General features: G+C 43.7%; 6 protein-coding genes, 1 long non-coding RNA gene and 2 pseudogenes across 11 annotated transcripts in view; 5 read left to right on the plus strand and 4 right to left on the minus strand.

Moving 5' to 3' along the window:
* The first annotated feature begins 43,103 nt into the window (after positions 1-43,103).
* On the plus strand, positions 43,104-50,781 carry LOC115138005 (cornifelin homolog B-like). The gene is made up of 3 exons (XM_029674388.2): positions 43,104-43,210; positions 47,715-47,869; positions 49,992-50,781. The coding sequence occupies exons 1-3, from the start codon at positions 43,105-43,107 to the stop codon at positions 50,112-50,114; spliced, it is 384 nt and encodes a 127-aa protein (XP_029530248.1). The 5' UTR covers position 43,104; the 3' UTR covers positions 50,115-50,781.
* Positions 50,782-50,793: 12 nt separating this feature from the next.
* LOC115138004 (uncharacterized) lies at positions 50,794-55,027 on the plus strand. The gene is made up of 4 exons (XM_029674387.2): positions 50,794-51,121; positions 51,557-51,726; positions 53,012-53,196; positions 53,916-55,027. Exons 1-4 carry the CDS (start codon positions 51,054-51,056, stop codon positions 54,141-54,143), a joined length of 651 nt encoding a protein of 216 aa, XP_029530247.1. The 5' UTR covers positions 50,794-51,053; the 3' UTR covers positions 54,144-55,027.
* On the minus strand, positions 54,989-66,374 carry LOC115139065 (UDP-glucuronosyltransferase 1A5-like; annotated as a pseudogene).
* Positions 59,175-73,491, plus strand: LOC115138006 (UDP-glucuronosyltransferase 2C1-like). Of its 2 annotated transcripts, none has more exons than XM_029674389.2 (2): positions 59,175-59,249; positions 71,294-73,491. In XM_029674389.2, exons 1-2 carry the CDS (start codon positions 59,185-59,187, stop codon positions 72,921-72,923), a joined length of 1,695 nt encoding a protein of 564 aa, XP_029530249.2. In that variant the 5' UTR covers positions 59,175-59,184; the 3' UTR covers positions 72,924-73,491. The 2 variants fall into 2 exon arrangements, with proteins under 2 accessions (XP_029530249.2, XP_029530250.1); XM_029674390.2 differs by lacking the exon at positions 59,175-59,249 and adding an exon at positions 60,333-60,409.
* Positions 73,492-73,590: 99 nt separating this feature from the next.
* LOC115138007 (probable G-protein coupled receptor 132) lies at positions 73,591-76,509 on the plus strand. The gene is made up of 2 exons (XM_029674392.2): positions 73,591-75,370; positions 75,653-76,509. Exons 1-2 carry the CDS (start codon positions 74,784-74,786, stop codon positions 76,047-76,049), a joined length of 984 nt encoding a protein of 327 aa, XP_029530252.1. The 5' UTR covers positions 73,591-74,783; the 3' UTR covers positions 76,050-76,509.
* A 1,046-nt stretch (positions 76,510-77,555) lies between these two features.
* On the minus strand, positions 77,556-84,071 carry LOC115138009 (prostaglandin D2 receptor 2-like). The gene is made up of 2 exons (XM_029674397.2): positions 82,390-84,071; positions 77,556-80,295 (listed from the first exon to the last, which is right to left on the minus strand). The coding sequence occupies exon 2, from the start codon at positions 80,228-80,230 to the stop codon at positions 79,055-79,057; it is 1,176 nt and encodes a 391-aa protein (XP_029530257.1). The 5' UTR covers positions 80,231-80,295; positions 82,390-84,071; the 3' UTR covers positions 77,556-79,054.
* Positions 84,072-84,991: 920 nt separating this feature from the next.
* On the minus strand, positions 84,992-117,251 carry LOC115138008 (RNA-binding protein FXR1-like). 4 transcript variants are annotated; one of them, XM_029674396.2, is made up of 17 exons: positions 116,550-117,251; positions 100,412-100,464; positions 99,653-99,746; positions 98,794-98,865; positions 97,332-97,480; positions 96,873-96,966; positions 96,525-96,641; positions 96,262-96,432; positions 96,076-96,154; positions 94,770-94,879; positions 94,068-94,154; positions 89,573-89,801; positions 88,723-88,902; positions 88,208-88,408; positions 87,983-88,087; positions 87,730-87,815; positions 84,992-87,644 (listed from the first exon to the last, which is right to left on the minus strand). In XM_029674396.2, exons 1-17 carry the CDS (start codon positions 116,598-116,600, stop codon positions 87,537-87,539), a joined length of 1,986 nt encoding a protein of 661 aa, XP_029530256.1. In that variant the 5' UTR covers positions 116,601-117,251; the 3' UTR covers positions 84,992-87,536. The 4 variants fall into 4 exon arrangements, with proteins under 4 accessions (XP_029530256.1, XP_029530254.1, XP_029530255.1 ...); XM_029674394.2 differs by having other exon boundaries at positions 94,722-94,879; XM_029674395.2 differs by having other exon boundaries at positions 98,779-98,865.
* Positions 117,252-135,902: 18,651 nt separating this feature from the next.
* LOC115138012 (RNA-binding protein 4.1-like) lies at positions 135,903-137,212 on the plus strand (annotated as a pseudogene).
* A 4,379-nt stretch (positions 137,213-141,591) lies between these two features.
* Positions 141,592-144,179, minus strand: part of LOC115138014 (uncharacterized) — a 3,794-nt gene continuing 1,206 nt past the window's right edge. Inside the window, exons 2-3 of the long non-coding RNA XR_003864878.2 lie at positions 144,089-144,179; positions 141,592-142,144 (exon numbers count right to left, since the gene is read on the minus strand). The exon at positions 144,089-144,179 is cut by the window's right edge and continues 74 nt beyond it. This is a non-coding gene — a long non-coding RNA (uncharacterized LOC115138014). The remainder of the gene's footprint in view (positions 142,145-144,088) is intronic.

Raw genomic sequence — 144,179 nt, forward strand, 5'->3', positions numbered from 1 at the left:
TGTTTAAGCTTTTATTTTTTAACTCTGTCATTTAGGTTAGTATTGTGTAGTAACTATAATGTAGTTGATCCATCCTCAGTTTCCTCCTATCACAGCCATGAAACTCTGTAACTGATTTAAAGTCACCCTTGGCCTCATGGTGAAATTCCTGTGCGGTTTGGTTCCATTATGGCAACTGAGTTAGGAAGGACGACTGTATCTTTGTAGTGACTGGGTGTATTGATACACCATCCAAAGTGTAATTACTAACTTCATCATGCTCAATGGGATATTCAATGATACTTTTTTACCCATCTACCAATAGGGGCCTTTCTTTGTGAGGCATTGGAAAACCTCCCTGGTCTTTGTGGTTGAATCTGTTGTTTGAATGTCACTGCCCGACTGAGGGGCCCTACAGATAATTGTATGAACTGGGTACAGAGATGAGGTAGTCATTCAAAAATAATTTTAAGCACTTTTGTGAGTCCATGCAACTTTTTACTCCTGAACTTATTTAGCCTTGCCATGACAAAGGGGTTGAATACTTATTGGCTCAAGACATTTCAGATTTTCATTTTTTATTCTTTTATTCTTTTTAATCTAAAAACATACATCTACTTTTACATTTTGGGGTATTGTGTGTCGGCAATTGACACACAATCTCAATTCAATCCATTTTAATTTCAGGCTGTAACACAACATGTGGAAAAAGTCAGGGTGTGTGAATACTTTCTGAAGGTGCACTGTATGTTCATTGAATACCTGGGTGAAAGTGAGTTGTTGCTATCGTTGTTTGTATTGTTGTTATTGGGTTATCTATTTTATATGTTCAGGTAATATGTTTACATGAACATTTATATAGTCTGTTCTTCATTCACTCATAATTTATTAATTACTTTCTATACATTAAACTTGCTTTTTTGGGGCGGCAGGTAGCCTAGTTGATAACGCATTGGGCCAGTAACCGAAATGTTGCTAGATCAAATCCCCGAGCTGACAAGGTAAAAATCTGTCATTCTGCCCCTGAACAAGGCAGTTAACCCACTGTTCCTAAGCCATCATTGACAATTTCAGTGAACAACATAAGAGGGCAACAGTACTTGTGCAAAGTTTCAGAATGATAACTTCCAAAATGAGTGTGCTAAATGATATTTATCATGAAATCACCCAGGTGTCCCACACAAGTAGCCCAATGTACCCAAGTGGCCAAGTTGGTGACGGTATACAAATAACTATATACAAAATACCAAAATGGTATTCTAACACACACCTCCAAACAATGGAGAAAAAAAATATGGGGAAAAAAATAAGAAAAAAATATATACAGTACATTTACAAAATAACATGGGTAACTATTTACACACTTTCAATATTTGGAAGACCCACAGTCCTCAAATGTACTTGTACAGCCTAAAACCCCAAACAGCAAGCAATGCAGGTGTAGAAGCACGGTGGCTAGGAAAAAATCCCTAGAAAGGCCAAAACCTAGGAAGAAACCTAGAGAGGAACCAGTCTATGAGGGGTGGCCAGTCCTCTTCTGGCTGTGCCGGGTGGAGATTATAACAGAACATGGCCGAGATTTTCAAACGTTCATAGATGACCAGCAGGGTCAAATAATAATAATCACAGTAGTTGTAGAGGATGCAACAGGACAGCACCTCAAGAGTAAATATGAACAGTTTAGGGTTCCATAGCCGCAGGCAGAAGAGTTGAAACTGGAACAGCAGCAAGGCCAGGTGGACTGGGGACAGCAAGGAGTCATCATGCCAGGTAGTCCTGACGCATGGTCCTAGGGCTCAGGTCCTCCTCCGAGAGAGAGAGAATTAGAGAGAGACATTTACATTTACATTTAAGTCATTTAGCAGACGCTAAATGAGAGCATAGTTAAATTCACACAGGACACCGGATAAGACAGAAGAAGTACTCCAGATATAATAAACTGGCCCTAGCCCCTGACACATAAACTACTGCAGCATAAATACTGGAGGCTGAGACAGGAGGGGTCAGGAGACAGGAGGGGTCAGGAGACACTGTGGCCCCATCCGATGAGAGCCCCGGACAGGGCCAAACAGAAAGGATATAACCCCACCCACTTTGCCAAAGCCCTACACAATATTTTGCTGCTGATGCCAGGTGCCATAGCAGTCTCTTTCTGCTGTAAAGCAGAGGGTGATGGGGGAATACATTTTGCAAAGAACACAGCGAAGCCTCCATGCTGTGCCCTTTTGGCCCATAGGCAGATCCATTTCTGCAGAAATAGATGAACACCACTTGTGGCGGGAGCTGGATGAACCAGCTTCAGTGGGGGATGGAAACCTTGGCCCTGGGGGCTGCCATTCGGAGTTAGTGTCACTGTGAAAGAAAATGTTCAGTTAGAATAGTTTCACATATGAGCCCTGTATCAACAGGTATAATAAACACATATATATATATATATATATATAGAGTACAGGGAACATAAGGTTGAATATATTATTATGACCTGCTAGATCTACTGTCTCTTTTATATTATGACATTTCAGCTAGATCTACTGTCTCTATTATATTATGACAGACCAGCTAGATCTACTGTCTTTATTATATTACAACAGACCAGCTGTATCTACTGTCTCCATTTCACTTTGGCCATTGTTGTGGGCCTGCCCTCCCCTCAACAGCCTCAAACAGGCTATTTCATTTGGGGGTGGGGTGGGGCGGCAGACACACGCATCTCACATTTCATGACATTAAATGTTTATATATTGCTTCTAAAATGTAAAGAAATCACAAATAATATTTTATATTATTAATTTCAAACAAGGGCATTAGCATGATAAGAACTTACCAGTCCAAAACGATGTCCTCTCCCGTTCAAAAAATATTCCTCCACAATCGCTAAATGAATCGTCCTACAACAATCTCTGTCTCACTTTCCCAATCAATTTATTCTAAAATTGTGTGTACATCTGTATATCTAGACTTAGATTTAGCTTTCCCTGACTTAGTCGCCATAAAGATTGATATACAAACAGCTGAATCTGTGCTTTTACCAAACAATTCAGTGCGTAATATGTTTTTCTCCTTCCAGTATGAAACTTCAATAGCGAATGACTCTCTTTACGCTGGAGCTTACGACATGGGTTGGTCTTGCAACACATAAACATGACCTATTGCCATTTACCTCAGCTTATTGGCTATCTACCCAGCTAGATTTCAAGACGATCAGTGGTCATTGGGTTAAAAGACAGTCAATCAACGAAACAGCGGGCAAATCATTGGTGCACAATGATGTCATGACTTGTTGTGTTCAAATCAGTTTCTTTCAGTCAATACGTCCCGCGAAATGGCCCATCACATTTGATTGTGTTACAAACAAACCAGTTGATTGCAGTGAAACCAAATATGACTGGAAAAGTCACGTTCTGTGTGGGTTATTTACCTGGAATGAGACGGAATTCAATACACAAGCAGTTCACAAAATGTTTTGTGTTAGGCTATAAAAACGGATTTTATCAAACAAAATATCGTTCATTGTGTAACAATGAGCATTGGAATTGCAAACAGATGAAGATCATCAAAGGTAAACAATTTATTTTAATGCCGTTTGTGATTATGTTAAGCCTGTGCTAGTTGAAATAGTTGATTTTTATGGGGTTCTATGCTCAGATAATCGCATCGTATTCTTTCGCAGTAAATCCTTTTTTAAATCTGACAATGCAGTTGGATTAGCAAGGTTTTAGGCTTTCAATACATGTGAGTCACTTGTATTTTCATTCATGTTTAATATGACTATTTATGTAGCGATCCCCGTATGTTGTGGAATTTCAGCCCGTGCTCAGAGAGGTTAACAAACTATAGTCTATTTTGTGCAGGACACTACATTTTTCCAACAATTGTTTACAGACAGATTATTTCACTTATAATTCACTGTATCACAATTCCAGTGGGTCAGAAGTTTACATACACTAAGTTGACTGTGCCTTTAAACAGCTTGGAAAATTACAGAAAATTATGTCATGGCTTTAGAAGCTTCACTTGAGTCAATTGGAACATAATGATGGTCATTATTGCCAAACAGTTCTCTTTTTGTTTCATCAGACCAGAGGACGTTTCTCCAAAAAGTACGATCTTTGTCCCCATGTGCAGTTGCAAACCGTAGTCTTGCATTTTTATGGTGGTTTTGGAGCAGTGGCTTCTTCCTTGCTGAGCGGCCTTTCAGGTAATGTCGATATAGGACTCGTTTTAGTGTGGATATAGATACTTTTGTACCTGTTTCTTCCAGCATCTTCACAAGGTCCTTTGCTGTTGCTCTGGGATTTATTTGCACTTTTCGCACCAAAGTACATTCATCTCTAGGAGACAGAACGTCTCCTTCCTGAGCGGTATGACAGCTGCGTGTTTATACTTGCATACTATTGTTTGTGCAGATGAACGTGGTACTTTCAGGCATTTGCAAATTGCTCCCAAGGATGAACCAGACTTATGGTAAAAAAAAATTCTGAGGTCTTGGCTTATTTCTTTTAATTTTTCCATGATGTCAAGCAAAGAGGCACTGAGTTTGAAGGAAGGTGTCACGCCCTGACCTTAGAGATCCTTTTTATGTCTCTATTTTGGTTTGGTCAGGGCGTGAGTTGGGGTGGGAATTCTATATTTTGTGTTCTATGTTTTCTTTTTCTGTTTGTTTGGCCGGGTGTGGTTCTCAATCAGAGGCAGCTGTCTATCGTTGTCTCTGATTGAGAACCATACTTACGTAGCCTTTTCCCACCTGTGTTTTGTGGGTAGTTGTTTTCTGTATTGTTAGTTACCAGACAGAACTGTTCGTTTGCCGCTTTGTTATTTTGTGTTCTGATTTTAATAAATATCATGAACACGTCTCACGCTGCACCTTGGTCCAGTCATTCACAGGAAGAGGATCGTTACAGTAGGCCTGGAAATACATCCACAGGTACACCTCCAATTGACTCAAATTATGTAAATTAGCCTATCAGAAGCTTCTAAAGCCATGACATCATTTTATGGAATTTTCTAAGTTGTTTAAAGGCACAGTCAACTTAGTGTATGTAAACTCCTGACTAACTGGAATTGTGATACAGTGAATTATAAGTGAAATAGTCTGTCTGTAAACATTTGTTGGAAAAATTACTTGTGTCATGCACAAAGTAGATTGTTAACAAGAAAAAAAAAACGAGTTTTAAGGACTCTAACCTAAGTGTACGTAAACCTCCGACTTCAACTGTATATACTGTTTTTATACTATTCTACTGTATCTCAGTCCGTTCCGCTTTGACATTGCTTGTCCATATGTATATAGTCTTTTTTTATGGCTGCAGGGGCAGTATTGAGTAGCTTGGATGAAAGGTGGACAGAGGTGCCCAGAGTAAACGGCCTTCTCCTCAGTCATAGTTGGTAATATATGCATGTTATTATTCGTATTGGATAGAAAACACTCTGAAGTTTCTAAAACTGTTTGAATTATGTATGTGAGTGTAACATAACTCATATGACAGGCAAAACCCTGAGAAGAAATCCAAGCAGGAAGTGAGAAATCTGAGGTTGGTCGATATTCAACTCATCGCCTATTGAAAACACAGTAGGATATGGATCTGTTTGCACTTCCTACAACTTCCACTGGATGTCAACAGTCTATAGAACCTTGAATGAAGCTTTTACTGTGATGTGGAGCCGGATGGGAGCTGTTTAAGTCAGTGGTCTGGCAGAGAGCCAGGTCCTGGTCACGCACATTCCACATGATATCGACTTGCGTTCCATTACTTCTATAGACACAAAGGAATTCTCCGGTTGGAACGTTATTGAATATTTATGATAACAACATCCTAAAGATTAATATAATATAATATGTAAGATAACTTTTCGTCTGACATTCGCCTGGACCTGCATGAGCGTTTGGATATGTGTACTAAACGTGCTAACATAAGTAGCTACTTGGACATAAATAATGGACATTATCGAACAAAACAACAATTTATTGTGGAACTAGGATTCCTGGGAGTGCATTCTGATCAAGATCATCAAAGGTAAGGGAATATTTATAATGTAATTTCGTATTTCTGTTGACTCCAACATGGTGGAGAAATTTTGTTTCTATCTGAGCGCCGTCTCAGATTATTGCATGGTTAGCTTTTTCCGTAAAGTTTAAAAAAAATCTGACACAGCGGTTGCATTAACCTCTTCAACCTATGGGGGCACTATGTCATTATTGGATAAAAAAAATGTGCCCGTTTTAAGCGCAATATTTTGTCACAAAAAGATGCTCGACTATGCATATAATTGGCAGCTTTGGAAAGAAAATACTCTGACGTTTTCAAAACTGCAAAGATATTATCTGTGAGTGCCCCAGTACTGATGCTACAGGCGAAACCAAGATGAAACATCAAAAAGGAAATGAGCTGAATTTTTGAAGCTCTGTTTTACTATTGTCTCCTTATATGGCTGTGAATGTGCTGTGAACGAGCTTATGCTCTCTGCCGTTCGTCCAAGATGTCTGCAGCATTGTGACGTATTTGTAGGCATATCATTGGAAGATTGGCCATAAGAGACTACATTTGCCAGGTGTCCGCCTGGTGTCCTTTGTCTAAATTGGTGCGCAATTCTCAGTAGTACTCATTTTCCCATGGGATACAGAGGGAGAAGCACACTTCCAGGAACGATACATCATTCTAAACATTCTAAACAACGTTTGCCATGTTTCAGTCGATATTATGGAGTTATTTTGGAAAAAGTTCAGCGTTTGTAACTGAATTTTCGTTTTTTTTTGGTAGCCAAACATGACGCAGAAAACGGACCAATTTCTCCTGCACAAATAATCTTTCAGGAAAACTGAACATTTGCTATCTAACTGAGAGTCTCCTCATTGAAAACATCCGAAGTTCTTCAAAGGTAAATGATTTATTGAATGTTTTTGCTGGTTTTTGTGAAAATGTTGCCTGGTGATGCTAACGCTAAATGCTAACGCTAAATGCTAAATGCTAGTTTTGCTATGGTAGAGAAGCATATTTTTGAAAATCTGAGATGACAGTGTTGTTAACAAAAGGCTAAGCATGAGAGCTAGCATATTGATTTCATTTCATTTGCGATTTTCATGAATAGTTGGTAATGGGCTTGAGGCTGTAGTCATGATCCCGGATCCGGGTTGGCTCGACGCAAGAAGTTAAGAACAAGTGTATCTTTAATTCTCTGTAAAACATGTATCTCATCAAAGTTTATGATGAGTATTTCTGTTATTTGATGTGGCTCTAAAAGAAAAAGAAACGCACACCTATTAAGACGAGGTGCTGGCTAGCGGAATAGAAACTAGAAAATAAAAGAGAGCCGCACACTCTAGGAGTTCAGATGCAAAAATGTAATACCAACGTTTCGACAGCCAAGCTGTCTTCATCAGGGTATAATCACAAACACTGCAGGATGACTTGTTTATATAGTGTCAAAAGACACAGGTGTCTGTAATCATGGCCAAGAGTGGCCTAAAATCATTGGTTAATAATCAAATATTAAAATGTCATACAAAGAACAGCATACAAACAACAAATGGATAGCATACGATCATAGATTAATTTGACTACACAAGTTTACAAACAATTACAATGGCAAAGTCACAATAATCACAAGAATGGCTTAAGATCAAAGTCTACGTTGAGACCGAAGGGCGCAAGGGTCTTTAAATTAAAGTTCCAGGCAGCCTCTCGTTTTAACAATAAATTATCAAGCTCACCCCCTCTCCTAGGGAGGGTGACATGTTCGATGCCAATATAACCCAGAGACGAAATAAAGGCTGATGGTAAAGTCTACTTCTGGAGAAACCCTGACAAAAGAGGCCCTGCTCCCCCTCTCTATGACAGACGCAGGAGGGATGCCGCTTACTTCTATCCACCCTTGTCTGATCAACGCTCCACAACCAGCGCCTGGGCGGAGGAGGCCGCAGGCACGCGCATCTACGAGATGTCGCACCCGACGGGGTAAGAAGAAACGACTATCAGAGGCAGAGGAGACCGTTCACAAGGTCCCAGAACCCACGGGACTGAGTGTCTTTAATTTATCAAGCAAGATATTGAGCCCTGCCCATGTCTCTTTGCTTAATAAAGGGTTATCTTTTGTGCCTACAACCCAGTGCAACGATTTTGATGTTAAGGTAGACATGTTTAAGTTTTTTAGAAACATCCGTTTAAGGGAATACTTTAGCTCCCCTAATTCTGACACTTCTATTGAACCAGTAGGTTGCTCTCCTGCACATACTCCGACTCCTTTTAGAAGCAAGAGTTATTTTATACCTCCAGACAATCGCAATCACTCTATCGAGACATATTGCAGACTTGTGGAAAATGATGTTGGACTTCTCCTTAAGAATAAACAGGGATCCAAATCTTTCCATAATTTACCCAAGAATGAAAAACAAGCTTTGCTTGATTTACAATCTGATACGTCAGTCCTTATTCGTCCCGCTGATAAGGGTGGGTTGGTTGTACTCATGGATAGGACAGCTTATGTACATGAGTGTCATAGACAGCTGCTTGACAACACCTTTTACAAGAAACTCAGAAGTGACCCCACTTCCCAATTTCAGAATACTATCTTGACTGTCCTAGATGGGTATTTAAGTTCTGGTCAGATAACCAAAAAAGAACATGCTTTTTTGGCTATTCAACACCCTAAAATTGCCACTTTCTATACTTTGCCGAAATTACACAAGAATGTTACACAACCTCCAGGGCGCCCTATTGTAGCGGGCATTGATGCAGTAACGGCCCCTCTATCTACTTTTGTTGACTTTTTTATTAGACCACTCGCAGAACAGCTCCCCTCCTTTGTAAAGGACACCAGCAGTATGATCTCAGAACAGCTCCCCTCCTTTGTAAAGGACACCAGCAGTATGATCTCAGAACAGCTCCCCTCCTAAAGGACACCAGCAGTATGATCTCAGAACAGCTCCCCTCCTAAAGGACACCAGCAGTATGATCTCAGAACCGCTCCCCTCCTTTGTAAAGGACACCAGCAGTATGATCTCAGAACAGCTCCCCTCCTTTGTAGGGGACACCAGCAGTATGATCTCAGAACAGCTCCCCTCCTTTGTAAAGGACAGCAGCAGTATGATCTCTATCATTGAATCTCTTGATCCTCTCCCTGAGAATACCTTGTTAGTTACTTTTGATGTTGAGTCATTATACACTAATATTCCACATGAGGGCGGTATTGAAGCTATGGAACATTTTCTTCTGCAACGTGACCCTAATGAACTACCTTCCAGTCCATGCAGTATAACATTGGCTGAAATAGTACTCACACACAACTACTTCATGTTTCTAAATGATTTCTTTATTCAGACGAAGGGTACTGCTATGGGATCCCCCATGGCTCCTAACTATGCTAATTTGTATGTGGGTTACATGGAGAAACAGTCTATTTTCAATCCTCTCAAAAATGTTTTCTTGCCTCACATCATTATTTGGAAATGGTATATTGATGATATTTTTCTATGGAGGGGTGATGCAAAACAGCTCCAGGCGTTCCATGCTTTTCTTAACTCCTGTTCTGAGCATCTGAGATTTACTATGCAATCTGATACACGTCAAATCAGTTTTCTTGATCTTCTGATCTTGTGTGAAGATAATGTTCTATACACTGATCTTTACAGGAAGCCTACTGATCGTAACAGTTTGTTGAGGGCTGATAGTTGTCTCCCACTTCCCTTGAAAAATAGTTTGCCCTACAGCCAATTCTGTCGAATCAAAAGAATTTGCAAAAAACTATCCGATTTCGACAGTAATGGCATTCATGCGTTCTAACTACCCGCTATTCAAAGTGCTCTGAACAAATTAAGGGAATTGTTCACAAACATTGGCACATCCTAAAATCCGATGATAGTCTCGGTAATGTGTTTTCGGACCTTCCCCTGGTCGTATTCTCGCGGGGCAGAAATCTCAGAGACCAATTGGTAAACTCTGATTTACCACCCCAAGATATTCCTGAACAACGTCTATTTGCGCCCCTACTGGATGGAAATTACAAATGTAATGGCTGTGCTCAATGCAATGGCACTTTTAAATGTAGATCCTTCAAACACCCACAAACAGGGAAATCGATCCCAATAAAAGGTGTTATTATGTTATTAAGGCAGTTAATTATCTTATAACTTGTCCTTGTGGTAAAAATTATGTAGGTAAAACAAAGCGCGAATTAAAAGTACGTATCTCAGAGCATCATAGCACCATTAGGTGTAAAAACTTTACTTATCCAGTTGCGGCCCACTTCTTGGAGGCAGGCCACTCGATTTCGTCTCTGCGTTATATTGGCATCGAACATGTCACCCTCCCTAGGAGAGGGGGTGACCTTGATCATTTATTGTTAAAACGAGAGGCTGCCTGGATCTTTAATTTAAAGACCCTTGCGCCCTTCGGTCTCAACGTAGACTTTGGTCTTAAGCCATTCTTGTGATTATTGTGACTTGCCATTGTAATTGTTTGTAAACTTGTGTAGTCAAATTAATATATGATCGTATGCTATCCATTTGTTGTTTGTATGCTGTTCTTTGTATGACATTTTAATATTTGATTATTAACCAATTATATTAGGCCACTCTTGGCCATGACTACACACACCTGTGTCTTTTGACACTATATAAACAAGTAATCCCGCAGTGTTTGTGATTATACCCTGATGAAGACAGCTTGGCTGTCGAAATGTTGGTATTACATTTTTGCATCTGAGCTCCTAGAGTGTGCGGCTCTCTTTTATTTTCTAATTTGATGTGGCTCTGCAATTTCTCCGGATATTTTGGAGGCATTTCTGAACATGGCGCCAATGTAAACTGAGGTTTTTGGATATAAATATGAACTTAATCAAACAAAACATATGTATTGTGTAACATGAAGTCCTATGAGTGTCATCTGATGAAGATCATCAAAGGTTAGTGATTCATTTTTTTTGTGTTAAATTTTACCCCTTTTTCTCCCCAATTTTGTGGTATCCAATTGTTTTAGTAGCTACTATCTTGTCTCATCGCTACAACTCCCGTACGGGCTCGGGAGAGATGAAGGTTGAAAGTCATGCGTCCTCCGATACACAACCCAACCAAGCCGTACTGCTTCTTAACACTGGCTTCCTACCTGGAAGCCAGCCGCACCAATGTGTCGGAGGGAACACCGTGCACCTGGCAACCTTGGTTAGCGCGCACTGCGCCCGGCCCGCCACAGGAGTCGCTGGTGCGCGATGAGACAAGGACAACGCTGGGCCAATTGTGCGTCGCCGCATGGACCTCCCGGTCGCGGCCGGTTACGACAGAGCCTGGGCGCGAACCCAGGGTCTCTGGTGGCACAGCTGGCGCTGCAGTACAGCGCCCTTAACCACTATTAACAACAATATTACATTTAAAATGGTATAAGATACATGTATGTTTGAGGAACTTTAACTATGAGATTTCCGTTGTTTGAATTTGGCGCCCTGCACATTCACTGGCTGTTGTCATATCATCCCGTTAACAGGATTGCAGCCATAAGAATTTATTCATTCCTACTTAGATGTATGTGTATTGCGTATATGTTGTGTAATGTGTTAGGTATTACTTGTTAGATATTACTGCACTGTCGGAGCTAGAAGCAGAAGCATTTCTCTACACCTGCAAAAACATCTGCTAATCACGTGTATGTGATCAATAAAATTTGATTTGACTACAAATTGTAATACTAATTCTTTATTGATACTTTCTCTCTACAGGCCTGACTGAAGGATGTTGGTGCTCTAGACTGAAGGCCAGTATTTAAAGAGTTTTACCTATGACTTCAGGATCAACATTTTGGATTATTCTGTTAATGTAGCAAATTAGTCATGACCAATTAGTAAACATAATTTATTCTGCTTCCAGGTTGCTGATGAAAATGGAATGGCTTGGAAATGTAAGTTGTGTGCAAACCACATTTCAGTCTAGAACACATTTACAAAAACACTATTGTCCAAAGTACAGTCATTATTCAAGAGTGAGTCCACTGTCATGTCTCTATGAAGATTCTGTTTGCACATTTCAGTGGCTCAATGTACTTTAAAATCATCTATCGCGATACCACACTGCAGAAGTCAGGAATAGTGCAGGTCAGGAGCATCTTTTAACTGCCCTCTGTGTACATTCAAGCAATCTTTCTTTCAATCCGTACTCTTCAGTCGCCTTAAGGGCCATTTACAGAAGCATGAGATGGTGGCATGCTCATTTAAGAGTTTTGATTACCGCACAAATGTACAGTGCCTTGCGAAAGTATTCGGCCCCCTTGAACTTTGCGACCTTTTGCCACATTTCAGGCTTCAAACATAAAGATATAAAACTGTATTTTTTGTGAAGAATCAACAACAAGTGGGACACAATCATGAAGTGGAACGACATTTACTGGATATTTCAAACTTTTTTAACAAATCAAAAACTGAAAAATTGGACGTGCAAAATTATTCAGCCCCTTTACTTTCAGTGCAGCAAACTCTCTCCAGATGTTCAGTGAGGATCTCTGAATGATCCAATGTTGACCTAAATGACTAATGATGATAAATACAATCCACCTGTGTGTAATCAAGTCCTCATATAAATGCACCTGCACTGTGATAGTCTCAGAGGTCCATTAAAAGTGCAGAGAGCATCATGAAGAACAAGGAACACACCAGGCAGGTCCGAGATACTGTTGTGAAGAAGTTTAAAGCCGGATTTGGATACAAAAAGATTTCCCAAGCTTTAAACATCCCAAGGAGCACTGTGCAAGCGATAATATTGAAATGGAAGGAGTATCAGACCACTGCAAATCTACCAAGACCTGGCCGTCCCTCTAAACTTTCAGCTCATACAAGGAGAAGACTGATCAGAGATGCAGCCAAGAGGCCCATGATCACTCTGGATGAACTGCAGAGATCTACAGCTGAGGTGGGAGACTCTGTCCATAGGACAACAATCAGTCGTATATTGCACAAATCTGGCCTTTATGGAAGAGTGGCAAGAAGAAAGCCATTTCTTAAAGATATCCATAAAAAGTGTTGTTTAAAGTTTGCCACAAGCCACCTGGGAGACACACCAAACATGTGGAAGAAGGTGCTCTGGTCAGATGAAACCAAAATTGAACTTTTTGGCAACAATGCAAAACGTTATGTTTGGCGTAAAAAGCAACACAGCTCATCACCCTGAATACACCATCCCCACTGTCAAACATGGTGGTGGCAGCATCATGGTTTGGGCCTGCTTTTCTTCAGCAGGGACAGGGAAGATGGTTAAAATTGATGGGAAGATGGATGGAGCCAAATACAGGACCATTCTGGAAGAAAACCTGATGGAGTCTGCAAAAGACCTGAGACTGGGACGGAGATTTGTCTTCCAACAAGACAATGATCCAAAACATAAAGCAAAATCTACAATGGAATGGTTCAAAAATAAACATATCCAGGTGTTAGAATGGCCAAGTCAAAGTCCAGACCTGAATCCAATCGAAAATCTGTGGAAAGAACTGAAAACTGCTGTTCACAAATGCTCTCCATCCAACCTCACTGAGCTCGAGCTGTTTTGCAAGGAGGAATGGGAAAAAATGTCAGTCTCTCGATGTGCAAAACTGATAGAGACATACCCCAAGCAACTTACAGCTGTAATCGCAGCAAAAGGTGGCGCTACAAAGTATTAACTTAAGGGGGCTGAATAATTTTGCACGCCCAATTTTTCAGTTTTTGATTTGTTAGAAAAGTTTGAAATATCCAATAAATGTCGTTCCACTTCATGATTGTGTCCCACTTGTTGTTGATTCTTCACAAAAAAATACAGTTTTATATCTTTATGTTTGAAGCCTGAAATGTGGCAAAAGGTCGCAAAGGTCAAGGGGGCCGAATACTTTCGCAAGGCACTGTACACCCATCATTTAATTCACACAAGAGTAGGACACACCAAGTGAGTGTTAGGTCAGATTTTCGTGATGACATTGTGTGTCAGCAAACTGATAACCTCCCTGCCACTAACTCGAATGACTTATGTGAAGAATATCCCAGTCAGAGCACAGAAACAGATGATGGTTCATGATGGCACTGGTGAATTGAGGATTCAGCTGAAACAAAAATGTAGCTTCTTTACTTTAAAAAATGCAGTCTATCCTTCATGTGTCAGATACAGCTACACAATAAATTGTTGACCACTTAAATCAGATATTCTCCTTGTCGCAACCATTAATCAAGGAGGCAATTAATGGACAGTAATATTCTTGCCAGTGCTACTACTGAAGGTGTGCAGATTTCTTACTCCAAAAGGGCAGTTGTTCTTAAGCAAAGTATTATGATTATTTTGAGTTTCCAAATGTATCAACGATAAGTGTTTCTTTATCTTTGTCTCTCTTTCTCTATCTCTCTCTCTCTCTCTACCCCTCACTCTTTGGGTAACCAAGCTGTCATGTTGCTGTTAGTCTGCTAGGGACTTTTTCTCATGTATTAAATGTGTGTATGTAGGTAGCTAGCCAATAAATAATGAGGTAATAATTAATACATTGACTGTTTTGTACATATTGATAGGTAAAGAACTTTAGAGTACATTTTTTAGATTTTTAGATTTAACCTTTAATTATCTAGGCAAGCCAGTTAAGGAACAAATTCTTATTTACAATGGCGGCCTACATCGGCCAAACTCAGACGATACTGGGCCAATTGTGCGCCGCCCTATGGGACTCCGAATCATAGCCGGTTGTGATACAGCCTGGAAACAAACCAGGTTGTCTGTGGTGACGCCTCTAGCACTGAGATACAGTGCCTTAGACCGCTGAATCAATTCGGGAGATGGTCACTCTTTAAACAACTTCTTCCTGGGTGCCCCAGATCCTAATGAGTTAATTGTTACATGATTAATTTAATTGAGTAACAATTCAACATAGTTAGTTGATGCAATAAATAACAGTCATCAGATGAATGAAAGTCACATCACGACAACAGCTTGCCGTGCTGTGTAAAGTGATAGATCTCCAAAAGTATGGTAACTCGGCTCAACTTGTACCATTATTACATGACATGTTCCATTCCCCATGGATTGGGGGGGGGGGGGATCTAGAGTCTTTCAGAGCAGTGTGTTTGTAGATTCTGTATGGCCACCAACAAACAGTTCCAGTATTGTGCCTGTTGAGCTGTCTCTTTACATTAAAGAAATTATTCACCTTAAGTACTTCACTTTTGATTATTTAAACAGGGACATAGCACCATTCCAATATCAGCACACAGACAAGTTGATAGACCATAGTCCATCCCCAAGACATTCACCTCTAAAGAGGCCATAGGGGGGAATGGACAGATGGACTTGAAGGAAGTGGTAGAATTGGCATTGTGTCCAGCGTTTACAGATGAGACCATTGAGAATTTGCAGTGTAAAATTAGTGACCACAGACAGATTCTTAAAGAGATCTTCCCTGAGTATAGACTTCGCCCTAAACATCCCTATGTTGAGCACTATCCCAACCTTATTAAGTGTTTTGGGCCCTTTGGTTTGAGGGCAAACATTGTTTCTTCAAAAGGGTTGTACACAACACACAGAACTTTAAGAATATTTTTAAGACACTGTCAACCAAACACCAATACATGATGGCGTATCATCTCAGTGCTCCATCCTTTTTCACAACATAGACACAAGCATCTAATGTTAACTCTATCCTAGTTTCAACATTACCAGAAGTAGCTAAAGTATACATTGGGGGACAGACGACTAGCATCACAATCTACACTACATTGAAGGTCACAGTTGATGGCAAAGACTATGCTCCTGGCATGTTTGTGTCAGTGGGAGTTAGTTGTAAACATATATTGTTAATAACAATGTTTATTTTCTCTGCAGTCACATGGAGTTATGGTATGTAGAACATCTTCGTTCCTACGAGCTATCATCTACACAAGTTAGCCTGTCTGTCCAATTACGATCTGAGCTCAACGACAGTAACCTTTTATGCATACAATATTGATGGCCAGCTGCTGTTGACCCCCAAGTGTAACGTTCTTTGTCGGGCGAAAGAGAGCTGCCAGAGTCTCCCGTCTGTCCTGAGCTGCCAGAGTCTCCCGTCTGTCCTGAGCTGCCAGAGTCTCCCGTCTGTCCTGAGCTGCCAGAGTCTCCCGTCTGTCCTGAGCTGCCAGAGTCTCCCGTCTGTCCTGAGCTGCCAGAGTCTCCCGTCTGTCCTGAGCTGCCAGAGTCTCCCGTCTGTCCTGAGCTGCCAGAGTCTCCCGTCTGTCCTGAGCTGCCAGAGTCTCCCGTCTGTCCTGAGCTGCCCTTCGGTCCAGAGCTGCCCCTCAGTCCAGAGGCACTCCTCAGTCCAGTGGGGCCTTTGATTAGGGTCCTCGGTCCAAGATCGGAGGCGAGGGTCGCCGCTCTAAAGAGGACAATGAAGAGGGCAATGACTATGGTGGAGTGGGGTCCACGTCCCACGCCAGAGCCGCCACCGCGGACAGATGCCCACCCAGACCCTCCCCTATAGGTTTAGGTTTTGCAGCCGGAGTCCGCACCTTAGGGGGGGGGGGACTGTCACACTCTGACCATAGTTTGCGTTGTTTGTTTCTATGTTTTGTTTGGTCAGGACATTCTATGATGTATGTCTAGTTTGTCTGTTTCGATGTGTTTGGCCTGATATGGTTCTCAATCAGAGGCAGGTTTTAGTCGTTGTCTCTGATTGGGAACCATATTTAGGTAGCCTGTTTTGTATTGTGGGTTGTGGGTGATTGCTCCTGTTTCCAGTGTTCCTGTGTTTGTGTTCACGTTACGGGACTGTTTTCGTCTTCGTTCATTTTGTCGGTTTATTGTTAAAGTATTCTATTAAAATGGATAATCATCACGCTGCATTTTGGTCCTCCTCTCTTTCGCCCGACGAAGAACGTTACACCAAGAGGTTATTTCGAGTGAGACAGAGTTGAATATTTTATGTAGAGTCATTATTTGTGTAATGAAGCCATTATGTACCTAGTGTCACAATTTGTATTGTTTTGACATTCCAAGTGTAACCCCCCATTTCGTATTCTTCCTCTGCAATGGCAGCTCCTCAAGCCATTATACTTTGCCTTGTTGATGCTGACCATACAAGGAAGATAAACCTCAGCTCCCTTCATCTGTTGATGATTTGATAAACATTTTGAAGGCTAAGTTTGAGTTTGATGACGACTTCTGCTTGCAGTATGAAGACCCTGACTTTGAGGAGTTGCCACAAGAGGCAACACTGCACCTCTTAGTGGAAGGAGGAGACACAAGTTCTACAGCTGACAGAAATAGTTTCAGATGTGTCTTCCCCAGAACGCCTCAGTAGTTGTCCACCAGATGTTTTTCCCATACCTACTTTTGCTTCAGTTGAAGCTTAGAGGAGGAAATGCTGCCTTTGAAAGGAATGGAAAATATCTTTAGTTGTCTAGAGACCAAGAAAGTTGCTACTACTGTGTAGTGTCAAGGCTTACCCAAATGACAGAGAGATGAGGAAGGCAGCTGAAGCTCTTCTTACGAAACACCCCTGTCTGAAAGAGACTGCTAGGTTTAGAAGATAGGAATCTGAAGACAAGGCTACAGGCTCTGAAGAATGATTTGATGATACATGTGTAGGCATTGACGAAATGTGGCTTAAGGTTGGAGTCTTGTTTTTTATATGACATTGTGTTGGATTCTGTAAGAAGTGTTATGCTGAGCTGCTAGAATAAAGTACAAAAGCTTGTCAGAGTATTTGGTTTGAAGATGGAACAGAAAATCTTACAGGCCACCTACCACAAGTGTTTTACATGGGCTTTTCCCTGAACCATGCAGGTGGAATTTGCATAGAATTATATTGTTGGGACTTAACCTTTTGTATGAAAACATACACTCCTGAGTCTTCACCTGTACACTTATTTATTTTATGTTTTTGTTTCCATAGCATTGGGATTTATGGTTAATATACATTTCATTTTTTTATATGCTGTTTTATCAGCTAAAGCTGACATATTTTGAGAAACTATCCCAAGGTAATGCCAGTACAGTATGTTTTAGACTTTGAGCAACCTGGACACACAATGGTGTATGTTCCAATACTTTAGATTCAAGAACGGTTAACCTCTCTGCGCGGTGATCGCTACATGAATAGTCATATTCATGAAAATACAAGTTTCTCACATGTATCAAAAGCCTAGAATCTTGCTAATCCAACTGCGTTGTCAGATTTAAAAAAGGATTTACTCAGAAAGAATATGATGCGATTATCTGAGGATAGAGCCACATAAAAAAATATATTTTAACCAGCACAGGCGTAACATAATCACAAACTGCATTAAAATAAATACCTTTGACAATCTTCATCTGTTTGCAATTCCAATGCTCATTGTTACACAATGAATGATCTTTTCTTTGATAAAATCTGTTTTTATAGCCTAACACGAAACATTTTGTGAACCGCTTGTGTCCTGAATTCCGTCTAATTCCATTTTGGACGACACATTCCAGGTAAATAACCCACACAGGACATGACTTTTCCAGTCATGTTTGGTTTCACTGCAATCAACTGGTTTGTTTGTAACACAATCAAACCTGATGCGCCATTTCGCGGGACGTATTGACTGGAAGAAACCGATTTGAAGACAACAAGTCATGACATCATTGTGCACCAATGATTTGCCCGCTGTTTCGTTGATTGACTGTCTTTTAACCCAATGACCACTGATCGTCTTGAAATCTAGCTGGGTAGATAGCCAATGAGCTGAGGTAAACGGCAATAGGTCATGTTTATGTGTTGCAAGACCAACCCATGTCGTAAGCTCCAGCGTAAAGAGAGTCATTCACTATTGAAGTTTCATACTGGAAGGAGAAAAACATATTACGCACTGAATTGTTTGGTAAAAGCACAGATTCAGCTGTTTATATATCAATCATTATGGCGACTAAGTCAGGGAAAGCTAAATCTAAGTCTAGATATACAGATGTACACACAATTTTAGAATAAATTGATTGGGAAAGTGAGACAGGGATTGTTGTAGGACGATTCATGTAGCGATTGTGGAGGAATATTTTTTGAACGGGAGAGGACATAGTTTTGGACTGGTAAGAGGCTCCTCTGTCCTCCACTCGTTACCTGTATTAATGCCACCTGTTTGAACTTGTTATCAGTATAAAAGACACCTGTCCACAACCTCAAACAGTCACACTCAAAACTCCACTATGGCCAAGACCAAAGAGCTGTCAAAGGACACCAGAAACAAAATTGTAGACCTGCACCAGGCTGGGAAGACTGAATCTGCAATAGGTAAGCGGCTTGGTTTGAAGAAATCAACTGTGGGAGCAATTATTAGGAAATGGAAGACATACGAGACAACTGATAATCTCCCTCGATCTGGGACTCCACGCAAGATCTCACCCTGTGGGGTCAAAATGATCACAAGAACGGTGAGCAAAAATCCTAGAACCACACGGGGGGACCTAGTGAATGACCTGCAGAGAGCTGGGACCAAAGTAACAAAGCCTACCATCAGTAACACACTACGCCGCCAGGGACTTAAATCCTGCAGTGCCAGATGTGTCCCCCTGCTTAAGCCAGTACTTGTCCAGGCCCGTCTGAAGTTTGCTAGAGAGCATTTGGATGATCCAGAAGAAGATTGGGAGAATGTCATATGGTCAGATGAAACCAAAATATAACTTTTTGGTAAAAACTCAACTCGGACAAAGAATGCTGAGTTGCATCTAAATAACACCATACCTACTGTGAAGCACGGGGGTGGAAACATCATGCTTTGTGGCTGTTTTTCTGCAAAGGGACCAGGACGACTGATCCGTGTAAAGGAAAGAATGAATGGGGCCATGTATCGTGAGATTTTGAGTGAAAACCTCCTTCCATCAGCAAGGGCATTGAAGATTAAACGTGGCAGGGTCTTTCAGCATGACAATGATCCCAAACACACCGCCCGGGCAACGAAGGAGTGGCTTCGTAAGAAGCATTTCAAGGTCCTGGAGTGGCCTAGCCAGTCTCCAGATCTCAACCCCATAGAAAATCTTTGGAGGGAGTTGAAAGTCCGTGTTGCCCAGCAACAGCCCCAAAACATCACTGCTCTAGAGGAGATCTGCATGGAGGAATGGGCCAAAATACCAGCAACCAGTGTGTGAAAACCTTGTGAAGACTTACAGAAAACGTTTGACCTCTGTCATTGCCAACAAAGGGTATATAACAAAGTATTGAGAAACTTTTGTTATTGACCAAATACTTATTTTCCACCATAATTTGCAAATAAATTCATTAAAAATCCTACAATGTGATTTTCTGGATTTTTTTTCCTCATTTTGTCTGTCATAGTTGAAGTGTACCTATGGTGAAAATTACAGGCCTCTCATCTTTTTAAGTGGGACAACTTGCACAATTGGTGGCTGACTAAATACTTTTTTGCTCCACTGTATATACGACTTTCATCCTTGGCAAAACGTTATATATTCTACTCAATCCATAGGCTTCATTAAAGTCATTCAAACTGTTTTGAAGTTGATACAAATGGCTATGATAGCTATGGTTCATAGCTAGGTTCTGCACTAATATGTATACTAAACGTTTGGGTCCATACACAGATCGGCTAGATAGATAGCTATACATCCAAGCATACAGGTGTTTTTATCCTCCACTGCGCAATAAGCAAGAACATAGTTAGCTACATTATTTAATCTATCTACAAAATTGTACATTCATTTTGCAGTAAATGCTTTAGCTAGCTAGATTCTTTACATCCACTGTTTCACAAGACGACAGCCTGGTTTGCTGGTTGTTTCAGGAGTCCCTAAAACATTAAACAACCAGAATTACAATGTTATACTCATGTCACAACACCAATAAAGCTAGCTGGCTAATGTTAGCTAGTCAGCTAGCTTGCTAAATCACAATTTTTGTTAAATTAACTTTATGATTAAAAAAATATGCATAATCGTTTGTCTATACATTAACTACCATATTCCTGTCAACTGTACATTTTTTGCATGATTCGTTATGATGTTATAATCACTTACATTTGCTTCCATCCTAGTATTTTTGTCAGCCATCTTTGCTTATGAAAGTCTCCAGCCTTGGGTCGCATAGCGTCAAATTCATCATAGGAACCACTCGATATGATTGGTCATTGCCGGTGATTTGCATAAAGTTGGGAAAAGTTTTATATTTGTCACCACCTCTCACGCCACCTTTGCACCGCCCAAGTGCGTCCCGCACTCTCATCTTCTCACTGCTTTCCTTCCATTGAAATGAATGGGAAGCGGTGTTTCACCCACCGGCATCCTGTGCTAGTGTCATGACTCCCACCGCAGGTGGCTCCCTTCCCTTTTCCTTTTCTGTTTGTTTGGTCTTATTGGTTGCACCTGTCTCTTATTTTGTTTCTTGATTAATGTCTATTTAAGCCTGTTAGGCCCGCCTATTTTTGTGCGGGATTGTTTTTCTGTTAGTCAGGTTGTGCGTGTTGTGTTCCTGCCCGTTTGTGCCCTGTGTTGGGTTGGACTATTGTCTGTCGATCTTTCGCCCGTTGTTTTGGGCATTCGTTTTGGGAATCCTTATGAAGTCGGTTTCCCCAGTATCCTCTGCACTCTGCATTTGACTCTGCACCCACCACTCCAGGTGTTTGTGACAGAGTCAGCAGGAGCAGCTGCACCTCCTCTCCCATCCATGGAGGAGCGAGTCCTCCATCATACGGCCATTTTCCACCATATCGGGTCAGCAATGGACCAGATGATGGAGAGGATGGACCGATGGGAGAGGAGTGGCCTCCCTAACTCACCGCCAGCACCACCTACCCCTCCTACGGCGTCCAGATCCGGTGCTCTACGTCTGGCGCTCCCCAGGGAGTACGATGGAACGGCGGCTGGGTACCAGGGGTTCTTACTACAGCTGGACCTGGCTACCGGTCGTCCGACTCCCTCCGGGGAGGAGAGCGTGAGCGTCCTCGTCTCCTGTCTAACGGGTCGAGCCCTGGAGTGGGCCAACGCAGTGTGGAATGGCCCAGACTCGGCGAGGGATCACTCCCCCGAGTTCACCCTCCAGTTCCGGGCCGTGTTCAACCACCCACCGGAAGCCGAGCGGCGGGTGAACGGCTGTTTCACCTGCGACAGGAGATGAGGAGCGCACGGGACTTTGTGCTGGAGTTCCGGACCTTGGCCGCTGGGGCGGGGTGGAACGACAGGGCCCTGATGGACCACTATCGCTGTAGCCTCCGGAAGGATGTCCGCCGGGAGCTAGCTTGTTGGGATTACACCCTCTCCCTCGACGAACTCATTGACATGTCCATCCGACTAGACAACCTGCTGGCTGCCCGGCGGCGTCCAGAACGGGCCCTGTTGGTTCCACCTCCAGGCCCTCCCGCGCCAATCCCCATGGAGTTAGGGGGGGCCGCAAAGAGGGGGACCGGAGGAGGAGGCTCCTCCTGCACCAGGTGTGGTCGTAGAGGACACACTGCCGATCGGTGCTGGAGGAGCTCATCTGGGAGTCGGGATGGCAGGCAGAGCACACCTTGTTCACCCCAGGTGAGTCAGCACTAGACTCATCCAGAGCTCCCTGTTTGTCATATGTACCTACTAATTTCTTTCTCTGAGTGTTCTCCCTCTCTATAGCATAAGGCGCTAGCCGATTCAGGCGCAGCTGGGAACTTTATGGATCGTGGACACGCGTTAAGGCTAGGGATTCCCCTGGTGGCGCTAGACCAACCTTTCCCCGTGCACTCCTTAGATAGCCAACCATTGGGGTCAGGGCTGTTCAGGGAGGCCACAGTTCCACTGGACATGGTAACGCAGGGGAATCATAAGGAGCGGATTAGTCTCTTCTTTATTGATTCACCTGCGTTTCCAGTGGTGCTGGGAATTCCCTGGCTGGCTAATCACAATCCTGAGATTTCATGGAGACGGGGATCTCCGAGAGTGGTCAGAGGAGTGTTCAGGTAGGTGCGTAGGAGTTTCCATCGGTGCGACGACGGTGGAGAGTCCAGACCAGGTTTCCACTGTGCGCATTCCCTCTGAATATGTCGATTTGGCTATCGCCTTCAGTAAGAAGAGGGCGACCCAATTACCACCTCATCGACGAAGTGATTGCGCGACAAACCTAATGGCAAACGCTGTACTTCCCAGGAGTCACGTGTACCCGTTGTCCCAGGAAGAGACCGTGGCTATGGAGACATATGTCACTGAATCTCTGGGACAGGGGTACAATCAGCCCTCCACGTCACCCGTCTCGTCAAGCTTCTTTTCTGTGAAGAAAAAGGAGGGAGGTCTGCGTCTGTGCATTGATTATAGAGGTCTAAATGCCATCACAGTGGGGTTTAGTTACCCGCTACCTCTCATCGCCGTGGCGGTGGAATAATTTCACGGGGTGCGTTTTTCCACAAAACTGGACCTTAGGAGTGCGTATAATTTGCTACGTATCCGGGAGGGAGATGAGTGGAAGACAGCGTTTAGAACCACATCTAGCCATTATGAGTACCTCGTCATGCCGTATGGGTTGAAGAATGCTCCAGCCGTTTTCCAATCTTTCGTAGATGAGACTCTCAGAGACCTGTACGGGCAGGGTGTGGTGGTGTATATCGATGATATACTGATCTATTCTGCCACACGTGCCGCGCACGTGTCTCTGGTGCGTAGGGTACTTGGGCGACTGCTGGAGCATGACCTGTACATCAAGGCTGAGTGTGTGTTCTCCAAACAAGCCGTTTCCTTCCTGGGTTATCGCATTTCCACCTCTGGGGTGGTGATGGAGTGTGACAGCGTTAGAGCCGTGCGTAATTGGTCGAGGAGGTACAGCGGTTTTTAGAGTTTGCCAATTACTACCGGAGGTTTATCCAAGGTTTTGGTCAGGTGGCTGCGCCCATTACCTCACTGCTGAAGGCGGGGCCGGCGCGCTTGCGCTGGTCAGCGGAGGCGGGCAGAGCCTTCAGTCGGAGCTGTTCACCGACGCTCCCGTGCTGGCTCATCCGGACCTGTACATCAAGGCTGAGTGTGTGTTCTCCAAACAAGCCGTTTCCTTCCTGGGTTATCGCATTTCCACCTCTGGGGTGGTGATGGAGTGTGACAGCGTTAGAGCCGTGCGTAATTGGTCGAGGAGGTACAGCGGTTTTTAGAGTTTGCCAATTACTACCGGAGGTTTATCCGAGGTTTTGGTCAGGTGGCTGCGCCCATTACCTCACTGCTGAAGGCGAGGCCGGCGCGCTTGCGCTGGTCAGCGGAGGCGGGCAGAGCCTTCAGTCGGAGCTGTTCACCGACTCTCCCGTGCTGGCTCATCCGGACCCCTCTTTGGCGTTCATAATGGAGGTGGACGCGTCCGAGGCTGGGGTGGGAGCAGTGCTATCACAGCGCTCGGGCACGCCACCGAAGCTCTGCCCCAGCGCTTTCTTCTCAAGGAAGCTCGGTCCCGCGGAGCGGAACTATGACGTGGGGGACCGGGAGTTGTTAGCTGTGGTCAAGGCTCTGAAGGTGTGGAGACATTGGCTCAAGGGCGCCAAGCACCCTTTCCTCATCTGGACTGACCATCGTAATCTCGAGTATATCCGGGCAGCGAGGAGATTGAATCAGCGTCAGGCCAGGTGGGCCATGTTTTTTTAACCGATTTCGTTTCACGATCTCCTATAGGTCAGGCTCCCTTAATACGAAGGCTGACGCGCTGTCCTGTCTCGATGACACCGAGGAGCAGTCCATCGATCCTACTCCCATCCTTCCCCCTCACTGTCCAGCGGGTGTTCAGTACGTGCCACTTGGTGTCCGTGATCATTTGATTCGATGGGCCCATACACTACCCTCTTCGGGTCATCCTGGTATCGAGAGGACAGTGGGGAGTCTTAGGGGGAGGTACTGGTGGCCCACTTTGGTCAAGGACGTGAGGTTTTATGTCTCCTCCTGCTCGGTGTGCGCTCAGAGCAAGGCTCCTCGACACCTGCCTCGAGGGAAGTTACAGCCCCTCCCCGTTCCACAACAGCCGTGGTCGCATTTGTCGGTGAATTTTCTCACCGACCTTCCTCCGCCTCAGGGAAACACCACAATCCTGGTCGTTGTGGATTGGTTTTCTAAGTCCTGCCGTCTCATCCCATTGCCCGGTCTCCCTACGGCCCTACAGACTGAGGAGGCTCTGTTTACCCATGTCTTCCGGCACTACGGGGTGCCTGAGGACATCGTTTCTGATCGGGGTCCCCGGTTCAGAGTTTGGAGGGCGTTCATGGAACGGCTGGGGGTCTCGTCCAGCCTGACCTCGGGTTTTCACCCCGAGAGTAATGGGCAGGTGGAGAGAGTGAACCAGGATGTGGGTAGGTTTCTGCGGTCCTATTGCCGGGACCGGCCTGGTGAATGGACGAGGTACGTCCCATGGGCAGAGGTGGCTCAGAATTCCCTCCGCCACTCCTCCACTAACATGTCACCGTTCCAGTGCGTGTTGGGCTACCAGCCGGTCCTGGCTCCATGCATCAGAGCCAGACCGAAGCTCCTGCGGTGGAGGAATGGGTGCAGCGCTCGAAGGACACCTGGAGAGCCGTCCAGGAATCATTGAAACAAGCTAATGGACGGCAGAAGAAGAGTGCTGACCAGCACCGCAGTGAGGCCCCCGGGGCCGCAGTGTGTGGGGCCATTTAAAGTCCTAAGGAGGATAAACAAGGTGTATTATAGGTTACAGCTTCCTCCTTACTATCGTATTAACCCCTCGTTTCATGTGTCTATCCTCAGGCCGGTGGTGGCTGGTCCCCTGCAGGAAGGTGAGGTGCCAGAGGTCTCTCCACCCCCTCTGGATATCGAGGGGTCCCCGGCGTACACTGTACGTCCTATTCTGGACTCTAGACACCGGGTGAGGGGCCTGCAGTGCCTCGTGGACTGGGAGGGGTATGGTCCGGAGGAGAGGTGCTGGGTACCGGTGGGGGACATTTTGGACCCATCACTACTGAGGGACTTCCACCGCCTCCACCCGGATCGCCCTGCACCTCGCCCCCCGGGTCACCCTCGAGGCCTGTGGCGGCACGCTGCGGGAGCCGCACGTCATGGGGGTGTACTGTCACGACTCCCACCGAAGGTGGCTCCCCTGCCTGTTCGGGCGGCGCTCTGCGCTCGTCGTCGCCGGTCTACTAGCCGCCACCGATCCCCTTTTCCTTTTCTGTTTGTTTGGTCTTATTGGTTGCACCGGTCTCTAATTTTTTTCTTGATTCATGTCTATTTAAGCCTGTTAGGCCCGCCTATTTTTGTTTTTCTGTTAGTCAGGTTGTGCTTGTTGTGTTCCTGCCTGTTTGTGCCCTGTGTTGGGTTGGACTATTTTCTGTCGATTTTTCGCCCCTTTCCCCGGTATCATCTGCTCTCTGCACCCACCACTCCAGGCGTTTGTGACATCTAGTGCATCATGCCTGAAAGGAGAGGGAAGTAGACCTACGCTAGACAGAGACAATATCAGGCCAGGGTGACAGATCAAGTAAATTTATTGAAGTGATATTTTCCAAAAATGTATAACTACGGCATATAATTACTTTTTGCGCAATCCACTGTCTCATCAACCCTGCCAGGCACTTTATAAACTTGATCTCCACTATAAAAAGCATCTAGACATTATCTCATACTTCTTTAAGACTAACATTTAGTTTTCAACAGCGGAGATTTGTATAAACCTTGATGTCAGTCTTTCGCTACATTGATTCACTATTCAAATTCGATTTCCAGCTGTCGCATAGTAATGAAGGTGTCTGGAGTCGGGATGAGATGGACAGGGAGGCAGCCAGTCAAAATCATGAATCAGCATTTTTATGGATATATGCAAAGAACTATCAATAGAAAACAGGTAAAACGGAACAACGTGCAGCTAGTTTGCAGTCTTTCCAACTTCAGTTTGAAGTGATTGTGTTAGCTGTGTTGTTGGCTAGCTCCTCTGAACAACAGTGTCCTAACAAAAGAACACATTTTCCATTAGCTCATTGTTATGGATGTATCCAAATAAAATGTCACTAAAAAGCTTAAACAAATGCAAATGCACCTACTTTGCTGTTATTCTTGCTGCACTTTTTGACGTGACTGTAAGTTAGCTATAGTTGGCTGGCAAGCAAGGGATAAAAAACGTTGCCAGCCAGTATGGCAATGGAACATTTCAAACGAACGACTGGGTCGCATCCATTGATACAGAACAGAAAGACTGAGCAACTGGGCCACTAACCGAACCAATAGAACAAACGACCGGTGTCAGGACTATATCTTGTGAAAGGATGAAATAGTATGAATACATTAATCAATATAACGTTTTTAATGAAAATATATCAATCATTATTTGAATATGTTGGTAACCCGTTTTATAAAAGTGATAATGCCTTGAACCAGTGTTTGGAGGATATATTGGTATGGTTTGCAACACCTGTGCAAATATATCCTCTGAACACCGGCTTCTCGGGCATTATCACTTAACTAGAACCAACCCGCTCCATCCACTCAATGCGTAATGAATGATGCATGAACCACACAAAATAGGTGACTCATGTGGAGTCAGTTGCTCGTGTTTGCCAGATGCATTGAGGTCAAATGACAACATTTCATGGTAGCCCTTTAGCATCTATAAAAGGTTTGTGAAGGATCTTTAGGCCTATGTAGAAAATTAAATGTTAATATTTCATTAAGAAATACTTTAAAACACAATAATAATAGGCCTAATGTCATCTGATTTCACCGTTTTCATACGATTCAGAAGAGTTAGGCCCCAATGACCAAAAAAAGTTTTGTCAGCCAACCATGACTGAATATTCCGGGTAAGTAAACAGATATGATCAGAGTTAAGAAATTGTAATTTTTTACATGTACAGGTCCAGCGTTGTGGAGTAACTGATTACAGTTACATGTAATCTGAATTTTAAAAAACTGTAACTCTAATCTGTTACGTAACCAGCCAAAATATTGTAATCAGATTACAGATACCTAATAGAAACAGATTGTGTTTAGAAAGTAACCTACAGGCCCATACCTTGCTTTTTAATAGTTACATACTGAAAAACACATGGGTAAAAAAGCAAAGACTTAGCATTGGACAATGATCATCCACCTTGCAGATTGTAACTGTAATTGCAGAGTCCTAGTGGATTTAATCTTTGCCAGATGAATAGAAACACTGCTCCAACCAGGCTCCATAACCACCACAACAACTCTTGAGTCCTCGAGGCTGACCGAAGAAGAGCCTTCATAGGAGTTTGTGTTTCACTTCCTCTTATGCTACCCTATCTATCTCCATCATCATCGCATATCAGATGTTAGGGCATGCATGGTGGCAGAGAAAAACAAAAAGCCCATAAAACCTGTCCAGACATCTATCTAGCTCTCTGGCTGTAACACAAATAAGACGCATAGAGAGGTGATTATTGCCTGAGATTATAATGTAAATTGAACGGCTACGGATAGAAAAGAGCAGATGCTCTGAGCTTTCCTCCCAAGACCAAGACACTACTACTACTATTCCTGTAACAGATTTACTGTAACAGTTTACTGCTATTCCACTTGAACACATTACCAAGAAAAGAGACAGCACTGCTCTACTCTGTCCAGTGTCCACGGCTGCCATCATCATGTCCAAGCTCATCTGTGTGGCTCTCCTACTGGTCTTTCTGGTCTCCATTTGGTGCCACAACACAGGTGAATATGCAGAATACTTTATGTGGGTTTACAATATAGGTGATATCAGATTCATGTCACACTTGAACAGTGGTGTAAAGTACTTAAGTAAAAATACTTTAAAGTACAACTTAAGTAGTTTTAATGGGTAGCTGTACTTTACTATTTATAATTTTGGCAACTTTTACTTTTACTTCACTACATTCTTAAAGAAAATAAGGTCATTTTTACTCCATACATTTTCCCTGACACCCAAAAGTATTAGTTATATTTTGAATGCTTAGCAGGACAGGAAAATGGTCAAATTCACGCACTTATCACGAGAACATCCCTGGTCATCTCTACTGCCTGATCTGGCGGACTCACTAAACACACATGCTTCATTTGTCAATTATATCTGAGTGTGTGCCCCTGGCTATCTGTTAATTTTTTTAAAGTGGTGCTGTCTGGTTTGCTTAATATAAGAAATTTGAAATTATTTATACTTTTACTTTTGATACTTAATTAAGTATATTTTAGCAATTCCATTAACTTTTGATACTTAAGTATATTTAAAACCAAATACTTTTAGACTTCTACTCAAGTAGTATTTTACTGGGTGACTTTCACTTTTACTTGAGTCATTCTCTATTAAAGTATCTTTCGTTTTACTCAAGTATGACAATTGGGTATTTTTTCCAGCAGTGCACTTGAATTAAACAAAAAAGTATTTGTTGTCTGCATATAGTCAATTCTGTACAGATAGATGTATCATGCCTGAACACTACTAGGTCAATGACTAACAGATCTTTTACAGTTAAATGCACCTTTTGAATGGACTGTTGTTTTCTCAAGGGTTACTCAGTAATGAATTGTTGCAGTAGTTCAACATTTAGGACAAAATGGGACCAATGATTAAGTTAACTCTTCCTCCACTCTGTGTATAGTCTCTTCTACCAAATGGTCTGTGAGGGACGTGCTCCGTAAGTGTCGGTGCAAAGGTGAGCATGCCTATTTAGTAAGTGCTAAATGATAAATGCCAATGGTAACAGATTCATTGTATTTGTTGACTATAAAGCAATTACTGTAAGTTAACACCACTGCCTAATTAACTTTAACTCAAACTTAAACTTAATTCTGTACAGTCTCCTACAAAGGTTATCATCATCATCATCATCCTCACTTGCATACTTATGATGACTTATTGAATATGATATGAATATAAAGAGACGTGTGTCATTTAGAACTGTGGATTTCATTCTCTCTCCAGTTCTTCCCAATGGGAGAGAGATCTGCCGCAAGCCACTCTTTCCCAAAACCCCTGAGGAGACAAAGCAACTGATTAAATGCTTCTGCAGGAAATATAACTTGTATAGTGAGTATACTGTGTGTGTGTGTGTGTGTGTGTGTGTGTGTGTGTGTGTGTGTGTGTGCAGTTGTTTTTTGCTTTCATTAACTTTGTCTGCCTGTCTTTCTGTCTTTGTAGAATACAGTGCAAAGCTCAACTTAGAGACAAAGCGGGAATTGGAGAAATGTTCATTTATCTGGTCCAACCCCTTCTGAGGATGAGAGGGCAAGGGGGTGAACAAATGATTTTAAATCAGCATAATCCGTCTTTTAAACATGTCAATCAAATAAATAAATGATTTTTCTATATTATCAATTCACATGTTGTGTTTATATTCATTTTTGTGTATGTGTGTTGCGTTTTAGTCATAGTGTGAAAACATAATCACAACGTATTCAATCATGTTTTGCATGCAGAGCCCCTATACCATACAGATGAGTGCTTACAGTAGGTTTCACGGTGTCGGGCTGTCACACTCTAGAGTCCTTCTATACCTGCATTATATAACATGCGTCCCTTCATCCTGATCTTGACCTGAACTTGTCTGTTTAAACTTATGCGTATTTTAATCGTCTACACCTGTCTGAAAAAATTGGGCACAATAAGAATGTGGACAAGATCAACTAACTAAAAACAAACTAGGTTTACCTTTTTGTCAGTGGATTTACTCGTCAGAGTAGAGAAATACACTATTTTGTATGACTCCAGGTCAAAATTCAGGTAAAATAATGACCCAATCTCCAAGGATATGTACATTCATGTTTATTGTGTGTTTTGACCTGCCCCCAAATTAATATAGTTGGTTCACAGTTGGTTCTGATATTTTAACCTGCATGTCAGATTACAGACTCACACCATTGGGCTTTGGCACTAGAGTTTACATCTCTCTCTCTCACTCAATCACTCAATCACTCTCAAATCATTGTTGCATGAACAGGCCTTCATGGTCAAATTGCTGCGAAGAAAGCACCACTAAAGGACACTAATACTAAGAAGAGATGTGATTGGGCCAACACGAGCAATGGACATTAGAAAGGTGGAACTCTGTCCTTTGGTCAGATTAAATTTGAGATATTTGGTTCCAACCGCTGTGTCTTTGTGAGATGCAGATTAGGTGAACAGATGATCTCTGCATTGGTCGTTCCCACCGTGAAGCATGGAGGAGTGATGGTGTGAGGGTGCTTTGCTGGTGACACTGTCAGTGATTTATTTAGAATTCAAGGCACACTTAATCAGCATGGTTACCACAGCATTCTGCAGCGAAACTCCATCCCATCTGGTTTGTACTTAGTGGGACTATCATTTGTTTTTCAACAGGACAATAACCCAACACAACTCCAGGCTGTGTAAGGGCTATTTTACCAGGAAGGAGAGTGATGGAGTGCTGCATCAACTGTTGGAAAAGCATTTCTCATGAAGCTGGTTGAGAGAATGCCAAGGGTGTGCAAAGCTGTCATCAAGGCAAAGGGTGGCTACTTTGAAGAATCTCAAATATAATATATATTTTTTATTTGTTTAACACTTTTTTGGTAACTACATGATTCCATATGTTTTTATTTTGCAATGTAGAAAATAGTACAAATAAAGAAAAACTCTTGAATGAGTAGGTGTCTGAACTTTTGACTGGTACTGTGCATAAATTCCTTATATCATATGATGCTGTACTTACTATAAAGTTTGACACCTTTGGTCATTCATAACACATACATAAAGGCTTAATGATATAAATACACATTTATTAATACTTAGGGAATTATTACTAACAGCTAAAACAAAAAAATATTGAAGATGTTTTAAACATACATTTCCTTTTATTTGTATTTTTTCTTTCAGCGATCACTGCCTCATTGCCTGCGTCCGTAATGGGTCTGCGGTGAAATGACCACCCCTCATCACTATCAAACTCTCCCTAAAACACTTCAGTGAGCAGGCCTTTCTAATCAACCTGGCCCAGGTACCTTGGAAGGATATGGACCTCATTCCGTCAGTAGAGGATGCCTGGTTATTCTTTAAAAGTGCTTTCCTCGCCATCTTAAATAAACACACCCCATTCCAAAAATGTAGAACCAGGAACAGATATAGCCCTTGGTTCACTCCAGGCCTGACTGCCCTTGACCAGCACAAACACATCCTGTGGTGTACTGCATTAGCATCGAACAGCCCCCGCGATATGCAACTTTTCTGGGAAGTTAGGAACCAATATACACAGGCAGTTAGGAAAGCAAAGGCTAGCTTTTTCAAACAGAAATTTGCATCCTGTAGCACAAACTCCAAAAGGTTCTGGGACATTGTAAAGTCCATGAAGAATAAGAGCACCTCCTCCCAGCTGCCCACTGCACTGAGGCAAGGAAACACTGTCATCACCGATAAATCTGCGATAATTGAAAATTTCAATAAGCATTTTTCTACTGCTGGCCGTGCTTTACACCTGGCTACCCCTATCAACAGCCCTGCGCCCCCTGCGCCCCCCACAGCAACTTGCCCAATCCTCACCCATTTTTCCTTCACCCAAATGATGTTCTGAAAGAACTGCAAAATCTGGACCCCTACAAATCAACTGGACTAGACAATCTGGACCCTCTCTTTCTAAAATTATCCGCCGAAATGGTTGCAACCCCTATTATTAGCCTGTTCAACTTCTCTTTCGTATCGTCTGAGATCCCCAAAGATTGGAAAGCTGCCGCTGCTTTGGGTTTTAAAACATGTTCCAAGTTCAAATAAATTCCACCAATGCAAACCACTGTATATGGAATACATATTATCTTAGATTAAGAACTATTCTGGGTGCTGTCACACCCTGATCGGTTTCACTTGTCTTGGTGCTTGTCTCCGCCCCCTCCAGGTGTCACCTATCTTCCCCATTATCCCCTGTGTATTTATACCTGTGTTCTCTGTTTGTCTGTTGCCAGTTCATCTTGTCTTGTCAGGTCTTACCAGCATGTGTTCCTGTCTTCCTGCCTTTTCAAGTTTCTGTTTCCTAGTTTCCCCGGTTCTGACCATTCTGCCTGTCTTGACCCAGAGTCCGTCTGTCGTTCAGTACCTGCATGACTCTGAACCGATTACAAACCTCTGCCTGCCCTGACCCCGAGCCTGCCTGCTGTTCTGTACTTCATTGACAATGCCCTGGATTACGGACCTCTGCCTGCCCTGACTTGTCTTTTGCCTGCTCCCTGTTTAGGTCAATTAACATCTGTGATTCTAGCTGTCTGCATCTGGGTCTTATCCTGAGTTCTGATAGTATGAACTGGCCATTACTGACCCAGCAGATTCAGACCAGCTCCACAATGCTGTCTCAGAGCAAGGAGCCACCATTGGAAGACATGAGGAGTTACTGCAATGGCTTATGGAGGGACTCCATACCCTGGTGGAACGACATGACCAGGCGTTCGATACATTGCTGGAGCAATTCAAGAGATTCTCTACAAGGTAGTAAGCCACATCAGTAATGCCCCAGACTCTCAGCAACCCTGCCACCAGTGGCGCTTCTTCCCAGCCTACCCCAGTGTCTCGAGAACCCCGCTTACCACCTCCGGAGCGTTACGCTGGAGATTCTGGAACCTGCCGGGCCTTTCTCTCCCAGTCCCCTCGTTTTCGAGCTGTAGCCTTCTTTGTTCCCCTCGGACCGCTCGAGGATAGGGTACATTATAACGCTTATGTCAGGGAGAGCACATGCCTGGGCTACGGCGGTGTGGGAGCAACAGTCCGCCGTCTACCTCAGTATGCAGAAGTTTGTGGCGGAAGTACGGAAGGTGTTAGAGTCTCCATTTTCCAGGAGAGAGGCTGCTCGTAAACTACTCTAGCTACGTCAAGATGCCCGTAGTGTGGCATACTATGCAGTGGATTTTCGCACATTGGTGGCTGGGAGTACCTGGAACCCGGAAGCATTGTTTGACATGTTCTTTCACGGATTATCGGAGGTGATCAAAGATGAGCTCGCAGCCCGGGAGTTGCCCATGGACCTCGACTCCCTCATAGCCTTGACCATCCGGATCGATGGGCGGCTACGAGAATGTAGGAGGGAGAGGGAATCTGTTCCCTGTCGCCTTCACTCGCCCTCGATTCCAACCTCAACTCCGAGGAATCTCGAAAACCCCTGAAGGCATTTCCGAGAGACTCTGACATCACCCGAGTGCTCACGGGAATCACAGAGGGCGGTCGACTCGCCTCCTCCAGAGCTCAAGCTACTGGGAAGGGCTCGATTGTCTCCAGATGAACGTTTACGCAGACTGAACACCAGAAGCTGTATGTATTGTGGGACTACAGGACACTATATTTCCACCCGTCCATTGAAAGACCAGGCTCATCAGTAGGCGCGAGTACTCTGGTGAGCTGTACAGGGATTTTCCAATCTCCCATTACTCGCACCCCTCTCCATGCCACCTTGTTATGGGATGACCAGGCCAAATCACTCCTGGTGCTCATTGATTCTGGGGACAATGAATGCTTTATCGATGCTACCTTAGTGTTGGAGCTTGGTATCACCACTCAGCCCTTCTCCATCCCCATGGATGTCAGAGCACTGGATGGGTGAACTACTGGCAGAGTGACCAGCAATACAATTCCTATTGACCTACGAGTATCAGGGAATCACAGTGAATGTATGCAGTTCCTGCTCATCGAGTCTCCCCATGTACCTGTGGTTTTGGTGTCACGCCCTGACCGTAGAGAGATTTTTATGTCTCTATTTTGGTTTGGTCAAGGTGTGATTTGGGTGGGCATTCTATGTCATTTTTCTATGTTTTGTATTTCTTTCTTTTGGCCGGGTATGGTTCTCAATCAGAGACAGCTGTCTATCGTTGTCTCTGATTGGGAACCATACTTAGGTAGCTTTTTCCCACATGGGTTTTGTGGGTAGTTATTTTCTGTATAGTGTTTGCACCTTACGGGACTGTTTCGGTTTCATTTATTCTCTTGTTATTTTGTATTAGTGTTCAGTTCAATAAACAATAATGAACACTTACCACGCTGCGCTTTGGTCCGACTACTCTTCCTACCCTTCCTCACCTCAAATCTTTTTGTATCCAAATCCGGCTTTAAACTTCTTCACAACAGTATCTCGGACCTGCCTGGTGTGTTCCTTGTTCTTCATGATGCTCTCTGCGCTTTTAACGGACCTCTGAGACTATCAGAGTGCAGGTGCATTTATACGGAGACTTGATTACACACAGGTGGATTGTATTTATCATCATTAGTCATTTAGGTCAACATTGGATCATTCAGAGATCCTCACTGAACTTCTGGAGAGAGTTTGCTGCACTGAAAGTGAAGGGGCTGAATAATTTTGCACGCCTAATTTTTCAGTTTTTGATTTGTTAATTAAAAAAGTTTGAAATATCCAATAAATGTCGTTCCACTTCATGGTTGTGTCCCACTTGTTGTTGATTCTTCATAAAAAAATACAGTTTTATATCTTTATGTTTGAAGCCTGAAATGTGGCATAAGGTCGCAAAGTTCAAGGGGGCCGAATACTTTTGCAAGGCACTGTATACAGATGGATCCAGACAAGGTGAGAGCGATGGTAGATTGGCCTCAACCCACATCCAGAGTGCTGCTGCAACATTTCCTGGGGTTTCTAACTTCTACCGCTACTTCATCTGAGGTTACAGCATCCTGGCTTCCCTCATCTCAGCACTCACCTCTCCCAAGGTTCCCTTGACATGGTCGCCAGCAGCTGACCAGGTGTTCTCGGACCTCAAACGTCGATTCACTACAGCCCCCATCTTAGTCCATCCGGACCCATCCCGTCAGTTTGTGGTGGAGGTCGACGCCTCGGATGTCGGAGTGGGGGTTGTCCTGTCCTGGCCGGGACCAAAAGCAGCACCCCTGCACTTTCCTCTCCCATCGTCTTACCCCTGCTAGAGAAATTATGATGTGGAAAATTGAGAACTCCTTGCCATCAAGATAGTGTGACTTACAGTCATGCGTGAATACATTTTTACATATGGGTTGTCCTGGGAATTTAACCCAATATCCTGGCATTGCAATGCTCTACCAAGATGCATTACAGGGTTAGATATGCTTTTTGGGGCCTCAATTTAATATGATTTATAAGGCCTATATTAAGCAGTGTTTATGTCACCCTTTATAAAGCACAAGTTTATGTCATATTTGACATAGTGGGTTATGTCACATTTGACATGGGTGGTCATCCCACACCCTTTATAAAGCATGACCTGTGGTTATAGATGATTTGTAACACATTTATGAAGTGTTTATGAAGGATTTATGAAGCCTTTATAAGCTGCATGCCATTTAAAGCGTGACCACATTCTATTCTTATTTACAATAAAAATGACTCCAAAATGACACAATGCATAATTTACCATTAATTTCTATTGTGCAGAAAATAATATGAAACGCAACCAAAACAAACAGCAAATGTGTAGAGCCACAAGCTTGATGTGGTCATTGCATGCTATGAATATGGGACCAAATACTACAGTTTTGACTACTTTAATACACATATAAATTAATTTGTCACAATATTTTTGGTCCTCTAAAATGGAGGGACTATGTACAAAAAGTGCTTTTCACACGATATGGATTCAAATACATTCAAATTAAAGCTGTCAGTCTGCACTTTAACATCATAGTCATTGTATCAATTTAAATCCAAAGTTCTGGAGTACAGAGACAAAACAACCAAAAATGTGTCACTGTCCCAATATTGGAAGAATTGAATAAACTACCTTTGGGCTATGAGCAAAAGTATGCCTCTGGGGTCAAATGACCCCAGTCGGTAGCTTGAGGGTTAAACATGTAAATCAAATAAATAAAGGATTTTGCTGTATTTTTACGTCACATATGTGTTCTTGTGTTGATCCACATTATTTGCAAGTGGAAAAGCATAATGGTATTGAGTGTGTATATACATTGTAAAGTAGCAATCACTACCATACTTAAGTCATTTGTTAAATGCATTGTGTCTCAGTCAGCAGTAGCCCCTATACACAACAGGAGAGTACATAGGTTTCAGTGGTGGGAATTCACACTCTAGGGCTCTCCTGATCTCTATCAACTCTCACTGACATCAGGGTCATCATTATATCTCAATGACAGGTCACACACACACACACACACACACCACTGGGCTTTGGCGTCAGTTACATCATCAATCAACAACAGGAAGTCACAATCTTCAGGTGACAGTTTAATAATCTGAGAAGTGTTTAATAGTTCTATTCAATATGGGTGATATACACCTGATTTGTTCTAGGATTCACACCCTTGGATGAATAACAGCAGCAAACAAATCAACGTCTGCATAGAAACAGGTTAGACAGCCGTATGGCGCCTCAAAAATCTGATTAGCAAGTTTTTTGTACGTTTTCATGGGAACGTGAGTCCACTGCTGTTTACTCCATGTGGTTCAATCATTTTACACTATAAACCCCTGGTAAGGAGGAGGAGCAAAGAGGTAAAACGTGACAGTCCAGTAATCTGAGAGGACTGAGCGATGGGTAAACACTGATCTAGAGAGTCCTGTACAGGAACCCAGTCTTCTGTCCTCTCTTCTTCCTTCACACACTCTTAGAAAAAAAGGTGCTAGCTAGAACCTGAAAGGGTACATTGGCTGTCCCTCCAGGTAGAACTATCTCGGGTTCCAGGTAGAACATTTTCCACAGAAGGTTCTACGTGGAACCCAAAAGGGTTCTACCTGAAACCAAAAAGGGTTCTCCTATGGGGACAGCCAAAGAACTCTTTTTTGTTTTGCCTGTCTGTTTTACCTGTAAGACCACCAGTGTGGTGGGGGTGTGTCCCTGTCTTCCTCTGCTGGACTGTATCAGCTATGTGCCCCCTCTGTCAGGGAGTGATAGAGGCATAGAGGTAAGGTCAAACTAAAGGGCCTTCTTCATTGATTCATGGTATTACACTAATTAATCAATTGTTTAATTAGTGTAATCAATTGTTTAATATAGTACTATCAGGAAGGCATATTATTAGAATATATGAATAATATTATATTAATATACAGTATATCCTCCCACATCACCATGGTAATGTAAAAGTCCAACAAAATGGTTTGCCAATGAAAAACTTCCATATTTTTCTTGGTAAGCACTAATGTTGAATTTTTGTCGTTGTTGTTCAGTACCCCTAGTACCTTTATTTTTTTGCCGTACAGCGGAGGCCTATCTGAACTTTAATGTAATAACAGTGTAATACACATGCATCTGGCTATGCAGACAACGTGCGCAGACGCTAGTAGCTGGTAGGTGTTGTTTGTCAACACAATACCCTGACATGGCGCCTGTTTGTCTCTAGGGCCTTTGAAATTGATGATCATCAGTTCACACAGTCTCAGTCACTGACTGCACTTGGCAGTAAGCAAATCTGGGCAACACAGTAGGCCAAAAGTATTACATTTCTATGGCCTGACTCCAAGAGATGGTCTCAGCCCACTGCCAGTGCTCATCAGTTCCTCTCTTATCGCTCTTCTTCCTCTCTATCAGAGACATTCAGTTTTGTCCTTTTGGTCCAAACATGCCCCTTGGCCCAGGCACCCTCTTATTGTTGATAAAGTGGGCTGTTGCTACTACTGCAGTCTATAAGCTATAGATACTTTCTGCTAAGCAGTATGTGTCTGAAGGTTTTCTTATGGAGGAGCATCTGATTTTCTTGTCATGACAAATAGAAAGAGATTTTATTCACCTGTTGGACACCAAACGTGTTCCTAATGCATGGGATTATGTCCTAACCATGTGATCTAAACAGAAAACCACTCAAATCAGGACCGCAATTCCGATTACTCTGGGGTGGCCCTGCAGTACACTGCTTCTGTCTGTAGAGAGAGCTCTTTTACTTGTTTCTGCTTGTCACCCATTGACGTTATAGAAAAAACAGGCCATTTAAATACTTGAAGACTAAGTAAAGATTTGAGCCACGCATGTACTGTATGTTATGTCTGTTGTCAAGATGTGTTGAGTTCGAGCAGTTCTAGAAGTCATTGGCATGTGAATGCTAGATAATTCTATGTGATATGTCATGCAGGCTACGTTAACACCCGTAGACAAATTCAGTTAACACCCTACAAGGGCTTGTTATTGTTTGTTTGTAACCACCTACACGGTTTGAGCTATTTATATATATATTTTCTCTCTCTCTCTCTCTCTCTCTCTCTCTCTCTCTCTCTCTCTCCATGGGAAACATATATTTTTACATTGCCAAAGCAAGTGAAGTAGATAATAAACAAAAGTGAAATAAACAATAAACAAAATGTACAGTAAACATTACTCACAAAAGTAAGAATAGAGACATTAGAGAAAGAATACAGACATTCCTAATGTCACGTCTAAATACAGTGTTGTAATGATGTGCAAATAGTAAAAGTACAAAAGAGAAAATAAATAAACATAAATATAGGTTGTATTTACAATGGTGTGTTTTTCACTGGTTTCCCTATTCTTGTGGCAACAGGTCACAAATCGTGCTGCTGTGATTGCACACTGTGGTATTTCACCCAATAGATATGGGAGTTTATCAAAATTGGATTTGTTTTCAAATTCTTTGTGGGTCTGTCTAATCTGAGGAAAATATGTGTCTCTGATATGGTCATACATTTGGCAGGAGGTCAGGAAGTGCAGCTCAGTTTCCACCTCCTTGTGTGGGCAGTGTGCACATAGCCTGTGGCGGTCTTTCTAAATAGCAAGGCTATGCTCATTGAGTCTGTATATAGTCAAAGATTTCCTTAATTTGGGTCAGTCACAGTGTTCAGGTATTCTGCCACTGTGAACTCTCTGTTTAGGGCCAGATAGAATCCTAGCTTGCTCCGTTTTTTTGTAAATTATTTCCAATGTATCAAGTAATTATCTACCTCTCTCTCGCTACCTCTCCTCTCTTTCGCTCCCTTACTCCGCCCTTTAAACAATGGAGAATGAAGGGATTATGAAAAACAGGGATGATGAGTGATATGCAGTATAAGTGGGTGACTCAGCTTTAAAACCCGTTCCTGCAGTCAAGTGAACACATCGCCCTCTATAGTTGCCTCATGGGTGGAATGTTATTAGTATTTTTCATTTATTTGTATTTTTTTGCATTATTTCCAAAAACACGCCGAAAATACGAGTTTGAAAATGTTTCTATGTCAAACGGTTTTGTTACATTTCAGTCTTCTGTGATGTATATAAAGTGTCATATTGGGATGCAAACTCAAATTGAAATACATTTCAACTCTCTATCTGACATGATACAGGTGTCTGCTTCTTTGTAAAGCCCCTAACCATGTGTGTGAGGTGTAGACCTTTGCTTCAAAGTAGATTTGTTTAAGATGACCAAGGAACACTCTGTCACCCTGAGTATAGCACACTGCTGTATTAAAGTAGCTAGAAACAATCATGTTGATGCTGACAACTGGTCTTTCCAGTCTGGGTAAATAAACAAAGAGGGTAATTTCTACTGCAGCTTCTCTTTGTATTCATTCTGCACAACATGCACACAATGAAGTTACCTAAATTATTGCCACAACCACAATTGTCTCTCAGTGACTCTTTTAACGTCACTTTGGGTGTGATGAGGTGGAGGTGGAATGCAGTCAGTCGATGTTCTACTATCTCTCAGGTTTATGTTTTAGAGGTTGAGATGACCTCCTTCAACCAACAAACCCAGATTCAGGGAAACATGAAAGGAATTGAGTCATTGTCTATCCTTTTGTGAAAAATTACACTGGTCATTCAAAAAATGTATTAAGTTAAAATAGACCTCACTTTAGATTATCCCACACAAAAATACTTAACTAATGATTACTAAATGGTTTATAATGACCTATATTAAACATGTTATGAATTATCTTATTAATCATTAGTGCAAACTTTAAAAATGGTTTATACATGTGTTAATAACTAGCTTACTAACATTTACAAATGTAGGAGTAAAGATTCATGAAGATTATGAATCAACTATTTACTAACCCATTATAAATACTTAATAATTATGATTCATAGTTCTTATTGGTGTTATTATAAAGCGCTACTGGACACATTTCTTCAATATTTTAATTGTTAAACATTTTTGGGCCCCAGACTTTTGCAAGAAGTGGGACAGCCAAGCTTAGTACTGGTCTGTTTGCGTACAGTATAGCATGTTATTTTAGGTGATTCTAGAGCAGGGTTGTTCCTGGAGAACGACCCTCTGTAGGTTTTCGCTCCCAACCCGCAGTTGTTACTAACCTCATGCAGCTGATCAACCAGCTAATTATTAGAATCAGGTGTGGTAGACTAGGGTTGGAGTGAAAACCTACAGGACTGTACCTCTCCAGGAACAGGGTTGGAGAGCCCTGTTCTAGAGAAACAGTAGCACTGCAAGCTTTTTGGAAGAATCTTGATAAACTACAATGCTAACATACCTTCATATCTTCAATGCTACCAGATATCATAATTTAAAATAACTTGCATGGTTTGTCAAGCTTAACTTGTTTGGACACAAAAAAAGGCTTGATGATAATGATTAGGGCCCTGACGTTTTCCTGACCATATGACCTGACCAGGAGAAACTATGCATATAACAGTAAATTACAGTGCCCCAGAATTTCGAGTTTGTCGTGGTCGGGTCAGTCTTTTGAGGTGTGGGGCTTATGAGTAAAGCTTGTGTCTGACAGTCTCAACTATTTAGTCAAACTGGATGGACTAGTTAATGGGTGAAACAGTAAGCCATTACCAAGTGTGTGTGTGCGTGTGTGCGTGTTGAGCCTTTCCTACATATGCCACACTTCTTGCTTGGTTTCAGTCACTCAGCATTCCTCTTCACCATCCTCTTCTCTGAAGCTAACTCAGGTAAGACTATGTCTATGACTATGTCTATGAGCAAAGACCAGGGAGCTTAGTCCCTCTATACGGAAAATCAATATTTGTGAAAATATGAAATATCTTTTGGCTATATTTTATATTTCAAATTTATTTTGAAATATAAAAAATTGGCCAAACGTATATTGAATATTTACACATGTTAAAATATGTATTTATTTTCTGTATGTCATAAGGAATGAAAGGGAAAGGGGAATCACATACTGCTGAATGTAATGATCATTTACAAGCCTGGTCCTCACTAGATGTAACACAGTAAACATAAATCATGGACTTTCAAATGAGAATATGTTGCGTATAGTATGGTTACATAAGACAGAGGGTTACTTGTAGGGTGGTTGGTCATGGTGAGTGGGCGTATAATCCAAACATCTAGGAACCCCAAAGGGTGTGGGTTCGAATCTCATCACAACTTCAGCGCTTTAGCGGATAAGTAATTACTTTTTAGCTACTTTGCAACTACTTAGCATGTTAGCTAACCCTAATCCTAACCTATCTCATAACTCTTTAATTTAACCCTAATCTTAACCCTAACCCTTAACCCAAAGCCTAGCTAACATTAGCCACCTAGCTAACATTAGTGTTAGCCCCCTAGCCACCGAGCTAATGTTAGTGTTAGCCCCCTAGCCACCGAGCTAATGTTAGTGTTAGCCCCCTAGCCACCGAGCTAATGTTAGCCACAACAAATTGGAATTCGTAACGTATAATATGTTTTGCAAATTCGTAACATACTGTACAAATTGTAATTCGTAACATACTGTACAAATTGTAATTCGGAACATACACTCTTAAAACAAATCTAGAACCTAAAAGGGTTCTCCGCCTGTCCCCATAGGAGAACCCTTTGAAGAACCCTTTTAGGTTACAGGTAGAACCCTCGTATGTTCTATGTAGAACCCTTTTAGGTTCAATGTAGAACTCTTTCCACTGAGGGTTCGACATGGAACTCAAAAAGGGTTTTACCTGGAACCAAAAATAGTTCTACCAGGAACCAAAAAGGGGTCTCCTATGGGGACAGCTGAAGAACCCTTTTGGAACCTTTTTTTCTATGAGTATATAATAAGAAATGGGTGACGGACATCCACAAATGAATACATACCATACCATACGAAATGTAACATGTCATACTAATTGGAGTGTTATGGATTTACAGTTTTACTCTATTACGTCTACCCCTGAGTCCAGGTTGAATTTACAGTTTGAGTTGGACTATGACTCCTTCTAGCTCATGTTCAAAGGAGCAGTTGTAAAGCCTGGGGACAACTAAGCCCTAACACTAGGCTTCTCTGTAGAGCATACAGCATTTTGAATAACTTCAACTCGTTTTGAAGAATTTCACAAACTATCTTGAGAACTAGTTCTGGTGCCATTATTATGAAGCATGAAACATCGCCCTATATTCATTTGCTGGTGGTGTGACTTCTGTAAAAAAAAATATATACATATATATTCTTCTTTTTTTTATCCTCACAGAAGACGCCACCATGGCAAACACGATGGTCATCCAGCAGCCCAAGCCCTTTGTTCAGGCCATTACCTCAAACCAATGGAGCTCCGAAATCTGTGACTGCACCAAGGATATGTCTTCGTGTAAGTGTGTGTGTTTGTGTGTGCGTACGAGCATGTTTGTGTGTGTACATATATTGATTGTCTTTAAACAAGGCCTCTGTTACCGCTCAACTCCATTCAATGGGGGGCAAACTTGTTTCAATCAACAACATAACACATTCGTTTAGAGTTTGAGCTCCCGAGTGGCGCAGCGGTCTAAGACACTGCGGTCTAAGATACTGCATCTCAGTGCAAGAGGTGGCACTGCAGTACCTGGTTTGAATCCAGGCTGCATCACATCCGGCTGTGATTGGGAGTCCCATAAGGTGGTGCACAATTGGCCCAGAAAGTACAATGATGGTTGGATTGTTTGTCAGCACCATGTGAGACCCAGCCTCCATGTGCATCTGCACTCGGTCCGCAGGTAGTATTACATTTCATTACATTTCATTATAGTACAACGGTTTGATTTGTCTAATCTTAGCATTTTCTTCTTAGCTAGCTACACAGCCGTCTTTGTATCATAGATAATTGCGTAATTATCGTATTTCGTCGTCCTAACGCAGTCTACACTGCCCTGCAGCTAGCCAGCTAGCTAACGTCCACCGTTAGCTAGTCCACCGTCTACCGATTAGCAGCACAACTATTACACTCAACTGAACGACTTGATTAGTGTAGTGTTAGCTAGCTACATAGTTGTCTTTGCTGTCTTCGTACCCAAGATAATTGTGTAGTTTAGAGTGTGTAGTTTTATGTCGTCCTTAACATAGGAGACTCTGCTAGCTAGCCAACAGCTAGCCAACGTCTACCGAACAGAACTTCTGCACTCAACAATCCGGTCGCATTTCGCTTCGCTCCACAGGTAGTATCACATTTTTCATTTCATTTCATTACAGTACAACGGCTTGATTTGTTTGATCGTAGCTAGCTACATAGCTAGCTACATAGCCGTCTTTGTATCAAAGATAATTGTGTAGTCTAGAGCGATTTCCTAGGTTAGCTAGCCAGCTATTGTCGTTCTTTTAACGCAACGTAACGTAATCAACACTGCTAGCTAGCCAGCTAGCCCCGAATAGCAGCACAGTAGAAACTATTACACTCAACGGAACGACTTGATTAGTGTAGTGTCAACAACGCAGCCAATGCCAACTAGCCTACTTAGTCAACAACGCAGCCTCTGCCAGCTAGCCTACTTCAGCAGTACTGTATCATTTTAATCATTTTAGTCAATAAGATTCTTGCTACGTAAGCTTAACTCTCTGAACACTCGTGACGTGTAGTCCACTTGTCATTCCAATCTCCTTTGCATTAGCGTAGCCTCTTGTGTAGCCTGTCAACTATGTGTCTGTCTATCCCTGTTCTCTCCTCTCTGCACAGACCATACAAACGCTCCACACCGCGTGGCCGCGGCCACCTAATCTGGTGGTCCCAGCGCGCACGACCCACGTGGAGTTCCAGGTCTCCGGTAGCCTCTGGAACTGCCGATCTGCGGCCAACAAGGCAGAGTTCATCTCAGCCTATGTCTCCCTCCAGTCCCTCGACTTCTTGGCACTGACGGAAACATGGATCACCACAGACAACACTGCTACTCCTACTGCTCTCTCTTCGTCTGCCCACGTGTTCTCGCACACCCCGAGAGCTTCTGGTCAGCGGGGTGGTGGCACCGGGATCCTCATCTCTCCCAAGTGGTCATTCTCTCTTTCTCCCCTTACCCATCTGTCTATCGCCTCCTTTGAATTCCATGCTGTCACAGTTACCAGCCCTTTCAAGCTTAACATCCTTATCATTTATCGCCCTCCAGGTTCCCTCGGAGAGTTCATCAATGAGCTTGATGCCTTGATAAGCTCCTTTCCTGAGGACGGCTCACCTCTCACAGTTCTGGGCGACTTTAACCTCCCCACGCCTACCTTTGACTCATTCCTCTCTGCCTCCTTCTTTCCACTCCTCTCCTCTTTTGACCTCACCCTCTCACCTTCCCCCTACTCACAAGGCAGGAAATACGCTCGACCTCATCTTTACTAGATGCTGTTCTTCCACTAACCTCGTTGCAACTCCCTCCAAGTCTCCGACCACTACCTTGTATCCTTTTCCCTCTCGCTCTCATCCAACACTTCCCACACTGCCCCTACTCGGATGGTATCGCGCCGTCCCAACCTTCGCTCTCTCTCCCCGCTACTCTCTCCTCTTCCATCCTATCATCTCTTCCCTCTGCTCAAACCTTCTCCAACCTATCTCCTGATTCTGCCTCCTCAACCCTCCTCTCCTCCCTTTCTGCATCCTTTGACTCTCTATGTCCCCTATCCTCCAGGCCGGCTCGGTCCTCCCTCCCGCTCCGTGGCTCGACGACTCATTGCGAGCTCACAGAACAGGGCTCCGGGCAGCCGAGCGGAAATGGAGGAAAACTCGCCTCCCTGCGGACCTGACATCCTTTCACTCCCTCCTCTCTACATTTTCCTCTTTCTCTCTGCTGCTAAAGCCACTTTCTACCACTCTAAATTCCAAGCATCTGCCACTAACCCTAGGAAGCTCTTTGCAACCTTCTCCTCCCTCCTGAATCCTCCTCCCCCTCCCCCCCTCCTCCCTCTCTGCAGATGACTTCGTCAACCATTTTGAAAAGAAGGTCGACGACATCCGATCCTCGTTTGCTAAGTCAAACGACACCGCTGGTTCTGCTCACACTGCCCTACCCTGTGCTCTGACCTCTTTCTCCCTCTCTCTCCAGATGAAATCTCGCGTCTTGTGACGGCCGGCCGCCCTACAACCTGCCCGCTTGACCCTATCCCCTCCTCTCTTCTCCAGACCATTTCCGGAGACCTCCTCCCTTACCTCACCTCGCTCATCAACTCATCCCTGACCGCTGGCTACGTCCCTTCCGTCTTCAAGAGAGCGAGAGTTGCACCCCTTCTGAAAAAACCTACACTCGATCCCTCCGATGTCAACAACTACAGACCAGTATCCCTTCTTTCTTTTCTCTCCAAAACTCTTGAACGTGCCGTCCTTGGCCAGCTCTCCCGCTATCTCTCTCAGAATGACCTTCTTGATCCAAATCAGTCAGGTTTCAAGACTAGTCATTCAACTGAGACTGCTCTTCTCTGTATCACGGAGGCGCTCCGCACTGCTAAAGCTAACTCTCTCTCCTCTGCTCTCATCCTTCTAGACCTATCGGCTGCCTTCGATACTGTGAACCATCAGATCCTCCTCTCCACCCTCTCCGAGTTGGGCATCTCCGGCGCGGCCCACGCTTGGATTGCGTCCTACCTGACAGGTCGCTCCTACCAGGTGGCGTGGCGAGAATCCGTCTCCACACCACGTGCTCTCACCACTGGTGTCCCCCAGGGCTCTGTTCTAGGCCCTCTCCTATTCTCGCTATACACCAAGTCACTTGGCTCTGTCATAACCTCACATGGTCTCTCCTATCATTGCTATGCAGACGACACACAATTAATCTTCTCCTTTCCCCTTCTGATGACCAGGTGGCGAATCGCATCTCTGCATGTCTGGCAGACATATCCGTGTGGATGACGGATCACCACCTCAAGCTGAACCTCGGCAAGACGGAGCTGCTCTTCCTCCCGGGGAAGGACTGCCCGTTCCATGATCTCGCCATCACGGTTGACAACTCCATTGTGTCCTCCTCCCAGAGCGCTAAGAACCTTGGCGTGATCCTGGACAACACCCTGTCGTTCTCAACTAACATCAAGGCGGTGGCCCGTTCCTGTAGGTTCATGCTCTACAACATCCGCAGAGTACGACCCTGCCTCACACAGGAAGCGGCGCAGGTCCTAATCCAGGCACTTGTCATCTCCCGTCTGGATTACTGCAACTCGCTGTTGGCTGGGCTCCCTGCCTGTGCCATTAAACCCCTACAACTCATCCAGAACGCCGCAGCCCGTCTGGTGTTCAACCTTCCCAAGTTCTCTCACGTCACCCCGCTCCTCCGCTCCCTCCACTGGCTTCCAGTTGAAGCTCGCATCCGCTACAAGACCATGGTGCTTGCCTACGGAGCTGTGAGGGGAACGGCACCTCAGTACCTCCAGGCTCTGATCAGGCCCTACACCCAAACAAGGGCACTGCGTTCATCCACCTCTGGCCTGCTCGCCTCCCTACCACTGAGGAAGTACAGTTCCCGCTCAGCCCAGTCAAAACTGTTCGCTGCTCTGGCCCCCAATGGTGGAACAAACTCCCTCACGACGCCAGGACAGCGGAGTCAATCACCACCTTCCGGAGACACCTGAAACCCCACCTCTTTAAGGAATACCTAGGATAGGATAAAGTAATCCCTCTCACCCCCCCTCCCCCTGAAAAGATTTAGATGCACTACTGTTCCACTGGAGGTCATAAGGTGAATGCACCAATTTGTAAGTCGCTCTGGATAAGAGCGTCTGCTAAATGACTTAAATGTAATGTTAAATGTGTTGGCCGGGGTAGTCATTGTAAATAAGAATTTGTTCTTAATTAACTGACTTGCCTGAATGAATAAATGTCAATAAAAAATTATCCCATGGGTAAATCAGTGTCATTTCTTGTCCTCTATCTCCCTTTATAGGTTGCTTAGCATTCTGGTGCTTCCCCTGCTTTGCCTGTATAACGGCAAGGGAGGCTGGGGAGTGCCTGTGTCTGCCCCTGCTAGACGGCTTCGGCCTTATCCCCCCCGCCACCATGTCCCTGAGGGTGGGGATCCGCCAGCGCTACGGCATCGAGGTAAGGACACAGAGAACGCCATGACCTTGTCTAGAGTCATAACATTTGGTTTTCTCATTGTTTACTGTTAGCACAAATCAAATCAACATTTGTCATGTGCGCCGAATACAACAGGTGGAGTGAAATGCTTACTTACAGGCTCTAACCAACAGTGCAAAAAATGTATTTTGTGAACAATAGGTAAGTAAAGTAATAAAAACAACAGTAAAAAGAGAGTGAAAAATAACAGTAGCGAGCAGAGGTGGGGCCAAGTCATTGTTTTACAAGTCACAAGTAAGTCTTAAGTCTTAGCACCCAAGTTCCAAGTCAAGTCTCAAGTCGCGACAGGGAAGTCCGAGTAAAGTCTCAAGTCAAGTCTCAAGTCCTAAACCTGAAGTTTTGAGTCCTAAACAAGTCATAATGTGCTCTTCACCAAATGTAATACCAAGAGTAATAGTTAGTATATTACATTTACGCAAATCATAAATGCTTTTAAAAATATGTATATATTTATTACCTTTCCCAATAAACGTTATATTTCCATGGAAATACATGGGTAGACATGAGAACAACAATAGTTATCGACTATCAAGGATCGCTATGGGGCGCAGTAGACTTGTACACAATCGCCCAACCATAACACACACACACACACAGACAGACACACACACACTCTCTCTCTCTCTCTCTCTCTCTGTGTGGTTACAGTAGGCTAATGCATGTCAGTGGTTTTAGGAACAGCAGTAACATCAGGCAGGATTTAGGCTACCAACTGCCTAGCCAGTTGTAGCTCAATCTTGGGTGCAATGATCACATTCCCGCACTGACTGACCGTGTGGAAGCTCATTGATTTAATGTTAGGTTAGCCTACATGATACACTAGTAAAGTAATAAAATATATATCTGTCGGCTATATTAGCCATGACTTACCGTTCTTTGTGCAGCTTCAAATGTCGAACAAAGTTGGAAATTGTTGCGCCTCCGTCTGTAATTTTCTTCCTGCATGTTTGGCAAGTTGCAATCTGTTTTTTGTTGATACAGCTTCGTCTTTCTATCTGAAAATAATAATTTGGGGTATCATCTTTCCAAGGGCTCCATCTGAATTCACCTGCCGACGTTCCTCTGCGCTGCCACGCACAACTTTTTCTCAGCTGGCACAACTTGATTGGCTGCTGTCCGATTCAAACTGTAATCCGTTAAATGAAGAGTTGATGCGCTGCACACTTTTTTTAATAGCATCATTTTTAATATTTGGGCTTGAGGAGGTAATCAAGTCAGGTCGAGTCATAAGGCTCAAGTCCAAGTCAAGTCACGAGTCATTGGTGTCAAAGTCGAGTTGCAAGTCATCATATTTGTGACTCGAGTCTGACTCGAGTTCAAGTCATGTGACTCGAGTCCACACCTCAGGTAACGAGGCTATAACAGTAGCGAGGCTACATACAGGCACCGGTTAGTCGGGTAATAATGCATATGAATACAATGTCCATACAAATTATGTGTATCGCCCAGTTCCTTTGACTGTACATGTGAATGTGTTATATCTCAAAATAGTGTACAACTATCAGTCCCTCCATCTCTCCAGTAATTCATGATCAAATCAAATCAAATTGTATTTGTCACATGCGCCGAATACAAAAGGTGTAGACCTTACATTGAAATGCTTACTTACAAGCCCTTAACCAACAATGCAGTTTTAAGAAAAATACCTTAAAATAAAGATGAAATATAAGTAACAATGTTCACCTCACCTTCTAATCTGATCTCAGAACTCTCCTAACCAGTTCTAATGACCTAAGTTTCAGGAGTACCTGTGGCCCAGATCATGCCCACATTTTTTTTTGAGTACTCAAACTCTGTTTCAATACCTGCATACTGAGGGAGTTGCCTGTGTACCAGTCTGTCTGTGTTAACATTCCTCTCCTTGCCAATCCTAGTCATGCCGATCAATGAGTTGTAATGATAGAACAAACTGATCGGGGACCAGGCTACTCAGGGATTCATGCATCATGTTCTGAAGATGGCACAGTGCTGAACTCCGATCAGACAGTCTATCTCCGCTAATTGATTAATTGATTCATGTAGTCAATGTTAACTGATCCTAGATCAGGTGTAATGTGATGTATCTCTGTCTCCTCCCTAAAAGGGCACCATGTGTAATGACTGTGTCTATTCATTCTTCTGCGGGCCCTGCACCTGGTGTCAAATGTCAAGAGAGATGAAGTCCCGCCTCCAACCAGTCACTCTCATCAACCCACATGTAAGATAAGGACAGACCTCGTTCTTCCTCATCCTCTTCTTCGTCATCATGCACCATCATCATCATATATCCCTCCTCTTCATCCTCTTCCTCCTCCACCTTCATCATAGTCATTAGACTAATAATAACCAACATCCTCATCATTAGACTCGTGTTAATGGAATAGTAACAATACCAAGCCTGCACTTTCTACTACAGGAAGCTGCTGATGGGAGGACGGCTCATAATAATGTCCGGAATGGAGCAAATGGTGTATTTAATACCATCCCATTAATTCCTCTCCAGCCATTACTACGGGCCCGTCCTCCACAATTAAAGGGCCACCAATCTCCTGTGCTTTCTATCCTCTGTTGACTCTTCTATCACCGATCACTGTCACCAAACTCATCACCATTGAACGTCACACACGTGTACACCTGTACTGTGAGCCACCCAAAACTGTTCTCCATTCAGTTTCAAGCAGGTCTGCAATAGTATCCTGTTCTTAGGTTGTTCACGTTCACTTCCACCCTGCTGACAGCTGAAATAGTTGACTGTATCTGTAAAGGCCCTTTAGATTTGTTGGGGTGTGTGAAAGATGAATGAATATGTGTGTATAAATCAATTTCCAAAACCCTTTTGAAAACTGGACCTTTTTATCTACCACTATGCGAAATGTACAAAACATGTCCAAATGTATTGTAGAAACATATGAGAGAAATAGGTGTGACACATTTCCAAACAACAAAACATACATTCAGATATATCTTTCATGTTTGCAGTATAAATGTATCGTAATTAATGGTGAATAAATGATTAAAAGATGAGTGCCTGTCCTGTCTCTGTGACGTTAATACAGAGGATACTGTATGTCACTGATCTTTAGTGAAGGTGTTGAATCTTATGCAAACCACACACATGCAAATAGTGACTGTTCTATAATTTAGTTCCTGAATGATATGATTTTTAATGCCACCTCTGGTCCGGAGATACCTCTCACAAACCTGGATACAGCCAGGCAGAGCTGTCCATTTCAGGTGAGTATATTTTATTAAGAGTCATAATTCAATAAAACAGAACTTAGATTGAACATACCCCACCACTAGAATTATAGGCTGCAATGATTTGTATTTGATGGGGAGACTTATACGTAGACTACATAGACTTATACGTTTTAACATCAGATGAATGGTGAACACTCTATAGACTACAGTTTGAAAATAAACAGTACCAGAGTGCACACAGTAGCCTATTGGTTGTTAAGTGATGATTGAAGGGGCTCCACTTGTAAGACGTGAATTAGCCACTTAGAATAGAAGAGCTATTAAAGCGCATTTCGAAGCCAGGTGAAAGATGTGTGTGTGTGTGTGGGGGGGGGATATTTCATATTTGATTTCAGCAAGTTGGCATTGGGGGGGGGGGGGCAGGAAAAAGTAACAATCCATTGATGTTTGTTGTTGCTTTTTGTTCAGGTTCTTTGTCCTTAGTCGAGTGGCCAGCCGGCCAGTCACCATGGCATCGAGTGTGATAATCAACAACCAACATTCTCAGCCTCCTCAGCCCCAGACACCAGCTTTCATAGCTGTCCACTCTAACCAGTGGAACACTGGCATTTGTGACTGCTTCGACGACTTGCAAGTCTGTGAGTCTGTCTGTCTATTTGTTTGTCCATTTATCCAGTGTTCAGCGAATCATTCACATTTCTCTGCAAAAATGTTGAATTCAGAGTTCACTATTAATTTACATTGTTCACTATTCATTCACATTTACATTGTATTTCGGAATACCTTATTAAAACATTGTTCTATAAAAAGCACATATGTGATACATTATATTGTTCCGTTTGGACTTACGCCGTGCTTGGAATAGTATTATAGCCCATACAGTCAGGTCCATAAATATTTGGACTATGTTATTCCAAGTTATTATTACTTTAGCTGTCTACCACAGCATATTGGAGTTCAAATTAAATAATGAATATGTGCATACTTTCAGCTTTAATTTGAGGTAGGCATTTACATCCAAATCAGGTGAATGGTTTTGTAATTACAGCACTTTTTATTTGTGCCTCCCCCCTTTTTTAATGGACCAAAAGTAATTGGACAATTGGCTGCTCAGCTGTTCCATGGCCAGGTGTGTGTTATTCCCTCATTAGTTCATTTACACGTAAGCAGATAAAAAGTATAGAGTTGTGTGGCATTTTCATTTGGAATCTGTTGCTGTTAACCCTCAATATGAAGTCCAAAGAGCTGTCACTGCCAGTGAAGCAAGCCATCATTAGGCTGAAAAGCAAAACAAACCCATCATAGAGATAGCAAAAACATTAGGTGTGGCCAAATCAACCATTTGGTACATTCTTAAAAAAGAAAGAACACACTGGTGAACTCAGGAACACCAAAAAGACCCGGAAGAGCATGGGAAACATCTGTGGTGGATGACAGAATCATTGTTTCCCTGGTGAAGAGAAACCCCTTCAGTTGGCCAGATCCAGAACACCTTCAGTGGGTAGGTATATCTGTGTCAAAGTCAACCATTAAGAGAAGACTAGTAAATACAGGGTTTACCACAAGATGTAAACAATTGGTGAGCATCAAAAACAGGAAGACCAGATTCGAGTTTGTCAACAAGCATCTAAAAAAAGCCTGTATAGTTCTGGAACAACATCCTATGGACAGATGAGACAAAGATCAACTTGTACCAGAATGATGGGAAGAGAGAAGAGTTATGGAGAAGTGAAGGAACTGTTTCCTTTCAAATCCATTGTGGTGGCGTGCAGAGACAGAATTATGCAAATTGTGTCACTGTCCAAATACATATGGACCTGACTGACAGCGTTACTAGCCACTAATCAAAGTGAGTGGGATAAGTGTCGTAATCAGTGTTAACAGATCTCTTCCCTGACCTGCGCTTTGCGACCCTATGATCAGGCTGTTTTGCCTTCTGGTGCTTCCCCTGTTTCGCCTGCACCACCACCTCAGAGTTCGGAGAGTGTTTCTGTCTCCCCATGCTGGACGGCTTATGGTCCTCCACCCAGCTGGTAGGGGTGCCAACCTGCATTCCTCCTGTGTCCATGTCCATGAGGGTGGCTGTACGTACCCGGTATGGCATTCAGGTGGGTTAATGAATGTCAATCTGAACGCCTGAATAAAGAAACTAGACCAGGAAGATTGTTAGGGTAGGCCTACAGACTGTGTAAACGTGAGGCAGTACACACAACACAGCAAATCAAAAAACATGTTATTGGTCACATACACGTGTTTAGCAGATGTTATTGCGGGTGTAGCGAAATGCTTGCGTTTCTGGCTCCAAAGGTGCAGTAATATCTAACAAGTCAAATCGAACAATACACACAGATCTAAAGTAAAGGAATGGAATGAACAATATATAAATATTTGGGCTAGCAATGTTGGAGTGGCATAGGATAAGATACAGAAGAATAGGATAGAATACAGTATATACATATGAGATGAGTAACGCTAGATATATAAACATTATTAAAGTGGACAGTGATTTCAGGTCTATTTATATAGGGCAGTCACCTATAATGTGCTAGTCATGGCTTTTTAACAATCTGACCTTGAGATAGAAGCTGTTTTTCAGCCTCCTGAAAGCTTCTGTCCAGTTAATGAAACAGCCCGGTAGTCAGTGTAATCATACAGTATCCCAGGTTTGAAACCTCTGCTGATACCTCATTGCAAGTAAAAACAAAATCCTGGGTGGAACATTGCCAGAATCAGGCAGGAATAAGCAAGAAATCCAAGAATCATCCAAACTGGGATTTCTAGAAAAACAGGGAATTTTGGGATCATAACCCTGTCTATATGTGTTCAGGGTGACATGACGGCAGACTGTGTGTACTCCACCTTCTGCAACATCTGCTCCTGGTGCCAGATGGCCAGGGAGATCAAGAGACGCAGACAGACCTTCACCGTCATCAACGCCCAGCCCACCATGCTGCCCGGTCAGCCCATGTTGATGGCCTCCCAGCCTGGGGTCATCACATCTCAGCCTATGATCACCTCTGCCCCTCAGGCCATCTTGAGCACTAGATTCATGTAACCTTTGACCCAAGACACAGAAACCACACCACGCCCTCTGGTGGTGATTTCATAGAGGTGATGTAATGGAGGTGATGCACAATGTATAAGACTTGAGGCATTGGAATTCATGTAAAATCTTGCACAATTCCAGCATTTACTGTACATAAGGATAGCTGTGAAATGTAAGTATCTATTATTTTAACTATGTCAATCACCCAATGCAGATTGTTATATAATAATGAACATTTGGTGGGTGCCTATATTTGTCCTATTTCATATGTGCAAGTGTGTATTGTATGCATGTGTGAATTGGAAATGTATTTTTTTGTATATCCCAACTCCCCCTGAGACACCCTCTGAGAGCGGGGTCACGGCCAGGGTCTGCCATTATCAACGGCGACCCTGGAGCATTTAGGATTAAGTGCCTTGCTCAAGGGCACATCGATTCACACAATGTGACGTAAGTAAGCCATCTGTTACCTTGAGAGCCAGACAGTTATTAATGTCTGTGGATAAGGCCAGTATCAGAGGGAGAGAGAGGGAGGGAGTGAGAGAGAGAGGGAGGGAGAGGGAGAGTAAGAGAGAGAGAGAGGAAGGCTGTAGCCCTCTCTGATAGGACTGTGCTAACAGTCACAGTGACTCATGTTCATCATTAAATGTTTATTTTTATACTGCTGTGACCTCCCTCCCTCTGACTTTCCAAAACAGTAAAGGACGTTACTGTACTTTAGGGAAGAGTGGAGTCCATCTCTAATGTCATGGATGTAATGTTGAATATGTTACAGTAGGGTCCTACTGCATTTAAAAATTAAAACATAATCTATACAAAGATAATGTTAATGTGTAATGTTGCTTTGCCTGAAACGTGTATATTCTCAGTTAAACTCAATAAACATTTATCAAAAACAAGGATTTTCCAGTCTGCTTATGAAAATGTTACAATATAAACAATTTGGCAATATATAACGCATCAAGAAACTGTCAGTTAATAAGCTCACTCCAGCTTGGTCTTTCTCCTGGAGCTCTTGCAGCACAGTCTGCTGCAGACAGAAACTGAGGCCCAGAGAGAGGCCCCGCTGAGGGCCAGGAGCAGCGTCGCCACATCCAAGCTGTGGTTGGAGTACCAGGACATGCTGTAGGCTTCGGTGTGCAGGTGGGATGACGTTCCTCATCACGTAATCAAACCAGAAAGTGGTGCTGGCGAGAGGGGACAAGGGTGTGTTGCGGTACAGGCCAAAGATCTTCTGCATTCTGTGGCAGTAGGAGGGATTCTCCAGGACGTCCCTTAGGACCTCCAGGAAGTCCACTGTGGTGAGAGTGGCAGCCTCCAGACATTGCAAACTTGTTTTGGGTTGGCCCAGGAGGTTGCTCTGGGGGAGCCAGTGTAGCAGCAGGGTGTTGTTCGCCAGGGAAGAGGGTCTTTCTCCCAGGAACCTCCACAACACCGTGTGGGGCAGCTGGGCAAAGGCTTGGGCCACCGCCTTGGTCACCTCCTTAGGCAGGGAGAACACCAGCATTCCCAGAGACATGACCACCACCCCGTGCTCTGCATGAAGGCCTCCAGGTCAGGGAGCGGACGACACTAGAAGCCCCCCATATAGACCACGTTGGGCATGGTGGGCCACAGGAACTCAAAGACAAAGTCCACCCGCATCAGCCACACGTCTGCTGAATGCTGTATGGAGAGCAAGTCAGCAGCAGAGGGGAAGTGACATTTGAGCAGATTGGCGTACCGATGGTTAATAAAGAAATATTGCGCCACCACACTATAGACATAATGCAACATATTTCTGGTTCTCTAGAGGAAGTCCATGTGGTCAGAGAGCTCTTTGCCCGACACGGGGACGTAGGACAGTGGCGAGGGGGCAAAGGCGAAGTGACCCTCTCCCATGTTGATCCAGGGCAGGTTGAAGACCAGAAGCAGACGGAGGTAGTTGGCCAGGAGGATCCCTGTGGGCAGAGCAGGGTGTCAGCACCAGGTCAAACTGAGCATCCCAGAGCCGAGCCATGAACACTGGATCATCTGCTCCAGAACGTCCGCTCTGACGCAGATCTTGTGGCCTGTCGGCTGCATGGATGTGATCTCGTACTGATGGAGGAAGGACCGCAGGAAGGGCGGCAGGGTCCGGATTCCCAGAATCGTTTGCAGCATCTTGTCGTGGAAGTTCTTGTCCACCTCGTCCTCCAGCATGAGGACGGTGATGGAGCTGTAGAGAGGGAACTTCTGGGAGATGTACCAGCTCTTGGCAGAGCGCAGCACGGTGAGGTCGTGATCTCGGGAGTGGAGCGTTGACCCAGTGGCTGCCATCCACCGGGACCACCAGGATCTTCCTACTGCAGGCGCTACAATGGCAACCATTGCCGGGCGATAGAAGCAGGAAGTAGAGGGCAGCCAAGAAAGGAGATGTCACTCTTATCATCATAGCTGTCTGTGGAGAAGCCATACAACAGATATGGAATTGATTAAAGAGGTGAAATCCAACACAACAAATAAAGAATGTGTGTAAAACAGAGCCAGCTCTGGTGTGACTCATGTTTTGTGTTTTTTTTATTTATTTAACCCTTATTTAACTAGGCAAGTCAGTTATTTACAATGAAGGCCTAAAGGTGAACAGTGGGTTAACTGCCTTGTTCAGGGGCAGAACGACAGATTTTTATCTTGTCAGCTGGGGGATTCGATCCAGCAACCTTTTGCTCTAACCACTAGGCTACCTGCTCCATGTGAGCTAATGCGAGCTAGTACTTTAGACGAGACTCTACAATACTTATTAAAGTGTGGTAATGCATCAACAAACAAAGTGTTGTATTATTTAATACAACTCAGAAAGCAGGCTACTGAAATACCATTATAGCCCAACTTCACTAAAGTCCATAAGTGAACTTCAGTTTAATGAACCTTAATAACACTGCCCTGGTAACAACACAGTTAAGGCAATATGCTCTACAGAGGGGGCATTGTATCACATCGGTCTGCTTGGTCTGCTGGAGCCAGAGGCAGGGGACTGGAATATTAAGTAGTGAAAGGCTTCATGGATCCTGATCCATGACATGGAATATAAAATATAGACTTGCAAATGTTACATGTAGAACAATGAATATATATATATATCAATCTGAGTTCCCAATCTCCACACATACACGCGCTCTGTTCTTTGCAGAGTGCAAGGGTAGTGTTGCAGTACTCTATTTGCATTGACAGAGGTACAGATGGTTTGATACACTGAGTGTACAAAACATTAGGAACACCTTCCTAATATTAGGTTGCACCCCATTTTGCCCTCAGAACAGCCTCAATTCGTCGGGGCATGGACTCTACAAGGTGTCTACAGCGTTCCACAGGGATGCTGGCCCATGTTGACTCCAATGCTTCCCACAGTTGTGTCAAGTTGGTTGGATGTCCTTTGGGTGGTGGACCATTCTTGATACACACGGGAAACTGTTGAGGGTGAAAAACCCAGCAGTGTTGCAGTTCTTGACACCGGTGCGCCTGGCAGCTACTACTCACCTTCCAACAGGACAACGACCTTAAGCACAAAGCCAAGACAACGCAGGAGTGGCTTCGGGAGTGGCTGAATGTCCTTGGGTGGCCCAGCCAGAGCCCGGATTTGAACGGGCTCTGGCTGTAATCGCTGTAATCGCTGCCAAAGGTGCTTCAATAAAGTACTGAGTAAAGGGTCTAAATACTTAGGTAAATGTAATATTTAATTTTTTGTAAATATACATTTGTTTTTGCTTTGTCTTTATGGAGTATTGTGTGTAGATTGATGAGGATATATATATATTGTTTTATCCATAATGCTGTAATGAAACAAAATGTGGAAAAAGTCAAGGGGTCTGAATACTTTCCGAATGCTCTGTAGGGCCAGAGAACAACACAGACAGTGAAACATGGACAGACAGTGACACATTCAATACCGCCTTTCACACTCTTGCCTGTATCTAGCTGATCTAGGGTGAAATCATTCGTCCAACAGTTGCAAACAAGTGTATCTATTGGACAAATTCTGGTATGTTTAACCCCGTTTCATTTAGTTTGCTTCCGTTTAAGAAACGTTTTTCAACAGGATCGGCGGAATGAATACACCCCTGATCACAAGTAAACTTTCATAGCTCACTTTCATAGCAGCCACGTTGTATTCCTTCTCGCATCAATGCGCTCTCCTCCTCTCACCTTTCCCTTCGCTTGTGGATTTCAATGCACAACACACCAGCTGTATGTGACCAAGTGGAAAAACCTTTCCAAGCCAAACCATATCATAACTGCTACACACATCCTACATCAATGTCACCATATTAGCTGAAGTAACATCATAGTCAACATATCTAATAGAACTTACACGTTAGTAAACCCACTACAATCACCTAGTAACATTAGTGTACAGTCAGTAATCTACTCAGTAAGCAGTTTAGCAGTTACACCGGCAGGCCCTGGTGGCAATACATTTGTCAAACCAAAAGCTTACTTACTTGTGTTGGATAGTCATAGTCAGCTAGCTAACATAGCATCCCTCTGTTTGAGCCGGGTGTTTGAGTAGCCTAAACTAGCTAGCTAGCTGCATTTGCTAGCTAAGTACGTGTTAAGTGAAAGTGAATAAAACATTTAATAAATGAATTTGTTCAAAACTGTTTAACCATTGTCTTTCTCTCTCTTTGAGTCAATTACTCAGTTCATGTCAGTTCATGCTGCAAGAGCTCTGTTAGGTTGGAGGATGTCTCCAGAAGTTGTCATATGGAGGGGGGTGTGAACCATGAGCCTCCTAGGTTTTGTATTGAAGTCAATGTACCCAGAGGAGGACGGAAGCTAGCTGTCCTCTGGCTGTTTTAATCAATTATTTGGTGACATGAATATATTTAGTATTTTTTTATTTTATTTTTATAAAATTCACTGAGGATGGTCGTCCCCTTCCTCCTCTGAGGAGCCCCCACTGGTTCAAAGGCAATTAAATATTTTTTACCTTGGCAATTCACTCTTTAATGGCACACAGATTACACACTCCATGTATAAATAGTCTCAGGGCTTAAAGCTCCTCCTTTACCCTGTCTCCTCCCCTTCATCAACAATGATTGAAGTGGATTTAACAGATGACATCAATACGGGATCAATGCTTTCACCTGGATTCACCTGGTGAGTCTATGTCACGTTTTGTACATTTTGACATTTCTTTCGTATAGATAATTGACCTGAATGTATCACTTATGTGATGTTGGGTTGAACAAAGTAATATAGAGATTCCACATTGGCATCACGTAGGTACTGTTTCACTCTTCTATCCATGGCTGGAGTGTCCTTGTTGCTGTGCGCATAGTTGGTCAAGGTCCATTTAGAATAACACCCTGTGTTAACTTTCGCTATAATGCTAAACTGAACCCTACTGTGCTGGCTCGGATGTTTTCTTTTCACATTGTCCTTTCCAGTAACTATAGTGTGGTGGACGCGTAACCTGGCAAGTAGGCCTACAGTGCAGCCTGGCTTGGCTCAGTAGAGTGAAAAGGGTATGTGTATGCAATATCTTAGACATCTTGCCAGTCAGACATTTAACTTTGAAAAGGCATTGTTCCTTAGATATTTAAAGTCATTGCCGTGTATAGATGATGAAATAGAGCTGTGAGTCATAAGACACATTTGACTTGACAACATTTTTACAACTTTGCACTTTATTGAACATGAAATGGATAACCGTGATGGCTTACTCAGACATTAGCAGTGATGGTTCAACGGCTTCAGTAAATACCCCTCCATACAATTTCATCTTCAATTATGACTTGCTAAATTGTGATATAGTATGCTAAAATGAATGGATCTAGTAAAAATGTAACAAAATATTAATTGGGAATTGAATTTCTTTCATACTGCATTTCCTCAATCAGTGTACACATATGAGGTACCAGTAGGCCTACAGATATAGTAACTGCATAAATTAAACATCTTTATGGTCTACAACTTCTACAAACAGTTAAAACCATAAAAAGCTTTCTAATGGCTTCCATGTGAAATAAACAACACTCAAAGTTGATTCTTATTAAATGGGCAACCCTACAAATCCCTTCCACCATGGGGGGTGAGGAGCTCAATGTTCTTTACCCGGCTGCTTAGAATACAAACTGTCCCCCAGGATGTCTGAACATGGCATTCCTCCCTCATCTTCCTTATCTAACTCAGAGGAGGAGTTAGTTGGTTGTTTGTTGGTGTGATGCTCGACTATAAAAACCAGTCCATCTGGGATCTCGTGTATTAACTAGCGACGAGGAAGAGGACAAGGGACAGTCTTTGTGTTACAGGTCACAGTGAGTTTATCATGTCTTTCACTAAACACTAACTGTGCTTCTCAGTGAAACTGAGACTGGCTATCCGTGCACACTGCTGCTACCGTGATATGATGAGAGTGCACTTGAAGAAGTAGGCGATAGATATATTGTATCGCTCTATGTATTGTATCTCACTATATGTTTTGTAAATTTGGATTACCATAGTTTCTATTGCCTTGTTAGGCAAAAACATCACATAGTTAGCATATATTGTTGTAGTAAAAAATATTTGAATAAGAATCTTTCAAAAAGAAACCAATATGCATGCATTTTGCTTTACTGAAAGATCTACATTTTTCAACTGGATATTAGCATAAAATATGATAAAAGGCTGGACGCTCCATGACTTTTAGAGATAATGAAATAACCATAATAATCATCCAAAGTAATATAGTGAATTGAATAATTTCTAAATGATGCACAGCATACTGTGAGAGAGTGGAGCCAGTTGATGCTGATGGATTCTAGTTCAGAACCCTGTGTAAACCTCCAGTACAGACTATCAACAGCTTATTGTGAAATAGACAAATTACTTATTTGAAATTCGTGACAGGCACATGAAAAAGTACACTGTGTGTATTAGACTATTTTCATGCCAACATTACACTATTTTCTTTCTTCGTAATACATTTGAGTACATTACACAAATTTCAATTTGTTGTGGCTAACGTTAGCTAGGCTAGCTAGGTGTCTAATGTTAGCTAACGGGCTAACGTTAGCTAGGCTAGGGGTTAATGTTAGGGTTAGGTTTAGGGGCTAAGGTTAGGTAATCCGCTGGCTAAGTAGTTAAAGGGTTAAGGTTAGTGTTAGGGTTAGGAGTTAGGTTAAAGGGTTAAGGTTAGGGTTGTGAGAAGGGTTAGCTAACATGCTAAGTAAATGCAAAGTTGATAATTAGCTAAAATGCCAAAGTTTTCTGTGATGAGATTCAAACACACAACCGTTGGGTTGCTAAATGTTCACATTATACAGCAATCTTTCCTGTCTTAAGTAACCTAATGTCTTTATCTGTGCAATGTACACAAAATGGTGTACTACACATGAAAACATATACTTTTTCATGTGCCTGTCACAAATTTCCAATAAGCAATTTGTGTCTGGGTTGAGTACATGGTGTTCTATAGTCTAACTGTGATGACTTGCAGCAGGGAAGGGCAGCAGATAAACATGATAAACCAATGACCTGTGGTGAGGTCAGTAGCTGAGTAAGCACTGGCTATTATCAAAGCCAGATTTACTCACAAATAAACAAATTTCACCATACAACATAACTTCAACAACCAGAGTGACATAGGCTATTATTAACTGATATTGACAAACATTTTTTTACCAAAATCTAAATACAAATGTAGCCAAGATACACAAGCAATAGCCTCTGATACACTGCTCAACTCAGCTCAGTCATAGACCAATGTATCATCCACAGTTACAACTGATAGGTGGCACTAAAAGACCAATATATAGACACATTTCATCTGAAGAATTCGCAATGCAAACTCCATAGCATTTCACAACTGATTTACAATTATTCCAATGTGCGGCGCAAGCAAACACACACAATGATTGTACTATGTGAAATATGCTTAAACTCTTTCAGTGCATTCGGAAATTATTCAGACCCCTTCACTTTTTCCACATTTTTTATTTTACAGCCTTATCCTAAAATAGATTTTTTTAGAATCATTTTTCAAATTGATTTTTTGGCACCTCAACCTACACACAATATCACATAATGACAAATCAAAAACTAGTTTAGACATTTTTTCAAGTGTATTTAAAATTAAAAAACTTAAATATTACATTTACAGAAATATTCAGACCCTTTACTCAGTACTTTATTGAAGCACATTTGGCAGCGATTACAGCCTCGAGTCTTCTTAGGTATGACACTACACGCTTGGCACACCTGCATTTGGGGAGTTTCTCCCATTCTTCTCTGCAGAACCTCTCAAGCTCTGTCAGGTTGGATTTTGAACGTCACTGCACAGCTATTTTCAGGTCTCTCCAGAGATGTTTGATCGGGTTCAAGTCCTGGCTCTGACTGGACCACTCAAGGACATTCAGAGACTTGTCCCAAAGCCACTCCTGCATTGTCTTGGCTGTCTGCTTAGGGTCATTGTCCAGTTGGAAAGTGAACCTTTGCCCCAGCCTGAGGTCCTGAGTGCTCTGGAGCAAGTTTTCATCAATGATCTCTCTGTACTTTGCTCCATTCATCTTTCCCTCGATCCTGACTAGTCTCCCACTGCCACTGAAAAACATCCCCACAGCACGATGCTGCCACCACATGCTTAACCGTAGGGATGGTGCCAGGTTTCCTCCAGATGTGATGGTTAGAATTCAGGCCAAAGAGTTCAATCTTGTTTTCATCAGACCAAAGAATCTTGTTTCTCATGGACTGAGATTCCTTTAGGTGCCTTTTTGCAATCTCTAAGCGGGCTGCCATGTTCATTTCACTGAGGAGTGGCTTCCGTCTGGCCACTCTACCTTAAAGACCTGATTGGTGGAGTGCTGCAGAGATGGTTGTCTTTCTGGAAGGTTCTCCCATCTCCACAAAGGAACTCTAGAGCGCCGTCAGAGAGTGACAATCAGGTTTTTTGTCACCTACCTGACCAAGGCCCTTCTCCTCGATTGCTCAGTTTGGCCGGCCGGCAAACTCTAGGAAGAGTCTTGGTGGTTCCAAACTTCTTCCATTTATGAATGATGGAGGCCACTGTGTTCTTGGGGACATTCAATGCTGCAGACATTTTTTGATACCCAGACAATTCCTTTGACCTCATGGCTTGGTTTTTGCTCTGACATGCACTGTCAACTGTGGAACCTTATATAGACAGGTGTGTGCCTTTCAAATCATGTCCAATCAATGGAATTTACCACAGGTGGAATCCAATCAAGTTGTAAAAATATCTCAAGGATGATAAATGGAAACAGGATGCACCTCAGCTCAATTTCGAGTCTCATAGCAAAGGCTCATTCTACAACAATGAAAACAAAATAAAGTAAAAATGTATTAAAAAAATACATTATTTACATATGTATTCAACTTATGTATAAAAAAAAACATTTTTTAAAACATTTCTAAAAATTTATTTTTGCTTTGTCATGTGGTATTGTGTGTAGATTGAGGATTCTTTTTATCTATTTAATCAATTTTAGAACAAGGCTGTAATGTAATAAAATGTGGAAAAAGTAAAGGGTAGACCTAAATGAATACTTTCCATGTGGACTTTATATTATAAATAAGGTTTGAACAAATATTCCATATCAAAACGTGTAAATAATTTTAAAAATGCAGGTCAAAGCGTCAAACTGTCCCATTAAAATGAAATTCTAGCTTGATAAATCAAATGCATTCACAGGGATGTTGTCTATTCTCATGATTCAACAGAAGCATAACCCACAAATTGCAAAATAACATGCATTTAGGTCTACCTTTACCTTTAAATTAAGTCCATTAGTCAGTCCTTCCCTCTCAGTGACAACAGAAGCCCATGTCCATTATTTTATTCTGCATGCACACAGCAGGGAAGCCACACATGTAGAATGGGTGTAATGCAGTTAATCACATCCATTTTGTAGAAGCCAAAGCTCAGGCACCAATAAAGTGGCCGGGGAAGTCCCATTCCCACTGTATATACAAAGCAAAAGTACATGTCCAAGAGGTCTAAAAGTCAGGGCAAAAACTATGAATTTGTTATGATATTTCAAACAAGTCTACAGTGCAGTACTTACTGTTCGTCTGCCCGACAGCTAGCAATGAGGGAGATGGTGGTTGCCTTGACTGTCATGAATAAAGCCACGTGTTGTATGCTGCCTCTGTCTGGTCTTCATTATATTTGACGTTCCACTCTTCGAACCCTGCAAAAGGCACATTACATGATGATTCCAACAAAGCATCCATTTGTCAGGTTGTTTTTTCTAGCTACAGTTGAGGTCCACATACACGCTAGCCAAATACATTTAACCTCAGTTTTCACAAATCCTGACATTTAATCCAAGTAAGAATTCCCTGTCTTAAGTCAGTTAGGATCACCACTTTGTTTTAAGAATGTGAAATGTCAGAAAAATAGTAGAGAGAACTATTTATTACAGCTTTTATTTATTTCATCACATTCCCAGTGTGTCAGAAGTTTACATACACTCAATTAGCATTTGGTAGCATTGCCTTTAAATTGTTTAACTTGAGTCAAACGTTTCGGGAAGCCTTCCACAAGCTTCCCACAATACGTTGGGTGAATTTTGGCCCATTCCTCCTGACAAAGCTGGTGTAACTGAGTCGGGTTTGTAGGCCTCCTTGCTCGCACACGCTTTTTCAGTTCTGGCCACAACTTTTCTACAGGACTGAGGTCAGGGCTTTGTGATGGCCACTCCAATACCTTTACTTTGTTGTCCCTATGCCATGTCGCCACAACTTTGGAAATCAAATGTATTTATATAGCCCTTCTTACATCAGCTGATATATCAGTGCTGTACAGAAACCCAGCCTAAAACCCCAAACATCAAGCAATGCAGGTGTAGAAGCACAGTGGCTAGGACCCGGCTGTGCCGGGTGGAGATTATAACAGAGCATGGCCAAGATGTTAAAATGTTCTTAAATGACCAGCATGGTCAAACAATAATAATCACAGTGGTTGTCGAGGGTGCAACAGGTCAGCACCTCAGGAGTAAATGTCAGTTGTCTTTTCATAGCCGATCATTAAGAGTATCTCTACCGCTCCTGCTGTCTCAAGAGAGTTGAAAACAGCAGATCTGGGACAGGTAGCACATCCGGTGAACAGGTCAGGGTTCCATAGCCACAGGCAGAACAGTTGAAACGAGCAGCAGCACAGCCAGGTGGACTGGGGACAGCAAGGAGTCATCATGCCAGGTAGTCCTGAGGCATGGTCCTAGGGCTCAGGTCCTCTGAAAGAGAGAATGAAAGAAAGAGAGAAAGAGAGAATTAGAGAGAGCATACTTACATTCACACAGGACACCGGATAAGACAGGAGAAATACTCCAGATATAACAGACTGACCCTAGCCCCCCGACACAAACTACTGCAGCATAAATACTGGAGGCTGAGACAGGAGGGGTCAGGAGACATTGTGGCCCCATCCGATGATACCCCCGGACAGGGCCAAACAGGCAGGATAACCCCACCCACTTTGCCAAAGCACAGCCCCCACACCACTAGAGGGATATCTTCAACCACCAAATGACCATCCTGAGACAAGGCCGAGTATAGATCACAAAGATCTCCGCCACGGCACAAACCAAGGGGGGGGGGGAGAGACCACGTCAGCGACTCAACCCACTCAAGTGACGCACCCCTCCTAGGGACGACATGAAAGAGCACCAGTAAGTCAGTGCCTCAGCCCCTGAGGCAGAGAATCCCAGTGGAGAGAGGGGAACCGGCCAGGCAGAGACAGCAAAAAACTGTCCTTGAAACAGTCTTGATATGTTCGTCAAAAGAGAGATCAGGGTGCAGAGTAACACCGAGGTCCTTCAGTTTTATTTGAGACTGTACAACCATCAAGATTACTTGTCAGATTCAGATTCAACAGAAGATCTCTTTGTTTCTTGGGACCTAGAACAAGCATCTCTGTTTTGTCCGAGTTTAAAAGTAGAAAGTTTACAGCCATCCACTTCCTTATGTCGAAACACAGGCTTCTTGCGAGGGAAATTTTGGGGCTTCACCATGTTTCATTGAAATGTATAGCTGTGTGTGCATTAGCAGTGAAAGTTAACATTATGTTTTCGAATGACATCCCCAAGAGGTCAAATATATTGTGAAAACAATAGTGGTCCTAAAACGGAACATTGAGGAACACCGAAATTTACAGTTGATTTGTCAGAGGACAAACCATTCACAGAGACAAATTGATATCTTTCTGACAGATAAGATCTAAACCAGGCCAGAACTTGTCCGTGTAGACCAATTTGGGTTTCCAATCTCTCCAAAAGAATGTGGTGATCGATGGTATCAAAAGCAGCACTAAGGTCTAGGAGCACGAGGACAGATGCAGAGCCTCGGTCTGACGCCATTAAAAGGTAATGTACCACCTTTACAAGTACAGGCTCAGTGCTATGATGGGGTTTAAAACCAGGCTGAAGCATTTCGTATACATAGGATGGAGTCCGTCACTCCTCAACAGGCCAGGCTTGGTCCTGTTTGTGGGTGAGTCCCAGAAAGAGGGCCAATTATCTACAAATTCTATCTTTTGGGAGGGGCAGGAAACAGTTTTCAACCAGCGATTGAGTTGTGAGACTCTGCTGAAGAGCTCATCACTCCCCCTAACTGGGGGGGGGGGGCCAGAGACAATTACTCGATGCCGACACATCTTTCTAGCTGATTTAAACGTTGAAGCTATGTTGCGCTTGGTGACCTCTGACTGTTTCATCCTAACATCGTTGGTGCCGACGTGGATAACAATCTCTCTATACTCGCCAGTTTTAGCTTTAGCCAGCACCATCTTCAGATTAGCCTTAACGTCGGTAGCCCTGCCCCCTGGTAAACAGTGTATGATCTCTGGATGATTCATTTTAAGTCTAATATTGCGGATAATGGAGTCGCCAATGACTAGAGTTTTCAATTTGTCACAGCTAATGGTGGGAGCATTCGGTGCCATAATGGGAAGAGTAGAGACCAGGGGAGGCTCGGCCTCTGACTCTCTGCTTAAATGGGGAGAACCAGTTGAAAGTTTGTTGGCTGAATGAGCGACACCGGTTGAGCATTCCTACAGCATTTCCCTCCAGAAGCCATGAGAAAGTTGTCCGGCTGCGGGGACCATGCAAGGGGATTTATACTACTATCTGTACATACTGGTGGCACAGACGCTGTTTTATCCTTTCCTACACTGAAATTACCCTTGCCTAACGATTGCATCTGAAGCTGGGCTGTCAGCGCAGCTATCCTCGCCATAAGGCGATCGTTCTCCTGTATATTATGAGTACAGCGACTGCAATTAGAAGGCATCATGTTAATGTTACTACTTATCTTTGGCTGTTGGAAGTCCTGACAAACCATGTCCAGATAAAACGTCCGGAGGGAAAAGTTGAATGAAAATAAGTTGAGGGAAAAAATAAAAATAAAAAGTAAAAACTGTAAAGTTGTCAGGTAGCAAAGTAAAGTTGGCAACAAAACGCACAGCAGCACGTAAACAAGTCTGCAAGTTGTGACCATATGCTTGGGGTCATTGTCCATTTGGAAGATCCATTTGCAACCAAGCTTTAACTTCCTGACTGATGTCTTGAGATGTTGCTTCAATATATCCACAGAATTTTCCTTCCTCATGAAGCCATCTATTTTGTGAAGTGCACCAGTCCCTTCTGCAGCAAAGCACCCCCACAAAATGATGCTGCCACCCCCGTTCTTCACGGTTGGGATGGTGTTCTTCAGCTTGCAATCCTCTCCCTTTTTCCTCCAAACATAACAATGGGCATTCTGGCTAAAAACAGTTCTATTTTCGTTTCATCAGACCAGAGGTAATTTCTCCAAAAAGTACGATCTTTGTCCCCATGTGCAATTGCAAACCGTAGTCTGGCTGTTTTTGGGCGGTTTTTTGAGCAGTGGCTTCTTCCTTGCTGAGCGGCCATTCAGGTTATGTCAATTTTTACTGTGGATATAGATACTTTTGTACCTATTCATCCAGCATCTTCACAAGGACCTTCTTGCCACAGCTCGCATTGATGTGCCATCCTGGATGAGCTGCACTACCTGAGCCACTTGTGTGGGTTGTAGACTCCGTCTCATGCTACCACTAGAGTGAAAGCACCGCCAGCATTCAAAAGTGACCAAAACATCAGCCAGGAAGCATAGGAACTGAGAAGTGGTCTGTGGTCACCACCTGCAGAACCACTCCTTTATTGGGGGTGTCTTGCTAATTGCCTATAATTTCCACCTGTTGTCCATTCCATTTGCACAACAGCATGTGCAATCTATTGTCAATCAGTGTTGCTTCCTAAGTGGACAGTTTGATTTCACAGAAGTGTGATTGACTTGGAGTTACATTGTGTTGTTTAAGTGTTCCCTTTATTTTTTTGAGCAGTGTACACCTCCAATTGACTCAAATGATGTCAATTAGCCTATCAGAAGCTTCTAAAGCCATGACATCATTTTCTGGAATTGTCCAAGCTGTTTAAAGGCCCAGTCAAATTAGTCTATGTAAACTTCTGACCCACTGGAATTGTAATACAGTGAATTATAAGTGAAATAATCTGTCTGTAAACAATTTTTGTGAAAATGACTTGTGTCATGCAAAAAGTAGATGTCCTATCTGTCTTGCCAAAACTATAGTTTGTTAACAAGACATTTGTGGAGTGGTTTAAAAATGTGTTTTAACCTCTAGTGACACTCCATCCCGGGTGAGGGAGCGTCATCATCGACTGACACTAATTAGCATAACGCAACGGACATAAATATTACTAGAAAATATTCCTATTCATGAAAATCACAAGTGAAATATATTGAGACACAGCTTAGCCTTTTGTTAATCACCCTGTCATCTCAGATTTTCAAAATATGCTTTACAGCCAAAGCAAGACAAGCATTTGTGTAAGTTTATTGATAGCCTAGCATAGCATTATGTTCAGCTAGCAGCAGGTAACTTGGTCACGAAAATCAGAAAAGCAATCAAATTAAATTGTTTACCTTTGATGAGCTTCGGATGTTTTCACTCATGAGACTCCCAGTTAGATAGCCAATGTTCCTTTTTTCCAAAATCTATTTTTGTAGGCGAAATAGCTCCGTTTGTTCTTCACGTTTGGCTGAGAAATCGACCGGTCACGAAAACTCTGAAAAATATTCCAAATTAGCTCCATAATATCGACAGAAACATGGCAAACGTTGTTTATAATCAATCCTCAAGGTGTTTTTCAAATATCTATTCGATAATATATCCACCGGGACAATTGGTTTTTCAGTAGGACCAATTGGAAAAATGGCTACCTCTGTATTTTACGCGAGAATCACTCTGAGAGCCATCAGGTGACCACTTACACAACGGGTATTCTTTAACATAAATGCGTAAAACTACTTCACAATGCTGTAGAAACCTTGGGGAATACGTAGAAAAAGTAATCTCTTTGATAGCCCATTCACTGCTCAATAGGGACGCATTGGAACGCAGAGCTTTCAAAACACGAGGCACTTCCGGATTGGATTTTTCTCAGGCTTGCGCCTGCAATATCAGTTCTGTTATACTCACAGACAATATTTTTACAGTTTTGGAAACTTTAGAGTGTTTTCTATCCTAAGCTGTCAAATATATGCATATTCCAGCATCTTGTCCTGACAAAATATCCCATTTACTTTGGGAACGTTATTTTTCCAAAAATGAAAATACTGCCCCCTAGTCTGACTCCAACCTAAGTGTATGTAAACATCCGACTTCAACTGTAGCTAACTTTGTTCAATTCAAGGGATGCGAGCGCCAAAATATGTAGACACGTCCAAATATGCACAGCTTACTCCAGACAATACCCACACAACATGTTTATGCAAAAGCATGCAAGGCAGTGACTGGAGTCAGCAATGGCTGTGTGTCAAGGATTTGAATGGATGGAAAGAAAGGCATGAATACCTTGGGGCCTTTCCTGAAGTTTTGTTGCAGGTTTAGCAAATGTTTATATTTTTAACATAAAATCCCCAGAATCATAATCATTAGATTATCACAAGGGAACCACTGCCTACCCTGAATAACCTGATGGCACATCAATGTAATAAACATTCCAGGTCAGGTCACCCATGTCCAATGTCTGCTGCACCCATCCAGACAGGACGGGTTCTGCAGATCCTGATGGGAGCACAGTGTAGAGTCAGGTTCTGTCTAGGGTTTCAGCCCCTGAGATGTGATGTCATTGCACCAATGTCCTTTTCATTAGGCACCAAATGCAACAAAACAGCCTCAAACAAAGAAGTACTATCTGGACTTAGAAACGCTTGTTTTCGTTTTCCTTTGCAAAACATTTTGTTGCAGTGTGTGCCCTAATTAATGCAACCCAGATCTAGCTAAATGGCCAAAGCTAAAGGGTGTGTGGACCAGTGGAGGCTGCTGAGGGGAGGACGGCTCATAATAATGGCTGGAACGGAGGGAATGGAATGGCATATGATGTATTGGATACCATTCCACCTATTCCGCTCCAGCCATTACCACAAGCTCACCCTCCCCAATTAAGGTGCCACCAACCTCCTGTGGTGTGGACTGTGTAGTATCTGTGTCTACTGAGCATGTAGTATTTGTAATGCCTGTACTGATTTGGTACTGATGCATCAGTGAATGGAGAGAGTCTATAATGTGGGAGTGGAGGAAATTTACTGATAAGGTCCACTGTACTGTGTTCATCTCTGTATTTCATCCAGATTGAAAAACCATACAGTTATATTGTGTGGTAACCTAGGGAACCAATCTGCCCATAGTGGTACGAGGTGGTGACAACTCTGTTGAGAATACATCATATCGTGCATCTACTGTGTGGCTTGATGCTTCATTCTCACAGTAGCATAACATGGGAATACTGTTTCCACACAATGTAAGAAAATGTCCCCCTCCCTTCCTTCATAACAGTTTTATCTAGTGTTTCAGCATGTACAGCTTTAGAGAATAACCCAGTGGACATTTGGACATCTGCCAATTGCAGAGGCTGACATGTCGACTATGGAATTTATTTTGTACAGAAAAGACAATACCTCGATAAAGCTACTTTATAGTCAGACCATGTAATCTCTTTCTCAGTCCTTGCATTCTGTATGCTAAAACTGCTCATGAAAATCAAACCATTTCTATTGTATACTTTTTCTAAATATAACATATACTATCGTGGAGAAGAGAAGAGAGAACATTTTCCTGAGATCGTAAACAAACATGTTTTTTTCTTGTTGTTTGTTCCCAGCTCCAATGACGTAATGGGCATGTGCGGTGGAACAGCGGTGGTCCTTCGACGAATACTCTGCCTCATCTTAATTCGGGGTTGCTGCAGTAACGGCAGTGGGGGAGGTAGAATCCTGGTCTTCCCAGAGGATGGCAGCCACTGGCTCAACATGGAAGTTATCCTCCGAGAGCTCCACTCCAGAGGTCACAACCTCACCGTGCTGCGCTCTGCCAAGAGCTGGTACATTCCCCAGAATTCCCCTGTCTACACCTCTATCACCGTGAACCCTGCTCCTCCTCCGGCGGGCGAGGACCTGGGTCCTGACTTCTACACCATCCTGATGCAGCGCTCACTGAAACTCCGCAGGATGTTACCGGTCCTCCGTTTCCTGGAGCAGCAGAAGGACACGGCGGCCATGTTGATGATGTTTCACAGCGAGGCACTCTGCATGATCTCCACCATCTTGGATGACTCTGTCCTCGTCGCCAAACTGAGGGTGTCCAGATTCGACCTGATGCTCACCGACCCTGCCTTCCCTGCTGGAGTGCTCCTGGCCCAATACCTAGGCATGCCCATGGTTTATAATGTCCGCTGGCTCAACGCAGGCGAGGCCCACATGACTGTCGCCCCCACGCTGCCCTCCTATGTTCCGATGTACAACTCCCTGTTCAGCGATAATATGGACCTCCTGCAGAGGACAGAGAACTTCCTGCGTTACCTGGTCATCCTCCTCCAGGAACACCTGGTCATCCTGCCACTCTACGTCAACCTGCTCCAACGTCACTTCCCCCCTGGTGCTGACCTGCTCTCCATGCAGCGCTCAGCAGACGTGTGGCTGATGCGGGTGGACTTTGTCTTTGAGTTCCCGCGGCCTACCATGCCCAATGTGGTCTATGTGGGGGGCTTCCAGTGCCGTCCAGCTGAGCCACTTCCGGCTGACCTGGAGGCCTTCATGCAGAGCTCTGGAAAGCACGGGGTGGTGGTCATGTCTCTGGGAACGCTGGTGTCTGCCCTGCCTAAGGAGGTGACCGAAGCAGTGGCCCAAGCCTTTGCCAAGCTGCCCCACAAGGTGGTGTGGAGGTTCCTGGGAGAAAGACCAATTTCCCTGGGGAACAACACCCTGCTACTGGACTGGCTCCCCCAGAACGACCTCCTGGGCCACCCCAAAACCCGCGCCTTCGTGGCTCACGGAGGCACCAACGGCCTGTATGAGGCCATCTACCACGGGGTCCCTGTGCTGGGCCTGCCGCTCCTCTTCGACCAGTTTGACAATGTCCTGCGGCTGCGGGTGCGAGGGGTGGCACGGGTTCTGGAGGCCGCCACTCTCACCACAGAGGACTTCCTGGAGGCCCTAAGGGATGTGCTGGAGAATAAGTCCTACCGCCACAACATGCAGAAGCTCTCTGGCCTGCACCGCGACACGCCCCTGTCCCCGCTCGCCAGTGCCACCTTCTGGATTGAGTACGTGATGAGGAACGGTGGAGCGTCCCACCTGCGCACCGAAGCCTACAGCCTGCCCTGGTACTCCTACCACAGCCTGGACGTGGCGGCGCTGCTCCTGGCCCTCAGCGGGGCCTCTCTCTGGGCCTCAGTCTATGTCTGCAGCAGGCTGTGCTGCAGGAGCTCCAGGAGGAAGACCAAGCTGGAATGAGACATTAATCTAAAGATGGGCCAAGATGGGTATTTTAGATGTTGTACGTATTTGACCATCAATTGGCACTTTTCTGTCAACGATTAAAACAATTGCTCAAAAGAATCTTGAGAAATAACTCCAAAGCCCACCATAAATACATAATAACACTACAGGGAAGTACATGACTCAATAAAAACTGATGAAAAGTTATTTATATTCAGACTGGCCTTAGGGAATGTGGTGCCATGGAACTGTCAGATTACATATTGGATTTCAGTCTGGTGAGGGAAAGTACAAGATGACAAAGATAACAATCTCCTCTCTATGATATCATGTGTTAAAAATACAGCCTAGCCAACATTGTCTCACGCTCCCATTCTCCTCAAACAATTTGAATTGTGTAGTCATAGCTTTTCCCTGTGCCTGAGCTACAAAGTAATCTTAGTGTAAATTATGACTATACTGTATACCACAGTCGTACACAGTAAACAAATATGTTTGTTCAAAGGAAAAATATATGTCATACTCATACTTTTCCACCTAAAAGCCCCAGTAAGAAGTCTCAATAAAGATGTAATTACTGTCATCCGAGTACAGTCAATTGACATTACACACTCCTTTTTCTGTTGAGTGGTGCGCGTTGTGTTGCATTTACACTGTCTCTTTGTTAGGCTGTAATCTCAGCCTGTCAGTTGCTTCCTCCTCCTTCTCCGGTGCAGAGGCTGATCCTCTCATCACATGGCCTCTGTGGCCTGTTATCTCTGCTTTCTGACACAGAAACACAGAAACACACACACGCAGTGAGAGGCATCCATTGTTTAAGAGAAGACAAAGGGGAAATATGTTATGTTACAGAATATTTGTTTCTTAAATGCTTTGCCTTAGTTTCCCCAACCATGAGAAATGGTCACAAATTTATAGATTGTTACAAGAATACCATCCATAAAGCACTTAGAATGTTTCCCTTCCTTCCCTACACTCATAAAACCTGTCTCCTTCTCACTCACTTTTTTCCCTCCTCTAACGGTAAGAGAACGAGGGAAAAGGGAGAAAGAGGGCGGAGAGGAGTGAGTGTTTTTGTTCAGGAAAAGAAAGGGGTTCTCCTGCGGTTCTCAGGATGTTGCCCTTTAAGCCTGGAAAAGTGGGCTTCCTGTCCAGGGTAACAATCAGAGAATAGACAAGGCCCTGAGGATTATGACGCTGTGTTCCTTCAGCAGCAGACACAGTCACTTTGTGTTGTACACTAAGCAGCTGGAGGGAAGAGAACGATTTCTACTGCATGGATTTGTAGAGCTGTATGGGTGAGGTGAATGAAAAGATTCTCAAAATAAGTTGTTTTCTTGGCCATTTTTTTTCTTCTCTTTTTTTATGCTTAAATTGTATGGGTTTCACTTTTAATCTCATGCTCCAATGCAACTGTTGTACATAGTACAATACTGTACATGCTTGTGTAATGTTCTGATTTAATGTTGTAGAAATGCTGTACTAATCTTGTCATGATCCTCCTATCATCTTCATCCTTCTCCTCCTCAGGTTTTCCACCAGGATTTGAGATCACTGGATCCTAAGCAGAATTACATTTGCGTGATGGATACCTGACTCTAGGAGCCAATACAAACAATATGGATATATCACATGCATATGAATTTATAGATTTTATTAATGATTTGGATTAGAAAACTTCCTCTGTCGAGTGCATCTATTTCCACATTTTCTATCAGAAGTATGGCATTTATGAATGACTGTCACACCACTGTCTCTCTCTGGGAATATAGATTTGCACCAGAGGGTGAAATAAGCACCTGTGTACTGTAGTACCTGGTTTCTTGTCAAGGGACTTTGAGGGTATCCCCCCTCACCCAGAGACTGTCAGCGACCATGTCCAACAGCAATGACAGCTGCAACCTCCCCCTGAACACCGACACACTTGGTCTCACCTACATCTACAGCCTGGCCTTCTCACTCGGTCTCCCTTGCAACCTGCTGTCCCTCTGGGGACTGTACCAACTGGGCCGGTCCGGCGGGGGTGGCTGTCAGCTGGTCTACATCCTCAACCTGCTGCTCTCTGACCTCCTCCAGCTCCTCACCCTCCCTCTCTGGATCCTCTATCTCCAGGGGGCGCACCGCTGGCCCTACGGCCGCCCCGCCTGCGAGTTCGTGGGCTATGTCTTCTATGTCAACGTCTACGCTAGCGTGGTGTTCCTCTGTATCATCGCACTGGACCGTTGCCTGGCGATAGTACACCCGTTGAGCAGTCGTGGCGTTCGGACCGTGCGGGTGGCAGCGGTATTGGGGGTGGCGGTCTGGACACTGACCTTTCTGTTCTGTTTGGGCGGGCTTCTTCCGTCAGTGTTTGATGCGGAGAGGCTGTTATGTCTGGAGCAGTACCCTGTCAGCCTCAGATATGCTCACTTTAAGATTGCTACGGTTGTCATGGGGTTCCTGCTGCCCTGTGGTATACTAGGGTGAGTGGGAAACGGAGTATGAAGTATGCTTGGCTGACATGTTATGTGTGATTGCATAAAGAAATGGAGGAGTGTGGCCTGCACTCTGCATCTACATGTGTCCGTCGATAATGCTTTGATAAATATGAAGTGAACACTATAAACAACTTTATATTAACATGTCACATTACATGCAAAAGGATGTGTCAATGAGAGGAGTCTTGTTAAGTCACATCTAACATATTTATCTGACATGACCTTTGACCTTGGCCTCTATCTCTCTCCCGCACCCTCCCCTTACAGCTACACTTCCGCCCGCATAGGCGTGACTCTCCATCACTCGCCATCCGTCTCCGACCAGGGCCGTCACAAAATCACAGGCATCCTCATCGTCATCACAGTCATCTTCATCGTCGTCTTCGGACCCTACCACCTCGTCGGGGGGTACCGTTTCGTCTCCTTGCTCCTCACAGATGACCCCTGTGAGTTGGAGAGGTCCATTTTCCTGTGTTACCGGCTGTGCTATGGCCTGACGAGCCTCAACACCCTGCTGGACCCTCTGTTCTACATCTTCCTGTGTCATGACGCCCGTCTGGAGCTCCGCAGGTCACTGACGCCCTGTCTGGGACAGGGGCACACAGCCCCCAAACAGGTCAGACTCAGTCTCAGAGGGAATCCTGATCAGAGTGACAGTGTGTAGAGAGACTGGATTGGACACGTTTTTGAGTTTCCTGTTCCTTTGATTCTGAGGAAGAAGAATCTGGATAAACTGTATTATGTTACCCGTTTCTTGTTCTTTGGTGGTCGAGAGGAGAGGATACATTTTGTGGTGACACCAGCCATACACTACAATGCATTGTTTTCATAGACTTGCTCAAGGAACTGACTCCACTGGTTTGGCTGCTGAGAATTGGTGATGGGAAAAAAGCAGCGATTGTGCCACCTAGTGGGGAGAGCATGTATGCTGTTGGCTGAAATTGGAAAAGGTGTTTCCATCTGCTTCACCTTTCTGCTGACAGTCATCTCTAACTTATAATGCACTGCAATAGCTGCCTCAGTTTATACAGCCATATGAATGACTATCCATGGATATCAACAATAATGTCAAATGTCTTGATTACTTGCTTATTGCAGTAAATAAAGTCATTTTAAATACCTTATTTATTCATTTGTATGAGAAACTCATCATCATACCCAGTCATGCTAAACATACACCAGACATTAAAACATATTAACAAACACATACTCCAGAGACTAAAACAGACAGTCTGAGAGTCAGAGTCTTTATGTGTCTTTTACTGAGGAGTGGCTTCAGTCGCCCACTCTACCATAAAGGCCTGATTGGTTGAGTGCTGCAGAGCTGGCTCACCTCCTGAAAGGTTGACCCATCTCCACAGAGGAACTCTGGAGCTCTGTCAGAGTGACCATTGGGTTCTTGGTCACCTCCCTGACCAAGGCTCTTTTCCCCCAATTGCTCAATGTGGCCGGGCTGTGTTCTTGGGGACCTTTAATGCTGCAGACATTTTCTGGTACGCTTCCCCAGATCTGTGCCTTGACACAATCCTGTCTCAGCACCACCATAGGGAATTCCTTCAACCTCATGGCTTGGTTTTTGCTCTGACATGCACTGTCAATTGTGGGACCTTATATAGACAGGCGTGTGCCTTTCAAAATCATGTCCAATCAATTGAATTTACCACAATGGACTCCAATCAAGTGGTAGAAACATCTCAAGAATGATCAATGGAAACAGGATGCAACTGAGCTCAATTTATGGGTCTAAATACATGTAAACAAGTTCTGTTTTTAATTTTCAATACATTTGTCCAAAATCCTAAAAACCTGTACTTGCCTTGTCATTAGGGGGAATTGTGTGTAGATTGCTGAGGATTTGTTTTATTTAATCCATTTTAGAATAAGGCTGTAAAGTAACAAAATGTGGAAAAAGTCAAGGGGTCTGAATACTTTCCGAAGGCACCATAGAGACTTACAATGGGGAACTTGCTCAATTTGGGCTCCTCTCAAGATACAGATAAGCTGGTCTTTTAGGATCAATTTCACAAGACCTGAAAAAAAACCTACTTGGTTTATCAACATTTAGCACTCATTTAAGATCGGTGAGCGATTCTTGAATTGAATCAAAGCCAAGGGTCGCGAACGGCCTGCTGCACTGATGGGGCACATGAATAAATAACGAATCCGCATAGAGATGTAAGCCCATTTTTATTATTTAGGGACAAACATTATTAATTTAAATAGTGAACAGTAAAAGGCATAGTATTGAGCCTTGTGGCACTCCTTGGTTATGTAAAAAAAATATTTAAAAAAATAGACTGAACTCCATCAGCAGACAGACACTGAGTGTACAAGACATTGCAAACACCGGCTCCTTCCATGACAAAGACTGACCAGGTGAATCCAGGTGAATGCTATGATCCCTGTTTGCTGTCACTTGTTAAATCCACTTCAATCAGTGTAGATGAAGAGGAGACAGGTTAAAGAAAGATTTTTAAGTCTCGACACAATTGAAGCATGGAGTGTGTATGTGCCAATCAAAGGGTGAATGGGCAAAACAAAATATTTAAGTGCCTTTGAACGGAGTATCGTAGTAGGTGCCAGGCACACTGGTTTGAGTCAGGAACTGCAACACTGATGGGTTTTTCCATGCTCAACAGTTTCCCGTGTGTATCAAGAATAGTCCACCACCCAAAGAACATCCAGCCAACTTGACAACTGTGAGAAGCATTGGAGTCAACATGAGCCAGCATCCCTGTGGAATGCTTTTGACACCTTGTAGAATCCATCACCCAACGAAATGAGGCTGTTCTGAGGACAAGAGCGTGCAAATCAATATTAGGAAGGTGTTCCTAATGTTTTGTACACTCAGTGTACATTTACGTCTGTCGTGTAGATCATTTTTGAACCAGCTACAGGCCAGTTGGTCTACACACATTTCAGATAGCCTCCGTAGCAGGAGTGCATGATCAACCATATCGCATGCTTTCAACAGACCAATATAAAAGGGCAGAGCGGTGCCGTTTCCTGTTTCCTAGCGCGTTAACCATATAAAGCAGCCAAGGTGGTGCTCTGTACTGGCCTAAAGCCTGACTGGTGAGCATTCGGAATAGATTATCCATCTAAAAAAGGAGAGCAGCTGAGACTTTACAGAGACTTCTAATATCTTCGCTAGACATGAACGTTTTGAGATTGTGTGATAATTACGAAGATAGCAGGGATCATAGATTAAAAAGATATGTGTCAAGGGTTCCACAATCATATGTACAGCAAGTCGTAGAATACTTGGGTCAAGCATGTCTGCCCCAGTGGACTTTTACCATCAATAACTAAGAGCGTCCAGAAATTCCCTAGTAGTGACTTGCCAAAGCGAGACCAGTGGGTCACCATTTACATTAGCAGGCAAGTCTGCAATTGAAAAGGGGTGCATCAGAGCCTACTTGGAATGGGTACCGTACAAAAGCAAAAAGCAAATATAAAAGCATACTAGCACATTGCTGAGCCTTTGGTTTAACACTACTGAAACCATTGCAAAACACACAAGATATATTCCTCAATCCTTCTGGTGTCTATGCTGTACATAACACGGATTCAAAATACAATGATTTATAAACGCATCATTATGTATCCCACTGTTGCAGAACCTAGACGCGAACCTGGCTTTGGAACTGTCATTAACACAACACCTTCTCAGTTAGCAGGGTGTGGTTCCTTCGTCTTCTGTGCCGCCTCCTCCTCCGCCCTGAAGTCTCTTCCTCTCAGGCTGGGGGCATTGTTGAGGGACCTCCTCCCCCTCAGCAGCAGCTCTGAGGTACTGCTGGAAGATCTCTGCGTGCTTTGTCGCCGTGACCACTCCCCTAGGTCCTCCGCCAGCACGCTCTCCATTACTGCCGCAAGGGACTGTCTGATCTTATGGCACAGGTCCGGACAGCTGAACACATAGAGGATGGGGTTTAGCACACTGTTGAGGAAGGCTAGGCTGGCGGTGGGGGGCAGGCCGCTGGCCACGAGGCCCCGGAGGGAGGGTCGATACTGAGCTACAGCCTCCAGGACGCTGAAGACGTGGTATGGAGCCCAGCAGACCACAAAGCTCATCAACACTGCTACCACTAGTCTAACGAAGCGGAAAGGGTGCCGGTTGCGGCCACGCCGCGCGATACCAATGGTCACTGATACATAGCTCCACACAATGACCACCAGGGGAAGAATGAAGGCCAGGAGGAGCTTAGAGAAGGCCAGGGCATCCTGGCGAGCCTCACACAGATCTTTTAGGTCAAACTCCCTAACTGGGAGATACTGAGCGTAGTTATAGTAACACATGACCCTCCCGTCATGCCGATGAATAGTATCCCGGAACAGGTAGTACGGTACCGTACAGAGCACAGCCAGGGCCCAGATGATTCCACATACCCTGCCGACCAGCTGCACGTTCCTCCGGTTGTGGACCCAGACGGGCTTGTGAACCACCAGACAGCGGTCCAGAGAGATGGCCGCAAGCAGGAAGGCGCTGACGAACATGTTGAGGAAGAAGATGGAGGAGTGGAGTTTGCAGAAGGTGGTGCCCAGGGTCCAGGTGCCTCCACGGGCCAGGAAGATGGTGAAGAAGGGGAGTGAAGCTGTGGCCAAGAGGTCCGAGGCAGCCAGGTTGAGGATCCACACGCTGATGACGGTACGGCGGACACGGAAACCCACAACCCCCAGGATGAGGATGTTCTCCAGGATGCCGAAGGAGGAGACCAGGCCGTGGAGACACACCGTGGCCAGGCTCAGAGCCCCCACCTCAGCCGAGGAGTTGGAGGGTACGCTGGCGTTCACCATGGCCTGGATGAGAGGGCAGTAGCCGGGGCTGCTGGTAGAATTGGTCATCTTGACAGTTCGGATTCTGCTTCTGACACTTTGTCCACTTTGACTCTGAATTCCTGTATACAACACTGCAAAGAAACAAGGCAAAGAGGCATTACGAATTAGGACTCTACTCATTCCGTATCTTGGAAATTCAGAGTTACAGCATGATTGAAATTTAGGAGAATATTCCATCAATGTTGCACCAAACATACAAAGAACATGGTTGCCGTGTTCACAGAACATAAAATATTAATGTTCTAGACATGTTTCATGAGAATGTTGCAAGAACATTCCTTTGTATCAGTTGTCAGGAGATCGCCTGATCGTCAAGCTTTGATTGTTGAATTACCTGTGTAGGGCAAAAAACAAAATGTGAACCCAGGGAGGACCCCAGGACCGAGTCTGGGGAACATTCTACTGTATATACGTTAGCAAAAACCTTCAGAGAACATTCTTAGCATACCTCTACTTCTCTGCCTCGTTTCCTGATGCTTTAATAAATCGTAAAAGCCATCTCCAAACTGGCAATTGTTTTTGATTATTAGCCATGATGGTTTCTGTCTAACACGACTGAAGTGTCAAGTTTGCCTGAAAAAGTTGAACAGCCACTACCATCTCAAAGTGTCAAGAGAGCGAGAGATGGCTTATCTCTCTGTCTCACTCTCTCCACATCCTCTGTGCAAGTTTGCCTTGTCTATCTATATATGTGAAAGCCATTGCACAAATAGACAACTTCTGTTCTAGCTATTTGCTAGTTTCCTAATACAGAACGGTGTGTTTGTGTTGATGGAAATGTACCCTATAGTAGGGGAGAGGGGGGTAAGTTGAGTCATTTTTTACATCCACATCACTCTGTCAGGGGAAATAAAGATATCTACATATATTTCAGGGTGTTGTGTATCCATGGAAATAATCAGAATTCATGTACACATAACAGTTTTGAAAACATAGCTTTGTAAAAAAGCACATCTTATGGGGTAAATTGAGCAACGGGACAGGGTAAGTTGAGCCACCTACAAATTCCTTTAAAACCCTGTCTACCTTTATTTCCCAAACACAATTCAACACAATCACTTTGTCTTTTAAAGGGATAATTTGACATTTTGGCAATGAGGTCATTTAACTCATGGATACCATTCTCATGTCTCCATGTCCAGTATGAAGTTGCTAGCAGATACGCATGCGGTTTGCAGTATGCCTTCAACATACAACATATATTTTTTTAAATGTAAACACAGGCTTAACACCTAACAAACACTTTGTACTTCTTTTTTTTTAACACTTCTAAACAGACTAGGCCCTGTTGTTACCTCATATCCCAGCGTGTTGTTACCTCATATCCAAGTGATAATTCATTGCATTACCTCTGGGAAGAAAATAATTGCTCAACCATTGGCTCAACTTACCCCGAGGCAAACATTTGGACTTTACAGTGCCTTCGGAAAGTATTCAGATCCCTTGACGTGTTCCACATTTTGTTACGTTACAGCCAGGTGTGACAAGCTTGTAGCATCATACCCAAGAAGACTTGATGCTGTAATAACTGCCAAAGGTGCTTCAACAAAGTACTGAGTAAAGTGTCTGAATATTTATGTAAATGTGATATTTCAGTTTTATTTTATTTTTTAATTTACTACAACAAAAATGTTTTCAATTATATAGTAAGGCTGTAACCTAACAAAATGTGGAAAAAGTCAAGGGGTCTGACTTTTCAAAGGCACTGTCTTAGCCCACACAGCTACAAGGATGCTAGGTTTAGGACTTTATATTGAAGCTTATAGAGGCCCCAACAGATCTATAGAACAATCATAAAATTACACATAACTTCTAATAAACTCATTTGACTTGATGAAAATCTGTTTTTTTGGACCTAACTAGCTTACTGCTTTTTCCATGTGGTTTCTTCCTTCACAGACTCTGTGAAATGATAACCTCTTTCTAAATATTTGGTGAAACGACACATCTTGGTTTCCGAGAAACAAGGGTGTCTCAACTTTCCCTCCTCTCCATCTAAAATTACATGGCAGCTTTTTTGTAAGCCTACATTTCTCAGTTAAAGTGAAAAATACAGTCAAAACTTAAAGAGTAATTTACTCTGGATCTCATCTATTTGTAGTCCACATACAAAATGTTTCTAAATTCCAAAATAGTTTTGAATGGATTACAAATAAAAAACCCACCTTAACTGAGAATTCTCTCTCCACTGCTGAGTCCACCTTGGGAGACTTGCTGGCCTGGTTGTGATCAGTGTAGTTATGATTGGTGGGTATTCAAGCACACTGACACGCCTGCAGTTACACCCACTAGTCAGTTGAACTGGGGATGAAAAGCATTTGACAGATTAAAGATAAGGTTATCTGGCCTTGTTAATACACTGACTACTGATTATTGGTGATATAGCAGAAGAAGAAGTTTCAGAAGAAACCAATTAAAAGGACCTCAACCCAACCCAAAATGTGTAAAAACAGTATATATATTTTTTTTAAAGTGGACCTGGGGAATAAAAGCAGTTCATATCCTCATTCCTCAATGCAATCTTATGGTTTTGATACGCTCTGCAACTCTTTTGATGCATTATATTTCTCTCTCACACACACAAGCTGTTTCTTTGCAGTGCTGATTAAGAGATTGCTGACGACCACAAAAATATGCTCGAATACCACACTCAGTTGTGATGTGTCGAGGGGGAAACTTCAGACGTGAGTCACCCATTGTTTGCTTCATCAACGAGTGAGAAAGCATCCATTCAAACAACATTCACACAAAATAACTACTCTTTTCTCAACCCGTTCCCACGTGCATGGTGTGTATGGCAAAGCATCATTGACAGTAAAACAATAATCCAAGCACAACAATTGCATCACTAATTAGACTTGCGTCACAGTGACAGGTTCTGTAGAACAGGAAATTCAAAGTTCTCTCGGGCAAGATATGTGATGTGCCATTGTCCATCTGCGGTTTATTGCATGCAGTTCTAAAAAAAAAAGGGTAGCCTATCTTTGCATAGGGAATGCAAATGATTCCACTCAACATAGGCTTTTGGTACTAAGGCACAGCAACATAAAACATTTCAAATGATATCTCAAAAGAAATCTAATTTAGTGACTGTGGACAATATATTCTGTTCTTATAGATTGATAAGGGCCTAGTTAGAATACTATTTGGGTGTTTTGAAAAACAGGCTGGCCAGAGTGCTAATAATGGGCAAGTATGGGAACCTCAAGGAGAAAAATGGAATGGTGTATTAGTAATGCCTGAGGCTATTTCTCTGGGGATCCCAATCCATACCTGGCTATTGCAGAACACCAACCTGGTCAAAGAGCAATTCGTATTATTCTGTATGCAAATCCAAAACACTCTTATTTATTATGATATGTTATAGGGTTAAGGTTAGGGGAAGGATTTGCGAACACACTAAGTAGTTGCAAAGTAGCTAAAAAAGTAAATACTCAAACATTTGCTGAAATGCTAAAGTTGTCCGTGACAACATTCGAACTCACAACCTTTAGGTTGCTAGACATTCATGTTATATGCCCAGCCAACCACCCAACTTCCATTTTTTCCTGAAGTAACCATAGATCTTATACCAAACGTACCACATGTAAAAGAAACCATACTAATTTGAGTGTCAAGGATTTACATTTACTATGTTACGTCTAGTCTATGAGACCTGGCTGAGAACTGGTTTCATGCTAAACTGAACAGAGAAGTGGTAAAGTTGGGTCGAGAGGATCTGTCCCAAATGGCATCCTATTCACTACAAAATGCACTAGTTTTGACCAGACAAATAGGGTGACATTTGGAATGTAGCACTACAGTCCACACTGATCTGCGGGTTACAACGGCGCACTTTTCTGTCCTGTTCATCAGATCCTGAGCCACCCATTTGTATCCATGTTTATCCTATCAGTTTTGAATCCCAATTTACACATATAACGACAATTACGTTAAAATATCAACGCCTAGCAGCCGATGTTTTTCAAACGGGTGTACGGACTGATTGCAAAATATGTTGAGACAGTGGTGTACCTCTTCCTTCCTCTGAAAGCCTCAGATAAACTGTCGAAACTCATTCTATTATGAACAGGTTTACCCTTGAAATGTACACTTGCCCCCTGGTGGACTAATTGCGGTCTGCCACCGAACTGCTTTAAAACAAAACGTATAGGTCGTAGTACGTAACACACAACCTACTTTACTCAAATCTGGGACGTCAGACGTTTTTCAACCTTCGGGCTGGACAAAGTTTCATGAATAATTATACCTGACAATTAACTGCACACACCTGGACCAGGTGTAAATCAGTCCCTGATAAGAGGGGAACAAAAATATGCAGTGGAACCTGGCTTCAAGGTCCAGAGCTGAGTTTGAGGCATATAGGGAAAATAAGGTGCAATTTGAGACCCAGGGTGCCCTGCTGCCTCTGGATCAGTCATGAGTCACTCTAGAACAGGGCTCTCCAACCCTGTTCCTGGAGCACGAGACTTCTGTAGGTTTTCAATCCAAACCCAGTTGGAACTAACCTGGTTCCGCTTATCAACCAGCTAATTATTAGAATCAGGTGCGCTAGATTAGAGTTTCAGCCTAATCTACAGGACAGTAGCCCTTCAGGAACAAGGTTGGAGAGCACTGAACCAGAGAGCTAAATGCTCTGTAACGATATTAGGAGGACAAATTAATAATTTCAAAAGGTTGGAATTAATCTAGACTATTCAATCTAGGTTACTGTTTTTGTATTTCAACGACTCCTGATTTAGCCCAAGGGACAAATACGTAAAAATGTATCAAACAATGAAAAGTCCTTTATTGCCATCAGAACATGAGTGAGAAGACCAGAGACAACCTGACACAGAGTGAAGAGTTGACAGTACCTAAACAGTACTACTAACATACACACAAACGTCAACATTCTCCCCATCCAGAAAGACATAGGGATACAGGGAGCCAAGAGAGGGAGATACAGTATAGACAAGTGAGGTATACGTTTCACACAAACAATACATTAAGTGTTCAATCGGTCTCTTCATCCCACATGCAGGCATGCACAACTGAATTCATTATTTGAAATAATCAGTGCTCTGCTCTCATACCATGACACAGAAAGACAGTTTAACCAAAAGGAGGCAACACAATCCAGTTGATTTTAATCCAGTAAACACACCTCATCCCACTCAATACTTGTGGCTGTGAGAACACTGATGTGCCAGGTTTGTGTTAAAAACGTATTGTAATACTTAAGAGTAAGAAATGGGGCTAATTCTATTCTTAGTCAGATCAGTAAAAAGGCAGCTATCTTGTGGGTCAATGAGTGGTGGAAAGGTAGTCAGAGAAGCCACTACAGTACTAAAGTGTCTAAGGCAGGGCTCTCCAACCCTGGTTCTGGAGAGCTACCGTCTGGAAGGAGCAAAAGCCTGCCTACAGGATGGTAGTTCTCCAGGAACAACGTTGGAGCCCTGCTCCAAGGTATGGATTCTTAAACACATTCGATGTGGACATTAGCAGCAGTTCTAGTAGTGGATGCCGTAATGGTGAAGCTGAAACGTGACCCTCTCCCTCATGCAAAGCTACTGCTAAATGATCATGCAAATTAGCTTGTTTATCGATTTAGAAAAATAGAGCGCAAACTCAGACAGAAGAAATCAATCAGTTCATCTCAGACAGTTGATTTCACTTCCATTTTATTTCACATTTTCTATGATGTGGAAAGAACAAAAGTAGTTGAGAGGTAACCAAGACGACAGTAACAACATGAGCCCACAAGCCAATAAGAGTTCGAGTCTCCTCCCTCACGCCCCTCGACCGCCACCTTTTAAGAACAGGACAACCACCTTGTTTATAGTTAGTTAATCTCAAAAACACTCACGTCTCCTCCGAACATAACGTGGGGCGACCACACTGACTGCACCCCACCGCCCGTGACTGAATTGCAACAGTGTCGGTTGCGGTTGCAGTTTGTGCATCTGTGTGTAACAGTGCGTGTGTATAGCTCTCATCTCTTTTGAAGCTGCGCTCCTCACCCCCCGCACGCCACACGGACCCTCTAGAAGGGTGAAACAACATGGCCAGCCTTCTACAGTCTACCTCCCTCCATCTCGTGGTCACCATGGCGTGTGCATTGGGTCTCCCATGCTGCGGTTCACCCAGGCGTTTGTTAGTGTGGCTGGGAGCTACAGCGCCATGTTACCCTACCTCCCTATTCCACACAGCCAGTAGGCCCAGAGAAAGAGGCACTGTGAAGTTTTGTTTACAGTCTAAATCCATCGACTAATCAAGTACTCAATCTATTTCCTTGTCTGTCAGTCTGAAAGGCTGTGTGTAGGACCAGCCCCGGACACAAGCGTCAAGCAAGGGAGAGGGGAAGTGACACAACACCCCTTCCTATCCTCCCAGCCAATAGTGGCCTCACCTGCCATTGTGAACTCACCACTGACCCAGGGTTGCCAGCTCTCAACTGTGCACACGTACATACATACATACATTCATACACACATAGCCCAAACGCTGTCCAGTCCACTCTTAGGGAGGACAAGCGCCTTGAGTTTCTTGTTTGGCACCAGACTCTCTGGCCAGTCATTCGTTCCCTCGTTCTTTTCTGTATCACCACAGTTTATACCTCTGCAATCATTTAACTCCCCCTGCCCTCGCTACTGGTCTGTTCTCTTCTCAAAGAAAAACCTCTTTCCTGTGAAACAAAAACAAACTAGTTTTTTTTTTTTTTTTTTCAAATTCAAGGCACAATTGTCTATCAATAATCACATCTGTTTGACTTTCTGTCCATCATCACCAACTGACGTTTAGGCCAGGGTACGTAACGTAACACGCCTGACGCTTGTTCTTCACCTCTTGGACTCGTCCGCCCATCCCTCCTATCCTCCAGCTAGCATCATCTATCCTCCGGACCTTAAGACTGGTAAAAGACATGTCTGTTTGAATGGGAGAGCGGCCAAAAGTCCAAACCAGTGATAACATCAAAATAAAACAAAAAATTGCAAAAAAAAAAATAATAAAGTCCCATCCTGTGTTTGTTATTTCTTTAAAAAATCAAGTCGTATCCACCAGCTATTTTCTGGCAAGCTAGGTGTTTTTTTATTTAAATAAGCACTAAGTACTGATAGATAGGATAACATACACCATTACGTGTGTTTTTAAGATGCTTTTGTCGTTTTTATGTACTTTCTCTCCCCCCTCTCTCTCATAGTAGTATGAATCTGGTATTTTGTCGTTTTTCACTCATCTGTTTTAAGGTTTAAGTAAATGCAAGCAGGGACAGAGTTTGCCATGAAGTCTTGCTCTAGACGTGGGTTTTTAGGGGGCGAGGCCTAGTCCTCTACGAGACGCCGTTGACAAGGGTCTCGCTGGGTGTGGCCATGCCATTGCTAGGGGAACGCTTGGAGGGGGCCATGTGCTCGTCCCTCTTGGCACTGCTCCCGTTTTCCTGAGGAAGGAGAGCAGGGGAGGGAAATGGTCAGTTTAACAGTAACACTGAAAGCTGACATCTTCGTGTGTGTGCGCGCGCATACCTTGAGTTCGGGAGCAGCAAGTGTTTCCTGGGGAAGGGTCTGTCGGCTCTGGGACTCGGCGCGGGAGATGTAGTCTGCCACGGTCACTGCAGAACCAAACAACCCAGAGAACAGTGATGTAACCACGAGATCCAGTATAATGACAACCCCAGCGCTACACAGTGAAGGGATCAGATTAAGGAAGGATAGGGAATAGAAATCTATCCAAGGTCCAGACTGACAACATGGAGGGACGGTCTGACACACTACTCACCTTCAACTGGCAGTCTGTCACAGCTGGCGGATCCTCCCTCTGGGTGATTGCCACGGTTACGGCGACGGCGGCTCCTGTTGCGGCGCTGGGGTCTGCCCTGCTCATCTGGTAAAAAAACATTTTTATAATGGATAGGAAGTCTGAGAAAATAAACGTTATACTTCAACCTAGTCTCACAGCATAACCATCTGGTGTTCTACAAAATTAAGCCTCAAGCCCTCCTACCCAGTCCATTCTCGTTGGGTCCGGCCTGGCTGTCTGACTCTGTGGCAGCGGCGTCCATCACACTGGGCTCCTGGTCATTGCGGCGACGGCGAGAGCGTCTCCTGAGGTCTACCTCTCCCACCCCCTCACTGGCATCTGTGTCACCCTGCTCACTCTCACCCTCCAGCAGGGAGAACGGGTTGCTGTCCGGGTCCTTCAGCACTGGACAGGGGAGAGAAAAAGAGGGAACGTGAGAGACATGGGAAGATGAGACCTACAACATCAAACTGCACCACCTTCCAGTTATGAGAAACAACTAGACCATGGGGTTTGACCTGGAAGATGCCAATATCACCCGGGTCCGATTCATTAGGGCTAACTGTAGAAAAACTATTTGCTACGAAATACACAAACAAGCATTTCTCATTGGACAAGTTCAGGCAGTACTTCCCTAATTCCATCCGTTATCTTCCATTTGGTGCTTAATGAATACAACTCAGTACCCTAGCTTGGACTATTATCCCCCCGTGTTGTACCGGAGCTGATTGAGTTGGAAGGTCTTGAGGCGGGTCCTCCGCGGCCCCGTCCGGTGTTGGATCCACGGCCCCTGCCACCCCGGCGGGAGCCTCGCTCATCTCCACCCACGCCACGTGGACGCTGGTCACGCTCATTGAGGTCCTCAGGCTCAGAGGCGTTGGACTGCTCAGAGTTGGTACCTGTAACACAGACAGTAACATACAGCATAAAAAAAATGGTATAGAACAAGGGATGAGCAAAAACAGAGGATAAAGAGAGGGTGTGCATGAGGAAAGAGGAAGATGCAGGGTGGGGTCTATGTCAAATAGAGGGTGCTTATATTTGTCCTGTTTCACACATGTACAAGTGTGTAACCTGTACCGTGTGTGGTGTAAAATGTACTTTTTTTAATATCCCACTCATGGCCAGGGATCAGTCATTACTAACAGTGACCCTGGAGCAATTAGGTTTAAGATCCTTGCTCAAGGGCAGATGGACCAATTTTTCATCCTAGTCGGCTCAGGGATTACGAGTCCAACGCTCTGAACGCTAAGTTACCTCCCACCATACGTGGGATGTTCTACCGGTAGTCTAAGTATGTACCAGTCAACTCATCAGCAAACTGATGAGAGAGGGTGTTCTCCTAGTAGAGTCAGACTAGTTGGTGTTCACTGCAGCAATGCTCAAAATGTAACCAGATCATCGTCCCTGAAGACTATTGACAGAGTGTAGCCTGCAAACAACTAATATCACACAGAACCAACAACTAACAACCCAGAAAGGAAATTGAATTATTCAGATAAGAAACATGCCTGGTTTGTTCAGTCAGAATCTGTAAACAGGGAGGGATCAAAGGAGTTGTCTAGTCACCATATCCAGAGTACTGGCTGTTGGAGGGCCTGCGCCCTCGGCCGCGGCCTCCATAGATGCGGGAGGAGTGGAGGTTGGTGGAGTTGCTGCTCTCGTCCGTCAGGTAGCCCTTCTCCCTGTCCCCGGGACCAGTGCCCCCGACCCGACTAGGGGGAGCACGATAACCCACCCCGATCTGACGGAGCTGCTCATCAATCTGCAGCCGCTCCAGACGCAGCTGCTCCACTTCCTGTTAGAGAGACAGAAGTACACGTTAGAACTTACATCCTAGACTCATTCCTATTGGGCAGAGTACATGTTAGAACTTACATCCTAGACTCATTCCTATTGGGCAGAGTATATGTTAGAACTTACATCCTAGACTCATTCCTATTGGGCAGTGTATATGTTAGAACTTACATCCTAGACTCATTCCTATTGGGCAGAGTATATGTTAGAACTTACATCCTAGACTCATTCCTATTGGGCAGAGTACATGTTAGAACTTACATCCTAGACTCATTCCTATTGGGCAGTGTATATGTTAGAACATACACTACCGTTCAAAAGTTTGGGGTCACTTAGAAATGACCTTGTGTTTGAAAGAAAATCACTTTTTTTGGTCCACTAAATCTAATTGATCAGAAATACAGTTAGACATTGTTAATGTTATAAATTACTATTGTAACTGGAAACAGTAGATTTTTTTTAATGGAATTTCTACACGGGCCCATTATCAGCAACCATCACTCCTGTGTTCCAATGGCACATTGTGTTAGCTAATTCAAGTTGATCATTTTAAAAAGGAAAATTGATCATCAGAAAACCCTTTTGCAATTATGTTCTGATTAAAGAAGCAATAAAACTGGCATTTAGACTAGATGAGTATCTGGAGCATCAGCATTGGTTGGATCGATTACAGGCTCAAATGGCTAGAAAAATAACTTCCTTCTGAAACTCAGTCTATTCTTGTTCTGGGAAATGAAATTGCCAAGAAACTGAAGATCTTGAAATAAGAAATAGATGTCAGTTTCTTGGCCTACGCCGTGTACTACACCCTTCACAGAACAGCTCAAACTGGCTCTAAGCAGAATAGAGTGGGACGCCCCAGAGCACAATTGAGAAAGAGAACAAGTACATAAGTGTCTTGTTTGAGAAACAGACGCCTCAAGTCCTCAACTGGCAGCTTCATTAAATGGTACCGCAAAACACCAGTCTCAAAGTCAACTGTGAAAACTGCGACTCTGGGATGCTGGCCTTCTAGGCAGAGTTTCTCTGTCCAGTGTCTGTTCTTTTGCCCATCTTAATCTTTTCTTTTCTTTTCATTGGCCAGTCTGAGATGTGGCTATTTCTTTGCAACTCTGCCTAGAAGGCCAGCATCCCGGAGTCGCCTCTTCACTGTTGACGTTGAGACTGGTGTTTTGCGGGTACCATTTAATGAAGCTGCCAGTTGAGGACTTGAGGCGTCTGCTTCTCAAACAAGACACTAATGTACTTGTTCTCTTTCTCAATTGTGCACTGGGGCGTCCCACTCTATTCTGCTTAGAGCCAGTTTGAGCTGTTCTGTGAAGGGTGTAGCACACAGCGCTAGCCAAGAAACTGAAGATCTCGTACATTTCTCGCATGGAATAGCCTTCATTTCTCAGAACAATAGACTGATGAGTTTCAGAAGTTGGTTCTTTGTTTCTGGCCATTTTGAGCCTGTAATCGAACCCACAAATGCTGATGCGCCAGATACTCAACTAGTCTAAAGAACAGTTTTCAGCTGTGCTAACAATTGCAAAAGCGTTTTCAAATGATCAATTAGCCTTTTATAATGATAAACTTGGATTAGCTAAGACAACGTGCCACTGGAACACAGGAGTGATGGTTGCTGATAATGGGCCTGTGTACACCGATGTAGAAATTCCATTTTAAAAAACTACCGTTTCCAGCTACAATGGTCATCTACAACAATGTCTGATCAACTCGATGTTATTTTAATGGATAAAAATGTGTTTGTTTTTTTAAAGACATTTCTATGTGACCTCAAACGTTTAAACGGTAGTGTACATCCTAGACACATTCCTATAGGGCAGAGCACGTTAGAACATACGCTGCCTGAGGAAGACTAGTTGAAACGCGTTGCAGTTGGGGGTCCTGATGCACTATGCTAACTGCTCCCATATGTATTCTTAAGTAAATATATTCTGTTAATAGTCCACTGAAGTTTATTGGAAAGTACTGGCCGCCGACTCGTCTTCTTTCATTACAACATAGACAGAAAGAATATCTTGTGGGCAAAGAGCCTGGACCGCTGTGGGCTGGCAAACATTTATTTTGAAACATACAGGACCCATCCCAAAATGGCATCACATTCCCTATATTGTGCACTACTTTTGATGGGAGCTTTATGGGCCGTACTGCAACAGTTTGACGTGAAATTTCAGTATCTGAGGAGAAGGGAAAAAGCCTTTTCAAGACTGACATCTCTTTTTCAGTTCTGCAGTGTGGGCAAGACTGTGGGTAGCCAGATCAGTTTAGGACTGTAAGGGCTGGGGATCAAGTACACTGACAGCAGTTCACTGGGGCCTTTTGGTTAGGTGAGGTGGCTGAGGGTGTCACTTCAGAATGCAACAGCTGCTGAACAGCTGACCCTTGAGGGAGGTGGCTGACCAGGACCAAGGGGGTGCAAGGATGGGTAGAGGCGTTATTTTGGGAGGCTAGGGTCCAGATAACCTGTAATCTACACCGCTACCCCCTCTTCCCAACCCTGAGCAGGGGACTATTTATAAAAGCACGCAGGGTAAGGGTAAAACGGAGCTACTCTCAGCAGCTTTCACATGGAGGTAAAGGGTGGATGGAGGGGGGGGACAGGTGACCACTGAAATGATCTGGAACCCCCACCCACCCCACAAAGTGTACAGTACATCATCTATTGAAAAACACTAGTTTCCCATATTCACAAGTAGGTAGATTAGAAACTTGCTCCTGATTCAGGGTCAGATATTAATTGCCTTCTATGGTTAAGGTTATGGGGGAGGGTAATTTGATCCTAGAACTGTGGGTAAGGGGAACGCCTACCATGCGTGTATATTCAGGCCATTGGCCCAGTCACAGTGCCTAGGCTTACTCTAGATATTCAGAGGCATATAGGGTCAACATTTACTGTGCCTTGAGAAAGAATTCATACCCCTCCACATTGTTCTGTTACAGCCTGAATTCGAGCTACACACAATACCCCATAAGAACAAAGTGAAAACATGTTGAGACATTCCTGCAAAGTTATTGAAAATGAAGTGGAGAAATCAAATTTACATAAGTATTCAAACCCCTAAATCAATACAGATTAGAATCAACTTTGGCAGCGATTACAGCTAACAATCTTTCTGGGAAAGTCTAAGAGCTTTGCACACCTGGATTGTACAATATTTGCACATTATTCTTTTAAATTATTCAAACTCTGTGAAGTTGGTTATTGAACATTGCTTGACAGCCATTTTGAAGTCTTGGGTTTAAGTGATTTAAGTCAAAACTACGCCACTCAGGAACATAATGTCGCCTTGGTAAGCAACCCCAGTGTACACTGGCCCTGTGTTTTAGGTTATTGTCCTTCTGAAAGGTTCATTTGTTTCCCAGTGTCTGTTGCTTAGCATTATTCAGTTTCTTTTTTTATCCCCACCCCCCCTTGCCGATGACAAGCATACCCATAACGTCGCAGCCACCAACATGCTTGACAATATCAAGAGTGGTACTCAGTGATGTGTTGCGTTTGCCCCAAATATAAAGCTTTGTATCCAGGACATTGCGTTTTAATTTAGTGCAATTTTGCAAAAGGAAGCATGTTTTGGAACATTTTATTCTGTACAGGCTTCCTTTTCACTCTGTCATTTAGGTTAGTATTGTGACTATAACGTGGACCAAACCTCAGTTCTCCCACATTTCAGCCAGTAAATTCACTGTTTTAAAGTCAACATTGGCCTCGTGGTGAATTCCCTGAGCGGTTTCCTTCCTTTCCGTCAACTGAGTTAGGAAGGATGCCTGTATCTTTGTAGTGACTGGGTGTATTGATACACCATCCAAAATGTAATTAATAACTTCACCATGCTCAAAGCGACATTCATTATCTGCTTTTTACATTTTTACCCATCAATAGGTGCCCTTTGCGAGACATTTGAAAACCTCCCTGGTCTTTGTGGTCGAATCTGTTTCAAATACACTGCTTGACTGAGGGACCTTACAGATAATTGTGTGCGCGGTACAGAGATGAGGTAGTAAAAATGTTAAACACTATTGCAAAGAGTCCATTTAACTTATTAAGCCATAACAAAAGGGGTTTAACACATATTGACATCTCAGCTTTTCATTCATTTTCTAAACATTTCCACAAACAATTCCACTTTGACATCATTAAATCTCAATTTAATACAATTCAGCCTGTAACAAAATGTGGAAAAAGAGGAGTGAATACTTAGAGGGTTGAGTGTCTATTACTTGTCTGGAGGTCTGTGTACGGGTTTCTGCTTGTGTGTCTCACCTGTAGGTAGGCCACATGGTACTCCAGCAGGGCCTGGGCATTGCTGATGTTCTCCTTAGTTCCCACAAAGACGAAGGGGACCATGCCCTGGAGAGGAGGAGAGGAGGATTTAAGACAGTAGACTGGTAGAGCAGACTTACTAGTGGAGAGCGCGTCATGGATTTGAGGAGGGCGAGTCCTGCTGTTTAGTCATGGACATGTGTACATTTTCGCAAGGACCAAAGAAACTATGTATTTACGTTGATGTAGAAATACGCTGAATGAGAGAGGCTTCTCTTTGAAGGAAACATTTTAGAAAACGTGCGTGTACGCTCACAATCACAAGAAAGCACACTGAACAACAAACACCAACCGATGAGACCCCAGCCAACACCCCTAGAACAGGTGCCGTACAGTACAGACATGCTGTGGAAACTGAAATGGGATAACTGGCAGCCTATAGACAGAGCTTATGGTTTTACAGAAATCCCAGTTGAAGGACTGCTGGATTTCCTGCTTATTCTCTCCTAACTCCAGAAATCTTCCAACCAGAATCTCTGGAAATGTTGGGAAAGCGATCAGAATTTTGACAAAGACGATGGCGGTGAAAACATAGAAGCGGTAATTAACACCGTGGTACGGTTATTGTTAGAGCGGCCGCAGCGCTCCATTCACCTCTTGTTTAGGGGCAGTGTCTTCTCTGCCAGCCCCCTGCCTGCCTACCTCCTCCCGGGGAAGCTTTTTGTCGTTGTCCCCCTCGATCCGGACCCGAACCACACCCGACTTGTCTACGATCTCCTGAATGACTTTTCCGTTCTTGCCGATCACTTTGCCTGGGAGAGGGGGGAGAAAAAGGTGGACGAGTCAGGTTTACAGTTGGACGAGTCAGGAATAGTTGGACGAATCAAGTTTATATTAAAATTAAAAACGATGGCACAATTGAGATGGTATCATTGTTTCTCAATACATGTATATATACAGGACATTTTTTGATTGACTAAATCACGGGTTTGTGCTTTAACTTGTTAAGTGTAGAGGGCAGTATTTTGATTTTTTGTGATGAAAAACATACCCATTTGAAACTGCCTATTTCTCAGGCCCAGAAACTAGAATATGCATATAATTGTCAGATTAGGATGGAAAACTCCAAAACTGTCAAAATATTGTCTGAGAGTATAACAGAACTGATATGGCAGGCGAAAACAGGAGGAAAATCAAAACAGGAAGTGGCTTCTATTTTGAAAGCTCCATGTTCCATAGCATGCCTTCGCTCCATTTAAAGGGATACCAACCAGATTCCTTTTCCTATCGCTTCCTCAAGGTGTGAACAGTCTTTAGACAGTTTCAGGCTTTTATTTTGAAAAATGAGCGAAAAAGATAACATTGCGTCAGTGGATAGCTGGGTGTTCACAGAGTTTTGCTTGCGCAACAGAGTGGGGCAGCCATGGTCTCTCCCTCTCCTATTGAAAAAGTGATTGTCCCGGTTGATATATTATCGATTATATATTTTAAAAACAACCTGAGGGTTGATTATAAAAAACGTTTGACATGTTTCTGTGGACATTACGGATACTATTTGGAATTTTCGTCTGCGATGTCTTGACAACTCGAGCCTGTGGATTTCTGAACAGACCTCGCCAAACAAATGGAAGTATTTTGGATATAAAAATAATCTTTATGGAACAAAAGGAACATTTGTGTAACTGGGAGTCTCGTGAGTGAAAACATTATTGCTTTTCTGATTTTCGTGACCAAGCTACTTTGATACTAGGTGTTCATAATGTTTTTTCTAGTGATCGATAAACTCACAAACGCTTGGCTTGCTTTCGCTGTAAAGCATATTTTCAAAATCTGACACGACAGGTAGACTAACAACAAGCTAAACTGTGTTTTGCTATATTGCACTTGTGATTTCATGAAAATTAAATATGTTTAGTCATTTTATTTTAATTTCGCGCACTGTAATTCAGCGGGTGTTGATGAAAATGATCCCGCTAACGGGATGGGGTGCGTCAAGAAGTTAACTCACCTACGAGGTTCCTGGGCACCTGGAAGTAGTCTTCTTTGAACTCCAGGAAAACCCTGGCCAGTTTCACTGCTTCTGGAGTCTGCAATGCAAACAAGCCATTATACACAGAGACAAAGACTGACACACACACACCAAGACCCCTCTCTCTCACCTAAACACACGCACAAACACGACACGCCCACACACCTCTCCGTAGATCCTGAAGGTGCAGCTCTCCTCCTCCAGTTCGATGGCGGTGACGCCGGGCACCTTCCTGGCCTGCTGGATGTTGGCACCGTGGGAGCCAATGGCCAGACCCATCAGGTCTTCCCTTACCTTCACCTCCTCCTGGTATGCTGACGCCAGCTGCTTACTGGTCTGAGGGGCAAGGAGAAAAGGGTGTATGTCTCGACATTTTGATGGCCAGTCTCCACATTACATTTTAATTGAATGAACATGTGCATTTGTACCTCAAGGTGTTTAGTGGCTTCTTCGTTGCGGGACATGAGCATGAGCTTGGTACGGATGCTGCGGAAGTGCATGTCGCTCAGGAGAGCAGCACGCTTTACTGACGTCTCGTTCGTTGACTAGAGAAAGAGAGAATTAGTGTGAGAAAGCTACTTCTACAGAGAAAAAAAGGACAAATCTATGGTCCGTATTAAAAACATGTCGTAGTTGTTGTGTTGATATAGGATCAAGCCCCCAGTCCATATAACCTTATGAATGACCTAAAAAGGCTAAAATGATCCTAGATCAGCACTCCTACTCTGAGAAGCTTAGTGAATACAGGCCCTGGAAGCAGTAGTTGTGATACTGACCAGCACGGTGAGCTCGTGTGAGGCTGCACTGTAGAAGATACAGTTGGCTCCAATGGCTTTCCTGAAGTCTTTGTGGATGTTGTCGTTTGCACAGCTGTTGGTCCAACAATAAACTCTGGGTGAATCCACAGTTACTCACAACAATAACAACGCACTATGTAGCTACTGAGAGAGGCGCCATTGGCCTGGCCAAACACGACAAAGCTCAGATGACATTTCAATGTATTTAACTGTAACAAGAACCCCCTCACAAATAGCACCGAATAACCTACCTAGTTCACTACGAGACGGAACAGTCAAAAGTAGTGCACTAAATAGGAAATAGGTTTTCCATTTCATGTCAAAGCAATATACTGCAGTGACTATTGGAGTAACACCCGTAGACAGTCAGTCTGAGTGCAGTGCTACAGCGCCACCAGTGGTGAGGCTGGTGTAGTGCAGTGCCAGGGTCAGACTCACATGTCCCGGAGGTCTTCTGGGACAGCGATGGGGACCTTGTGGAAGGAGTTTCGGGAGGAGGGGCTGTTGGGGTTGACGGGCCGGATGCGTTCGTGCGTGACGATCTCGTTGTATGTGGCGTCGCAGGCTGCGTACTCGATGACGTAGAACTGAAGGGTTCAAATAGAGACAAGGGTTCTCAGAGAGAAATGGCAAGAGAAAGAAAAGTAGTGCTGAAGAGTATTTAATCAATAGAGACCAACCCATATGAACATATGGGCCAAATAATAAGGAGGCGCCATATTCAGTCAGGCTAGACACGTTAATACTACCCAACTACCTAGTCAGCAAACACCGCAACAAATCTAAAAAAAGACCAAGACTGCATTCATACCACAGACAACTTATTTCTCCATCACATTGAGGATTAATAGGGTTTTTAAGGAAAGTAAATAAAAAATGGCACTTCTCTTTAATATTTCATCCAGCTTAGCCTTTATTCATTTGATTGATGAACCAAGCCCTTTTTCTAGCCCCCTCTGGCTCAGAATGAGCGAGAAAGAGGGAGGAGAGAGAGAAGGAACACACCACACGCCATGCTCTTAGGCCAGTATTAAAACCATCACTAAACAGAGCAGACATTCCAACAGGGCTTTATCATGGATCCAAATGCAGTTGTCGTATCTAGCGTCACACAGCACGAGGTCTCAATAACGAACACCTCAGTCTCACCCTTGTCGTATCTAGCGTCACACAGCACGAGGCCTCAATAACCAACACCTCCTCAGTCTCACCCTACTGACCTATAGTCAGTCTGCGTGTTTGATTCCCATTTGATTCCCAGAGCTCTGGTCAAAAGTAGTGCACTATATAGGGAATAAGGGGCCGACTCGGGAAGAAAACGCCTTGCCACTCCTGAAGATCTGAGAGGATTGAATAGGTATAAAACAATGGTAGTTGCTTTAGAGTTCCTTCTCAAAGACTGGGTGAAACTTCCCCCATAATTCCACCTAGAGAATGCTTTCTGATCTACAGAAGTGCGTCAGGTGTAGGGGTCAATATGGAATCTAGAATCTGTGTATAGTCTGGGTGGCCCTACAGTATGGGTCAGCCTGCATTAAACACACAATGTGCTTCCTGCTGCCTTAGCTGACCCTATTAACCTACACTAGACTGCTGTCGGTCTAGCCAAGGAATGACTGAGGGATATCCCATAGTGGATGAGGAGGGTGTGTAAAACACGGATTCATCACACAACATGCACATGACACGAGTGTGCACCAAATGACGACATGGACTGATCTTGATGTTGAAAAGAGGACTAAATAGCCAAAGTATTGGTTGAGAATGAGATATTCTTCATGCCTCTGTTCACAAAAGAGAGTGAAACTCGACTCCTTACGAACACACACCGTGCCCCCCCACCGACCCCATGCCGGCCCCAGCGTGCACCCAACCCCTAACTCACCAGTCCCTGACTCACCTCTCCCTTCATCATTCTCACCCGGGCCAGCCACCAGCCACATGGCTCCTGCTCGTTGGCCCTGGAGTACACCTGGGGAGGGGTAGAGGAGAGATGATTAAAACTGGACAGAGTTTATACCTGCAAGGGATACAAACTTCCACTATGTCCCTGGTTTAAAAATTCTGGATTTCCTGTTTAGGCCCATTTCCTCCTGTATATAGGAATCTTCCAAACAAGATCTCTAGGAAACCTGGGAGTTCCCATAATTTTGCAACCCTAATACCTGCTTAGGGACACATATAGCAAGTATGGTACCAGAGAAATAAGAGGAATATAACTGGACAATTAGAAAGAGGGAATCTCTTCAGAAATCAATGTAGCATAAAACATCACTTTCAGGTGTGAAAAACATATAGGAAAGTGATAATTGTAAATGTATGAGATATAAATGATTGATATGGACAATGAGATGAGTTTGTCTCAATGGCGATAATGAGTGCTGCTGTGATGAATGGAATCCTAGCTGGCTAATCACGTGACTAAATTGGACCGTGGTTAATCTCTCTCTATATCACGCTGCCGTGGTGAACAGGACTCCGGGTAATCTCTGGACTAGCAGGGAACTGCCACATGGGTAGTAATCTCCAGCAATGACTGGAATCATGGCGGAGGAAGCAAACTAGACCGTTGATAGTGATATGGATTAATGTATGGTACGGGACTCTGTATGACATCACAGTAACACTGGGGGAAAACCGCGATTTCCCCCCCCCCAGAAATCCCAGTTGGAAGATTCCTGGAACTTTTCTAGAAGCAGTTTTGCAACCCTAGAGGGAGATAGTGGGGTCTGTGACATGACATGAACAGCCTGGCGTACCTCAACCTCCTCTCCCTCGCCGATGTCCTTGTGGTAGTCGGCTGGAGGCGGCAGCCGCACGTCACTGAAGGGCAGCTGTCTCTCTGGTTGCCAGCTTTTAGGGGGACAGGGAGAGAGGCCAAACAATCAAACACACACCGGTCAGCCATCTCACAAACAGGAGACACCTGAAAGACTACAACATCAGCTAGCTCGGCCTAAAAACAGCTCAATGGACTGCAGCTTCGTTAACAAATTCACAGAAAGATACTTATGCTCGCCTTCACATAAAATAGGGTTGAACTGTACACAGGTTGAGGATATTGGTGAAAATATGAACAAAGCAGGCACTCATAGAAAGCACAGGTTTCAATCAGTCATGTAGTATCTCACACAAACAGCTACTCCTCCACAAGGCGGGGGGGGGGGGTTGGAACAGCAGAACCATCCCAAGAATGTCAGGGGCCACTGTCCAGTACGCCTGCCTGTATACCCCAGAGGACTATATTTAGGGACACCACAGACAGACAGAGTCAACTAGAGGAAGAGGAACGGGGGGAGGGGGGGGGCGCTACTATGAAGGGTTTTGTGGACAGCCGTGTCCCGAGCACAGGTGGTGCTGAAATGGGGATTTCAGGAAGAAAGTAAAACAAACAAGGAGAGCGATGACTCGAGCAACGTGGGTAGACTGGTGTGTGTGTCTAACTAGAATAAACCTGTGACTCAGTAACTCACAAATAGAGGAGCTACTACACGTCATGAGTGTAAATAACAACTTACTTGTTTTCAAATACTATTGTGAGTGAGTCTTCATGGACATCTTTGATGAACCCCTGAAAAAGAGGAGAAAAGGTTGATGCATGTCAGAGGGTAAAAACAGGTCTCTAGGTCTGGCACGGTTATGGATGAAGAGTCCTGAAAATAAAACCAGTGGAACAAATGGCTGACTGAAGAGGGGGGCGGCGGGGCATTCGTGCAGTCGAGTCCTTTTCTACAGTAACATGGACTCAACGTGAGGAAACATTGTTGTGCCTTGCAAAAATGTAGAATGTTTATTCAAATGTTGACCGAAGTGGCTCACGCAATGGAGTGTTTGTTATTAGTCGAGTTGAATCAACAAATCACGGCACATTGAAGGTTCCACATCCTTTTACCTCTTGTTTTGCTCCCATGCGCACACTTGCAATGGTCGCCAGTCCACTCATTATAGTCTCCGACTTGAATGAGGACGCCCGTATTATACATTCGATTTGTATTGCGGTACATGCAGTCAGGAGCAGAGGAGAAAACAGGAGTAAAAATGTGTTGCTGTTCGAACGGTTACTATGGTACCGCAGTAATTTGGCTGGCAGCTATCCCCAATTCCATAACCGTCACAACCCTAGACCCGACTGCACAAGCGTGCACGCAGATCAAAAGTGCACAACACAACCCTCCCCACTGGAGAAAGTTAAGTGATACTGGATCAACAGCCATTACAAGAGACTCCTCCAAATCTGTCCCCCATCCATCAGTCAGCCCTCCACAGATCTGTCACACTGTGCCATTAACTCCCCGTAAGGGTGACAGTTGGGAGTAGTGGAGGGAGGTTGCCATGGTGCTCAGTGTTACACTGCCTTATATGGGGCCAAGAGGTCGCTGGCAGTGGCACTAGGGCCTGAGAGGGAGAGTGATTGTCAGAGCTTCACCTGCTGGAAAGGAAACCTAAGGTTTCGAGAGGCAGCGCAGGCGTTATGCATACTGAAAGGCCTTTACAAGTGATAGCATCAGATTCCCTTATACTACACAATCTAACAATAACTTCAGTTCTACTGCTGCCACTTTTAGGCAGAGAGAGACGGCCCCAGAGAGAGACGGCCAATGAGCCAGAGGGACGCCAGATTGTGTTGTGACAGTGCAATTCAAACTGCCACTGTCTGTGTTGCTGTCACTCAAACTGCAGGCTAGTGCTACAGAGACGAGCTAGCTAGTAGTTACCAGAGGGGGGAGGGGGGGGGGGGGTGAGAAGAAAATAAAACACTTTGGATAGCTGCCTTGTTTGATGAAAGGAGACGGGCATAGTATATTCCAATACATGGCTTACTGTAGTTCTAATGAATGGTGTTCATTTTACTACCAGGTCAAAGGTCAGGCATGCCTTTTGGCATGAGTGCACAGAGGTTAGAGTGTCATTCCCGGTGGTAGTGAGGTCACTCCTTCTCCGGCCATGTGCTGCACTAGGATAACTCCCAACATGCCCAAAGACGGACCACACTGGCGTGGGGGTGCCAGGTCTACTCTACACAACCCTGGTATAGGACGACGTCTCTGTAAGCACCTGTGTAAGGTATTTTCTCTTCTGTTTTAATATGGGACACAAGACCACAAATACCAGCAAATCTCCAAGTCACTTGAATATTGGAAATCTGTTCCAAAGTATTCCCACGCATAATGCTATAAGAGCCTACAATCTTCTGGGAAGGCTTTCCACTAGAAGTTGGAACACTGCTGCGGGGACTTGCTTCCATTCAGCCACAAGATTATTATTGAGGTTGAGCACCGATGTCAGGCGATTAGGGCTGGTTCGCAGCCGGCGTTCCAAATCATCCCCAAGGTGTTCGATGGGATTGAGGTCAGTGCTCTGTGTAGGCCAGACAAGTTCTTCCACACCGATCTCGACAAACCATTTCTGTATGGAACTTACTTTGTGCAAGGGGGCAGTGTCATGCTGAAACTGTAAAGGTCCTTCCCCAAACTGTTGCCACAAAGTTGGAAGCACTTTGTACAATGTCATTGTATGCTGTATCGTTTAGATTACCCTTCACTGAAACTAAAGGGACCAAGCCCGAACCATGAAAAACAGCCCAAGACATTCTTCCTTCAAACTTTACAGTTAGCACTATGCATTGAGGCAGGTAGCATTATCCTGGCATCAGCCAAACCCAGATCTGTCCACCAGCCTGCCATATGGTGAAGAGTGATTCATCACTCCAGGAGAATGCGCTTCCAATGATCCAGAGTCCGATGGCAGCGAACTTTGTCACTCCAGCCAACGCTTGGCATTGCATATGGTGATCTTCGGCTTGTGTGTTGCTGCTCGGCCATGGAAACCCATTTCATGAAGCTCCCGATATTATTTCCAGAGGCAGTTTGAGAGCTCGGTAGTGTTGCAACCGAAGACAGATGATTTTTACACGCTAAGCGCTTCAGCACTCCGCGGTCCCGTTCTGTGAGCTTGTGCCCTACCACTTGGCGGCTGAGCCGTTGTTGATCCTAGATGCTTACACTTCACAATAATAGCACTTACCAGAGCAGCACTAGCAGGGCAGAATTTTGAAAGACTTGTTGGAAACGTGTTGAAAGTCACTGAGCTCTTCAGTTTGTTTATGGCAATTGGATCAATTTTATGCACCTGTCAGCAACGAGTGTGGCTGAAATAGCCAAATCCTTTCATTTGTATATAGTGTACATGTGATCGTATACAAAATTTAAGCAAGGTTTGAAATGGTGTTTTAGTCAAATATATCCATATGGGCTTCTTGTGGTTAAGTTCCTGTACACAATTTATTTGGCCCCATGACCATCCGCTCAAGAAAAACAGATCTATACATATACATAAACGGAAAAAAAAATTAAACATCCCCTTTTCAGTACCCTGTCTTTCAAAGAACATGTGTAAAAATCCAAATAAATTCACAGATCTTCATTGTAAAGTGTTAAACACTGTTCCCCATGCTTGTTTAATGAACCATAAACAATTAATGAACATGCACCTGTGGAACGGTCGTTAACTTGAGTGTAGGGGGCAGTATTTTGATGTTTGGATGAAAAACTTACCGAAATGAAACTGCCTATTTCTCAGGCCCAGAATCTAGAATATGCATATAATTATCAGATTAGGATAGAAAACTTTTAAGTTTCCAAAACTGTCAAAATATTGTCTGTGAGTATAACAGAACTGATATAGCTGTGCAGCAATGCTCCCCATCCAATCTGACAGAGCCTGAGAGGATCTGCAGAGAAGAATGGGACAAACTCCCCAAATCCAAGTGTGCCATCGACAGAGCCGTCACAACAATTCAGCCAGCATGATAGATGTTAACAAAGCGCAAGATCAACCAATGACATTCCCATTCTTGCTCTTTTTCAACTAAATGGTTTATGTCACCATAGATCTCCAAGTGGCAAAGTCATTATAGCTGTCATTATTGTTGACCTGTGAAACCTAGTGTCTAGTCACCACAGCTGACCCCTCAAGCAGGGACCACATTCCCCCTGGTCCTCCAGATCACGCTTAAAAGGGGAATCCTGCAGTTCACACAACTGACAAATGGAGGTATTTTGGATATAAAAATAATCTTTATGGAACATTTGTGTAACTGGGAGTCTCGTGAGTGCAAACATCCGAAGATCAAAGGTAAGCAATTAATTTTACTGCTTTTCTGACTTTCGTGACCAATCTACTTGGCTGCTAGCTGTTTGTAATGTTCTGTCTGCTGAGAGAGATGTCCTTACATCAACGCTTGGTATGCTTTCGCTGAAAAGCTTTTTTGAAATCTGACACGCCAGGTGGATTAACAACAAGCTAAACTGTGTTTTGCTATATTGCACTTGTGATTTCATAAAAATTTAATATTTTTAGTAATTTAATTTGAATTTGGCAATTCAGCGGATGTTGACCAAAATGTTCCCGCTAACGGGATGGGATGGGTGAGTTAAGACACTAACAGCTTACAGATGGTAGGCAATTAAGGTCACAGTTATGAAAACTTAAGACACAAATGAGGTCGACCGGGCCTGTACTAGAGGTCGACCGATAATGCTTTTTCAACCCCGATGCCGAATATTGGAGGACCAAAAAAGCCGATACCGATTAAACCGGACGATTTTTTATTCATTTATTTGTAATAATGACAATTACAACAATACTGCATGAACACTTATTTTAACTTAATATAGTCGATCAATAAAATCTATTTAGTCTCAAGTAAATAATGAAACATGCTCAATTTGGTTTAAATAATGCAAAAACAAAGTGTTGGAGGGGTGAAAGTGCAATATGTGCTATGTAAGAAAGCTAACGTTTCAGTTCCTGGCTCAGAACATGAGAACATATGAAAGCTGGTGGTTCCTTTTAACGTGTCTTCAATATTCCCAGGTAAGAAGTTTTAAGTGGTAGTTATAGGAATTATAGGACTATTTCCCTCTATACCATTTGTATTTCATTAAACTTTGACTATTGGATGTTCTTATAGACACTTTAGTACTGCCAGTGTAACAGTATAGCTTCCGTCCCTCTCCTCGCTCCTCCCTGGGCTCGAACCAGCAACACAACGACAACAGCCACCATTGAAGCAGCGTTACCCAAGCAGAGCAAGGGGAACAACTACTAGAAGGCTCAGAGCGAGTGATGTTTGAAACGCTATTAGCACGCGCTAACTAGCTAGCCATTTCACGACAACAGTTACACCAACCTCATCTCAGGCTTGAAGTCATAAACAGCGCAATGCTTGACCCGAAGAGCTGCTGGCAAAGCAGTGCTGTTTGAATGAATGTTTACGCGCCTGCTTCTGCCTACCACCGCTCAGTCAGATACTTGTATGCTCAGTCAGATTATTCTAGATAATATCTAGTAATATCAACCATGTGTAGTTAACTAGTGATTATGATTGATTGTTTTTTATAAGATAAGTTTAAGGCTAGTTAACCCGTAACAGGCAGTCTCCTTGTGGAGTGCAACGAGAGAGAGGCAGGTCGTTATTGCGTTGGACGAGTTAACTGTACGGTTGCAGGATTGGATCCCCCGAACTGACAAGGTAAAAATCTGTCTTTCTGCCCCTGAACAAGGCAGTTAACCCACCGTTCCTAGGCAGTCATTGAAGATAAGAATATGTTCTTAACTGACTTGCCTAGTTAAATAAAGGTCTTTAAAAAATACATTTAAAAAAAAAATACAGATTTCCGATTGTTATGAAAACTTGAAATCGGCCCTAATTAATCGGCCATTCCGATTAATCAGTTGACCTCTAGCCTGTACTCTGGAGTGGGATCGATTTGGAGGTGGAGGGTCCCTTATGGTCTGGGGTGGTGTGTAACAGCATCAGACTGAGCTTGACGTCATTGCTGGCAATCTCAAAGCTGTGCGTTACAGGGAAGACACCCTCCTCCCTTTTGTGGTACCCTTCCTGACATGACAATGCTACCAGCCATAGTGCTCGTTCTGTGCGTGATGTCCTGCAACACAGGTATGTCAGTGTTCTGCCATGGCCAGCGAAGAGCCCGGACCCGAATGCCATTGAGCACGTCTGGGACCTGTTGGATCGGAGGGTGAGGGCTAGGGCCATTCCCCCCAGAAATGTCCAGGAACTTGCAGGTGCCTTGGTGGAAGAGCGGGGTAAGATCTCACAGCAAGAAATGGCAAATCTGGTGCAGTCCATGAGGAGGAGATGCACTGCAGTACTTAATGAAGCTGGTGGCCACATCAGATACTGACTTTTGATTTTGACCCCTTTTGTTCAGGGACACATTATTCCATTTCTGTTAGTCACACATCTGTGGAACTTGTGCAAACAATGTTCTTCCCCAAAAACATATCAAAATGACAATCTAGCTAACTATATAGCTGTCATCTAAAATAACCCTAATTTATAAGACAATTCTTATTTGATTAATGAGGGCTGGACCTATCTAAAAACAACAACAACTTCCGTCGCCGACTGAGATGGCCGCCTCGCATTCCTAGGAAACTATGCAGTTTTTTGTTTTTTTACGTGTTATTTCTTACATTAGTACCCCAGGTCATCTTAGGTTTCATTACATACAGTCGAGAAGAACTACTGAATATAAGATCAACGCCAACTCACCATCAGTACGACCAAGAATATGTTTTCCGCGACGCGGATCCGGTGTTCTGCCTTACAAACAGGACAACGGAATGGATCGCATGCAGCGACCCAAGGAAACGACTCCGAAAAAGAGGGAAACGAGGCGGTGTTCTGGTCAGACTCCGAAAAAGGGCACATCGCGCACCACTCCCCAGCATTCTTCTTGACAACAAGGTTGACGAAATCCGAGCAAGGGTAGCATTCCAGAGGGACATCAGAGACTGCAACGTTCTCTGCTTCACAGAAACATGGCTTACTGGGAAGACGCTATCCGATGCGGTGCAGCCAACGGGTTTCTCCACACATCGCGCCGACAGAAACAAACATCTTTCTGGTAAGAAGAGTGGCGGGGGCGTATGCCTCATGACTAACGAGACATGGTGTGATGAAGGAAACATACAGGAACTCAAATCCTTCTGTTCACCTGATTTAGAATTCCTCACAATCAAATGTAGACCGCATTATCTTCAAGAGAATTCTCTCGATTATAATCACAGCCGTATATATCCCCCCAAGCAGACACATCGATGGCTCTGAACGAACTTTATTTAACTCTTTGCAAACTGGAAACCATTTATCCGGAGGCTGCATTCATTGTAGCTGGGGATTTTAACAAAGCTAATCTGAAAACAAGACTCCTAAATTTTACCAGCATATCGATTGCGCAACCAGGGGTGGTAAAACCTTGGATCATTGTTATTCTAACTTCCATGACGCATATAAGGCCCTGCCCCGCCCCCTTTCGGAAAAGCTGACCACGACTCCATTTTGCTGATCCCTGCCTACAGGCAGAAACTAAAACAAGAGGCTCCCACGCTGAGGTCTGTCCAACGCTGGTCAGACCAAGCTGACTCCACACTCCAAGACTGCTTCCATCACGTGGACTGGGACATGTTTCGTATTGCGTCAGATGGAAATATTGACGAATACGCTGATTCGGTGTGCGAGTTCATTAGAACGTGCGTCGAAGATGTCGTTCCCATAGCAACGATAAAAACATTCCCAAACCAGAAACCGTGGATTGATGGCAGCATTCGCGTGAAACTGAAAGCGCGAACCACTGCTTTTAATCAGGGCAAGGTGTCTGGTAACATGTCCGAATATAAACAATGCAGCTATTCCCTCCGCAAGGCTATTAAACAAGCAAAGCGTCAGTACAGGGACAAAGTGGAATCTCAATTCAATGGCTCAGACACAAGAGGCATGTGGCAGGGTCTACAGTCAATCACGGACTACAAGAAGAAACCCAGCCCAGTCACGGACCAGGATGTCTTGCTCCCAGGCAGACTAAATAACTTTTGCCCGCTTTGAGGACAATACAGTGCCACTGACACGGCCTGCAACGAAAACATGTGGTCTCTCCTTCACTGCAGCCGAGGTGAGTAAGACATTTAAACGTGTTAACCCTCGCAAGGCTGCAGGCCCAGACGGCATCCCCAGCCGCGCCCTCAGAGCATGCGCAGACCAGCTGGCCGGTGTGTTTACGGACATATTCAATCAATCCCTATACCAGTCTGCTGTTCCCACATGCTTCAAGAGGGCCACCATTGTTCCTGTTCCCAAGAAAGCTAAGGTAACTGAGCTAAACGACTACCGCCCGTAGCACTCACTTCCGTCATCATGAAGTGCTTTGAGAGACTAGTCAAGGACCATATCACCTCCACCCTACCTGACACCCTAGACCCACTCCAATTTGCTTACCGCCCAAATAGGTCCACAGACGATGCAATCTCAACCACACTGCACACTGCCCTAACCCACCTGGACAAGAGGAATACCTATGTGAGAATGCTGTTCATCGACTACAGCTCGGCATTCAACACCATAGTACCCTCCAAGCTCGTCATCAAGCTCGAGACCCTGGGTCTCGACCCCGCCCTGTGCAACTGGGTACTGGACTTCCTGACGGGCCGCCCCCAGGTGGTGAGGGTAGCAACAACATCTCCTCCCCGCTGATCCTCAACACGGGGCCCCACAGGGTGCGTTCTGAGCCCTCTCCTGTACTCCCTGTTCACCCACGACTGCGTGGCCACGCACGCCTCCAACTCAATCATCAAGTTTGCGGACGACACAACAGTGGTAGGCTTGATTACCAACAACGACGAGACGGCCTACAGGGAGGAGGTGAGGGCCCTCGGAGTGTGGTGTCAGGAAAATAACCTCACACTCAACGTCAACAAAACTAAGGAGATGATTGTGGACTTCAGGAAACAGCAGAGGAACACCCCCTATCCACATCGATGGAACAGTAGTGGAGAGGGTAGCAAGTTTTAAGTTCCTCGGCATACACATCACAGACAAACTGAATTGGTCCACTCACACTGACAGCGTCGTGAAGAAGGCGCAGCAGCGCCTCTTCAACCTCAGGAGGCTGAAGAAATTCGGCTTGTCACCAAAAGCACTCACAAACTTCTACAGATGCACAATCGAGAGCATCCTGGCGGGCTGTATCACCGCCTGGTACGGCAACTGCTCCGCCCTCAACCGTAAGGCTCTCCAGAGGGTAGTGAGGTCTGCACAACGCATCACCGGGGGCAAACTACCTGCCCTCCAGGACACCTACACCACCCGATGTTAGACCATCAAGGACATCAACCACCCGAACCACTGCCTGTTCACCCCGCTATCATCCAGAAGGCGAGGTCAGTACAGGTGCATCAAAGCTGGGACCGAGAGACTGAAAAACAGCTTCTATCTCAAGGCCATCAGACTGTTAAACAGCCACCACTAACATTGAGTGGCTGCTGCCAACACACTGTCATTGACACTGACCCAACTCCAGCCACTTTAATAATGGGAATTGATGGGAAATGTAAATATATCACTAGCCACTTTAAACAATGCTACCTTATATAATGTTACTTACCCTACATTATTCATCTCATATGCATATGTATATACTGTACTCTAGATCATCGACTGCATTCTTATGTCACTAGCCACTTTAACTATGCCACTTTGTTTACTTTGTCTACATACTCATCTCATATGTATATACTGTACTCGATACCATCTACTGTATGCTGCTCTGTACCATCACTCATTCATATATCCTTATGTACATATTCCTTATCCCCTTACACTGTGTATAAGACAGTAGTTTTGGAATTGTTAGTTAGATTACTTGTTGGTTATCACTGCATTGTCGGAACTAGAAGCACAAGCATTTCGCTACACTCGCATTAACATCTGCTAACCATGTGTATGTGACAAATACAATTTGATTTGATTTGATCTAAGTGAAGCTAGCTACAATAAGGATTAGCCACGATAATGGACTTTGCGGTTAGCGTTCGAAATGAAAGTATGGTATAATTCTACTATTTGTATTAATTTGCATCAGTCATTGACAAACTGCAAATTCCACTATTATGCCTATGCCTTAATTTGGCTAGCTTCACAACACACAACCTGGTCAAGCCCTCACTAGCCACATGAAGCTTGCTGGCTACTTATAACGTTAGCTTTGGGCAACAGGGTTAGGTAGCTGGCTAGATATTCATTTTCGTGAACTGAAGTTCAATTTCAATAGGTGAACAACAAGTGGCAACCTAGTCAATACTTACAAGGATTCCTAAATCATTGCTAAGAATAATGAAAATGACTACAGTTTTTACTGGTCATTGTTTTCAGGCTGGTTGTATTGGTGCTAGCTAGGTACCAAGCTAAAGCTAGCTAACACAGAAGTTGCAGTCGAACAAATGCTTTATTACCAACGCGGAATTGTAAACACATCGTTCGTGGCCAGTGTTTGCTGACTTTTTTGTACAGCTTTGACAGTGCTACCGTCTCTTTTTTGACACGCAAAGACCTAAACACCATTCCATAGTATGTATGTCATGAAGCTAATAGCAGTGATGCTATTACTGTGTAACTCCAGTAGGACATTATCGGAAAAATAGCGCACTTGGTAGTGTTAACCGGTGCTTGACCAGTCGGCGAAAGCCAACGTCACCCATGACAGAACAGTTGATTGTCAAGGGCAATGAAATTAATTATCTTGGCTTTAATGGACTTCGCCTTCAAGTTGTCGTCTCGCTGAAATTGTTACTCTTTCAAATGACTGCTTGATCCACACAGCAGACATTGTGGGGTAGGTTAGGAATGGTGTGTTGCACGTGTAGCGCATTTTTTTTTACGTGGCGTCATTACGTCATGTACCTACATTATTTAGGTACGCAAGTCAGCTTTGACATCGGTTTTGCACATCAGCCGACAGATGTTGGCATTTTGATTGAATATCGTCCGATACCGATATATCATGCATCCTTAACTTTAGGAATACACAGGGAAAGACTATGGAAGCCTATTCCCACCCCTAATTATTAAAATGTTTCCCACGTTCTCTCGAAATGGACTAAAAAATATTGAGAAGTTATTTGAGAATGCCAACATCCCGAAGTCGCCTCTCCACTGTTGACGTTAGAGACTAGTGTTGTGCGGGTACTATTTAATGAATCTGCCAGTTGAGGACTTGCGAGGTGTCTGTTTCTCAAACTAGACACTTGTGCAATTGAGTAATCGGACAAGTACACCGGGGCCTCCCACTCCTTTTTCTCATCTGGTTAGAGCCAGTTTGCGCTTGTCTGTGAAGGGAGTAGCACACAGCGCTAGCCAGGAAACTGAAGATCTCGTACATTTCTCGCATGGAATAGCCTTCATTTCTCAGAACAATAATAAACTGATGCGTTTCAGAAGTTGGTTCTTTGTTTCTGGCCATTTTGAGCCTGTATTCGAAACCACAAATGCTGATGCGCCAGATACTCAGCTAGTCGAAAGGACAGTTCTATTGCTTCTTTTATCAGAACAGCTTTCAGCTGTGCTAACAATTGCAAAAGGGGTTTCTAATGATCAATTAGCCTTTTAAAATGAACTTGGATTAGCTAAAACGTGACACTGGAACACAGGAGTGATGGTTGCTGATAATGGGCCTGTGTACGCCTATGTAGAAATTCCATTAAAAAATAATCTGCCATTTACAGCTACAATAGTCATTTACAACATTAATATCTACACTGTATTTCTGATCAATTTGATGTTATTTTAATGGACAAAAGTGCATTTTTAAGGGACATTTCCAAGTGACCCCAAACTTAACTATAGTTTATGTCATTTTTTATTTAGCTAGGCAAGTCATTAAGGAACAAATTCTTATTTGCAGTGACGGCCTTGTTCAGGGGCAGAACGACAGATTTTGACCTTGTCAGCTCGGGAATTGAATCTAACAACCTTTCAGCTACTGGCCCAAAGCGCTAACCACTAGGCTACCTGCCACCCCAATAAATACATATATACATAACCAGTCAAAAGTTTGGACATGCCTGCTCATTCAAGGGTTTCTCTTTAATTTTACTATTTTCTACATTGTAGAATAAGTGAAGACTTAACGATGAAAACACATACGGAATCAGGTAGTAAACAATCCAATTTTAAATCTAAATATATTTGGATGTTTTATTATTCAAAGTAGCCACCCTTTGCCTTGATGACAGCTTCGTTTACTCTTGGCATTCTCTCAACCAGCATCATGAGGAATGCTTTTCGAATAGTCTTAAAGGAGTTCCCACATATACTGAGCATTTTTTGGCTGCATTTCCTTCATGCTGCGGTTCAAATCATCTCAAACCATTTCAATTTGGTTGAGGTCGGGGGATTGGGGAGGCCAGGTCATCTGATGCAGCACTCCATCACTCTCTCGGTAAAATAGCCCTTACCCAAGCCTGGAGGTGTTTTGGGTCATTATCTTGTTGAAAAATCAGATGAGATGGCGTATCACTGCAGAATGCTGTGGTAGCCATACTGGTTACGTGTGCCTTGAATTCTAAATAAATCACCTCGAGTCACCAGCAAAGCAGCCCCACACCATAACACAACCTCCTCCATGCTTCACGGTGGGAACTACACGTGCGGAGAGCATCCGTCCACTTACCCTGCATCTCACGAAGACAAAGCAGTTGTAACCAAAAATCGCAAATTTGGACTCAGACTAAAGGACAGATTTCCACCGGTCTAATGTCCATCACTCGTGTTTCTTAGCCCAAGCAAGTCTCTTCTTATTGGTGTCCTTTAGTAGTGGTTTCTTTGCAGCAATTCAACCATGAATGCCTGATTCAAGCAATCTCCTCTGAACAGTTGATGTTGAGATGTCTGTTACTTGAAATCCGAAGCATTTATTTGGGCTGCAATTTCTGAAGCTTGTAACTAATAAACATATCCTCTGCAGCAGAGGTAACTCTGGGTCTTCCATTCCTGTGGCAGTCCTCGTGAGAGTCAGGTTCATTATAGCGCTTGTTGGTTTTTGCGACTGCACTTTTATAAACTTTCAAAGTTCTTGACATTTTCCGGATTGGCTGACCATGTCTTATCGTAACGATGGACTGTCATTTCTTTTTGCTTATTTGAGCGGTTCTTGCCATAATATGGACTTGGTATTTTACCAAATAGGGCTATCTTCTGTACTACTACTAATGCATTAACAAAAGAAATTCCACAAACTTAACGAAGCACACCTGATAATTGAAATGCATTCCAGGTGACTACCTCATGAAGCTGGTTGAGAGAATGCCAAGAGTAAACAAAGCTGTCAAGGCAAAGGGTGGCTACTTTGAAGGTCAAATATATTTGTTTAAAACTTTTTGGGTTAATACATGATTCCAAATGTGTTATTGCATAGTTTTGATGTCTTCACTATTATTCTACAAAGTAGATAACAGTAAAAACTAAGAAAAACAATGGAATGAGTAGGGCTGTCCAAACTTTTGACTGATATTGTATATATAAACAAGTCAAAGGTGCTGCTCTCACAGGTTTCCTAGATAAATTAAGGGATGTCGAAAACGCTTGATATGTGTGCTTGATATGAACAAGAGTGAGAGGAGATTAGTACAGTGCCTTCAGAAAGTATTCATACCCCTTGATTTAAAATCAACATGTGGCACAGTCCGAATTCAAAATGGATAAAAATTTACACTCACTCATCTACACAAAATAATGCGTAAGGACAAAGTGAGATTTTTTTTCTCACCAAAATTGTTTCAAATAGAACACAAGGGCCTCCCGGGTGGTGCAGTGGTTAAGGGCGCTGTACTGCAGCACCAGCTGTGCCACCAGAGACTCTGGGTTAGGGAGGGCTTGGCCGGTAGGGAAATCCTTGTCTCATCGTGCACCAGCGACTCCTGTGGTGGCCCGGGCGCAGTGCGCGCTAACCAAGGTTGCCAGGTGCACAGTGTTTCCTCCGACACACTGGTGCGGCTAGCTTCCGGGTTGGATGGCGCTGTGTTAAGAAGCAGTGCGGCTTCTTTGGGTTGTCTATCGGAGGACGCATGACTTTCAACCTTCGTCTCTCCCGAGCCTGTACGGGAGTTGAAGCGATGAAACAAGATAGTAGCTACTAAACAATTGGATACCAAGAAATTGGAGAGAAAAGGGGTAAAATATATATTTTTAAATAGAACACAGAAATCTTATTTACAACAGAGTCAATACTTTGAAGCACATTTGGCAGTGTTTACAGTTGAGACTCTGGTTAAGTCTAAGATCAAATATTTGCCCATTGTTGTTTATTTTTTTAATCATTCCTAGACAACCATTTTCAGGTCTTGCAATAGGTTCATGTAGATTTAAGTCAAATCTAACTTGGCCACTGAGACATTCACTGTATTCTTGCTTATCAACTTCAGTGTTGATTTGGCCTTGTGTTTTAGGCTATTGTCCTGCTGAAATGTGAATTAATCTCCCAATGTCTGATGGAAAGCAGACAAACAGGTTCCCCCAATAGGATTTTCCCTGTGCTTAGCTCCATTCCATTTTTTTATCCTGAAAAACTCCAGTCCTTAACTATTACAAGCATACCCACAACATGATGCAGACAGCACTATGCTGGAAATTAGTGGTGATACTCAGTAATGTGTTGGATATGCCCCAAACATAACACTTTGTATTCAAGCCAAAAAGTGAATTGCTTTGCCACATTACTTTATTCTATACAGGCTTCCTTTTCACTCTGTCAATTAGGTTAGTATTGTAGAGTACTAGAATGTTGTTGATCTATCCTGAGTGCTATCATATCACAGCCATTAAACTTCGTAACTGTTTTAAAGTCACCATTGGCCTCTGTGAAATCCCGGCGTAACCCCCATTCCTCTCCGACAACAGTTAGGAACGACGCCTGTATATTTGTAGTGACTGGATGTATTGATACACCATCCAAAGCGTAATGAACTTCACCATGCTCGAAGGTATATTCAATGTGGTTTTTTTTGTACCCATCTATCAATGGTGCCCTTCTTTGCAAGGCATTGGAAAACCTTCCAAGTCTTTGTGGTTGAATCTGTGTTTGAAATTCACTAGTCGACTTAGGGATCTTACAGATAATTGTATGTGGAGTACAGAGATGGGGTAATTCAAAAATCATGTTAAAACACTTAATGCACATAGAGTCCATGGAACTTATTATGTGACTTGTTATGCACATTTTCACTCCTGAACTTATTTAGGCTAGCATAACAAAGGGATTGAACACATATTGACACTTCAGCTTTTCATTTGAATGAATAGGTAAACATTTTCAAAAACACAATTCCACTTTGACATCACAGGGTAGTGTGTAGGCCAGTTACACCCCCCAAAAAATCTCAATTTAATACATTTTAAATGAAGGCTGTAAGGCAACCAAATGTGAAAAGATGTGAATACTTTCTAAAGGCACTGTAAAGGTGAATGGATTGTATACTTTCAGGCCGTAGAGACAAAATGTCACAAAGTTAACAGAACAGGTGTGAGGGAGGAGGAGAATAAATATAGTCCAAACCAGGGGTATTAAACTCTTACCCTACGAGATCCTGAAACAGTTGGTTCTGTTCTACCTGATAATTAATTGCACCCACCTGGTGTCAAGGTCTAAATCCATCCCTAATTAGATGGAAACAATAAAAAAATGCAGTGGAACTGTCTTTGAGGTCCAGAGTTTGAGTTTGAGGGATTTAAACCACAAGGGGAGAGCAGAGCTAGAGAAAAAACAGGACAGAGTGAATGAAAATTTGGACTGGAAGGGTGCTGAGATTAGGATCACCTGTTCCACCAACACCTGCTTCAGTTCTTCAGTTACTGTCAGGCAGGCTCAACTGAGCCATTCAACCATTAGCAAATCACTAGGGCCTATTCAACTGTCTGCCAGTACACAAACTGTCTGTTTTACTAAACTACAGCAAGCATTTGCACAGGGACTTCTGCCTTACTGACGTTAAATGTAGTCATTTGACTCAACTTGAATCACTGAATAAAATAACTGACATCCTCATAATGAAAATGAATGCATTGACTCCCTTATGTTGAGTCACCTAATTTGGTTGTCACTGTGGTGTGATGTTTGGAAACAGCCATGATATGACTAACTATCAATGTAAATAATTTGATTCACTGTACTAACGTAGGCTGACTCAGCCTCCTCGTTTGAACGAGAAATTGTTAGAAAAAAAACTTAGGGAACAATGTGAGAAAGTGGAAATAATTTAACAGCATTATAGTAGGTACCTGCTTAGAAAGACGAATCAAATACATTACGTCAGTTAGGCTACTTACTTTGCTATGTCTCACCCGGGACAGTAAACAAACAGGTCGAGATCTCAGAACATTTTAGATTGTCCATCCTTCCACCGCCCTTATTCTCGCTAGCAAATGTGAGTGATTAGCTAGCAACTCCTACCAAAGAAAGGAGTGCCCCGAGAAGATGGTTTGCTGACTAGCTCAAGACAGCCAACAAAGTGTAAAATTGACATTTAGAATTGACCAAAACCAGGCCACAACAAGCGTGCTCCACAATGGCCAACGGTGACCTGATGAACAAAAAAAATCCAGGAATAGCGATCTTAACATTTTTTGGGCCTACTCTCAATGAATGATGCTGCTAACCAAATCTGCCAGCTAGTTAGTTAACGTTACCAACGCTAGTTGGTATTTGCTAGCTAGTTAGAACAAAACTGTCGACATCAATATTTGCAATTGTTTACCAGTTGTGCATCCTTAGCTAACGTTAATCACTGCACTATTTCATTTACCTTGTAGAAGGCCCCGTTCGAACCGCGAACCTCCACCGCCAGCCCGTCCATAGTCGTCGGTAGGTCCGCACGACTGGGCTTCTCTGATTGAGCCGCTACGACTCCGTGCGGTTCCGGTACCACCCCCAGCTTCTCTGCCGCTGGCCCGTCGCCGCTCTCCGGCCGCTTGTGGATTTCCAGTGTTTCGGGAGGTGGAGGGAGAGGGGTGAAGGGATCGGGGAGTTGGGTGTTGATTATGGGATCAACGAATAGCTAACGTTAGCGTCTCCAGCGGTCAACTTCACGTTAGCTCACTACCTAGCTAACGTTAGCAAACTATCGACGATACCTTTGTTAGCTAGCGTGCAACGGCACTAGCAAGGTGCTGTCCTGCGTTGAGGGGGCCCGCGGCGGTCTAGTTGCAATGTGCTTCAAAGCTAATGATGCTATGTGAAAGGAAGATGTTAGCAAGCAGCTAGCTATCACCGACACCTTGATTCCGTCACTTGCGGGATGCCAAAACAGGCGTATACATGCAGCAGTCGGAGAGAAGTTACTGTATTAAGTCATCGCTGGGATTCCTTTTGTTGTTTTTAAGTATATTTTAGCAAAAAAAGTATCCTCCCGAACTAAGCGTTTGTGGTGCACTATCGCCCGACAACTCCTAATACTCCAACCACCCGTCCCTCAAACGCACGCCGACAGAGTACATCAGTGAGGTACTGAATGATCTCGATAAGCCCACCCCGCATTCTTGAAAGATACACCCAAAATAGCATACTGACTTATCATTGGTCAATATGACCGCAAATCAAATATATATATTTTTCATTGGTTCAATAGTTAGAGGCCGGTCTGTGTTTCATCCAATAATTGAGCCAAATATCTATTTTACGCATCTCTATTGGAGATACTGCCTGTCAGTTATGTTACCCAAATTACTGACTAAAATGGCAAGCTAATTTTGTGGACCTCTACATTCCCATCCTTATTGTGATTTAATTGAGTCCAGGGGTAGTCTATGAAAATGATCAAATCCCGTTCATAAATGTGCAGACCACATTCATATTCATATGAAATAAATATTTGTGGAAGAAAAACAATGTACACTTTGCATGTTTGTTTTTTTAGATCCATTAGTAGGCTACCGGGTATATAGAAATTTGAAAATGCAGGTATTCACATTTGCAAGTGAAGTGACATACTTTCAGAAAAACGGCCTCAATGTCCAGTCCTAGTTAAGAGGTATTTTTTATACAGTGACGGCTTACCCCTGCCAAACCTGTACAGGAGAGCTTGTAACAGCTGACTGAGCCCTCTACCAATCAGTGCCCAGTCAGTTGTTACATTATGCAAGAACCAAAGTTACAAAACTCCATCTGAGGGACCATGAATGACTATTATGGACCAGGGCACCTATTCAAAAAGTGTCTCAAAGTGGTAGTGCTGATCTGATTAATTTAAAGGGGTTAATCAGCAATTGCAACATCCATCTTTGGACTTTGAAATGAATGCTATAACGTTATACCAATTGAATCTTGAAGAATATCACTTATTAACGCAGCAGGAGCTTAGTTCAACTGTCACACTCCATCAGAACACAAAATATAAGCATGCTTTACTCCATTGTTTGTAATCAATCCAATTGTAAAAAAAAAACATTGTATAGCTTTAAAACATGGTTAAAACTTCTGTCCTTGCATCCATAGCTTTGTCTATGAATTTGAGAGTAGTTACATTTCTCTAGTGCTATCCCTCAGCTTTTTACCAAAAAGAGCGGTCTGGTGGCCTCTTTGTTATTGTGTGAACTGCAGGTTTCCCCTTTAAGCGTGATTTGGGGGAACAGGGGGAATGTCATCCCGGCCTGAAGGGTCAGCTGTGGTGACTAGACACTAGGTTTCACAGGTCAAGAATAGTGACAGCTATAATGACTTTGCCACATGGGTCTGACAGATCTATGGTGACATAAACCATTTAGTTGAAAAAGAGCAAGAATGGTGTAACGCCCGGGGTATAGTGGAGGAAGAAGTCAGGCGCAGGAAGCAGGGGGCCCCACTGCGTTGGCGGTCAGCACTCCTCTTCTGCCGTCCACTGGCTTGTTTGCGCGATTCCTGCCGGCCCTCCAGGTCTCCTTGGAGCGCTGCACCCACTCCTCCACCGCAGGAGCCTCGTCCGACTCGGATGCCAAGGTGCCAGGACCGGCTGGTAGCCCAACACACACTGAAACGGTGATAGGTTCGTCGAGGAGTGACGGAGTGAGTTTTGGGCCAAGGGACGTACCTAGACCACTCCCTGGGCCGGTCCTGGTAATACGACCGCAGAAACCTACCCACCTCCTGGTTCACTCTCTCCACCTGCCCATTACTCTCGGGGTGATAACCGGAGGTCAGGCTGACCGAGACCCCCAAACGCTCCATGAACGCCCTCCATACCCGGGACGTGAACTGGGGACCCCGATCAGAGACGATGTCCTCCGGCACCCCGTAGTGCCGGAAGACGGGGGGAAATAACGCCTCCGCAGTCTGTAGGGCTGTAGGGAGACCAGGCAACGGGAGGAGACGGCAGGACTTAGAAAACCGATCCACAACCACCAAAATCGTAGTGTTCCCCTGAGACGGGGGGCGATCGGTCAGGAAATCCACTGATAAGTGAGACCATGGCCGTTGTGGAACGGGAAGGGGTTGTAACTTCCCTCTAGGAAGGTTCCTAGGAGCCTTACTCTGGGCGCACACCGAACAGGAAGAGACATAAACCCTAACGTCCCTAGCCAAGGTGGGCCATCAATACTTCCCCCGGAGGACACGCACTGTCCTCGCCACCCCAGGATGACCCGAGGAGGGTAGGGTGTGAGCCCACCAAATCAGTTGGTCCCGGACACCAAGCGGCACGTACTTAGGCCCAGCCGGACACTGAGGAGGCGCAGGCTCCACCCGTAACGCTCGCTCGATGTCCGAGTCCACCTCCCATACCACTGGTGCCATCAGCCTCGAGGCTAGAAGGATGGGAGTAAGCTCGGTGGACCGATCCTCCGTGTCATAGAGACGGGACAGCGCGTCGGCCTTTATGTTCAGGGAGCCTGGTCTATAAGACAGAGTGAACCTGAATCGGGTGAAGAACATGGCTAGTACCTTGCCTGAAGCGGATTCAGTCTCCTAGCTGCCGGAATATACTCCAGATTCTGGTGGTCGGTCCAGATGAGAAAGGGGTGCCTAGCCCCCTCAAGCCAGTGTCTCCACACCCTCAGGGCCTTGACCACCACTAACAACTCCCGGTCCCCCACATCATAGTTACGCTCCGCCGGACTGAGCTTCCTTGAAAAGAAAGCGCAGGGGCGGAGTTTTGGTGGCGTACCCAGCGCTGTGATAGCACGGCACCCACCCCAGCCTCAGATGCGTCCACCTCCACTTTGAATGCTTGAGAGGGGTCCGGGTGCGCCAACACAGGTGCATCCATGAACAGCGCCTTCAACCTATTGACCACCGCAAACACCCAGGCCCCCCCTTCAGCAGTGAGGTAATGGGGTCCGCTACCTGGCCAAAACCCCGGATAAACCTCCTTCACCGTGGTAGGAATCGGCCGATTACGCACGGCCTTAATGCGGTCACACTCCATCACCACCCCCGAGGTGGAAATGCGATAACCCAGGAAGGAGACGGCTCATTTGGAGAACACAAACTTCTCAGCCTTGACGTATAGGTCATGCTCCAGCAGTCTACCAAGCACCTTGCGTACCAGAGACACATGCACAGAGCGGGTGGCGGAATAGATCAGAATATCATCGATATAGACAACCACGCCCTGCCCGTGCAGGTCCCTGAGAATCTCGTCTACAAAGGACTGAAAGACGTCTGGAGCATTCTTTAACCCATACGGCATGACAAGGTACTCATAGTGGCCCGATGTGGTACTAAACGCAGTTTTACACTCGTTTCCATCCCGAATACGTACTAGACTATACGCGCTCCTGAGATCCAGTTTTGTAAAAAAATTGTGCTCCGTGAAATGATTCCACCGCCGTAGCGATGAGAGGTAGTGGGTAACGAAACTCCACTGTGGCATTTAGACCTCTATAATCAATGCACAGACGCAGACCTCCCTCCTTTTTCTTCACAAAAAATAAACTTGAGGAGACCGGTGAGATGGAGGGCTGAATGTACCCCTGCCCCAGAGATTCCGTGACATATGTCTCCATAGCCAACGTCTGCTCCTGGGACAATGGGTACACATGACTCTTGGGAAGCACAGCGTTTACCTGTCGATGAGGTGGTAATTTAGTGGCTCTCTTCTTACTGAAAGCGATTGCCAAATCGGCATATTCGTGGGGGATGCGCACCGTGGAACCCTGGTCTGGACTCTCCACCAACTCCCAGACACCTTCCAGAACACTCCTCTGACCACCCCTGGAGAACCCCCTGTCTCCACGAAATCTTAGGATTGTGACTAGCCAGCCAGGGAATCCCGAGCACCACTGGAAATGCAGGCGAATCGATAATGAAGAGACTAATTCGCTCCCTATGATTCCCTTGCGTCACCATGTCCAGTGATTACGTGGCCTCCCTAACCCTAATTGCTGGCTATCTAGGAAGTGCACGGGGAAGGGAGAATCTATCGGCATGAGCGAACACCCAGCTTGATGGCGAATCCGCGATCCATAAAGTTCCCAGCTGCACCTGAATCGACTAGCGGCTTATGCTGGGAAGAGGGGGGAAAAAAATCAAGAAATAAAATCAAGACAAACATGTGACCAACAGGGGGTTCTGGGTGAGTTTGGTGCTGACTCACCTGGCGTGACCGAGAAGCGTTCTGCCTGCCCTCTCGACTTCCAGACGGGCCCCCCCAGCACCGATCGGCCGTGTGTCCTCTCCAACCACAGCTGGTGCAGGGGGAGCCTCTTCCTCCGGTACCCCTCGGCACGGCCCCCCCTAACTCCATAGGAATGGGAGCAAGGACGCTGGGTGGTGGAACGAACAGGACCCTCTCCGAACACCTGCGGGCAGCCAGCAGATTGTCCAGCCGGATAGACATGTGGATGAGTTCATCAAGGGAGAGAGCGGTGTCCCGACACGCTAGCTCCCTGCGGATGTCCTCCGTTCCACCCAGCCCTAGCGGCCAAGATCCGGAACTCCAACGCGTAATCCTGTGCGCTCCTCTTCTCCTGCCTAAGGTGGAACAGTCGCTCACCCGCCACTCGGCCCTCTGGAGGGTGATCAAACACGGCACGAAAGCGGCGGGTGAATTCCGGGTAGTGCTCCTTCGCAGAGTCTGGGCCATTCCAGACTGCATTTGCCCACTCCAGAGCATGACCCGTCAGGCAGGAGACAAGGACACTAACTCTCTCCGCTCCCGAGGGAGTGGGCCTCACGGTCGCCAGGTACACCCCGCCGCTCCTCCATCATAGTCCCTCGGGAGCGCAAGACGGAGAGCACTGGAGCCGGAGGGGGAGGGAGGAGAAGGGGGATCCAGGCTGGTATGGTGGAGGACACGTTCCTCCATCGACGGGAGGGGGTTGGCAGCTGCTCCTGCTGACTCCATTCTTTAAGGGTGCGAGATTCTGTAATGCCCAGGGTGTAGTGGAGGAAGAAGTCAGGCGCAGGAAGCAGAGAGTTCAGGGTAGCCCTACTTTTAATGCACCGCAACGGTGAAATGACGCCATCCCAAACAAAATCCCCAAACAAGGGGAACTTAAACAGTCCAGCAAAATACAAACACACGGACAACCGTGACCTACAGCCGTTTTTTAATTTATTTTACCTTTATTTAACTAGGCAAGTCAGTTAAGAACAAATTCTTATTTTCAATGACGGCCTAGGAACAGTGGGTTAACTGCCTGTTCAGGGGCAGAACGACAGATTTGTACCTTGTCGGCTCGGGGGTTTGAACTTGCAACCTTCCGGTTATTAGTCCAACACTCTAACCACTAGGCTACCCTGCCGCCCCATGGTTGAGTGGCCACACGTACACTGAAAATAATCCCGCACAACCAGCAGGCGGGCCGGCTGGTAAATAAAGCCCAACCAATTAACCTAAACTAAACACAGATGCAACTAATAAACAGCAAAGGGGGAAAGGGGATCAGTGGCAGCTAGTAGGCCGGTGACGACGACCGCCGAGCGCCACCAGAACAGGAAGGGGAGCCACCTTCGGTAGGAGTCTTGACAAATGGGAATGTCATTGGTTGATCATGCTCTTTGTTAACATCTGTCATGCTGGCTGAATGTTGTGATGGCTCTGTCGATGGCACACTTGGATGTGGGGAGTTTCTCCCATTCTTCTCTGCAGATCCTCTCAAGCTCTGTCAGATTGGATGGGGAGCATTGCTGCACAGCTATTTTCAGGTCTCTCAAGAGATGTTTGATCAGGTTCAAGTCCAGGCTCTGGCTGGGCTACTCAAGGACATTCAGAGACCTGTCCCGAAGCCACTCCTGCGTTGTCTTGCCTGTGTGCTTAGGGTCATTGTCCTGTTGAAAGGTGAACCTTCGCCCCAGTCAAAGGTCCTGGGTGCTCTAGAGCAGGTTTTCATCAAGGATTTCTCTGGATTTTGCTCCGTTCATCTTTGCCACAATCCTGACAAGTCTCCCAGTCCATGCTGCAAAAAAACATGATGCTGCTAAAAAGCACCACCATGCTTCACCGTAGGGATGGTGCCAGGTTTACTCCAGATGTGACGCTTGGCATTCAGACCAAAGAGTTCAATCTTGGTTTCATCAGACCAGACAATCTTGTTTCTCATGGTCTGAGAATCTTTAGGTGCCTTTTGGCAAACTCGAAACGAACTGTCATGTGCCTTTTACTGTGGAATGGCTTCCATCTGGCCACTCAACCATAAAGGCCTGATTGGTGTAGTTCCTGCAGAGATGGTTGTCCTTCTGGAAGGTTCTCCCATCTCCACAGAGGAAATCTAGAGCAATGTCAGAGTTACCATCAGGTTCTTGGTCCCCTCCCTGACCAAGACCCTTCTCTCCCGATTGCTCAGTTTGGCCGGGCGGCCAGCTCTAGGAAGAGACTTGGTGGTTCCAAACATCTTCCATTTAAGAATGGAGGCCACTGTGTTCTTGGGGACCTTCAATGTTGCAGAAATGTTTCGGTACGCTTCCCCAGATATGTCTAGACACACTCCTGTCTCAGGGCGCTACGGACAATTCCTTCGACCTCATGGCTTGATTTTTGCTCTGACATGCACGGTCAACTGTGGGACCTTATATAGACAGGTGTGTGCCGTTCCAAATCATGTCTAATCAATTTAATTTACCACAGTTGGATTCCAGTCAAGTTGTAGAAACATCTCAAGGATGATCAATGGAAACAGGATGCACCTAAGCTCAATTTCAAGTGTCATAGCAAAGGGCCTGAATATTTATGTAAATATTATTTTCAATACAATTGCTAAAATTTCTAAAAACCTGGTTTCAATTTGTCATTATGGGGTATTGTGTGTAGATTGATAAGAAAACAATACATTGAATCAAAATGTCAAGGGGTTTGAATACTTTCCGAATGCACTGTATATATAAAACTCCCTGTCAACAAACAATACAACACATAATAGTCCTCTGGCTCATCAAATCTCTGCAATGATATGAACAACTTCTTTTCAAGTGTCTCATTTCATCCATCATACACACACGATGCCCAGAGGGCTGCAGGCAGAAGTTTACCAAGATCCAGGTCACTATGTGAAGTATACAATGACAATGTCATGAGTGACAGTGACACACACACACACCACAGCTGTGACCAATGATATTATCTCCACACACACATACATTAATGCATTGACAAGCGCGCACACACAAACACAAACACACACACACCAATGATATTATATCCAAGGTGCCCAGTGGGCTGCAGGCAGGAGTTTAGGGAGATGCCTCAGATCCAGGTCACTTTATGACAGTATAACAATGTCATGAGTGACACACACTCACTCACACACACACACACGCACGCACGCACACATGCACACACACACACACACACACACAGGTTCTTCCCTCCACACAGACACATTTGGTTGCCAGAGAGAACCTACAGTACACACTCTCATTAGCTGTGTGTCGACCCATCCACCCGTGTGTGAATTTGACTCTGTGTATCCAGTCTTGTTTTCTGCATCTCCACCCCTTCGAGACATGGAGTAGACCTGACCATCACCATCACCTTCAGAAGCAGGAAGACTTTGAGATGTTTTTTTGTGGCTCTTCGATGAGAAGTCATTCTTTTTTATGCTGTATGCTATTTTTATGTCATACCCGGAAACTGACAATTAAAATGGTTATGTGAAACCGTTCAAGCAGTTAAGGCGCAACAAGTTCTAAACATTGTGTGGGTAAAAGCACTTTCATTACCATTAATGCTTTTATATCACAATCAATACAGTGCATCCTGGAATTTGTACGTGAAATAAATCATGAATGGTGTGCTGGCTTTTTAAATAATAGCTTTATATTCAGCTCTAGAGCAGATGATAAGTTATTAATAAGAGAATAAAAGCTGTAATTTCATATAATAATACATCTAAGTAACTGCCAAAGTTATCGTAGCAGAAAATGTTACTGACATGAATTTCATACAACAGTTACAACAGATGGGAACATGAACCATCGTTGACCCATTCTGTAAGTACCTAAACCCGTTCACCAATCAAAACACAACAGATCGGAACATGAACCATCGTTGACCCATTCTGTAAGTACCTAAACCCGTTCACCAATCAAAACACAACAGATCGGAACATGAACCATCGTTGACCCATTCTGTAAGTACCTAAACCCGTTCACCAATCTAAACACAACAGATCAGAACATGAACCATCGTTGACCCATTCTGTAAGTACCTAAACCCGTTCACCAATCAAAACACAACAGATCGGAACATGAACCATCGTTGACCCATTCTGTAAGTACCTAAACCCGTTCACCAATCAAAACACAACAGATCGGAAACATGAACCATCGTTGACCCATTCTGTAAGTACCTAAACCCGTTCACCAATCAAAACACAACAGATCGGAACATGAACCATCGTTGACCCATTCTGTAAGTACCTAAACCCGTTCACCAATCAAAACACAACAGATCGGAACATGAACCATCGTTGACCCATTCTGTAAGTACCTAAACCCGTTCACCAATCAAAACACAATTCAACCACAACTTCAGTGTTTTGAGTGCTCTAAGAGCTCAGATCTCTAGTCTCTTTAATCCCAGACTTAAAGCAACACATAAGCAACATCACTTGTGTGTTGCCACATTGCTCATGTGGGAGGCAACCCGTCTGCCTAGGGAGACTACCAGTAACCTAGAGATGAATCAAAGAGGAAGAGATGTCCGTTCTTATTCTGTTTACTGTGAAAAGACCAGACCAGCCCCTCTGATCCTACCAGACATATAAAAACCAGCCTGCTACTAGAGTTTCAGATGGGACTTGTGATAGCAACCAATTAACACTGTGGTATAAGCTACTGACCTAGTCTCTATGGCAGTAGTGAAATTAGATGTATTCTTTGTGACCTCAGAAGTTGAAAGGCCAGTAGTGATGATGTTGAATCTGTTAACTTGTTTTTTATTTTATTATTATTTATTTATTTAACCCCACCAACACCCCCCCCTCTTCGGAGGACAAATATCTTAGTTTTTTTTTGCATACATTTTACCTGTACATTTTACATACACATTTAACATATACATTTGACATACATGGTACTTTTATATATAACAACAATACATTGCCAAACAAACTAAGTGGCTGTTCCACTGGATGACTTAAGGTGAACGCACCAATTTGTAAGTCGCTCTGGATAAGAGCGTCTGCTAAATGACTTAAATGTATATGTAAACTCTTTAATCCCAACCCTCACCCACTCTCAGCCAATCCCACCTGTCTCCATAGACCGCCCTTGTTTGGTTTCCATGTGCCATATGTTTTTCAATTGTGCAGTGATGTTTTGCAAAATATTTGAATCTTTGTAATCGTATATTATCAACAGATTGTGAGCTAAAGATGAAAACATTTCCAACGAGTATTATTATATTATTTATTGACTGGCTATGGCTTTTCAGATCGCCCAACACTGCTATTTGTAAGGTTAATTTTAAGTGCACATAGTGATTTTTTTACCATTTGTGAGGGATCAGCCGTATCAAGTGGTCCGACTGCGCCCTCTCCTGGAGCTGCTCCGCAGTACAGCCACTACTGATGAGCTCACCTGAGGCCAATTGACTGATTATTGGTTGTGTTCTCTTATTAATTCTTGAGTGTAGGGATCAGGATTTTCGTTTTTGGGAGAAAAAAAACGTACCCATTTGAAACTGCCTATTTCTCAGGCCCAGAAACTAGAATATGCATATAATTGTCAGATTAGGATAGAAAACACTCTAAAGTTTCCAAAACTGTCAAAATATTGTCTGTGAGTATAACAGCACTGATATTGCAGGCGAAAACCTGAGGAAAATCAAACCAGGAAGTGCTGTTTTTCCCGAAAGCTCTCTGTTCCATTGGATGCCCTGCCTCCATTTAAAGGGATATCAACCAGATTCCCTTTCCTATGGCTTCCTCAAGGTGTCAACAGTCTTTAGACATATATTCAGGCTTTTATTTTGAGAAAATGAGGGAGAAAGATAATATCGCGTCAGTGGATAGCTGGGTGTTCGCAGAGTTTTGCTTACACAATTGGGGCAGCCATTGTCTCTCCCTCTCCTATTGAAAAAGCGACAGTCCTGGTTGATATATTATCTATTATATATTTTAAAAACAACCTGAGGATTAATTATTTAAAAAATGGACATGTTTCTGTGGACATTACGGATACTATTTGGAATTTTTGTCTGCGATGTCGTGACCGCTCGAGCCTGTGGATTTCTGAACATAACGCGCCAAACAAATGGAGGTATTTAGGATATAAAAATAGTCTTTATAGAACAAAAGGAATGATGATGTAACTGGGAGTCTCGTGAGTGCAAAAATCCAAAGATCATCAAAGGTAAGCGTTTTAATCTATTGCTTTTCTGACTTTTGTGACCAATCTACTTGGCTGCTAGTGTTTGTAATATTTTGTCTACTGAGAGAGATGTTCTTACATAAACGCTTGTTATGCTTTCACCGAAAAGCTGTATTGAAATCTGACACACCAGGTGGATTAACGACAAGCTAAGATGTATTTTGCTATATTGCACTTGTGATTTCATGAAAATGTAATGTTTTTAGTCATTTAATTTGAATTTTTGCTCGCTGCAATTCAGCGGGTGTTTATGAAAATGATCCCGCTAAAGGGATTGGTCTCTGAGTCTCATTTCGTGCTGTCCCGCCTAGGATTTTATCAGTGAATAGATACGGCCTTTCACAGGTTCAGGAATTTGTGAAAGGCCGTATCTATTCACTGATAAAATCCTAGGCGGGACAGCACGAAATGAGACTCAGAGACGTGACTTCAACAAAAATAAGGAAACTGTATTGGGAGTTGTTCTTTCAACTCTCTCAGGGACTGACCAGAAACAAGCTATATTGGGGAAATACCAGATTAAGTGATCTATTGATTCTGTCTCTTCGCAACAATATCTACAGAGCTGAGATGGTTGTATGGGACATAGTATATATAGTATTCTGTTGGTGGCAATACTTTTATATAATCATTTAAATTGAAAAACTCATTGTTGAGTCAAGTGTAGTTTTTCTTTGTACCAGTTCATAAACCATGTGCCATGGAGTTGGTACATCGAAAATCTCCTCCAATTTACTTTGCAACCTGCATGGCGCAGCTGTCAACATTTTTGTCCTCAGATGAAACTGGTTTATTTTTCTATTTATGCCAGTTCCTTTCAGCCAATTTGTATCTTCAATATATGGTAGGCAAACAAGTTCCCTACCTTCTCCCTTTTCCACTTGCCTCCTCCATTTTTGTGGTAGTGCTGCAATCAGGTGGTTGTAAATTTGTATTGAGCAAATATTCCCATATATTTTCAATAACTGCATATGTGACATAACTACTCCATTTCTATTCATAATGTCATTAATAAATAAAAAATGTAAACATTTATTTCCATAAATTTATTTCCTGTTCAACCTCTCTTTCGTGTCATCTGAGATTCCCAAAGATTGGAAAGCAGCTGCGGTCATCCCCCTCTTCAAAGGGGGGGACACTCTTGACCCAAACTGCTACAGACCTATATCTATCCTACCATGCCTTTCTAAGGTCTTCGAAAGCCAAGTCAACAAACAGATTACCGACCATTTCGAATCTCACCATACCTTCTCTGCTATGCAATCTGGTTTCAGAGCTGGTCATGGGTGCACCTCAGCCACGCTCAAGGTCCTAAACGATATCTTAACCGCCATCGATAAGAAACATTACTGTGCAGCCGTATTCATTGATCTGGCCAAGGCTTTCGACTCTGTCAACCACCACATCCTCATCGGCAGACTCGACAGCCTTGGTTTCTCAAATGATTGCCTCGCCTGGTTCACCAACTACTTCTCTGATAGAGTTCAGTGTGTCAAATCGGAGGGTCTGCTGTCCGGACCTCTGGCAGTCTCTATGGGGGTGCCACAGGGTTCAATTCTTGGACCGACTCTCTTCTCTGTATACATCAATGAGGTCGCTCTTGCTGCTGGTGAGTCTCTGATCCACCTCTATGCAGACGACACCATTCTGTATACTTCCGGCCCTTCTTTGGACACTGTGTTAACAACCCTCCAGGCAAGCTTCAATGCCATACAACTCTCCTTCCGTGGCCTCCAATTGCTCTTAAATACAAGTAAAACTAAATGCATGCTCTTCAACCGATCGCTACCTGCACCTACCCGCCTGTCCAACATCACTACTCTGGACGGCTCTGACTTAGAATACGTGGACAACTACAAATACTTAGGTGTCTGGTTAGACTGTAAACTCTCCTTCCAGACCCATATCAAACATCTCCAATCCAAAGTTAAATCTAGAATTGGCTTCCTATTTCGCAACAAAGCATCCTTCACTCATGCTGCCAAACATACCCTTGTAAAATTGACCATCCTACCAATCCTCGACTTTGGCGATGTCATTTACAAAATAGCCTCCAATACCCTACTCAACAAATTGGATGCAGTCTATCACAGTGCTATCCGTTTTGTCACCAAAGCCCCATATACTACCCACCATTGCGACCTGTACGCTCTCGTTGGCTGGCCCTCGCTTCATACTCGTCGCCAAACCCACTGGCTCCATGTCATCTACAAGACCCTGCTAGGTAAAGTCCCCCCTTATCTCAGCTCGCTGGTCACCATAGCATCTCCCACCTGTAGCACACGCTCCAGCAGGTATATCTCTCTAGTCACCCCCAAAACCAATTCTTTCTTTGGCCACCTCTCCTTCCAGTTCTCTGCTGCCAATGACTGGAACGAACTACAAAAATCTCTTAAATTGGAAACACTTATCTCCCTCACTAGCTTTAAGCACCAACTGTCAGAGCATCTTACAGATTACTGCACCTGTACATAGCCCACCTATAATTTAGCCCAAACAACTACCTCTTTCCCAACTGTATTTCATTTATTTATTTATTTTGCTCCTTTGCACCCCATTATTTTTATTTCTACTTTGCACATTCTTCCATTGCAATACTACCATTCCAGTGTTTTACTTGCTATATTGTATTTACTTTGCCACCATGGCCTTTTTTGCCTTTACCTCCCTTCTCACCTAATTTGCTCACATTGTATATAGACTTGTTTTTTTTTTTTTTTTTTTTTTACTGTTTTATTGACTGTATGTTTGTTTTACTCCATGTGTAACTCTGTGTCGTTGTATGTGTCGAACTGCTTTGCTTTATCTTGGCCAGGTCGCAATTGTAAATGAGAACTTGTTCTCAACTTGCTTACCTGGTTAAATAAAGGTGAAATAATTTTTTTTTTTTTTAAATAAAGATTTTTTTTTATGAGTCAATATACACTGCTCAAAAAAATAAAGGGAACACTAAAATAACACATCCTAGATCTGAATGAATGAAATATTCTTATTAAATACTTTTTTCTTTACATAGTTGAATGTGCTGACAACAAAATCACACAAAAATTATCAATGGAAATTAAATTGATCAACCCATGGAGGTCTGGATTTGGAGTCACACTCAAAATTAAAGAGGAAAACCACACTACAGGCTGATCCAACATTGATGTAATGTCCTTAAAACAAGTCAAAATTAGGCTCAGTAGTGTGTGTGGCCTCCACGTGCCTGTATGACCTCCCTACAACGCCTGGGCATGCTCTTGATGAGGTGGCGGATGGTCTCCTGGACTAAAGCATCCGCCAACTCCTGGACAGTCTGTGGTGCAACGTGGCGTTGGTGGATGGAGCGAGACATGATGTCCCAGATGTGCTCAATTGGATTCAGGTCTGGGGAACGGGCGGGCCAGTGCATAGCATCAATGCCTTCCTCTTGCAGGAACTGCTGACACACTCCAGCCACATGAGGTCTAGCATTGTCTTGCATTAGGAGGAACCCAGGGCCAACCACACCAGGATATGGTCTCACAAGGGGTCTGAGGATCTCGGTACCTAATGGCAGTCATGCTACCTCTGGCAAGCACATGGAGGGCTGTGCGGCCCCCCAAAGAAATGCCACCCCACACCATGACTGACCCACCGCCAAACCGGTCATGCTGGAGGATGTTTCAGGCAGCAGAACTTTCTCCACGGTGTCTCCAGACTCTGTCACGTCTGTCACGTGCTCAGTGTGAACCTGCTTTCATCTGTGAAGAGCACAGGGCGCCAGTGACGAATTTGCCAATCTTGGTGTTCTCTGGCAAATGCCAAACGTCCTCATGGAGTCTGTTTCTGACTGTTTGAGCAGACACATGCACATTTGTGGCCTGCTGGAGGTCATTTTGCAGGGCTCTGGCAGTGCTCCTCCTGCTCCTCCTTGCACAAAGGCGGAGGTAGCGGTCCTCCTGCTGGGTTGTTGCCCTCCTACGGCCTCCTCCACGTCTCCTGATGTACTGGCCTGTCTCCTGGTAGCACCTCCATGCTCTGGACACTACGCTGACAGACACAGCAAACCTTCTTGCCACAGCTCGCATTGATGTCCCATCCTGGATGAGCTGCACTACCTGAGCCACTTGTGTGGGTTGTAAGACTCCGTCTCATGCTACCACTAGAGTGAAAGCACCGCCAGCATTCAAAAGTGACCAAAACATCAGCCAGGAAGCATAGGAACTGAGAAGTGGTCTGTGGTCACCACCTGCAGAACCACTTCTTTATTGGGGGTGTCTTGCTAATTGCCTATAATTTCCACCTTTTGTCTATTCCATTTGCACAACAGCATGTGAAATTTATTTTCAATCAGTGTTGCTTCCTAAGTGGACAGTTTGATTTCACAGAAGTGTGATTGACTTGGAGTTACATTGTGTTGTTTTTTTGAGAGAGTTTAATAATGGGATGGAAATCCTTTTGAGTTACATATCCTTAGGAAAAGCTTATATTAGCATAACAAGGTAGTTGGTTGAAGTTTGTCTATCTCTTTGTTCAGTTAATGTCAGGGGTGTTTTTAATTTACTCAAGTGTAAGGCTATTTTCCTGTATTGGAAACGGTTTAATGCAGACTTTTACTTTTTTACAAGAGAATCATGCTTGTTCTTCCGATCTATCTTTTTGGAAAAATCAATGGAGTAATGATATCTGGTTATCATATGGCAACAACCACTCTGCAGGTGTAGCAATTTTAAGAGGTGCATTTAAAGGGAAGGTCATCAGTCGTAAGACTCACCACTCTGGACGTTGGTTCATTTTAACAGTACATTTCCACAGTGAAATGTTTTTATTAGGGAATATTTATGCATCCAACAACAAACAAAACAGGATGTTATTTCAAGAATTAAGAAATTAATAGTTATTTTAACAGTATTTCAGGATATCAAAATTATCTTAGGTGGCAATTTTAATTCTGTATCTAATGTGATGATTGACAGATATCCCCCTCCCAACATATCCAGCATAGTTAATCCTGAGTTTAATAATCTATGTCTAGGATTAGTCGATATTTGGAGATCTAAATATCCTGATAAAAAGGACTTCACTTGGAGTAAGGACATGTCCAGACAGTCAAGAATTGACTTCTGGTTGATTTAGAATTCATTAGATAATTCTGTAGTCAAGGTATCAATTGAACCATCTATTCTTACTGATCATAAAGTTATATTCTTATCTTTAAATATGAATAGATCTTAAGTTAAACCGAATCGGAGTTATTGGAAAATCCACAGTAGACTGTTGGAGGAAGATAATTTCAAGATGGATGCCAAAGATATTATACAAGACAATTGGAGGAAAGCCCAACTATTTAAGTCTTATGGGAAATATAGGGAATTAATGAAGTATGAAATAAGACAAACAGCCATGAAGAGAGGTAAAGAAATTGCTGAATTTAAAAGATTGAGGGAAGATAAACTTAAAGAAATATTTTCTCATCTCTATGGAGAACCTTGATGAAGAAGGAAAGGGTCAGTTATTCTCTTTACAACTAGAAATGGACCGACTGTATGAAGAGAGAGCAAAAGGGGCATTTGTCAGATCAAGAAGGGGATGGTTGGCGGAAGGTGGAAGAAAAATATAAAATACTTTTACAATTAGAAAGAAATTCTGAATGTACGTCTTCATAAGCTCAATTTAGATAGCAAAGAAAATGAAAACCCCAAAGATATTTCAAAATATGTTTCAGAATTCTATGATAACCTTTATACCAGTAATGCCTTTCCTACTAGTGACATATCTGCCTTTCTAGACTCTGTCAAAGACTGTGCAAAATTCATAGATGAAGACTTCCAAAAGTCTTGTGAGGAAATGATTTCTATCAATGAAATAAAAAAATGTATCAGCAAGTTAAAAGAGAACACATCTCCAGGGAATCATGGCATTATCAGTGAAATCTATAAATATTTTCAGGAGGATATTATTGAATTTGTTTTTAAGGAGGCAATTTATTTAGGGGTCCTGCCTGTTTCTATGACATAAGGCCAAACAAAGATTGTATGATTTGAGAAAATTGGAGACCAATCACATTAATTAAAAATGATGGAAAGCGACTTGCATCCATCTTTCCAGAAAGACTTAAAAAAGGTCTTGACCAAATCATTGACGATACCCAGTCTGGTTTTATGAAGGGCAGACATATATGTAATAATATTCTACTAGTATTGGACTTGACAATGAGCACATTATGGAAGATGGCTTTATTTTATGTGTAGACATTTACAAGGCATTTGATACAGTTTAACATTTTCTTTTTGAGACTTCGATATGTTGGTTTTGGTCATTATTTTCAAAGTGTAATTAAGACACTACAATAATATTAACAGCTCTGTTAAATTGTCCCATGGAACTTCACAAAGATTAGATGTGGAACTAAACAAGGATGCCCAATTTCCACTTATTTTATTGGTCACACAAGTGCACTTCATATAAATAAGGATTGTTTTAGCGGTATTCAGATACAGTTGCAAACGAGAACTTGTTCTCAACTAGCCTACCTGGTTAAATAAAGGTGAAATAAAATACAAATAAAAATACAAGACAAAGAGAAAATGTTCACAATTGGCTGACGACACCATTTTATTTTTTAAGATCATAATGAAGTCAAAGCTATTGAGTGTATTAATGCCTTCACACATGTATCATCTCTGAATATTAGGAAATGTGAATTATTTGCGTTGAAAAGATGTGACTTTAACTCAGTATGTAATATCCCTGTAAAAGATGTGATCACACATATTGGTATTACAGTTAGCAAAGATCCGAAAGAAAGGGCCAGCTTCTATTGTAGAGAGAATTTGAAAGAGATTTAACTCCTGGTTATTAAGAGATCTTTCTTTATCTGGACGTGTACTTTTATCACAATCTGAAGGTCTGTCCAGATTAGTTTATACCTGCCTTGCCTTGGATGTTCCTCTGTCAGTAACTCAAATGGTTGATACTAAATTATTTAACTTCATATGGAGGAATGAACCTTATTATTTAAGAAAAGCGGTAATATGTAGCACCCAAGGTGAGGGAGGGTTGAATGCTCTGGATTTTAAAACCTCTAATATAATATTTTAAGATTAAATGGATACAAAACTATTTAAGAAATAAGGGTTGCATCTGGAATTATCATCCCTAATTTAATATTCCAACAAATGTGTGGTCTAGAATTCTTACTGAAATGCAACTTTGATATGGCTAAAATCCCTATTAAACTTGCAAACTTTTATAAACAAGTACTTCTAACTTGGAACCTGATGTTCAAACACAATTTTTCCCCTCATAGGTGTACAATCTGGAATAATAAAGACATAAAATACAAAAACAAGTCTTTGGTTTTCCAGAACTGGTTTGACAACAACATTATTGGGGTTAAACAATTTATTGAGTAATGATGGACAACTATATGATTATCCAGAATTTATTAGAACACACAATGCTACATTCACTCCCAAGGAGTTTCAAATGATTGTTAGCGCTGTCCCTAAAGGTGCTATTCTTCTTTTAGGAGAATATAACAATACTCCAAGTGCAACTGTTGAGGATTTTGTAGCCTCAATGCAATTTAAAGGTATTGACATTTTAAACTATAAATGGAATAACCTGTATATAAGGAAACTATGTTACTATTTCCTCTGCTAAAATGTACTGGAATGCAGCCCTGGGACAAGTGAACTGGAACAAAGTTTCGTTATCTGGTAAATATTGTATATCTAATGTGAAAGAAGTATAATACCAACTCATTCATAGAATCTACCCTGTAAAGACCTGTAGTATACACCGATTTAAAATAGCTATTGATAACAAATGTGTGTTTTGTGATTGTGACCCAGATACTCTTCACCATTTATTTTGGGACTGCTCTTATGTCAGAAGATTTTGGTGTGAATTAGAAGATTTTAATTTTAAAAGAAACAACTATCAATATTAATTTGAAAGACTGATATTATGTTTTATTTTGAACCAAATTATATGGACCCTGATTTAACTTTCATTGTTAATTTGCTTATTTTTTATGGAATATTCTTTGTCCATAAAATGAAGTGGGCAGAGAACAAACCCTTCTTCACATTATTTAAGATGGAATTGAAATATTATTTTGAAATAATCAGTAAAAGCAATACGCACCACAAAAGTATTTAACAAATTGAAAATGAATCTTGATATGTAAGTCTGTTAGGTTTATGTACTCTTGATTGTTTATTTCATTTTTTTTTGTATTTTGTGTTAATACATAAATAAAAAAAACTGTTAGCTTGCTAACTTCAGGTAACGTCTAACGTTAATCATTTCCTTTCACTTCTGCCCACTCTCACCATCACAACTTAATTTGCAGCTAACTGGTATATTGACACGCCTCTCTTCTCACAGGCTTTGCGTTGACACAAATATGGTGAAGATCTTTATTGGAAACCTCCCTAACGAGGTCGAGAAGGATGAGCTCGAGGCTCTGTTTACTCAACATGGTGCAGTGACAGAATGTGCAAAGTTCAAAAACTATGCCTTCGTCCACATGGATGACCGTAAATCTGCCACCAAAGCCATCCGCAGCCTGCACCTCTTAAAGCTTCATGTCAGGCCAATCAATGTGGAGCCAAGCAGGGGAAAGAACCAGGGTCCGGTGAAACTTCACGTGGCTAATGTGGAGAAAGGCGAAGAAGATGCGGAGCGCACCTTGTTTGAGGAGTATGGCACATTCACAGAATGTGCTGTTGTCAAAAACTTTGCTTTTGTCCACATGTCCAACTCTGATGAGGCCATGGATGCCATAGAGGGATTAGACAACTCTGACTACCAAGGTAAGAAACAAAGACCCTCATTTAATATTCACTATTAAACTGTTGGGAAGTTTCAATGTTAAATATGGACTTTAGTTTTGTGTGTCACTGTCTGACTGGTAATCATGGTTTTCCTCTTTAGGCAGACATCTTCACGTTCAGATATCAAAAAGACGTCCCAGACGGGAGGAAGAGGATTACGGCCCCCCACCAAATAATGGCGCATACTGGCCAGCACCTCACGGCTACCCTGTGGACAGGGGGGAGCCGGAACCCCCTTATTACAGAGGTTGCATGTCAGGGGGGTACCCTGGCCTCCCTTCACCCCCTCCCCCTACTGGCCAGCACCTCACGGCTACCCTGTGGACAGGGGGGAGCCGGAACCCCCTTATTACAGAGGTTGCATGTCAGGGGGGTACCCTGGCCTCCCTTCACCCCTAGACGAGCCCCATACCCCCCAGAGCGTGCTTATGAGCGCGAGAGTGGTGGATTACTATGAGAAGTATAGCGCTCGCCCTGCCCTTTACGGTTGCTTCTCAGGCTATGGAGATGAGAGGCGAGTTGGCTCCATACCCCCACCACCACCCCCTTCTGCCATGGTTAGGGCGCGCCTTGCGGCCTCCTCTCTCGCCCGGTATGAGCGTCACCCCCTCCCACCTCTGTCCTCCTACTACGCCCCTGACCACAGTCCCATCAGGAGACCCTCTCCTCCCTCCACACCCCGCATGGGTTACGGCTACTGCTATGAGCGCTTACAGCTCTCTCCTCTGTCCAGGACTGCAATGTACAACCTACCACGTTCCAGGGACCCCTACGCTGACAGGGTCCCTCCACTGCCTCCTGCACGCTACTCTCACTGAACGCACACTGGCGTTTGACTCAAGGTGAGATATCAGAGACAGGGTATTATACTATGCAAGTCCACTCCCTATCTAGCTCCATTTTTTTTTTTTTTATATATATCGAATTGGGGATAACCTCACGTTGACGCTTAATGTCCAAGGACATTGTTTCTCCATCTCCTTAGCCTTTATAAACTCTCCAAATCTGCTTCAACTGAACAATGTCAAATCGTAATATACCTTTATAAAGAATGCAGGGCATTTTTCTGAACCTGAGCGCGTTCATCCATGAGTACAATGCGCTTTGACTTGTGTGGTTTGCTCTCTTTCCAGGTTTAAATTATCTGCCAAGATTGTCGTTGTCTCCTGATGCACGTGGCGCTATACCCCACTTCGCCTGTGGCCGATTGCGTTGCGTTCACCTGCGATTTACTGGAAGACTCTATATTGCTTGCGGTCACTCCATACTTAAAACAATAATGTAATGTTAATGGATGAAAACCTAAACTGTGACATTTATGAATGGAATATTTGAATAATAGTTAAAGAGCAATTTATGTAATTTTGGTAAACCTGAATGTTGCGAAGATTGTGGAGATATCTTTCAGAAATTTAAGAGATGTATCTAGCTACAGTTTGAGAAATAAACCACACAATAACGTTTTAAGTATAACTTCGCTTTAATTGGTTTGGTCTTGGCTGTAGGTGGTATTTACCGATATTCAAGACGTTTTGCGACGTAACTGTCGTGATTTAACTTAACTACCAATGTATATTTGATTTGTTAGACATTTTTTGTTAAATGATATGCCAATTTTTATACCAAGATACCCCAAAGCTGCGTTTATGTATGATTTTCTTTTCTTTACAGATGACGTTTTGATTTCAGACAAAATACTCTTTGTCGTCATGGGAAGCCAATATGCATCAGCACTAACTTAATCTATGCCATTTCAGTCCATTCTACTGAAAATACGTTTTAGTGTTTAGTTATTTTCAAAGTAATGGGGGAAATTACCCACTTTATACATTTGCCATCGCAAAGTTCAAAATGTCATCTCTTGTGATCTCAAAGCGCTTAATTGCTCAATGACGCTTCCCATCACTCAACCACTAGATACCCTACCATGTTCCTCACCGTCACACTCTTAAATATATTTCATGTTTTGGCTTTTGCTCTCCCATTTATGACAATATTAGCCCTGTTGTTCTTAGCACCTGCTTTTTGTAGGTTGTTAGAACCATGATCTGTGGATAGGTGTTGTGGACACACTGTACTGTAGGAGACTGCTGTTCTGAGGTAAGTAAGCCTGGGTGTCTTATACTGTCCAATGAGGATATATGGAGGTAATGTTACATTAATTGATCATTTATACAGAAGTATAATTTATCAAATGAAACAGTGGATTACATGTTTTAAGAACATTCTGCCAATCCCCCTCACCTACTTTAAATCCCATTTGACATACTTTGCCCATGCTTAGTATCTTTTTTGTATCCTTTTCAATCCAACTGATCCCCGTCTTGTTTCTACAGTCCTCTAGGCCTCGTGTTCTTTCCTTGCACAAGAGGTTGGTACGGAAGTGGAATTCTGCTCAAAGGTATTGTGAAATTATTTTAAGTGGAATTGTGAAATTGTGTAGGTGTCGATAATGAAAATATTAGATTAAGTCTGGTCGTTTATACTAAATGTCGGATTTATTTTTAATTGTATGGACACATTTTCCCCTGCTTAGTAGACCCTTTATAATTAAACTTGTCTCCATCCTATTTCTCCCATCTCTTCCTCTCTAGGCCAATTTAAAGGCAATGCTACCAAATACTAATTGAGTGTATGTAAACTTCTGACCCACTGGGAATGTGATGAAGGAAGTAAAAGCTGAAATATATCATTCTCTCAACTATTATTCTGACATTTCACATTCTTAAAATAAAATGGTGATCCTAGCTGACCTAAAACAGGGAATTTTTTACTAGGATTAAATGTCAGGAATTGTGAAACTGAGTTTAAATGTATTTGGCTAAGGTGTATGTAAACTTCTGACTTCAACTGTACATATCATAGAAATACTTGGAGATAGCCCTACGGGACCATGGATTGTGCTGTTGTGAGCTTATTGGTCATGCTCCTGTCTGGGGTGTGGCATAGTGTTTCTCCTTCTGAAGCCACATTGGTTGAGTGTGGCACTGGGAAGACTTGCACTGTGACCCTACTCAGCCTTAACCCTGCCACTCTGGTCTGCCCTGGTTCCTCCCTACACCCTTTGATCAAGTGGACCATCCAGGGAATCTTGGACACAGGCTACAGCTCATCTCCAATAGTGATCCAGACCAGTAGAGCCCCCAACAGTCTGCTGAAGGCTGACACCACCAACTGTGAAAGAGTGAATCTCCCCTAGTGTTACCTGCTGTGGACTTGGAGCACTCCGAAACCAACAGGCAAAGGTTTGGCTTGGGTCTGCAGAGAGCTCCAAGCAGGCAAAGAAGGAACATCAATCTATGGAGAGCTCTGTGACTATACTCCAATATCCAATACAGAGCTCTGGTCAGGATAGAACCAGGGGGTGAACAGGTTTTTCAATCATCCCTTATGGTGGCCAGCCAGACTCGCCCTCAGGCTCCTGCCTCCGCCTTTGAGACACAGGACTAACCTCGCATCTAAACTCAGCATGCTCGCCAGTGAACCTCCTGCCTCTTTCTGCCCATGCGCAACCCTTAACCTCTGACCACATCAGACCAGCGAACCTCTGGCACAGTTTTCGACTGATAATGACCTCCAGTCACGCCTCAGAGGTGGAGAGCATAACCTTGTCTTCACTGACACCTGGGTCTGGACTCTATACCTGCCAGGTGCGGGATGTGACCCTGGCTCAGTTTGAGGTGCAGGATGTTTAGTTAAGTGCCGATATCACACGCATCCCACCATGGGCAATTGCCCAGGGAAAACTTAAGTGTGACTGGGGGAGGTGTTCACAGTATGGGGTGTGTGGCAGGGTTGAAATTGCTGTGGGGAACTTGGAGAGAGGAAGAGGATTGGGTGAGTGTAGTTACATTGGAGACATATCCTTACTTATATTTAAGCAACATTTTCACACGGTGTCCCATTGCCTGCCATCAATGCATGACAAAGTGAAAGTTTGACCTGTGTGAGTAGATTTGCCTCAGAGGCAAGAGCAGCAGACTACTACAGGTTTACGTTTTTCTATCTGTAACAGTGAGAGGTGTGGTGTCATTACAGCCACTAGAAGTGCTGTTTCCTAACTTCCTTTGTTCTACTTAGGTTGTGCTATACACAGGTCCTCAATGTGAGCACAGGAGAGGGGATCCCAGGTGCGGCCCTTCGGTCTGGGGTGGTTCAGAGACGACTAGAGAAATTACAAGGTTTCTTCATTGTCCTGGGCCAAGAGGTCATCATAGAAACATGTTGCCAGGACTGTCCGACCTCTTGTCTGCATGACTAGGATGAAATTCCCACTCCGCGGATCCTCCATCGGTCACTCCTGAAGCCTGTTGACATCACAGCCTCCTTGGATACTGTGCTACTGTGCCCCTCTGTCTCTGTGTACAGGTGAGCTGATGCCCATTTCCACTTCAGGGGCTCTTTAAGCTTTCAATAAGCCATCTACTACACATCAATCAGTCAACACATTTATAATGGGTGATTCATGTATGTTATCAAAGTATAACGGGATGTTTCAGATCCAATAACCAGTCTAACAATGCTACTACATTGCAGTATTGGTTCTAATATCTTTTATATTCTTTCTAATGACCTCCCTGCCCACAGCCCTGTATACTGGGAACGAGATGCACTGCCTCTAACCCAGCTGGACCTTTTGTAAGTCGCTCTGGATAAGAGCGTCTGCTAAATGACTTAAATGTAAATGTAAGAACAGCTCCCACTCTCTGGATCTCTCACGGGAGAAACGGCTACCTCATCCACCAGGCCTCCCTGTCTTGACTCTGGAGTCTACCGCTGTTTCCAGGGGGGGTGGCTGAGAGGGGGTTACCTCCTCCAGGCCCAAGTTGCGCTGGGCCATACTGGCTTCAGAGCTAGTTGCCCTGTCTCTTCTCCTTCTCTGCCTTCATAGTTCTATTTCTGGTTAAATTAGCCAGGCAAGAGAGTGTAAGAGGGGTTGATAGTCACCTAGGGATAGGGGACCTTGCCAATATGTCTTCACCGACTACAAGTCCTTTCATTTGAAGTTACTATGGCCTATTGTGATTCAGCTAGGCACTCAATGAATAAATATGATTGTGAGAAGATGTGAGCAATTTAATTTTACATCGTTTGACTGGCTCACTAACTTCAGCTTCAAGATAGAGAAAATAGGGGTCATATCATCTCACATGCAGGTAGACTAAAACATATACAGGTATAGCCATTTTTCAGAATGTGCCTTTGTTCCTCACAGGTCAAATTTGTTGCTTGTACTTGCCAAAGCCTTTAACACAATAATCAAATCAAACGGTTTAATTGTTATAATCAATATTTCCAAAACGGTGACATAACAATATCCTTCCCCCACCCTAACATCGTCCTTCATTGAATTCTGATACTTGCTCTTATTTGAGTATCATGAAAAAGGGTAATATTCACATTCTTTAGTGTCACATTTGATAAAATAACATAAGTCTGAATAATACTTGGAGTGGGTTATAAGGTAGAATATAAAAACATTTGAGGTACTGATAGCTTGTTGCCACAGTCAACATTTTGATTTCAGCTTTCAGAATGTTAAGCATTTTAAGAAAACTGCTTCTAATTTAAAGAGAAAATAATACAATATGGCTGTTATTGTAGTAAAAGTAATCTATGAAAGAAACTCAATGCACAATTGCCTCACTGGGTCCTCAGCCTGGTACTTGTGTCCAGGGGCAATATGCAGTGTAGATCTGGAGGCATGTCATCAGCTCCTCTGTTTCCACAGTGTGAGACACCTCCATGATGGATCTTATGATGGCTGATGCAATTGAAGGGATGTTGTCTTTCACTTTCTGGTTAACTTGGTCTAAGAGAAAAACAGAGGAATATTCAATATTCACACTCCACCTCAGTCAGCATTTCCTCAAACGTCCATTGGTTGAGTCATTCCACTGTGCTTTGAATGTAGCCTTTTTCATAGAGGTGTTCATGTTACATATCATAATCTGCAAATGTCGTAAGCACTAACAAGACTATCTTAATTAGATTTTACTGATAACTAAACCATTCTGAATGTTCACTTCCAAAGTTTCTATATCTATCCTGTAAAGTTGGGTAAGCTGATCGAGGTAAAGACAGATTCAGGTTGGATATTTGACGGATATTCACCTGTAGTTTTCCTTACGTCTACCAACAGCAATTAGGGACCGTCAACAGTGACAAATCAACATTTTCTCATTTCAATAGCTCTTTAACCATTACTCCTATGAATTATGTAAACATTCTAAGTTCAATAGCTCTTTGGTCACTTACACATTAACTTGGGCCTTCTCCCTGGGCCTTCCTGACCTCTAGGCAGGCACCCATTGACCTGGTGACCTCTGACTCCTGGCCTCTAGGCGTACACTCCCTGGAACTACAGGCCTCCACATATACTTTCCCTCCACGGACAACACCACTCTTACTTGGTCTTAGAGTGTAACTCCTGGAATTACTAAGACGTCTACAGTCCCGCTGTTAGGGACCAGGTGCACAGTCTGTAACGGGTACCAGTGGCATGTGGTTCCTGACAGCGGGACTGTAGACGTCTAATTCGAAACAGACTCTGTGCACTTGGTAACCCGCCTGCTTTTTTTCTGCTCTCGGACTAAGTACCCACTCCAACCTCCGGCCTGAGTGCTGCCCCAGAGTCCGGCCTCCTTGCTTGGGCTCGGAGTGCCCCCCGCCTCGGAAGCGTCCTTGTGCACCTGAAACAAGCTCTGTGCACCTGGTGACCCGCCCGCTTTTATCCTCTCAGACTAAGTATCCAACCTCCAGCCCCAGAGTCTGGCTGCCCCTGCTCAGTCTGAGTGCCCCCCGCTGATTCTGTCAAGCCCGTTCCCTTGGCTGTGGTTTCACTAGATAGTAGCTAGGGACTGTGGGAATCTCGTTCATCCATTCATGCGCGTCACTAATTAGATGACGAGGCATTTGGCTACCTCGAGACTCTTAAATATGCCCTGCCGTTTACCCCCGCTTCATCGAATTCTCACTTTGACATGAGGGGGTCACAGCCACCCCGAAGGTGGTTTGAGTGCGACCGCGAAGGGTAGCATGCTACAGTCATATCATCAAATTGACATCCATTCGAGTCACGCCCGGTGGTATCAGAGGCTTTTGTCTTACTAACGGGACATCAGTCGCCGCTTTAACTGGCTTTTTACACCCAATCAACATCAAAAGCCAGTGCAATACTTATTGGCTTAAACCCTAATACCCCTCGCAGTATCGATCTGCACAATTGCACTGGGTGTCGGAAGAAGCAACGAAATAATCATCCCCTTTCGATCATTTGCTTTCCCAGTCAGCCCTCCGGGACAGAGCCATAGGAACCACCTTTACTAGCGCTTCATTGATTTTCCTCACTTTGACATGAGGGGGTCACAGTCACACCACGGGTGATTTGAGTGTGACCGCTACAGGTGGGTGCGCTCCTTTTTGAATTTGATCAAGTTGACATTCAGTGATCCGTGCCCAGTGGGAACCTAGGCTTCTTCTGTCCGTTTTATGGTTCCGCAGCAAATCAATGGGCGTGGATGGCACTACCCACATCAGATGTTGGCCTCCCTCCTCAGACAAATTCCCCGGCCAGACCGACCCTGCCATTCGAGCCAATCTTTATCCCGAAGTTCTGTATCTTTTTTGCCAACTTCCCTTACCTACATTATGTGCCAGAGGCTGTTCATTTTGGGATACCTGCTGCTGATATGGGTATGGCCCGGCATGAGATTTACACCCTCTCCCCCGGATTTAAGGGCCAGGGAGCGCTCACCGGACGACGCTGAAACCGCAATGATTTCCAGGGCCCCTCTCTCAAGGTGAACCCATTCCAGGGTGCCCTGCCCTTCACAAAGAAAAGAGAA

This window comes from Oncorhynchus nerka, linkage group LG12, assembly GCF_034236695.1.
Source record: "Oncorhynchus nerka isolate Pitt River linkage group LG12, Oner_Uvic_2.0, whole genome shotgun sequence".
Classification (NCBI taxonomy): Eukaryota; Metazoa; Chordata; class Actinopteri; order Salmoniformes; family Salmonidae; genus Oncorhynchus; species Oncorhynchus nerka.

Bases quoted from the DNA above. Each gene is read 5' to 3' on its own strand.
- LOC115138005 (XM_029674388.2), top strand. From the start codon at position 43,105: ATGGCAAACACGATGGTCATCCAGCAGCCCAAGCCCTTTGTTCAGGCC. The intron at 43,211-47,714 runs GTAAGTGTGTGT...CTCCCTTTATAG, and splicing joins CACCAAGGATATGTCTTCGT to GTTGCTTAGCATTCTGGTGC. The intron at 47,870-49,991 runs GTAAGGACACAG...CCTCCCTAAAAG, and splicing joins GCCAGCGCTACGGCATCGAG to GGCACCATGTGTAATGACTG.
- LOC115138004 (XM_029674387.2), top strand. From the start codon at position 51,054: ATGCCACCTCTGGTCCGGAGATACCTCTCACAAACCTGGATACAGCCA. The intron at 51,727-53,011 runs GTGAGTCTGTCT...CCCTATGATCAG, and splicing joins CTTCGACGACTTGCAAGTCT to GCTGTTTTGCCTTCTGGTGC. The intron at 53,197-53,915 runs GTGGGTTAATGA...ATATGTGTTCAG, and splicing joins GTACCCGGTATGGCATTCAG to GGTGACATGACGGCAGACTG.
- LOC115138006 (XM_029674389.2), top strand. From the start codon at position 59,185: ATGATTGAAGTGGATTTAACAGATGACATCAATACGGGATCAATGCTT. The intron at 59,250-71,293 runs GTGAGTCTATGT...GTTTGTTCCCAG, and splicing joins CTTTCACCTGGATTCACCTG to CTCCAATGACGTAATGGGCA.
- LOC115138007 (XM_029674392.2), top strand. From the start codon at position 74,784: ATGTCCAACAGCAATGACAGCTGCAACCTCCCCCTGAACACCGACACA. The intron at 75,371-75,652 runs GTGAGTGGGAAA...CTCCCCTTACAG, and splicing joins CTGCCCTGTGGTATACTAGG to CTACACTTCCGCCCGCATAG.
- LOC115138009 (XM_029674397.2), bottom strand. From the start codon at position 80,230: ATGACCAATTCTACCAGCAGCCCCGGCTACTGCCCTCTCATCCAGGCC.
- LOC115138008 (XM_029674393.2), bottom strand. From the start codon at position 116,600: ATGGACGGGCTGGCGGTGGAGGTTCGCGGTTCGAACGGGGCCTTCTAC. The intron at 88,088-88,207 runs GTAGGAGGGCTT...TTTTTTTACCAG, and splicing joins ACCCAACGAGAATGGACTGG to ATGAGCAGGGCAGACCCCAG. The intron at 87,816-87,982 runs GTGAGTAGTGTG...TTGGTTCTGCAG, and splicing joins TGACAGACTGCCAGTTGAAG to TGACCGTGGCAGACTACATC.